Source organism: Anolis sagrei, chromosome 1 (assembly GCF_037176765.1).
Source record: "Anolis sagrei isolate rAnoSag1 chromosome 1, rAnoSag1.mat, whole genome shotgun sequence".
Classification (NCBI taxonomy): domain Eukaryota; kingdom Metazoa; phylum Chordata; class Lepidosauria; order Squamata; family Dactyloidae; genus Anolis; species Anolis sagrei.
The window spans coordinates 5,191,400-5,335,578 of record NC_090021.1 but is presented as its reverse complement, the minus strand read 5'-3'; the positions used below and the strand labels follow the sequence as shown (position 1 = coordinate 5,335,578).

The following is a 144,179-nucleotide window of genomic DNA, read 5'->3' as shown; positions in this document are numbered from 1 at the left end:
ATTATTGTTGTTGTCGAAGGCTTTCATGGCTGGAATCAATGGGTTGTTGTAGGTTTTTTGGGCTATATGGCCATGTTCTAGAAGCATTCTCTCCTGATGTTTCGCCTGCATCTATTTATCATAGAATCATAGAATCATAGAATCAAAGAGTTGGAAGAGACCTCATGGGCCATCCAGTCCAACCCCATTCTGCCAAGAAGCAGGAATATTGCATTCAAATCACCCCTGACAAATGGCCATCCAGCCTCTGCTTAAAAGCTTCCAAAGAAGGAGCCTCCACCACACTCCGGGGCAGAGAGTTCCACTGCTGAACGGCTCTCACAGTCAGGAAGTTCTTCCTAATGTTCAGATGGAATCTCCTCTCTTGTAGTTTGAAGCCATTGTTCCGCGTCCTAGTCTCCAAGGAAGCAGAAAACAAGCTTGCTCCCTCCTCCCTGTGGCTTCCTCTCACATATTTATACATGGCTATCATATCTCCTCTCAGCCTTCTCTTCTTCAGGCTAAACATGCCCAGCTCGTTAAGCCGCTCCTCATAGGGCTTGTTCTCCAGACCTTTTATCATTTTAGTCGCTCTCCTCTGGACACATTCCAGCTTGTCAATATCTCTCTTGAACTGTGGTGCCCAGAATTGGACACAATATTCCAGGTGTGGTCTAACCAAAGCGGAATAGAGCATGGGGAGCATTACTTCCTTAGATCTAGACACTATGCTCCTATTGATGCAGGCCAAAATCCCATTGGCTTTTTTTGCCGCCACATCACATTGTTGGCTCATGTTTAACTTGTTGTCCACGAGGACTCCAAGATCTTTTTCACACGTACTGCTCTCGAGCCAGGCGTTGTCCCCCATTCTGTATCTTTGCATTTCATTTTTCCTGCCAAAGTGGAGTATCTTGCATTTGTCACTGTTGAACTTCATTTTGTTAGTTTTGGCCCATCTCTCTAATCTGTCAAGATCGTTTTGAATCCTGCTCCTGTCCTCTGGACTATTGGCTATCCCTCCCAATTTGGTGTCGTCTGCAAACTTGATGATCATGCCTTCTAGCCCTTCATCTAAGTCATTAATAAAGATCCTGAGCAGGACCGGGCCCAGGGGGGAACCCTGCGGCACTCCGCTTGTCACTTCTTTCCAAGATGAAGAGGAAGCATTAGTGAGCACTCTCTGTGTTCGTCCACTTAACCAATTACAGATCCATTTATTTATTTATTTATTTATTTAGAGCTTTTATAACCCGGTCTTCTCGACCTCCGAAGAGGGACTCAGGCCAGCTAATAACAGGAAATTCATATACAAATAAGCTAAAACATAATAACATCATAGTACATTAATACATTACAATACATTAAAATACAGATCAAATAGTTACATAAAGCCAAGTCGTCGAGGTAATCACAAATTCATCATCATCCGCCCATGTGTTCAACAGTTATTGACTCGATCATCATTCTGAGAATGCTATGTTCCAAAGCCAAGACTTTACCAGCTTTCTGAAAGTCAGGAAGGAAGGGGCAGATCTGATCTCCATCGGGAGAGAGTTCCAAAGCCGAGGGGCCACCACCAAGAAGGCCCTGTCCCTCGCGATTGCGAAGGTGGTGGGACTGAGAGCAGGGCCCCTCCGGAAAATCTTAACAACCTTGATGGTTCGTAGGGGAGAATCCGTTCGGACAGGTAAACTGGGCCGGAGTCGTTTAGGGATTTATAGGTCAACACCAGCACTTTGAATTGTGCTCGGAAGCTAACTCGCAGCCAGTGGAGCTGGCGCAGCAGAGGAGTAGTATGCTCCCTGTACCCCGCTCCTGTTAGTAATCTGGCTGCCGCACGTTGGACTAGTTGTAGCTTCCGGGCAGTCTTCAGAGGCAACCCCACATAGAGAGCGTTGCAGTAGTCTATACGGGATGTAACCAGAGCGTGGACCACTGTGGCCAAGTCAGACTTTCTCAGAGGTTGCCATAGATGCAGGCAAAACGTCAGGAGAGAATGCTTCTAGAACATAGTCATGTAGCCCGAAAAACCGACAACAACCCATTATTGTTGTTGTTTGTGTTGTTTCCTTGTAAATCAAATGAAAACGGGGCCAGATGAGAAGAAACTGGCCTGCGCCAGTGTTGACATCCCCTCCCAGTCACATCTTTCCTTTTTCCTCTCCTCCGTCTCCTCCTTCACCGCATCATGCTTGAAAACTTCATTAACATTTATAAGCGTCTGCCTGCTTGATGTGTTTCTAATGTTCTGGACTCGGGACTTGAAAGCAAAGAATGCCCTTTGGGGAGCGGAGACTGTCACATTAAACCACGATAAAAGGCTGCAGAAACAGAGCCTCAAAGGCCCTCTCCGCTTCATTCGTTCTGGCATTCCTGGTCAGGTGGCAAAGCGTATTTTTCACATTCGGGTGAGCACATTCGGAGCAAAGGACCTTGCAAAACTATAAATCCCACTTGAGTTGCCGTGGATCCATTACAAGGTGCAGCTACACTGGAGAACGAAGGCAGTCTGACACCTGATTGCCTTGTCTTACTGTGATGGGATCCTGGGAGTTGTAGTTTTACAACTAATGTAGCATCAAGCTGCATTAATCCTTACAGCATACATGCACCCTCATATGCCACTTGAACTACCATGGCTCAATGTGATGGAATACTGGAAGTTGTAGTTTTACAAGGTCTTTAGCCTTCTCTACCACTCGCATCTAAAGTAGTATCAAGCTGCATCAATATTGACAGTGTAGATGTAACCGCATGCGCCACTTCAACTGCCCTGTCTCGGTGCGATAGGATCCTGTGAGTTGTAGTTTTACAAGATCTCTAGCCTTCTCTACAGCTTACATCTAATGTAGCATCAAGCTGCATTAATCCTTACAGCATACATGCACCCTCATATGCCACTTGAACTACCATGGCTCAATGTGATGAAATACTGGAAGTTGTAGTTTTACAAGGTCTTTAGCCTTCTCCACCACTCGCATCTAAAGTAGTATCAAGCTGCATCAATACTGACAGTGTAGATGTAACCGCATGGGCCACTTCAACTGCCCTGTCTCAATGCGATGGGATCCTGTGAGTTGCAGTTTTCCAAGGTCTCTAGCCTTCTCTACCATTTGCATTTAAAGTAGTATCAAGCTGCATTAATCCTTACAGTGTAGGATTATGCCACTTCAACTAACTACCCTATCTCAATACTATGGGATCCTGAGAGTTGTAGTTTTCCAAAGTCTCTAGCCTTCTCTACCATTGGCATCTAAAGTAGTGTCAGGCTGCATTAATCCTTACAGTGTAGATGTACCCTCATATGCCACTTCAACTAACTACCCTGTCTCAATACTATGGGATCCTGAGAGTTGTAGTTTTCCAAAGTCTTTAGCCTTCTCTACCATTTGCATCTAAAGTAGTGTCAGGCTGCATTAATCCTTACAGTGTAGATGTACCCTCATATGCCACTTCAACTAACTACCCTGTCTCAATGGTATGGGATCCTGAGAGTTGTAGTTTTCCAAGGTCTCTAACCTTCTCTATCATTTGCATTTAAAGTAGTATCAAGCTGCATTAATCCTTACAGTGTAGATGTACCCTTATATGCCACTTCAACTAACTACCCTGTCTCAATACTATGGGATCCTGAGAGTTGTAGTTTTCCAAAGTCTCTAACCTTCTCTACCATTTGCATCTAAAGTAGTGTCAGGCTGCATCAATCCCGACAGTGTAGATACACCCTCATATACCACTTAAACTGCCCTGTCTCGATGCTATGGGATCCTGGGAATTGTAGTTTTACAAGGTCTTTATCTAACAAAGAGGGCTAATCCCAGGATTCCATGGCAGTTAAAAATGGTGGATTGTGCCCTTCAGTATAGAAGGAGATGGTTAGGTTGGATGGCCTCTGGGGTTCCCTTCCATCTTAGCGGAGTAGGAATATCAATTGCCTTAGAGTCTGGTAGAGTGAAGGGTTCTCAAGAGAGGCTGGATGGCCATCTGTCAGGAGGGCTTGGATTGTGCCCTTCAGTACGGCAGGAGATCATTGGACTGGATGGCCTATGGGGGTCCCTTACAACATACTGGAGTAAGAATATCAATTGCCTTAGAGTCTGGTAGAGTGGAGGTTTTCCAAGAGAGACTGGATGGCCATCTGTCAGGAGGGTTTGGATTGTGCCCTTCAGTATGGCAGGAAATGGTTGGACCGGATGGTCTCTGGAGGTCCCTTCCAACATAGTAGAGTAGGAATATTGATTGCCTTAGCATCTGGTAGAGTGAAGGTTTTTCAAGGCAGGCTGGATGGGCATCTGTCAGGGTAGCTTGGATTGTGTCATTCAATAAAGCAGGAGATGGTAAGACTGGATGGTTGCTGGGGGTCCCTTACAACATACTGGAGTAAGAATATTGATTGCTTTAGAGTCTGGTAGAGTGAAGGTTTTTCAAGAGAGGCTGGATGGCCATCTTCCAGGGGGGCTTGGATTGTGCCCTTCAGTACGGCAGGAGATGGTTGGACTGGATGGCCTCTGGGGGTCCCTTCCAACTTAGTGGAGTAGGAATATAGATTGCCTTAGCATCTGGTAGAGTGAAGGTTTTTCAAGAGAGGCTGGATGACCATCTGTTGGGAAGGATTGGATTATTTCTTCCTGGATTGGACTGAATAGCCTTGGGGGGACCCTTTCAACTGAATAGAATATAGACTGCCTTAGAGTCTGGTGGAACCTCCTTTTCTGGAGGGCTTTGGTTGTGTCTTCCTGCCTGGCAAAGGGGGCTGGACTAGATGGGCTCTGGAGGTCCCTTCCAACTTAGCGGAGTAGGAATATCGATTGCCTTAGCATCTGGTAGAGTGAAAGTTTTTCAAGAGAGGCTGGATGGCCATCTGTCAGAAGGGCTTGGATTGTGTCCTTCAGGACAGCAGGAGATGGTTAGACTGGATGGCCTCTGGGGGGTCCCTTCCAACATAGTGGAGTAAGAATATTGATTGCCTTAGAGTCTGGTAGAGTGGAGGTTTTTCAAGAGAGGCTGGATGGCCATCTCTCGGGAAGGATTGGATTGTGCCCTTTAGTATGGCAGGAGATGGTTGGACTGGATGGCCATGGGCGGTCCCTTCCAACTTAGTGGAGTAAGAATATCGATTGGTTTAGAGTCTGGTAGAGTGAAGTTTTTTCAAGGTAGGCTGGATAGCCATCTGTCAGGAGGGCTTGGATTGTGTCCTTCAGGACAGCAGGAGATGGTTAGACTGGATGGCCTCTGGGGGCCCCTTACAACATACTGGAGTAAGAATATTGATTGCCTTAGCGTCTGGTAGAGTGAAGGTTTTTCAAGAGAGGCTGGATGGCCATCTGTCAGGAGGGCTTGGATTGTGTCCTTCAGGACAGCAGGAGATCGTTGGACTGGGTGGTCTCTGGGGGTCCCTTCCAACTTAGTGGAGTAGGAATATAGATTGCCTTAGAGTCTGGTAGAGTGAAGGTTTTTCAAGAGAAGCTGGATGGCCATCTGTCATGATGGCTTGGATTGTGTCCTTCAGGACAGCAGGAGATGGTTAGACTGGATGGCCTCTGGGGATCCCTTCCAACATAGTGGAGTAGGAATATCGATTGCTTTAGACTGTAGATGCACCCAAAGAATGTCTCAGGAAGAGCTCGTTTCCAGCTGTCAGCCTGTCTGAGATGCCAAGCTCAGATGCCACAAAACCGGATCAGGGTTTGCACTTAACTAGACACCAGGGAGGGATGACTCAGAGAGCGGCTCTTGGGGGAGTTGGGCCTTTTCATTACAGCCTGGCTTTTGATCATATCCCCTTCTCTCATTTTCTGGGACGCAGACGGGATTCGGGGTCCATAAAGGCTGTCCCCTGTAATTGGATTTTGCATTTGAGCAATTGAAGGTACATTCAAAGAAATACAAAAGCATGATACTTTAGGTTGCATCAATTAGAGCCTAGATGAAGTCATACCCCCCACCCCCTTCCCGGCCGCCTTCTGCCTTAATCAGACCTCACCTGGAATAAACCTGTGTCTCATTCTCGGCAAAGCAATTCAAGATATTAACAAGATGGAACGGTCCTACACTTTGGCAGAAAAAAGTGTCACAAGAAAGACAATATGCAGATTTGATAAATGTGGATTTGATATGTGTGGGTACGAAATACAGCTTAATGGTGTAACATTAGAAAATGTGGACCATTTCCGCTCCCTTGGCAGCCCCCTCTCCACAAAAGTCAACATCAGAGGCGGCCCTAGGTAATTTTCAATGGTAAGCAAATAGTATTTTGGCGCCCCCCCCCCCCCCCCCCCCGCCCAACCAATCATTGATATATATTTTCTATTTGTCGTGGGAGTTCTGTGTGCCATATTTGTTTCAATTCCATCATTGGTGGAGTTCAGAATGCTCTTTGATTGTAGGTGAACTATACATCCCAGTACCTACGCTTGCCGCACTTGTTTCCTTGCCTGGCCCGCGTTCTCCACGTTCGATCCCTTCTCCATGACCGGCTTCCTTTCCCCATCCCCCGGCGCTCCACCCGCCTCCTCTCCTCTCCCCAATCCGCAGGTGGGCCAAGTGGTGGAGCCGCCACACTTGGCCCGCTTTGGGTCCGGAGGCGTGCCTGAAGACCCCAGCATGTGCACCAAAGTCACCTCTTCTCCTGACTTTCTCCTCAGCCATTGGGACCGAGAGAGAGAGAGAGAGAGAGAGACAGAGGTGGAGATGCCCACCTTTCCTGAAGGTAGGCACAAAAACAAAGGAGGGAGCGGAGGTGGGAGATACCTCCAGCCGGAGGGGCTCTCTCTCTCTCTCTCTCTCTCTTGGTCCCAATGGCTGAAGAGAAAGTCAGGAGAAGAGGCGACTTTTGGTGCGCACGCTGGGGTCTTCAGACACGCCTCCGGACCCGAAGCGGGCCAGGTGTGGCGGCTCCACCACTTGGCTCACCTGCGGATTGGGGAGAGGAGAGGAGGCAGGTGGAGCGCCGGGGGATCGGGAAAGGAAGCCGGTCATGGGGAAGGGATCGAACGCACAGAACGATTGAGCGCCGGCTCTGCTCGCGCACCCGATGGCCAGGTGGAGCAGGAACGAGAGGGGCTAGGCGAGGCTCAAGGGCCCGGCCCCTTTGGGAAGAGGATCTCCCGGCAGCGAGGCAAGAAAGCCAAGGCTCCCCCCGAACTGCTAGGGCTGTTGTGAGCTGAGGGGGCGCTCCTCAAGTGGTGGTCGAGGGGTATTTACAGAGGCGCCTCTGCACCCCTGGCAAAAAAAAGTGTTCTGTGACCGCTTACTTCGCGTAATGGACGAGCCGCCCCTGGTCAACATTAACACTGAAATACAACACCGCCTGAGCTCTACAAGTGCAGCATTTTCCGAATGAAGCAGAGAGTGTTTGAGGACCGGGACATCCCTAGGGATACCAAGGTGCTTGTTTATAAAGCTATTGTCCTCCCAGCCCTGCTATGCGTCTGCGAGACGTGGACTGTCTACAGATGTCACGTGCAACTGCTGGAACGATTCCATCAGCGTTGCCTCCGGAAAATCCTGCAAATCTCTTGGGAAGGCAAGCGGACAAATGCCAGCATGCTGCAAAAAGCAAAGACCACCAGCACTGAAGCGATGGTCCTCCGCCATCAACTCCGCTGGACCGGCCACGTTGTCCGGATGCCCGACTACCGTCTCCCAAAGCAGTTGCTCTACTCTGAACTCAAGAATGGAAAATGGAATGTTGGAGGACAGGAAAAGAGATTTAAAGATGGGCTCAAAGCCAATCTTAAAAACTCTGGTATAGACACTGAGAACTGGGAAGCCCTGGCCCTTGAGCGCTCCAGCTGGAGGTCAGCTGTGACCAGCAGTGCTGTAGGATTTGAAGAGGCACAAGTGGAGGGCGAAAGAGAGAAACGTGCCAAGAGGAAGGCGCGTCAAGTCAACCCCGACCGGGACCGCCTCCCACCTGGAAACAAATGCCCTCACTGCAGGAGAAGATGCAGGTCAAGAATAGGGCTCCACAGTCACCTACGGATTCACAAGAATACAGATAATGGAAGACTATCCTACTCGTCCAATGAGGGATTGCAGAGGAAGAAGAAGAAGAAGAAAAGGAGGAGGAGGAGGAGGAGGAGGAAGAGGAGGAGGAAGAAGAAGAAGAAGTAGTATACTGGAGAATATTTGTTTTGTTTTAACTTAGAAGGGAATGGTTTTGACTCTCGTATAGAAGGTCCTGGGTTAAGTTAGTTTGTGAAGGTGGAAGAGGGTAATGCAATTGAGCAATGACTGGCAGGCACCCTGAATTGCATACACATGCACTGAGAACTGGGAAGCCCTGGCCCTTGAGCATTCCAGCTGGAGGTCAGCTGTGGCCAGCAGTGCTGTAGAATTTGAAGAGGTATGAATGGAGGGCGAAAGAGAGAAACGTACCAAGAGGAAGTTGCGTCAAGCCAACCCTGATCGGGACCGCCTTCCCCTGGAAACCAATGCCTTCACTGCGGGAGAAGATGCAGGTCAAGAATAGGGCTCCACAGTCACCTACGGACCCATCGCCAGGACACTGATCTTGGAAGACAATCCTACTCGGACAACGAGGGATCACCTAAGTAAGTAAGGGTATGAATGAAATTGAATGAAAGGTGCATTGGATGGAGCTAATAATTTTCAAGACGCCATTCTAAAATATTAAGGCTTTTGCACCTCAGCAGGAGTTCACCTTGCTCACAGCACTCACCAAGTAACCAAACGTGGTAATAAACAGTTTATTGACAAAACATATATTAAAAGGGCCAAAGGCACCCTTAAGCAAATAGGCAAGCTTGTTTCCTGATGCTGCAGAAATTGGGACTCAATAGAACAAGAGATTCAAACTCCAGGAAGAAAGATTCCTGCTAAACATTAGGAAAAACCTCATGATCATAAGAGCTGTCTGAGAGCAGACTAGTGGAGTCTCCTTCTCTGGAGGCTTTGAAGTAGAGGCTGGATGGCCATCTGTCGGGAGAGCTTGGGTGGTGTCTTCCAGTCTGGCAGAAGGGGGTTGAACTGGATGGCCCTTGGGGTCTCGGATTCAATGATTCGTGCACCTTGAGCAGATGGCGTGGCTGTTGGATGCACAAATAGAGAGAGCCATGTGCCAATCCAGCAACTGGGAATTGCCATTCAAAAGACAGCCAGCAATCTCGGCTGTGCAGAATGACAGCAATTTCCAGCTATCAGCAGTAATTTGCTTGCTCCGATCAATCACCTCCCACCTGCAGATTGTTTCACCCTGCGGTTATGAAAAGAAATCTGCCACGGCTTGGCAATGGCCATCCAAGGGGAGAGCACAACTGCCCCCAAATGACACAAAGACAGGATTTGCAATAATGGAGCAGAGGATGCAGGGCGGGAAATGCAGCACAGAAGAGGTAACAAGGCAGCACGGGAGTATCTGGCTAATCGAAATGAATGCAAGCTTCCAGAGCCAGATAAACTTCGTTTTAGTGTATTAAAGGAACTGGCAGAAGTCACAATCCATTTCAGAAGAAATGTCCATCCTGAAAGTTGTAGTTTTACAAGGCCTCCTGCTTTCTCTGACCACCAAACTACAGCTCCCAGGATCCCACAACATTGAGCCATGGCAGTTAAAGTGGGTCAAATCCTACAGCATCAATGCAGCCTTGGTATTATTGTTAATATTTCTTATAGTATAATAACAATAATAATATTTTTATAGTGGAGCCCACCCACAGTGGCGCAATGGGTTAAACCCTTGTGCAAGCAGGACTGCGGATTGAAAGGTCGGCAGTTCGAATCTGGGAAGTGGGGTGAGCTCCTCTCTGTCAGCTCCAGCTTCTCATGCAGTGACATGAGCGAAGCCTCCCACAGGATAGTAAAACATCCAAATAATTTCATCAGAAAGGAGGAAATCATGAAAATGAACAAAATCTGGCTACCAGTATTAAAAAACTCAAAAATTACAACAGCACAACAACAGATAGGAAACAAACAAGGACATTTAATCACCTTTCAACAAAAGATTGCTCCAGGCACTGTCAGGCTATTATATGCTAATCAAGGTGGTCAGTTGAAACATTCACACCTAGCTCCAGCAGACAAGAGTCCTTTGTCCCACCCGGGTCATTCCACAGATATATAAACCTTTTTCCTAGTTCCAACAGACCTCACTACCTCTGAGGATGCTTGCCATAGATGCAGGCGAAACGTCAGGAGAGAATGCCTCTAGACCATGGCCATATAGCCTGAAAAAAGCTACAACAACCCAGGTTAAAAATAGTAACGAAAACAACACGATTAACAAAGTAAGATTGCTCAACATAGAAATTGTGAATTCAAATTTCTAAATCCAATTAACAGCAGTTAGATTGAATAAATAGGACATGCGATTATTTGCAAACTTTCCATTATTTCAATAGGTCTACTCTATTATCATCCTGCCTCTGTTTCAAACTTTGGAAAAGGAGTCTCCACTGGACTCCCAGGCATTAGACTTGGAAGGGACTCCCAAAAGGTCATCTAGTCCAACCTACTTTATAGGAATACACCATTGAAACAGTGGATGTGGCTCTTAATGAGACATGCCGCATTATCATAGGGTGTCTGCGCCCTACACTACTAGAGAAATTACACTGTCTAGCCGGTATTGCACCACCTGACATCTGCCGGGAAGTAGCAACCAACAGTGAAAGGACCAAGGCAGTGACATCTCCAGCTCATCCCCTGTTTGGGTATCAGCCAGCACGTCAAAGACTTAAATCAAGAAATAGTTTTCTAAGATTTACAGAGACACTCGCTGGAACATCCCAGCAAGCGAGAGTCCAAAAGTGGCAGGCTCAAACGCAGAACCTCAATCAATGGCTGATACCAAATGAGAGACTCCCCCCTGGGCACACAGAAGACTGGGCGACTTGGAAGGCGCTGAACAGACTGCACTCTGGCACCACGAGATACAGAGGAAATGGGGCCACAAAGTGGAATCCACGACATGTGAGTGCGGAGAGGAGCAAACCACTGACCACCTGCTGCAATGCAACCTGAGCCCTGCCACATGCACATTGGAGGACCTTCTTGCGGCAACACCAGAGACACTCCAAGTGGCCAGATACTGGTCAAAGGACATTTAATCAACTACCAAGCTTGCAAATTCTGGGTTTTGTCTGTTTGTTAGTTTGTTTTCGTTAAAAATGTAATACAAATGTCTGGTTGCTGATGACACAATAAATAAATAGCTATTGAAACTCTCCTGACAAACACTAATAGCAAAAGAGTGCACTGAGAAAAAGCAAAACCAAAGAGTGGTGGCTACGAGGTGGCAAGTGAGAGAATCCTAGAGTTGGAAGAGACCTCGTGGGCCATCCAGTCCAACCCCATTCTGCCAAGGAGCAGGAAAACTGCATTGAAAGCACCCCTGACAGATGGCCATCCAGCTTTTACGAAGGTGGTGGGCTTTTGGGTCTCTTTTGGCCCTCAGTAGCCACATGCCTCCCTCTGTCTGAATTTCCCCAACAACTCACCTGTCATTTCGATGTCCTCCTTGTCCCAACAATGTTGAATCTCAGGCGGAAATAAGACTCCCTTGGCTTGCAAATCCCAAAGTCTCCCAAAAGTTTGGCACCAGCTCTTGTTAGGAACTCCTTCCTTGAGAAGCAGGAAGTCCCAGCATCCACAGGGTCCCTTGGAAAGAAGACTCCCTTGGCTTGCAAATCCCAAAGTCTCCCAAGAGTTTGACACCAGCTCTTGTTAGGAACTCCTTCCTTGAGAAGCAGGAGGTCCCAGCATCCACAGGCTGCTCCCGCTTTGCAGTTTGCTTCCCCTTCCTCTCTTGACTCCCGGACAAAGCGGATTATCCGTTCTATTTTGAGCAGGCATCCAAGGATGGAGACCCCCCTCGGACCACCTGTTCCTCGGAGAGATCAGAGGGATGCTCAGAGGCTCATCTCCAGCCAGGCAACATATTGTGTCTCTCCTTATTCTCCTGGAAGCCAACAGCAAAAGAAATCCTTGGGTGGGTCAGAGATGCCCGCTTTCGGAGCTGGTGGGCAAGGATGGGGGCGATCCTTTGTCAGGCGGGTCCCTCCCCTCGGCTAACTGATGCTGCTGCCTTCTTCTTCTTCTTCGTCCTCCTCCTCCTCACATGGTTTCCATGGAAACGGGATGCAGCTGTCAGTGGTGCAAACAGGGGATTTTTGACAGCTGAGGGGACTCAGCCATCCCTGCCTCACATGGCCTCACGCCCATGCAAAGAAGAGGAGGAGGAGGAGGAGGCCGGAGTCTCCCGGAGGAGAGGACCCATGCCTTGCTTCCTCTGAAAACAAGGGGGAAAGAAAAAGAGTTGTTTTGGCACCATTAGATTATTATACTTAGACCTGTCAATCAATCTCTTTATCAGTGCCCACCCTTTCCACAAGACCGCCAAAGGTCCATCGCCGAGCCCAATTCAAAGTGCTGGTTTTGACCTATAAAGCTCTATACGGTTCTGGCCCAGCTTACTTGTCCGAACAAGAGGCTGGATGGCCATCTGTCAGGGGTGATTTGAATGCAATATTCCTGCTTCTTGGCAGGGGGTTGGACTGGATGGCCCATGAGGTCTCTTCCAACTCTTTGATTCTATGATTCTATGAACACATCCACCCCTACATCCCACCTCGTAATCTAAGATCATCCAGGGAGGTCCTGCTCTCGCTCCCGTCAACAGCACAAATACATCTGGCGAGGACAAGAAACAGGGCCTTCTCGGCTGTGGCCCCCCTGCCTATGGAACACACTCCCAATTTATTTTATTTCGAACATTTTACCCTGCCCTTCTCAACTCCTAGGGCAGTGGTTCTCAACCTGGGAGTTGGGACCCCTGTGGGGGTCGCAAAGGGGTGTCAGAGGGGTCACCAAAGACCATCAGAAAACATGGTATTTTCTCTTTGTCATGGGTGTTCTGTGTGGGAAGTTTGATCCAATTCTATCATTGGTGGGGTTCAGAATGCTATTTCATTGTGGGTGAACTATGGATCCCAGCAACTACAACTCCCAAATGGCAAGGTCTATTTTCTCCAAACTCTTACCAGTGTTCACATTTGGGCATATTGATTATCTGTGCCAAGTTTGATCCAGATCCATCACTGTTTGAGTCCACAGTTTTCTATGGATGTAGGTGAACTACAACTCCAAAAACTCAAGGTCAGTGTCCACCAGACTCTCCCAGTATTTCTCTTGGCCGTGGGAATTCTGTGTGCCAAGTTTGATTCAATTCCATCATTGGTGGAGTTCAAAGTGCTCTTTGATTTTAGGTGAACTATAAATCCCAGCATCTCCAACATTCCCAAATGACAAAATCAATCCCCTCCAACCCCACCAGTATTCAAATTTAGGCGTATCAGGTATTTGTGCCAAATTTGGTCCAGTGAATGAAAATACATCCTGCATATCAGATATTTATATTATGATTCATAACAGTAGCAAAATTAAAGAAGTAGCAATGAAAATAACGTTATGGTTGGGGGCCACCACAACGTGAGAACCTGTACTAAGGGGTCGCGGCATTAGGAAGGTTGAGAACCACTGCTCTATATGGTTCTGGCCCAGCTTACTTGTCTGAATGCATCCATCCCTACATCCCATCTCATAATCTAAGATAATTCAGGGAGGTCCTGCTCTCGCTCCCGTCAACAGCACAAATACATCTGGCGGGGACGAGAGACAGGGCCTTCTCGGCTGTGGCCCCCCTGCCTATGGAACACACTCCCAATTTATTTTATTTTGAACATTTTTACCCTGCCCTTCTCAACCCCTAGGGCAGTGCTTCTCAACCTTGCTAATGCCGTGACCCCTTAATGCAGTTCCATATGTTGTGGTGACCCCCAACCATAATATTGTTTTCGTTGCTACTTGATACCTGTCATTTTAGTACTGTTATAAATCGTAATGTAAATATCCTATATGCAGGATATATTTTCATTCACTGGACTAAATTGAGCCAATATGCCTGTTCTGGAACGGCTGTTCCAGGGCTCCAATTTTGTGTTTTGCACAAAATTTGTTCATAGTTCTAAGTTTCAGGAACTCTGCAAATAGGTGGCTTCTTTTGGCTGCATTCATAGGGCAAGCCACCTGTCAATTATAATTGGGTTCCCTGGTTCCGCCCCCTTTCTAGGCTTTGGAGGGAAGGGAGCCTTTTCAGTCAGTCACAGCAAGGTTAGCCAATGTATAGGATGTGTTTACTTCCCCTATACAAAGGCTTCAACCTTTAAGAGCTCCAGGGAAGAACGCCAGGGAAGCATTCCCACAGCTTTAAGAGTCTCCTAAGAACCCCAGGGATTCCTTCCTACAGCCTTGGGAGTTTCCAGGAAGACAGCCTTAAACTCTAAAGAACATCCATTGCCTGTCTGGTAGGTCCTCTCAGTGTTTCAAGAAGCAGTTCGGCCTGGCAGAGGAGCCCACACCAGTGAGGGTTGGATTTTAGTTAGCCTTGGGAGAAGTTAAAAAGGGGAATTTTCCTTTGAAGAAAGGTACTGAAGATAGTGCCTGTTCCCTGTGGACACGTTTGAGAGAACTGATACTTTGCCAAGAAAGCTTTACAATTCCTGTTGGATTCATTAATAAAAGACTTTGTTGTACCTTTTAAGCCATTTGAAGATTCCTTTTGTAAAGGAAGCCTCTGAGAACTTTTCCTAGGGCCCCTGGCTTCCCGCTGGGTAAAGGTTACACATCCTATATCTAAAGTCAACTAGCTATAGGCTCAGCAGCGACAGAACAATGCCCAAATGTGAATGCTAGTGGGGTTGGGGGGGGATTGATTTTGTAATTTGGGAGTTGTAGTTGCTGGGATTTATAGTTCATCTATAATAAAAAAGCATTCTTAAATCCACCAGCGATGGATTTAAACCGAACTTGGCACAAAGAACTCCCATGACCAACAAAAAACACTGGAAGGGTTTTGTGGGCATTGACCTTGAGTTTGGGAGTTGTAGTTCACCAATATCCAGAGGAGCACTGTGGATTCATGCAATGATGGATCTGGACCAAACTTGGCACGTATACTCAGTATACCCAAATGTGAACACTGGAAGAGTCTGGGGAAAATAGACCTTGACATTTGGGAGTTGTAGTTGTTGGGATTTATAGTTCACCTACAATCAAAGAGCATTCTGAACTCAACCAACAATAGAATTGGGTCAAACTTCCTACAAAGAGGAGCACTGTGGATTCATGCAATGATGGATCTGGACCAAACTTGGCACGAATACTCAGTATACCCAAATGTGAACACTGGTAGAGTCTGGGGAAAATAGACCTTGAAATTTGGGAATTGTAGTTGTTGGTATTTATAGTTCACCTACAATCAAAGAACATTCTGAACTCGACCAACAATAGCATTGGGTCAAGCTTCCCACAATGAATCCCAATGACCACCAGAAAATACTATGTTTTCTGATGGTCTTTGGTGACCCCTTTGACACCCCCCTCACGACCCCCTCAGGGGTCCCGACCCCCAGGTTGAGAAACACTGCCCTAGGGGAACTCAGGGTGGCTTACAATTGGCAACAATTCAATGCCGCTTCATAAAATACAAGTAGCAAAAATAACAATTAAAACCATGAATATTAAAATTAAAAAAAATTAAACAGTATACTTACAATCAGTCTGGTGGCTATTTTTCTCGCCATATACTAATGATTACTCCGCTTCACTGATCCAAATCCACTTCCAAGTCATAGTCAAATATTATCCATTGCCCTTTAAGCTGATTGCCCGAAGGCCTGGTCCCACAACCACATTTTACCTTCTTTCTGAAGGTGAGGAGGAATGACGATGATCTAATTTCCCCGGGAAGTGTATTCCACAAGTGGGGGGCTACCACCGAGAAGGCCCTGTCCCTCATCCCTGCCAAACGTGTTTGAGACAATGACGGGGCCGAGAGCAGGACCTCCCCAGAGGATCTTAAGCTCCGAGATGAGACGTAGAAGGAGATACGTTCGGACAGGTACGCTGGACCGGAGCCGTATAGGGTTTTATGAAGTAAGATCCGCTCTTTCCCTCCTGGCTTTTAGAAAAAAATTAAAATCATGGTTCCGGGACCAGGCCTTCGGACAGTAGATGTATGTAGCATTTTAGAGGGACATTGACTGGAATGGCGATTCGACTGATGAGACTGTTTTATTGTTTTAATACTTGTTGATGTATTGTTTTAATTATTATTTATGTTCAATTGTGGTTTTGCTATTGCAATTGTTTGTATTGGCATCGTATCAGTGCCAATTATTTATGTGTCAACCGCTTTGAGTCCCCCCAGGGGTGAGAAAGATGGTATGTAAATAAATAAATACATACATACATAATGGTCCAGCTGGCACACATATTCAGGCTAAACATGCCCAGCTCTTTAAGCCGCTCCTCATAGGACTTGTTCATAATAATCATAATAATCACAATCTCTTGTTCCTCCCTTGTTTTTAGACAAGCAAGGCATTAACCGTCAGCAGTCTTGGGGAAAGGGTGAGTATTAATAAAGTGATTGATTGATAGACCTTACAAATGAATGGGAGCCGCATTGGATCTTGGTTCCCAAGATAACAGTAGTATAGTCACAGTTACTACTGTGTAGCGGTGGGGGCAGGAGAGGAGGTGGATTGGAGCCTGCTAATGAAAATGGGGTGGGGAGGGGGGAGGAGGGGGAGAGAGGATGCTGGCAAGAACCAAATAATCTAACAACGAGCAAAGCAGAAAGCAAGCTTTTGACCTGGGATTGCGGCATGGAGGGGGGGAGGTGTTCCAACAGCCGAGGGGCCCCCATAGAGGTCGTGGTGGGAAGGAGGAGATGCGGGAAAAGGAGACCTCGAATTCGGCCTAATTCGGACCGCTTATCCACATTAACAACCCCCAACCGGTCTCCTAAGGTAAATTGGTGTAACCAGGTGAGCGGGCCCTCTGGTTTGAAGGTGGTGTTGTTGAACGCCAGATCTGTCAACGGAAAAACGACCTGGATCCAGGACTTAATCCTGGAGGAGCGGGCAGATCTGGCGTGCATCACGGAGACCTGGCTGGATGAAGCGGGGGGCGTAAACCTCTCCCAGCTCTGTCCTCCAGGTTTCTCCGTGCAACACCAACCAAGAGCCGGAGGACGGGGAGGTGGGGTCGCAGTGGTCTATAGAGATTCCATCCATCTGACCAGGAGTCCCATCCCGCAGACCACAAATTTTGAATGCGTCCACCTGAGGGTGGGTGACCGGGACAGAATAGGGATTCTTGTAGTGTACCGTCCACCTCGCTGCACTACAGTCTCCCTGCCTGAGCTAGCGGGGGTGGTCTCGAGCCTGGTGGTGGAGTCCCAACGGCTTCTTGTGCTGGGGGACTTCAACATCCATGCCGAGGCGACCCTCACAGGAGCGGCTCAGGACTTCATGTCTGCCATGGCAACCATGGGGCTGTCCCAACAAATAACTGGCCCCACCCACTGTGCTGGACACACATTGGACTTGGTTTTCTGCCAGGGATGGGAGCAGGGTGGCGGTGTGGAGGAGTTGTCCATCTCTCCGTTGCCATGGACCGACCACTTCCTGATCAGATTTAGGCTCACTGCGCCCCCTAACCTCCGCAAAGGTGGAGGACCCATTAAGATGGTCCGCCCCAGGAGGCTTATGGATCCGAACGGATTCCTGATGGCTCTTGGGGATTTTCCCGCCACCTCGGTAGGTGACCATGTCGAGGCCTTGGTCGCTCTCTGGAATGGGGAGATGACCAGGGCAATTGACAGGATCGCTCCGGAACGTCCCCTCTCAAGTAACCGAGCTAAACCAGCTCCTTGGTTCACTGAGGAGCTGGCAGCGATGAAGCGAAGGAAGAGGGAACTAGAGAGCGTGTGGCGCTCGGACCCAAGCGAGCCAAACCGAACACGGTTTGTGTCCTTTTTAAGGGCATATGCCACGGCAATAAAAGCCGCAAAGAAAACTTTCTTTGCGGCTACTATTGCGTCTGCAAAAAACCGTCCGGCGGAGTTGTTTCGGATTGTCAGAGGTCTTTTAACTCCCCCTACCTCAGGTGGGAGCCCTGACAACTCGGACACGCGCTGTGAAGCATTTGCTCGGTTCTTTGCAGACAAAGTCGCTTTGATCCGTTCTGGGCTGGACACCACATTAAATGCAGTCTCTGTGGATGTGACACAAGCACCTGCTTGTCCTATTTTGATGGATTCTTTTCAGTTTGTGAAACCCGAGGATGTGGACAAGATACTTGGAGGAATGAGGCCTACCACGTCCATCCTAGACCCCTGCCCATCCTGGCTTCTGAAAGAGGCCAGAGGGGGATTGGCTGAGTGGGTAACGGTGGTGGTTAATGCCTCCCTTCGGGAAGGCACGATTCCAGCGAGCCTAAAACAGGCTATTATAAAGCCGCTGTTGAAGAAACCATCACTGGACCCCACTAAATTTGACAACTTTCGGCCTGTTTCCAATCTTCCCTTCTTGGGCAAAGTCATGGAAAGCGTGGTGGCCTCACAACTCCAGGTATTCTTGAGAGACACGGATTATCTGGATTCGGCACAGTCTGGCTTCAGACCGGGACATGGTACCGAGACGGTCTTGGTCGCCTTAGTGGATGATCTCCGCCGGGAGCTAGACAGGGGGAGTGTGTCCCTGTTGGTGCTTCTGGACCTCTCAGCGGCCTTCGATACCGTCGACCACGGTATTCTTCTGGGACGCCTTGCAGGGATGGGTCTTGGGGGCACCGCCTTGCGGTGGCTCCAGTCATTTCTGGAGGGTCGCACCCAGAAGGTGTTATTGGGGGACTCCTGTTCAACGCCACAGCCTTTGACCTGTGGTGTTCCTCAGGGCTCCATACTGTCCCCCATGCTGTTTAACATCTACATGAAGCCGCTGGGTGAGATCATCCGGAGTTTCGGGGTGCGGTGTCACCTGTACGCAGATGACGTCCAACTCTGTCACTCCTTCCCACCTGCTACTAAGGAGGCTGTCGAAGTCCTGAACCGGTGCCTGGCCGCTGTGACGGTCTGGATGAGGGCGAACAAACTGAAATTAAATCCAGACAAGACAGAGGTACTCCTGGTCAGTCGCAAGGCCGAACAGGGTATAGGGTTACAGCCTGTGCTGGACGGGGTCGCACTCCCCTTGAAGGCGCAGGTTCGCAGCTTGGGTGTGACCCTGGACTCATCGCTGAGCCTGGATCCCCAGGTTTCAGCGGTGACCAGGGGAGCATTTGCACAGCTTCGGCTCGTGCGCCAGCTGCGCCCGTATCTTGGGAAGTCTGACTTGGCCACGGTGGTACACGCTTTGGTCACATCCCGCCTCGACTACTGCAACACTCTCTACGTGGGGCTGCCCTTGAAGACGGCCCGGAAGCTCCAGCTAGTCCAGCGCGCGGCAGCCATGTTATTAACCGGAGCAGGACGCAGGGAGCGCACAACGCCCTTGCTGTCCCAGCTCCACTGGCTGCCGATCAGCTACCGGGCCCAATTCAAGGTGCTGGTGCTAACCTACAAAGCCCTAAACGGTTCCGGCCCAAAATACCTTGAGTACCGCATCTCCGCCTACCAGCCCACGAGGACCTTGAGATCATCCGGGGAGGCCCTTCTCTCGGTCCCGCCTGCCTCACAGGCACGCTTGGCGGGGACTAGAGAGCGGGCCTTCTCGGTGGTGGCCCCCCGGCTGTGGAACTCCCTCCCCGCTGAAATTAGACAGGCGCCCTCCCTCATGGCCTTCCGTAAGGGCCTGAAAACCTGGCTCTTCGAAAAGGCCTTCAATTAAGTGCTATGTTTTTGGAATGACCACCGGAATGGACTATGACGACGAGATTGATTATGGCCCAAACAAGACGAAGCGGATTTTTAGTTTAATTAGCTGTGTGTTAGTAAGATGTGTGTTATGATCCTGATTTACTGTAACTGTTGTCTTTATGTTCTATGTTCTGTACACCGCCACGAGTCGCCTTCGGGCTGAGAGTGGCGGTTAACAAGTGCAATAAATAAATAAATAAATAAATAAATATGAATACTGTTGGAGCCCCCAGGCGTGCAGCGGGTTAAACCGCTGAGCTGCTGAACTTACTAACTGTGAAAGGTCAGATGGGACTTCCAGTGGGAAGGTAACGGTGCTCTATGCAGTCATGCCGGCCACATGACCTTGGAGGTGTCTACGGATAACACTGGCTCTTTGGCTTAGAAACATTGCATTGGTCCATCTTCTCATAGTTCTATGTAGTAATTAGTTATTATTTCTTTGTGTACTGTATGTTGGCATTTAATTTTTGCCATTAGTATGTTGTAAACCGCCTTGAGTCCCCCCAGGGGTTGAGAAAGGCGGCATAGAAATAAGTAAATACATAAATAAACAAATTCTCTTTTTTTTTTTTTTTTTGCGTCAGGGGCGACTTGAGAAACTGCAAGTCGTTTCTGGTGTGAGAGCATTGGCCGTCTGCAAAGACGTTGCCCAGGGGATGTGTTACCATCCTGTGGGAGGCTTCTCTCATGCCCCCGCATGGGAAGCTGGAGCTGACAGATGGGAGCTCACTTCATCTCGCGGGTTCAAACCTCCTAAATCCCTGTTTTCCAGCCAGACGTCCCCATCCTGTATCTCTTCCTTTCATTTCTTCTGCCTAAGTGCAATAACATATGTTTCTTCCTGTCGAAGTTCCTTGTGTTGGCCCAGCTCTCTAATCTTCCCAGCCCAAAGAAACCAACTTGTTTCAAAGGTGCTTACCTGCCTCGTGTCCACAGCCACTTGTTGTGCTTCTGTTAAACTACGGGGGACACCCTGTCAAAACATTCCCCGGGCCCAAATGTCCCTTGATGGCCCTGACCTTTCCCACTTTGAAACTAGAATGAGATTCAAAGTGCGGAAGAGACCCAGTGTCCGAAGGGAGAGAGCCAGGTCTATTATTAGGACAGTGGAGAAATGCATCTGACTAAACGCTGCTCAGCTGTCACATGCTGGAGACTGAAAGAAAGGAACATTGACGTTGCCTTTGAGACATCTCCTTTCCAAAGCCTCTTCTGCAAATTGAGACCACTTGTTTCTGGAAATTGCAAAAACTTTTCGGCAAGTAATGTCATGGTGCCTCCAAGTTGCTTATGGCAGATCAAGAAGGCCACTACCTTTCCGCTTTGGATGTTCTAGCTAGAAGCATTTAGGGGAAAGGGGCCAAGGTTGTGTCTTGAGGGCGTATATATGTACCTTCATTTGCCTACTGTGCTGTCATGTGCTGGGCCTATGACAATGTCTGTTTACAGGACGTGCTTTCTGTGTTCCCAACAGGACGCGGGGGTGCCTCAGCTAAAGGGTCCCATAGGTTTCCCAACACAAAGTTCTGTAGAGGCTCAAAATAGGTTCAATAAAGTGCTTTATTAAGGCTTAAATCTTCGAACAAACGAATTAAATGCTTTATAATCTTGAAAAACTCGTAGCTTTCTCGATCTGCCAACAAGGGACAGGCAACTGCTTGATAAATTGTTCCTACCTTCCGACCCCTCCTTGGGCAATCTTTCTTTACCCTGCTGGCATGAGGCCACAACTCCCGGCTCCAAGCTGTGTTATGGATAGACCGAGTGGTCCCTTACCAGGCAATGGTTGCTGTAGATCTGCCAAGCTGGTGTCCTGTAGATTTGCCCCACAAAGGCCGTGGAACCATTCCTTTATTTTCCAGCAAAGCTGGCTATATTCCCCCAGCAAAGCTGTGGAACTGCACCGGGATTGTGGCGCAGCTGGCTGAGTGTTAGCTGCATTAAGATCACTCTGACCAAAAGGTCATGAGTTTGAAGCCAGCCCGGGCTGGAGTGGGTGTCCAGCCATTGTGTAGCCTGTTGTCAACCTTTGCAACCCGAAAGACAGTTGCATCTGTCAAGTAGGAAAATAAGGTACCACCTTGTGTGGGAGGCTAAATTAACTAATTTATGAGGCCATAAAGAAAAAAGACTCCAGGGAATGTGGAATGCGGAAGAACTTCATCGGTGTCGCTGATGGACGATAAAAAGCAGCAGCTCCCCTGACGGCCAGAAAAAAAGGTTAAATAGCCTCGGTGTATTGTCTGTTATACGTTGTTTGTCAAACTGGCATTGAATGTTTGCCATATATGTGTATACTGTAATCCGCCCTGAGTCCCCTGCGGGGTGAGAAGGGCGGAATATAAAAACTGTAAATAAATAAATAAATAATAAATTACTCCCCAGCAAAGCTCTAGAGGTTTTCCTTTTTCCCCAGCAAAAGCTGTAAGAAGTGAAGCTTTTTACAGATGGGACAGAGAAAGCTCACACCTCCTGCTGTAAGGCTCTAAACTGTGAGACTGAACTAAAAGTCCATTTTCCCTCCAAACCTGGGGAAAGGGGCGGATCTAAAGGCTCTAACAATGATTGATAGGTTATTGGTCCTATGACTGCAACCTGGGCAAAGCTACCCAATTGCAAAATGCATGGCCCAAATGAATTCAAACAAACGAACAGTGCAAGAAAAAGAATCAAATGTCCTGGCACAGCCATGCCAGCACACCCACTGACTTATAGTTGGGGGGTTCTGGGAGTGACGGTCCTAACAGGCCCTTTCCCCCATGCGCTGGAAGTTCTAGCGTGAAGAAAAGGAACCAAAGTCAAAATTAACCCAGGGATTGGTGGCCCCATAGGCTGCAGCAATGGAGCCTGCAATGACCTTTCCTCCAATTTCCGGCAACTTCCCAATGAACTCGCCAAAAGTTGCATAAGCACTACCTATGCACCTCACACCTCAGGGAACATCTCAACTTTTAGTTTAGGAAAAAACCCTATCCCTGTGCAATGCCTGGGGAGACACATAATGAGCTTAGGATTGATGTCGAGCATGGATCCCTCCACCCCCAGGTCAAATTACAATACAGTCTCGCTTATCCGACCTTCGCTTATCCAACATTCCGTCTTAGCCGATGCCCCCCTTTTCCTCCAACATTTCCCCTTCGATTAAAGGAGCGCTCCCCAACTCTCTCTCCCAGTTGGCGCATACGAAATCAAACAGTGCAATAAACTTACATAGTCCTTGCAAGTAACACAGAATAAGGTTTCTTCATCTTCATTCAAATGAGAGAGCAAAACATAAACCTTGGGTAAATAGCTATTCCACCATAGCAAAGAGCATCGTTGTTAGAGCATTCTAGCATTACATCATATTGCTTCTCTTCCTCAGAGTAGCGTATTGCTTCTCCAAAACCCATACAGTTACACCCCACCGGGTGTGGCCCAAACATGCTGGCTGACCTACATTACCAGCTGTACATAATAATTAACACCATAAGGTTTTTCTTTAACACACACTTGATCCTGCTACGACTTACTGTAACAAAACTGCATTCATTCCATAGTGTAGATGCTTCCCTTGCCTTTCCTTAGCTCTGAAAAAACTGTAGTAGTTTTGCAAGAATCTAAAAAAATGGGGCTTTTGGGTAAAGAGCCAACTGGGAAACATATCTGCAGCTTTATGGCTCATGTTATTAATTAATCACTTCATTCTGGAATTAAAGGAGTGCTGGGATTTCAGCTTAAGCGAATCTCTTTCATTAAAAATATATAAATTTAATTATGTGGCTCTCTTTGGCTGGAGAATTTCCAACCCAATTCGTAAATCTGTTTCTAATTTGCGCATGATTCTTCTCAGTATCCGAGGAGGAAGCCAGAAATTGACAGGGATGCTACACATTTAGATTTCTCTTGCTGCTGTTGCTCCCTTTTCGTTGCTATTACATCCCTTGATTGAGACACAACAATGCAATTTAAAATCAACATTATGACGAGTCACACCTTGTTGCATGAACCACACATGCAGCAATATTCATAATTTTAATTGCTAAAGGACTCCAACTCCCAGGATTCATGTTATTTGCAGTTAAAGTGGTGTCAAACTATATTAATTCTGCAGTGTAAACGCACCGTAAAACGTCATCTCATAATATTATGTAACAAAATTTGTAAAAAAAATCTGTTCCTGGTTTGAAAGTATTATTTTTTGTGTAATTGTGTGGTATTTACTTTGAAAATAGTTGTTCTACTCCAGAAACTTTGTTTTTGTGCCTGCCGGAAACTGGCACCACAATTGAAGGGAGATATAGACAAACTGGAATGTGTCCAGAAGATTTTCGAAATGCTGTCGTCTAACATTTTTTTTTCCTATTTCCACTAGTTGTGATGTATTCATTTGTTTCCTTAGTATCTCTAATTGGTAGTGTATCTTTGTAAAGAAGGGTAAAATTACTGCCACCAAATTTGTGAGGAAAGCTGGGCAATGATCAACATCAGCTTAGGAGCTGGTTTATAAAGGGACTATTATTTACAGAAGTATTGATAGCGTAGCGTTTTTTGTCCCTGGTTTGGTTTTACTTCTTATGCAGGCTGTTTGACTTAAGAGAAACTGTATCAGGCAAGGCTTGAGGAGAACAGTAACAATTTTATTGGAACAAGCAAGGTATAACAGATTTGATTGTTTCTTGACTGGTTACATTAGTAAGGTTTCATGAGTAACTTTAGGTACAGACAAGAGGTTTCTATAAGCAGATGTATTTTTCCTGGACAACTGTCCTAATAAAACAAATAAGCTAAAAGGCTTATTTAACAGAATTGGCTCCCAGCCAAACATTGATTCTTAACCCAGAATCAATAACCCCCTGTAGTTTTATCACTACCGGGTCCTTTCCTGTAACCCCTTTGGTCACAAACTAATTCCCTGAATCTCCATGCAGAGATTCAGTCTTCCCTGTAGCTCACTGGCTTACAGACTGCCACTTTCAAAAAGCTGCCCCGTGAAGAGGCAGTTGGCTCCGCCCCCGTTGCTATGGCAACTCAGCTCAAGCCACCAGCCACCATCGCTAACAAAATATAATCCTACATACTTACCATTTATTAACTACTGTTTAAACAACACATAACCATAAGAATAAAAGTTACACATTGTCACAATCTTTTTATCTTGGGGGTTTAATTTATATACATTTAAATTGTATATGTATTTATAATATTATAATGTAATGCAATAACATAATAATAATAATAATAATAATAATAATAATAATACAATATTATAATTATATATTTTATATGACATGTAATGTTACTAATAATATTACAATGGTAAGGTAAAGGTAAAGGTAGTCCCCTGACATTATGTCCAGTCATGTCTGACTCTGGGGTGTGGTGCTCGTCTCCATTTCTAAGCCGAAGAGCCAGCGTTGTCCGTAGACACCTCCAAGGTCATGTGGCCGGCATGACTGCATGGAGCGCCGTTACCTTCCCGCCGGAGCGGTACCTATTGATCTACTCACACTTGCATTTTTTCGAACTGCTCAATATAGTAATATATAATACCGATATTGTGCTATGTTAATCTATCCAGCACGGTTGGTGGAACTGGACCAAACTTGGCACACCTAACCCCCATGACCTCCTTTACATCCTGGTGAGGTTTGGAGGAGGACGGACAAAGGATGATGGAATTTGTAGTACTTTCAAACCCTTCGGTTCCCACAGACCACTGTGGCCTCCAACAAAGACCGATAAAGACCAAACTTGGCACACATGAACAACTATATATCCTGGTACAGTTTCGAGGAGGGTGGACCACGGATGATGGGACTTGAGGTACCTCCACTCACTTCCTGAGACCGCTGCGACCCTCATCCAATGACTGATCAAGACCAAACTTAGCACACAGAGCCCCCATGACCCACTCTACATCCTGGTGCAATGCAACCTGAACCCTAACACATGCACAATGGAGGACCTTCTTGAGGCAACACCAAAGGCACTCCGAGTGGCCAGATACTGGTCAAAGGACACAGAGGCGGCCCTAAGTAATTTTCAATGGTAAGCAAACAGTATTTTGGTGTCCCCCCCCCCCCCCCCCACCAATCACTGATATATATTTTCTGTTCGTCGTGGGAGTTCTGTGTGCCATATTTGGTTCAATTCAATCATTGGTGGAGTTCAGAATGCTATTTGAACTATACATCCCAGTAACTACAACTCACATATGTCAAGGTCTATTTCCCCCCCCCCCCCCCCCCCAGGGCGCCCCTGGGCAAAATCAACTATACTGCAAATGCTTACTTTGCGTAATGGGTTGAGCCGCCCCTGAAAGGACATTTAATAGAATACAAGTCTGCAAACTTTGTGTTTTGTTTGTTTTTCTGTCTTTTAAAAATGCAATACAACTGTTTTGGTTCGCTCCTGACACGATAAATAAATAAATACTGGTGCACTTTGGAGGAGGATGGGCCATGGACGATGGGGGTTGCATATGGGAGTTGTAGTTCACCCATACCTACTTGTTGGGGTTAATTTCACAATTCAGCAGCAGATCAGTTGCACAACTTCAGCACTTTCCAGTAGCTTCTTCCTGCACAGTATTTTCAGTCAACTGCTCCCACAGCCTGCAGTCACTCTGGAACCTTTTACAGACACTTGAGCACATGCCCGGCCATGGTCAGTTTTACCATTGTCTTTCCTCCAGACTAGATGACATTACAAACTTACCGCAGCACACAGTTATATCTTGTCTTAGCAGACAGGTTCTTTTAATCAATTACATAGAGCCTTCGACGAACAACATCACAGCACAAGGAGAGAGATATACACTGTACATGACTTCCTTATATACAATTCTATACAAGCACACATAGCAATCTCTGATTGGTTCCCAACTCATTAACTTAACTCAGACCCAGGATTATTATTCTTATTCTTATTATTAACTTTATTTGTACCCTGCTATATTATTATTTATCGTGTCATCAGCAACCAGACCATTGTATTACATTTCTAACAAAACAAAACAAACAGATAAAAAAAGCACAAATTTTGCAAGCTTGGTAGTTGATTAAATGTCCTTTGACCAGTATCTGGCCACTTGGAGTGCCTCTGGTGTTGCTGCAAGGAGGTCCTCCATTGCACATGTGGCAGGGCTCAGGTTGCATTGAAGCAGGTGGCCAGTGGTTTGCTCTTCTCCACACTCACATGTCGTGGATTCAACTTTGTGGCCTCATTTGGTTGGCTCTACATCTCGTGGCGCCAGAGTGCAGTCTGTTCAGCGTCTTCCAAGTCGCCCAGTCTTCTTCTGTGTGCCCAGGGGGGAGCCTCTCATTTGGTATCAGCCATTGGTTGAGGTTCTTGGTTTGAGCCTGCCACCTTTGGACTCTCGCTTGCTGAGGTCTTCCAGCGAGTGTCTCTGTAGATCTTGGAAAACTATTTCTAGATTTAAGTCGTTGACGAGCTGGCTGATACCAAAACAAGGGATGAGCTGGAGATGTCTCTGTCTTGGTCCTTTCACTATTGGCTGCTACTTCCCGGCGGATGTCAGGTGGTGCAATACCGGCTAAGCAGTGTAATTTCTCCAGTGGTGTAGGGCGCATACACCCCGTGATAATTACAGGGAAAACCAGCTGATCCCCAACCCATCTAAAACATAGACATGTGCCTTTCATCTCAAGAACAGACAAACATCCTGAGCTCTGAGGACCACCTGGGAAGGAATCCCACCGGAGCATTGCAGCGCACCCAAATACCTGGGAGTCACTCTGGATCGTGCTCTGCCCTACAAGAAGCACTGCCTGAACATCAAGCAAAAAGTGGGTGCTTGAAACAATATCATACGAAATCCACAAGCATGTGGACAATTTCAACAGAAAGGAAGAGACCATGAAAATGAACAAAATCTGGCTACCAGTATTAAAAAACTCTAAAATTACAACAGCAAAACAGAGAGAGGAAACAACCAGGCACATCTTAACACCTCTCAACGAAAGATTTTCCCAGGCTCAGCCAGGCCTTCAAATGCTAATGAAGGTGGTCAGTTGAAACATTCACACCTAGCTCCAGCAGAGAAGAGCTCCTTGCCCCACCCCAGCCATTCCACAGATATATAAACCCATTGTCCTAATTCCAACAGACCTCACTACCTCTGAGGATGCTTGCCATAGATGCAGGGGAAACGTCAGGAGATAATGCCTCTAGACCATGGCCCTATAGCCCGAAAAAACCCACAAGAACCTAGTGATTCCAGTCATGAAAGCCTTCCACAATACAACCAGGCACATCTTAACACCTCTCAACAGGGGATTTTCCCAGGCTCAGCCAGGCCTTCAAATGCTAATGAAGGTGGTCAGCTGAAACATTCGCACCCAGCTCCAGCAGAGAAGAGCTCTTTGCCCCACCCCAGCCATTCCACAGATATATAAACCCATTTTCCTATTTCCAACAGACCTCACTACCTCTGAGGATGCTTGTCATAGATGCAGGCGAAACGTCAGGAGATAATGCCTCTAGACCATGGCCATATAGCCCGAAAAAACCCACAAGAACCTAGTGATTCCAGCCATGAAAGCCTTCAACAATACAGAAAACAAGCTTGCTCCCTCCCCCCTGTGGCTTCCTCTCACATATTTATACATGGCTATCATATCTCCTCTCAGCCTTCTCTTCTTCAGGCCAAACATGCCCAGCTCCTTAAGCCGCTCCTCATAGGGCTTGTTCTCCAGACCCTTGATCATTTTAGTCTCCCTCCTCTGGACACATTCCAGATGGCAGCCAAGAAAGCCTGGCAGCCCTTGAGAAGGAAGGAGAGAATCCCAGAATAGGAGGGAGGGAGGGAGGGAGCCCCAAAGGCCATCCAGCCCCGCCCCCTTTTGTCGGAGAGGCCCCGCCCCTTTGGCAACTCCGAGGCCCCGCCCCCTTTGCGGCAGAGAGGCGCTGACGTCACCCAGCTCCGCCCCCTTTCGGTGCCGCCATTTCTGTGTGGAAGGAAGGAAGGAAGGAAGGAAGGAAGGAGAAGGTGAGTGCTTGCGAACTGAGTCTCTTTCCCCCTCCCTCCTCCTCCTTTGTTTTCCTTCCGGGTCCCATTTCGACCTCTTCCAAGACAAGCTGAGAAGGGTCAAGAATGCCTCTTCTGCTTCTCGGCCTCCTTTGTGATGCAGGCAGGCCTAGAGAGAGGCCTAGGCCTTTCCTGGGTTTCCCTCAGCCTCCTCTTTCCTGAGGGATTTCCTCCCTGGAGGCCTGGCCAAGGGCCCTTCCACACAGCCAAAGGACACAGAATATCAAGGCCCGCAATCACACAATACCTGCTTTGAACTGGGTGATCTGAGTCCACACTGTCATATAACCCAGTGCAAAGCAGAAAATGTGGGATTTTACCTTCTGGCGGGTGGGTAGGTAGGTAAGGGTGCTCCATGCCTGCCACATGACCTTGGACGCGCCTACGGACAATGCTGATTCTTCGACTTAGAAATGGAGATGAGCAGCAACCCCCAGACTCGGACATGACTGGACTTAATAATAATAATAATAATAATAATAATAATAACAACAACAACAACACTTTATTTGTACCTCGCTACCATCTCCCCAAGGGACTCGGTGCAGCTGCACCGGGATTGTGGCGCAGCTGGCTGCGTGTCAGCTGCATTAAGATCACTCTGACCAAAAGGTCATGAGTTCGAAGCCAGCCCGGGTTGGAGTGGGTTTCCAACCAATTGTGTGTAGCCTGTTGTCGACCTTTGCAACCCGAAAGACAGTTGCATCTGTCAAGTAGGAAAATAAAGTACCACCTTAAAAAGTGTGGGAAGGCTAAATTAACTGATTTATGAGGCCATAAAGAAGACTCCAGCAAAGCATTCCAGCGGGGAAGCATGCGGGAATGCGGAAGTGCTTCATCAGCGTCGCAGATGGACGATTAAGGCAACAGCTCCCCTGGCGGCCAGAAAAAGTTAAATAGCCACTGTGTATGTCAGTATATGTTCTATGTTAAAATTGGCATTGAATGTTTGCCATATATGTGTACATTGTAATCCGCCCTGAGTCCCCTGCGGGGTGAGAAGGGCGGAATATAAAAGCTGTAAATAAATAAATAATAATAAATACATGAGGCCAAGCCCAAACACACAATACAAGCAATAATCACAACAATACAAGCAATTAAAATAAAACAAACATATAACATTATCAATAAGGCAACATACAATTAAAACTATGGGAAGGCCAAATGTAAAATTAAAATTGGAAATAGTGCAGAACATGGATGAACAGGTGATAGTGGCATTTGTGGAGAGACATATGGGAGGACCTAAAAAATGTAAAGTGCTTTAGAGGGACAAAGTGCTATGGGATCATTAATCCAGGAAGGCACACTGGAACAACCACATCTTCAAGCTTCTCCTGAAAACTGCCAGAGTTGGGGCCTGTCTGATGTCCTTAGGGAATGAGTTCCAGAGTTGAGGGGCCACCACCAAAAAGTCCCCCCTCTCTCTTGTCCCCACCAATCGTACCTGCGATGCTGGCAGGATCGAGACCATGGCCTCTCCAGATGAACGAAGAGATCGTGTGGGTTCATATACAGAGATGCGGTCACGCAGGTAGGCGGGTCCCAAACCGTTCAGGGCTTTGTAGGTAAGAACCTGCACCTTGAATTGGGTCCGGTAAATGAATGGCAGCCAGTGGAGCTCCTTGAACAGGAGGGATGACCGCTCTCTGTAAGGAGCCCCAGTTAACAATCTGGCTGCCACCCGTTGGATCATCTGAAATTTCCGGGCCGTTTTCAAGGGTAGCCCCACGTAGAGTGCATTGCAGTAATCCAGTCTAGAGGTGACTAAGACATGGACCACCTTGGCCAGATCCGCCTTCCCGAGGTATGGTCGCAGTTGGCACACGAGTCTTAATTGTGCAAAGGCCCTCCCGGCCACCACCGACGCCTGAACCTCAAACGTAAGTGAAGAATCCAGGAGGACCCCCAAACTGCGGACCTGTGATTTCAGGGGGAGTGCAACCCCGTCCAGCACAGGTTGCCACCCTATACCCCGGTCTGGTTTACAATCGACCAGGAGGACCTCTGTCTTGTCAGGATTAATCTTCAGCTTGTTCGTCCTCATCCAGACAGCCACAGCGGTCAGGCACTCACCCAGCACTCGAGGGGCTTCCTTGGAATATCAGGGGAAACCCCTTTACTTTACCTATGGAACTTTTATAATGTTTAAATAGGCTATGTTGTAACTTTGTTGATTTGGCCTGGCCTCATGTAAGAGGTGGGCTATAAAAATAAAGTTGTTGTTATTATTATTATTATTATTGCTGTTATTGTTATTATGAAGGCCTGACTGGTTGCTGTCTGGGGGATTCCTTTGTTGGGAGGTGTTAGCTGGCCCTGGTTTATTCTTGTCTGGAATTCCCCTGCTTTTTAAGTGTTTTTATTTATTTACTGTCCTTATTCTAGAGTTTTTTAAATGCTGCTAGCCCCCGGTGGCGCAGTGGGTTAAAGCACTGAGCTACTGAGCTTGTTGATCGAAAGGTCGCAGGTTCGATTCTGGGGAGCGGTGTGAGCTTCCGCTGTCAGCCCTAGCTTCTGCCAACCTAGCAGTTCAAAAACATGCAAATGTGAGTAGATCCATAGGTACCGCTCCGGTGGGAAGGTAACGGCGCTCCATGCAGTCATGCCGGCCACATGACCTTGGAGGTGTCTACGGACAACGCTGGCTCTTCGGCTTAGAAATGGAGATGAGCACCACACCCCAGTCAGACATGACTGGACTTAATGTCAGGGGACTAGCTTTACCTTTACCTTAGCCAGATATTGTTCATTTTCCTGGTTTCCACCTTTCTGTTGAAATTGTCCACTTGCTTGTGGATTTCAATGGCTTCTCTGTGTAGTCTGATGTGATTGTCATCCATGCTATAATTAAAAGACTATATATCCCAATTTCTTGCTAGTATGAAATGCTGGATTTCAATCACTGCTGTGCAGAACTTGGTGACATTATAAGTTATAACCCAGCCCCTAGTCTTGGGGAGGGGGTGTTCTCCCCCCCCTTTACTTTTTTTTAACCTTTTTTCTCTTACTCTTATATCTATTTTTTCGGAGCCCCCGGTGGCGCACTGGGTTAAACCCCTGTGCCGGCAGGACTGAAGACCGACAGGTCGCAGGTTCAAATCCAGGGAGAGGCGGATGAGCTCCCTCTATCAGCTCCAGCTCCTCATGCAGAGACATGAGAGAAGCCTCCCACAAGGATGATAAAAACATCATATCATCCGGGCGTCCCCTGGGCAACGTCCTTGCAGATGGCCAATTCTCTCACACCAGGAGCGATTTGCAGTCACTCCAGACATGACAAAAACATTTATTTTTTTGATCCCTGCTCTGTACTTTCCTATACCAACATTTGTTCCCCCTCTTTTTATGTTATCCGAAATCTCAATCTATTTAAATAAAAATGTAATGTTGGTTTGTGGGATTAACAAAACTCAAAAACCACTGGACGAATTGACACCAAATTTGAACACAAGACACATAACATCCCAATGTATGTCTTTCACTTAAAAAATGATTTTGTCATTTTGGGAGTTGTAGTTGCTGGGATTTATAGTTCACCTACAATCAAAGAGCATTTTGAACGCCACCAACAATGGAGTTGAACCAAACTTGGCACACAGTTCTCTCATGACTAATAAAAAACACTGAAAGGGTTTGGTGGGCAGTGTCCTTTGGTTTTGGAGTTGGAGAAGCCCAAAGATGACATTTTGGCTGTTACTGCTTTTTCCCAATTGGACTGAAAGTCATCCGACATAGTAAAAGGTACAATGCCAAGGGGAGAGAGCCAATAGTTCTTTATAACCACCCACACCCTGGCCTCAATTCTCAAGAAGACAGTCTCCAGACTTAGGGTGGAGTTGGAGACACACCTTGGTACCTGGGGGGCCAATCTTAAGAAATTGGATTGTACACTCTCAAATGGGGCAAAGTCCGAAAAGGGGCCTAACTGGGCACTGTATAGGAGTTGTGCAACTGGCTTGGCATCAAATAGTTTGAGTGCCGCAGGTATGTAGTGTCCCCCTCTTGACCTGAGATATTTTAATACTGCAGATGAGCTCTTTGTGCAATTCCAGCCACATGGTCTCCATGGACTTTTCTGCTGCTGCAAGAATGGAGGACTATTATTTATTTACTTACTTACTTACTTTATTTATATACCGCTTTTCTCAATCCTCAGGCGACTCAAAGCATCAATACAAAAACATCACAAGACAAGTAGTATAGGGCAGTTAATGTCAAGATAATTGCAAATATTATATGTATGTTTTTCAATGTGTTAATAATGTAATTCAAGATGGTTTCAGTCATGTTCATTTTTTGTTCATTTGTGTAGTAGATTATTATTGTTATAGGCTAGAGAGTTGAGACCTTGGCTAAAGTTAGATAAGACTTTTCGTGAGAAGAAAAGGGAGTTAACCAGCTAGAAGACAGATAAGGCAGAGGGCAGATGTTTCTTTGTCTGTGTGTTTAGTCCTGTACTTTGTCCATCATCAATATGTAGTCGCCTGTAAATAGATGCTTCCAGTAAAGCTTATTATATTTTGAAACAGAAGAAGAATGCTGTGTGGTAATTGAGTCTGTGTGTTTTGGAAACCTCACGTTCGCTGTGCCAGACCGGAGGGTCTCACTCTGACAGTTAAAACAATTGTAACATAAACAATTAAGCATCAATATCCCCAGATATTTGAAGTATGGGACCTGCTCTATTTTATTGGAATTGGATCAACACTGCCATTGCACTCTTTTTGGGTGGGGGAAGGGGCCCAGTGCAGATACATAATGAGATGGAAACCAGGAACTCTATTCCTCCTTTAGATCTCCGGCATTTTGCCCCTGGCTTGACCCTCACTGTATGTGAATGGAATTTGCTTAATGTCAGTTCTTCTACTGTCCATGTTTCCTGGAGTGAGAAAGGAGGTGAGGAGAACTGATTTCCCTATGAAATGAACTCTTTCTGCATCAGGGGAGAGTCAATCTGGGTTATTGGATTGCTTAGATTTGATTAATATTGTTCCTTACTGTCTGAGATTTGGAGGATCTCCGCAAGGGCACTGTCATCCCTATCAAAGGTCCTCGCGTTAGGGTTGCCTGTTGTCTTCTTCAGCTATTTTCCATGGGTGAGGGGCTCAGCAAGGTAGTAGTAAGGGTCTCCTGTTGGGTCTCAATTTTGCCAATTACATTAAATGATTGAGTAATCGTATTTTTGAATTGGTCAATTTTGTTTTCCAGTTTATTGAGTTCTGCCTCTCCCGTAACCATTTCCTATGCCACACAGTGAACAGAAGAATTGAACAGCAACTGAACATACAGGAGGGCAGGCACGGGCAAACTTTCTAACTTGGGGGCTGCATGGTGGACCGGAGCAGGCTGGGTGGGCTGGGAGGGAGGGGGTTTTCCCTAAGCACCTTCCCTGCCCTTTCTTCCCCTTCCCCTTCTCTTTTGGAGGCTGAAAGTGAAGGAAAGATGGGAAACGTTAGGATCCCAAAGAGGTTGGTCTTCGTCAGGATGAGATGGTGGACCAGAGAGAATAAGTGTATCCATGAGACCCTGTATTGCCTACTCCTGATATAAAATCCTAGAGCTGGAAGAAACCCCCAAGGGCCATCCATTCCAATCCCCTGCCATGCAAGAAGACACAATCAAAGCACTCCCAACAACCTCTCTGGAAAAGCCTCCAGAGAAGGAGACTCCACCACACTTCCAGATTGTCTAGGCCACTCTCCAATAGCTCTTACTCTAGAAGTTCTTCCTCATCTTTTCAGACAAATCTCGTTCCCTGCCAATTGAACCCATCGCACAATGTAACACGAGCATCTGCTTGTCCGATTTTGATGGATTCATTTCAATTGATGCAACCCGAGGATGTGGACAAGATACTTGAAGAGGTGAGAGCGACCACATGCATCCTAGACTCCTGCCCATCCTGGCTGATAAAGGAAGCCAGAGAGGGTTTGGCAGAGTGGGTGAAGGTGGTGGTTAATGCATCTGTTTGTTTCAACTTATTCAGCCCGAGGATGCGGACCTGATCTTGGGAGGAATGAGTGCGACCACTTATTCTCTGGACCCTTGCCCATCCTGGCTCATTAAATTGGTCGGGGGGGGGGGGCGGTAGAGTAGGTGAAGGTGCTGGTAAATTCCTCCCTGAGCCAAGGCATGATGCCAATTAGTTTCAGGGAGGTAGTAGTAAGACTCTTATTCAAGAAACCAACACTACAGCCCAATCAACTGTAACTATTGGTCACTTTCAAACCTCCCCTTCCTGGGCAAGGTTCTAGAAAAGGTGGTGGCCTCACAACTCCAAAGTTCCTTGGATGAAACCAATTATCTGGATCCATCTCAATCTAATTTCAGCCCTGCCACGGGACAGAGACGGCATTGATTGCCTTGATGGAAGGTCTACAAAGGGAGCTAGACGGGGTGTGTGTGTCCCTGCTAGTTCTCCTGAACCTCTCAGCGGCTTTTGGTACCATTGAACATGGTTCAGAGATCAGCAGCCAGATTACTAACTGAAGCACCGTACAGAAAGAGAACCACTCCCATGTTGCAGCAGTTCCACTGGCTGCCAGTCTGCTTCTGGGCTAAATACAAAGTCCTGATTTTTGCCCATAAAGTCCTAACCTGTTTGGGCCCAGACTACGTAAAAAATGCATCTCTGCATACAAACAGAGATTTGTGGTTTGTGGAGGAGGCCATGCTTTCAGTCCCACTCCCATCACAAGCGCGGTTGATTGAAATGAGATGGAGCTTTTTCTGTTGTGGCTCCCCATCTCTGGAACTCACTCTGTAAAGAACTAACAAGAGGCCCCTTCCTTTAAAAAGCTTTTAAAGATCTGTCTATGCAGTCTAGCGTACTGAGAGGAGGAGGATTAATGTTTTGTTGTTGTTCATTCGTTCAGTCGTCTCCGACTCTTCGTGACCTCATGGACCAGCCCACGCCAGAGCTCCCTGTCGGCCGTCACTACCCCCAGCTCCTTCAAAGTCAGTCCAGTCACTTCAAGGATGCCATCCATCCAGCTTGCCCTTGGTCGGCCCCTCTTCCTTTTGCCTTCCACTTTCCCCAGCATCATTGTCTTCTCTAGGCTTTCCTGTCTCCTCATGATGTAGCCAAAGTACTTGTACATATATCCACACCTGGATCTACCTCAGCCCGCTGGATGTGGTATACTATTTTATACTTTTAATTGTATTGTGCTTAATTTGTATGACCCATTGTGTTATATTATGCTTACTTAATTTAATCCTCAGCTATTTTTTTATAAGTTATGTGTTGTTGTTATGTTGAGATCATTTTATTCCTTGTTTATATCTTGATTGCTATGTGTCTGTTCTTAGAATTGAATGTTTGGCATTGTTGTTATTCCCTGAAAACCGCCCTGAGTCTCCTCAGGGGGAGAGGACGGATTATAATTATAATTATAATTATTATTATTATATTTATACCCTGCTTTATGTTGCCAAAGGGAGATAAATATTAGACGGAATCTCCCTGTCTTCTATTGTTCATTCCTTTTGTTCTCCAAGCCTTTCGTTTCCTTTACTTTTATCTTTCTGGATTCATTCCTTCTTGCTTAAGAATCAGTGATTGCCTTTGCTGGCATCTGTGTCTGCGTTTCTTGGTATTCCCATTTTCAACATGACCTATTAAGGGAAAGGGGGAAAAGCTTGCAGGTAAAGATTTCTGTCTTTCATCACTGATCTTTTGCTTCTTTCTTCCCCAGGGAAATGAGGATTCTATGGAGCCACGTCTTGGCTGCAGTAAGTAAACCAGTAATATAGGAAGAAGAAGAAACAACAATCTCAATGTGATGATCTTGCTGAATTCTTGGCCTCACTTATAGATAAAAAAGGAAAAAAGAGCCAAGGATCTGTATTGCAATTAAACAACCATATCACTGTTGACATGAGGGAGAAAGCATTTAATTGCCTGGAGTGTGGAAAGAGTTTTTCTCGCAGGGGTCATCTGCAGAAACATGAAAGAACTCACACTGGGGAAAAGCCCTATAAATGCCTGGAGTGTGGAAAGAGCTACACTCAAAATTCAGTGCTACTTTCGCATCAAAGAATTCACACCGGGGAGAAACCCTATGCATGCCTGGATTGTGGAAAGAGCTTCACTTATAATTCAAGTCTACATAGACATCAAAGGACTCACACTGGGGAGAAACTCTATAAATGCCTGAAGTGTGGACAGAACTTTTCTCACAATTCAACTCTACGTTCACATGAACGAACTCACACTGGGGACAAGCCCTATACATGCCTGGAGTGTGGACAGAGCTTCTCTCAGAGTTCAACTCTACGTTCTCATCAAAGGACACACACTGGTGAAAAACCCTATAAATGCTTGGAGTGTGGACAGAGCTTCAGTAAGAATGTAAGTCTACGTTCTCATCAAAGGACTCATACTGGGGAAAAACCCTATAAATGCTTGGAGTGTGGACAGAGCTTCGCTTGGAATGGAAATCTACGTTCTCATCAAAGGACTCATACTGGAGAGAAACCCTATAAATGCTTGGAGTGTGGACAGAGCTTCACTCAGAATTCAGGTCTACGTTTGCATGAAAGGACTCATACTGGGGAGAAACCCTATACATGCTTGGAGTGTGGACAGAGTTTCACTGATAACTCACGTCTACGTTCACATCAAAGGAATCACACTGGAGAGAAACCCTATAAATGCCTAGAGTGTGGACAGAGCTTCACTCATAATTCAGGTCTACGTTCACATCAAAGGACTCACACTGGGGAGAAACTCTATAAATGCCTGGAGTGTGGAAAGAGCTTCGCTGAGAGCGGACATCTACGTAGACATCAAAGAACTCACACTGGGGAGAAACCCTGTAAATGCCTGGAATGCGGAAAGAGCTTCACTCGGAGTCCTAATCTACGTAGACATCAAAGGACTCACACTGGGGAGAAACCCTGAGCTTCACTCAGTATGGAACTCTACAATCACATCAAAGGATTCACGCTGCGGAGAAACGCTATAAATGCCTGGAGTGTGAACAGAGTTTCACTTGCAATTCAAGTCTGTGTTTGCATCAAAGAACTTACACTAGGTAGAAATTCTAGAAATGCATGGGACTTGGAATGAGCTTCTCCGAGAGTTCAAATCTACACAGCTGTAGAATTCACATGGGAAAGAAGAGTAGTATTTGACCCCAGAAAGACTCCCTAAAACAGAACTTGCTAAACCTTTCATGTTGGTGACACTCTTTTTAAACATGCATCCTTTTGCAACCTGGTATTTCAGTTTATGTAGTAGCCAGAGGTTAAACCAACCACTTAGAAGATTTTGCATATATAAATATAATATAATAACAGATAGCTATTTTTTTCATATACTCTCTGCTGTATAAACAGTTCTTGTGTAGTTTCCTCTATAGCCGATCCAGAGTTTACCAACAGATTTTATTTGCTTATTTCTGGTAATTGTTTTGCAAATAACAAAAGCTGTAACACAACCTACACTTGAACACACCAGCAATCCCCTTCTATAGTAATGAAATATCTCTAAATGTTTTCAAACAGAGGCTGCATAGTTTCATGGGTGCTTTGATGATGTCTTCCTGGCTGATTGAAGGGGACTGGACTAGATACCCTTTGGAAGTCCCTTTCAAGTGAAGTATAGACTGCTTAGGAGTCTGGATTCTCCTCTGGGGGAGGGGAGTTGAGTTAAGGATGCATGGCAATCTGTTGGGAGGGGTTTGACTGTGCCTTCTTGCCTGGCTGATAACTCCAGCAAGCATCATTTATCCTCAGAGATGGTAGGAAGTCTATCCCACACAAAAGGAATGACTAATCTGTTAACGATCAGAGATGGACAGAGTGACTCTGCTGATTAAAGGGAAGTATTGGAGCATCTTCAAAAAAAATTGGGGCTTGTTTATCAGTTTTTCACAAGAACAACAACACGGTCAAATTTCAGTTGTTGGATTTATGAATTTGGAAAAGTGTTGTCAAAAGCAATAGTGTGTACTTGCATAGGATTATTTATGGGGAAAAGAATAATAAGGGATACAATCAACTCAGCGTGAAGCTCTTGGAATTAGACCCAAGTCCGTTTGTTTATTTGTTGGAATACTTGGCTTACATCAGTAGAAAAAGAAAAACAACGAGGCGATAGGGCCTCTGTGAGAAGATGGGGAAATGCTGATGGGATAGAGAAAAGTCAGAACTACTTAATGCCTTCTTTGCCTCAATCTTCTAACAAAAAATAAGAGTTTACTGTCTAAATCCAGGGTAGTCATCCTACCCTTCTATTCTGCCTTGTTCAGACCATACCTGGAATCTCACTGTCCAATTCTGCGGATAATATTGTGCAGATTCGGTTGGATTTCGACACCATTTTACCTGCAATCTCTGAGAATGTGACAAGAGCCTCTGCTTGTCAGGTTTTATTGGATTCATTTCAATTGGTTCAGCTTGAGGATGTGGACAGGATCCTTGGAGAGGTGCGACCTACCACATGCATCCTGGACCCCTGTCCATCCTGGCTGATGAAAGAAGCCAGAGGGGGTTTGGCAGAGTGGGTGAAGGTGGTGGTTAATGCCTCCTTACAGGAGGGCAAGATTCCAGTGAGCTTAAAACAAGCTATTATCAAACCGCTGTTGAAAAAACCATCACTGGACCCCACTCAATTAGACAACTATCTGCCAGTTTCCAATCTCCCCTATTTGGGCAAAGTCTTGGAACGTGTGGTGGCAACACAACTTCAGGAATTTCTGGTAGACACTGATTATCTTGACCCAGCACAGTCTGGCTTTAGGCAGGGACATGGAACTGAGACAGCTTTGGTCACCTTGGTAGATGATCTTCGCCGGGAGCTGGACAGGGGGAGTGTGTCCCTGTTAGTTCCGCTGGACCTCTCAGCGGCCTTCGATACCGTCGATCACGGTATCCTTCTGGGACGCCTCATAGACATGGGTCTCGGGGGTACTGCCTTGCAGTGGCTCCGATCCTTTCTTGAGGGACGGTCCCAGAAGGTGTTACTGGGTGACACCTGTTCGGCCCCACAGCTGTTGTCATGTGGAGTCCCACAGGGTTCGATTCTGTCCCCAATGTTGTTTAACATCTACATGAAGCCACTGGGGGAGATCATTCGGAGTTTCGGATTGAGATGTTATCTGTACGCAGATGATGTCCAGATCTGTCACCAAGGAGGCTATCCAGACCTTGAATCTGTGTCTAGCTGCTGTGTCGGACTGGATGAGAGCTAACAAATTGAAATTGAATCCAGACAAGACAGAGGTCCTACTGGTCAGTCGTAAGGCCGAACAGGGCATAGGGTTACAGCCTGTGCTGGACGGGGTTACACTCCCCCTGAAGGCGCAGTTTCGCAGCTTGGGAGTGATCCTGGACTCATCGCTGAGCCTGGAACCCCAGGTCTCGGCGGTGGCCGGGAGAGCCTTTGCGCAATTAAAACTTGTGCACCAGTTGCGCCCATACCTTGGGAAGTCTGATCTGGCCACGGTGGTCCACGCTCTTGTTACATCCCAAATAGACTACTGCAACGCTCTCTACGTGGGGTTGCCCTTAAAGACTGTTCGGAAACTTCAACTAGTCCAGCGAGCGGCAGCCAGACTGCTCACCGGAGCGACATACAGGGAGCATACCACCCCCCTGCTGTGCCAGCTCCACTGGCTGCCGGTTCAGTTCCGAGCACAATTCAAGGTCCTGGTTTTGACCTACAAAACCCTGAACGGTTCCGGTCCAGTGTATCTGTCCGAACGTATCTCCCTCTACGTCCCACCCCGGAGTTTGAGATCATCTGGGGAGACCCTGCTCTCGACCCCACCACTGTCACAAGTGAGGCTGGTGGGGACGAGGAGCAGGGGTTTCTCAGTGGTGGCCCCTCACCTGTGGAACTCACTCCCTGGGGAAATCAGAGCGTCATCATCCCTCCTCTCCTTCAGGAGGAGGGTGAAGACATGGTTATGGGACCAGGCCTTTGGGCAACCAGGCAATTAAATAAGACAATCAGACGAGTAAGACCAGCAAGATTGACGAAGTGGAATCGAAAATTAGATCTATGAGATTACGAACGCTGACAGGGTAGCAGGAGGAATTGGGTTTGTATTGGTTTTTATTGATTTCATTGGTATAATGCATGAATTGTTGGTAACTGTGAATTTGTTGTAATTTTGTGTTTGATTGTTTTGTGATGCAGGCATCTAATCGTGCCTTTGCTTTTGTAAGCCGCCCTGGGTCCCCTTTGGGGGGGGGGGGTAAAAGAACCCGAAATAAATAAAAAAATTCTGGGCACTGCAATTGAAGGGAGATGTTGACAAGCTGGAATGTGTCCAGAAGAAGGTGACTAAAATGATCAAGGATCTGGAGAACAAGCCCTATGAGGAGCGGCTTAAGGAGATGGACATGTTTAGCTTGCAGAAGAGAAGGCTGAGAAGAGACATGATAGCCATATGTGAGGGGAGGTCATAGGGAGGAGGTAGCAAACTCGTTTTCTGCTGACCTGGAGACTAGGACCCAGTGGAACAATGGTTTCAAGCTACAGGAAAGGAGATTCCACCGGAACACGAGGAAGAACTTCCTGACTGTGAGAGCCGTTCAGCAGTGGAACTCTCTTCTCCAGAATGTGGTGGGAGTCTTTCTTTGGAGGCTTTTAAGCAGAGGCCATCTGTCAGGTGCTTTGAATGCATTTTTCCTGCTTCTTGGCAGGGGGTTGGACTGGATGACCCACAAGGTCTCTTTCAATTCTATGACTCTATATAGGTGTGTTTTATTGGTATGTTGTTGTTTTTTTCCCCCCTATTTATTCTTGTAGTTTGTTGTGGTGGCCTCGCAGTTAACTATAATTTTAGCATTATTAGCATCATATATGTTTTGAAATTACTATATTATTCCTTTTCTTAATAAAAAAATGTGTTTGCAAAAAGGGAATTCAGAAGGGTCAAAATATCAGAGATCGGAAAGGCAGATACAGCTGGTGACTAGGACCCAATCGAACAATGGCTTCAAGCTACAGGAAAGGAGATTCCACCTGAACATGAGGAAGAACATCATTCAACATTCCTTTGGATATTGTTGTCTTTTCTTTTTTAAATATGTTTTTATTAAGTGAATTAATTGCAAACAGAATATGAGAAAAACATGTAAAGATAATCAAATACTCATAACGCAAGTATGCCATTCTGCCGATTCCCCCACGCATGACTTCCGGCACCACCAGGGGCGGCTCATCCATTACGCAAAGTAAGCGGTCGCAGAACACTTTTTTTTGCCAGGGGCGCAGAGGCGCATCTGTAAATGCCCCTCGACCGCCACTTGAGGAGCACCCCCTCAGCTCACAACAGTCCTAGCAGTCCGGGGGGAGCCTCGGCTTTCTTGCCTCGCTGCCGGGTGATCCTCTTCCCAAAGGAGCCGGGCCCTTGAGCCGGCGCTCAATCATTCTCCACGTCCGATCCCTTCCCCATGACCGGCTCCCTTTCCCAGTCCCCCAGTGCTCCACCCGCCTCCTCTCCTCTCCCCAATCCGCGGGTGGGCCAAGGGGCGGAGCCGCCGCGCCTGGCCCGCTTCGGGTCCGGAGGCGTGTCTGAAGACCCCAGCATGCACACCAAAAGTCGCCTCTTCTCCTGACTTTCTCTTCAGCCATTGGGACCTAGAGAGAGAGAGAGAGAGCCCCTCCGGCTGGAGGTATCTCCCACCTCCACTCCCTCCTTGTTTTTGCGCCTACCTTCAGGAAAGGTGGGCATCTCCACCTCCGTCTCTCTCTCTCTCTCCCTTCCTCTCTCTCTCTCTCTCTTGTTCCCAATGGCTGAGGAGAAAGTCAGGAGAAGAGGTGACTTTTGGTGCACACGCTGGAGTCTTCAGGCACGCCTCCGGACCCAAAGCGGGCCAGGCAAGGGAGCAAGTGCGGCAAGTGTAGTTGCTGGGATGTATAGTTCTCCTACAATCAAAGAGCATTCTGAACTCCACCAATGATGGAATTGAACCAAATATGGTACACACAACTCCCACGATGAACAGAAAACATATATCAATGATTGGTTGGGGGGGGGGGGGGCAAAATACTGTTTGCTTACTGTTGAAAATTACCTAGGGCCACCTCTGGGCACCACGCAGTGTGAAACTAATGTCACAAAAAAAAATCCCCACCCTTAATCCGATGTTAATAAATTCCCCTTCTGACTACTCTGAATTCTATTTTTATCTTTTTTTCTAGTTTTACAAATGCAAGCCCCCATTTCTTAACAGAATCTTCATTGTTTCCTGCCCGTTTGCCATTGGATAGCTTCGCCATTGGGATATATTCTAATATTGGGTTGTTGTAGGTTTTTTCGGGCTATATGGCCATGTTCTAGAGGCATTTTCTCCTGATGTTTCGCCTGCATCTATGGCAAGCATCCTCAGAGGTAGTGAGGTCTGTTGGAAGTAGGAAAAAGGGTTTATATATCTGTGGAATGACCAGGGTGGGACAAAGGACTCTTGTCTGCTGGAGCTAGGAGTAATTGTTTCAACTGACCACCTTGATTAGCATTTAATGGCTTTGCAGTGCCTGGGGGGATCTTTTGTTGAGAGGTGATTAGATGTGCCTGATAGTTTACTTTAATACTGTTTTCCCTCCGGTCCTTTAGCAATAGCTCTTTTTCTCCTTTCTAAGATTCTGCTGCTATTATTATTCTCACTGCAACAAAACCCTTTTCACAGATTTCTTCATCTTCTTTATGGCTTAAAGAGCTGGGCATGTTCAGAAGAGAAGGGTGAGAGGAGACATGCTGGCCACGTATAAATATGTGAGGGGAAGTGATAGGGAGCAGGCCTATTTTCTCCTGCCCTGGAGACAAGGACACAGAACAATGGCTTCAAACCACAGGAAAAGAGATTTCGCATGAACATGAGGAAGAATTTCCTAACTGTGAGAACTGTTCAGCAGTGGAACTCTCTGCCCTGGAGTGTGGTGGATGCTCCTTCTCTGGAGGCTTTGAAACAGGCTGGATGGCCACCTGTCAGGAGTGCTTTGAATACAAATTTCCTGCTTCTTGGCAGAATGGGGTTGGACTGGATGGCCCACCAGGTCTCTTCCAACTTAATGATTCTATTATTATTATTTTTTTCACAAAATAGCTCTAAGAGGCACATCTTTCAGTTTTTCCTAACCATTTTAGTGATCATATTATTTGTTTCTTCAGTTGCTTTTTCCAAAAAGTTTGTCCAACTTATTATTATTATTTATTATTATTATTATTATTATTATTAACTTTATTTGTACCCCGCTAGCATCTCCCGAAGGACTCGATGCGGCTTACACAGGCCGAAGCCTCAAAACACAATACAATAAAAAACGTAACACAACAATAAACAAAGCAAATCAAAACAATTAAGCAAAACAACAACAATGGCAATACATCAAGACATTATTTAAAACTGGCTCGGCCGGTGCAATGGGGTACAGGGTTAAAAGTGCTGAAATGGTAGGAGGAACGTAGGATAAAAGTGCGGTGTGCAGCGACATTAGTTGTGCTAAAGTGCTACTATGGCTTGGGATGGGGGTTCCTATTCTGAGAAGGCACAGCGGAACAGCCAAGTTTTTTTTTTTTACAGGTCCACCAGGCATGAAAAAAGTACCTTTCTGTACTTTACATTTCCAAGAATTGCCCCAGTGAGATTTGCCTATTTTAGCTATTATCTCAGGTGTTACATAGCTTCTATGAAACTTTTTATACATGTTCTCTCTAATACAGTGTTTCTCAATCTGGGGGTCGGGACCCCTGGGGGGGGGGGTCGCGAGGGGGTGTCAGAGGGGTCACCTAAGACCATCAGAAAACACAGTATTTTCTGTTGGTCATGGAAGTTTGGCCCAGTTCTACCATTGGTGGGATTCAGAGTGCTCTTTGATTGTAGGTGAACTATAAATCCCAGCAGCTACAACTCCCAAATGTCAAGTCTATTTTCCCCAAATTCCACCAGTGTTGACATGTGGGCATATTGAGTGTTTGTGCCAAGTTTGGTCCAGATCCATCATTGTTTGAGTCCACAGTGCTCTCTGGATGTAGGTGAACTACAACTCCCAAACTCAAGATCAATGTCCACTAAACCCTTCCAGTATTTTCTGTTAGGCATGGGAGCTCTGTATGCCAAGTTTGCTTCAATTCCATTGTTAGTGGAGTTCAAAATGCTCTTTGATTGTAGGTGAACTATAAATCCCAGCAACTACAACTCCCAAATGTCAAGTCTATTTTCCCCAAATTCCACCAGTGTTGACATGTGGGCATATTGAGTGTTTGTGCCAAGTTTTGTCCAGATCTATCATTGTTTGAGTCCACAGTACTCTCTGGATGTAAGTGAACTACAACTCCCAAACTCAAGATCAATGTCCACTAAACCCTTCCAGTATTTTCTGTTGGGCATGGAAGCTCTGTTTGCCAAGTTTGGTTCAATTCCATTGTTAGTGGAGTTCAGAATGCTCTTTGATTGTAGGTGAACTATAAATCCCAGCAACTACAACTCCGAAATGCCAAGTCTATTTTCCCCAAATTCCACCAGTGTTGACATGTGGGTATATTGAGTGTTTGTGCCAAGTTTGTCCAGATCCATCATTGATTGTTATACTGAAGTTAATGATTTATGTTATAATTGTTTTTAATTGCCTGATACTGTTTTGTAATGCTTTGTATTGATGTTGTTCTCCGCTTTGAGTAGCTTGAGGGCTGAGAAAAGTGGTATAGAAATAAATAAAGTAAATAATTGTTTGATTCCACAGTGTTATCTGGATGTAGGTGAACTACAACTCCCAAACTCAAGATCAATGTCCACTAAACCCTTCCAGTATTTTCTGTTGGGCATGGGAGCTCTGTTTGCCAAGTTTGGTTCAATTCCATTGTTAGTGGAGTTCAGAATGCTCTTTGATTGTAGGTGAACTATAAATCCCAGCAACTACAACTCCCAAATGTCAAGTCTATTTTCCCCAAATTTCATCAGTGTTGACATGTGGGCATAGTTTGGTCCAGATCCATCACTGTTTGAGTCCAGAGTGCTCTCTGGATGTAGGTGAACTACAATTCCCAAACTCAAGGACAATGCCCACCAAACCCTTCCAGTATTTTCTGTTGGTCATGGGAGTTCTGTGTGCCAGGTTTGGTTCAATTCCATCACTGGTAGAGTTCCGAATGTTCTTTGATTGTAGGTGAACTATAAATCCCAAATGTCAAAATCAATCCCCCCCCCCCCCAACCCCACCAGTAGCAATGGAAATAATTTTATGGTTGGGGGTCACCACAGCATGAGGAACTGTATTAAGGGGTCGCAGCATTAGGAAAGTTGAGAACCGCTGCTCTAATAGATCCTGCTATTGCCAAATTAAATCCTCTTTCCTATAAATATTCCCAGTCATCTGACTCAAGATTTTTCCCAAACTTTTTAGCCCACAAGATTATTACTGTTTTTATTCAATTCTCTTCTAGGTTGTATTCCAATATGTTCCTATATATTCTGGAAATGAATCCCTTCTTTCTCTTCCCTAAAATATTCTCCAATTCTTATTTTCTTTTAGTGACTCCTACTTTATTATCTTTTAAAAATATATAATATACCGTAATTGGTGGTAGAAAAACCAATAGTTCATCCCTAACTCTTCTGGGTTGTTGTAGGTTTTTTCGGGCTATATGGCCATGTTCTAGAGGAATTTTCTCCTGACGTTTCACCTGCATCTACGGCAAGCATCCTCAGAGGTAGTGAGGTCTGTTGGAACTAGGAAAGTGGGTTTATATATCTGTGAAATGACCAGGGTGGGACAAAGGACTCTTGTCTGTTGGAGCTAGGTGTGAATGTTTCAACTGACTGCCTTGATTAGCATTTGATTGCCTGGCAGTGCCTGTAGCAATCTTTTGTTGAGAGGTGATTAGATGTCCTTGTTGGTTTCCTCTCTGTTGTTGTGTTGTTCTCATTTTAGAGTTTTTTTTAATACTGGTAGCCAGATTTTGTTCATTTTCATGGTTTCCTCCTTTCTGTTGAAATTGTCCACATGCTTCTTGTGGATTTCACATCAGAGCACCTGATGAACCAACCTGGACACAACATATTATTTGAGAACACAGAAATGTTGGACCACTCCAACAACCACCATGTCAGACTACACAGAGAAGCCATTGAAATCCACAAGAAGCATGTGGACAATTTCAACAGAAAGGAGGAAACCATGAACATGAACGAAATCTGGCTACCAGTATTAAAAAACTCAAAAATTGCAACAGCAAAACAAACAGAGAGTAAACAATCAGGCACATCAAAATCACCTCTCAACAAAAGATTCCCCCAGGCACTTCCAAGCCATTAAATACTAATCAAGGTGGTCAGTTGAAACATTCACACCTAGCTCCAGCAGACAAGAGTCCTTTGTCCCACCCTGGTCATTCCACAGATATATAAACCCATTTTCCTACTTCCAACAGACGTCACTACCTCTGAGGATGCTTGCCATAGATGCAGGCGAAACGTCAGGAGAAAATGCCTGTAGAACATGGCCATATAGCCCGAAAAAACCCACAAGAACCTAGTGATTCCAGCCATGAAAGCCTTCGACAATACAGAAAACAAGCTTGCTCCCTCCTCCCTGTGGCTTCCTCTCACATATTGATACATGGCTATCATATCTCCTCTCAGCCTTCTCTTCTTCAGGCTAAACATGCCCAGTTCCTTAAGCCGCTCCTCATAGGGCTTGTTCTCCAGATCCTTGATCATTTTAGTCTCCCTCCTCTGGACACATTCCAGATGGCAGCCAAGAAAGCCTAGCAGCCCTTGAGAAGGAAGGGAGAGAATCCCAGAATAGGAGGGAGGAAAAACCTACAACACCCCAGTTAGGTGAAACATTCACACCTGGCTCCAACAGACAAGAGTCCTTTGTCCCACCCTGATCATTCCACAGATATATAATCCCCCCTTTTGCCACCCTGGTCATTCCTCAGATTTATAAACCCCTTTTGCCTAGTTCCAACAGACCTCACTACCTCTGAGGATGCTTGCCATAGATGCAGGCGAAACATCAGGAGAAAATGCCTCTAGAACATGGCCATATAGCCCGAAAAAAAACCTACAACAACCCAGTGATTCCGGCCATGAAAGCCTTTGACAATACCTAGCTCTTCTCTTCCTTTTCGTCTCCGGTGCTGTTTTTCTTTCAGTAAGTACTCCCAATAGGTCCTCGTTTGCTCGTTAAAAATTGGAAACAGCATTTTGGGGAAGATCATTTTTATCACCGCTATTCTACCCACCCAAGTTAATTGAATTATTTTCCATCTTTCCAAACTTTTGTTAATTTTCCATGTGTTTTTTTCATAATTATTTTGAAAGAAGTTGTTATTTTTTGTTGTCTAGCTGTAATCCTCGATGGATTCCTTTCGAGGCGACCTTACAAGCTGAGACTCGTTGAGATATTCATTGCAAAACTAGAGCAAAATGGGCTGCAGGATGTCCCTCCCACAAAACAAAGTTCTTGCCAATTAATAAACATTTTCCATTTTTTTTAAAATGGTAGAACCAATTAGGAAATGACATTTATAACCCAGGGACCAAAAAAAATGTGTTACTAAGGGCAGTTCCAGACAGGCCTGTAATCTGGGAGAAATCGCATTTTAAAAACCCGATTCCCCCATGTTCTAGTCCATGCACACCCCAGTAAACACATGCTTTCCGGGACCCCTGAACTTTCAGGGAGACAGTCCCCACCCTCTCCCAAAACCCATTAAAAACAGGGAGGAGCGGTGGCTCCGATCCTTCCTTGAGGGACGGACCCAGAAGGTGTCATTGGGTGACACCTGTTCGGCTCCGCAACCGTTGTTGTGTGGAGTCCCACAGGGTTCAATTCTGTCCCCGATGTTATTTAACATCTACATGAAGCTGATGCAGAGCATCTTCCCCCCCCCCCCCCCAAGTATTTGTAGTTCGCCAAGGGTCGGACAATGGATTCTGCTGCTTCCTGACCCAGCATACATAACTGGGTTCCTGTTTCCTCTCTGTGAATTCTCTGGCTTGTGCACTGGACTATGGACTCTGCTACTACCCAACCCAGCTCCCCCTTCAGCTCCAGCTCCTGTTCCTAGAAGGAGCCAATCTTCTGTTGACCAACCCGGACCTTGGACTGATCTTCTGGTGGCCAGCCTGATGCATGGACTGGCCCCTGCACCCAAAACCCTTCCGTCCAGACTTTGGGACTTCTAGTTCTTTCCTCTCTCTTTCTATGAAATGAATAAAATATTTTCTTATTACTGTGGATTGGGGTTGGGATGGGTGGTGGGTGGTGATATATGGAATGCCTGTATACTGGTGATGCCTATGGTTTATGAATATGAAATATGTAACCCCTATGAACTCCTCTGTATCCTCACCCCCTTGAACCTCGCCCCACAAGAAAACCAGTGTGACCAGGAACTGCCTGGGGACAGAGCCCAAGCCTCTTTCCCCCAAATCACCCATTGATTGACTCATTTTGCATGGACAATGCTGCTGGCCCCAACCCTAGCCCTCGGAGCATGGCCAGCGAAGGAACAAGGGTCAGCAGAGCTTCGGAAAAAGAGACTGATTAATTCACCCAGATATTGTTGACCCTCCGGGTGGTCCGATATCGATCTAGCCTATTCAAATTCCCTGCCAGACTCATCGAGGACAGGAAAGCCTTTGTTTGCCAAACATTTGGAGACATTTTTCCTTTGTTTCGCTGAGCACATGGCATTCCTTTGTCTGCAGATTCCTTTCCCAGATTCCTTTGTGCTCCCTCATCCCGCCCCCATTTCTCCTGATTGGCTGTCGCCACCATGTGACAGAGGTCTCCCCATTGGATCCTACAGACCACTGGAGCTTCCTGATTGGTACAGAGGCGCCAGGGGTGGGAGGGCTGCTTCCCAGGTGTCCGCCCATCACCCAATCACAGCGGGGAACATCAGAGGAGCCGGGGCAGAAGGGTTGAACTCTGGGTTTTCAAAAATTGTATAAATATGCCTGCATCACTGTACCCCGGCATGCTTATGGTGGAATTATCCCTGTAACGCATCCTATTCAGCTGAATCGCAGAAATAAACGCTTCCTCTTCAGCCTGGTGAGAATAATTATTTAATATTTTTGCATCTTTGGATTGGCGTTCGCTGGCAGCTCACCAAGGTCAAGACCCCATTAGCGGTCTTCAGGGATCTCCCTCGCTGGGAGGGCCCCCCAAAAGAGCTCGATATCAAAGCCGCTGGGAGAGATCATTCGGAGTTTCGGACTAAGATGTTATCTCTATGCAGATGACATCCAAATCTGTCACTCCTTCTCACCTGTCACCAAGGAGGCTGCCCAGACCTTGAACCGGTGTTTAGCAGCTGTGTCGGACTGGATGAGAGCTAACAAATTGAAACTGAATCCAGACAAGACAGAGGTCCTACTGGTCAGTCGGAAGGCCGAACAGGGTATAGGGTTACAGCCTGTGTTAGACGGGGTTACACTCCCCCTGAAGACGCAGGTTCGCAGCTTGGGAGTGACCCTGGACTCATCGCTGAGCCTGGAACCCCAGGTCTCAGTGGTGGCCGGGAGAGCTTTTGCACAATTAAAACTTGTGCGCCAGCTGCGCCCGTACCTTGGGAAGTCTGATCTGGCCACGGTGGTCCACGCTCTTGTCACATCCCGGTTGGATTACTGCAACGCACTCTACGTGGGGTTGCCTTTGAAGACTGCTCGGAAACTTCAACTAGTCCAGCGAGAAGCAGCCAGATTGCTCACTGGAGCGGCGTACAGGGAGCACACCACCCCCCTGTGGCGTCAGCTCCATTGGCTGCCTATCCAATTCCGAGCACAATTCAAAGTGCTGGTTTTGACCTACAAAACCCTGAACAGTTCCGGCCCAGTGTATTTGTCCGAACGGATCTCCCTCTACATCCCACCTCGAAGTTTAAGATCTTCTGGGGAGGCCCTGCTCTCGACCCCGCCACTCTCACAAGTGAGGTTGGCGGGGACGAGGAGCAGGGCCTTCTCAGTGGTGGCCCCCCACCTGTGGAACTCACTCCCCGGGGAGATTAGATCAGCGACTTCCCTTCTGGCATTCAGGAAAAAACTGAAGACCTGGGTTTGGGACCAAGCCTTTGGACACACTGGCAACTAAATTAAGGATCTGATGATAGACAAGGACAAATGGAATGGAATGGATATATGGACTCTGAACCTGAGCATGAGTTTGTTTTAATATTTTATTATGTTTTGATGTTCTAATTTTAACTGTTGAATTGCTTTTTTGTACTTTGTATTGCTGTCAATGGATTTGGGCATCTAATTGTGCCTCCTCTGTAAGCTGCCCTGAGTCTCCCCCGGGGTGAGAAGGGCGGGGTATAAGTAGATGAAATAAATAAATAAATAAATAAAATAACTTATCCATCTGCCATTAAAGTGCTGCCAGCCCTCCTCTGGCACATAGGAATGAGGGGCTAGGAGGGATTTTCCTTCCCCCCTTCTCCTGCCGTGTAATTCCTATACACCAGAAAAGGTGCACTGGGACTGTGGCGCAGCTGGCTGGGTGTCAGCTGCATTAAGATCACCACTGACCAAAAGGTCATGAGTTCGAAGCCAGCCTGGGTTGGCTTCGAGGGAGCTTCCAGCCAATTTGTGTAGCTTGTTGTCGACCTTTGCAACTCGAAAGACAGTTGCATCTGTCAAGTAGGACATTTAGGTACCACCAATGTGTGGGGAGGCTAATTTAACGTAAGCCATAGGAAATCTCCAGCAAAAGCATGCGGGGAATACGGAAAGTACTTAATCAGTGTCGCAGATGCTGGTCGCTTCTGTGGCGAGAGAATCTGCCGTCTACGAAGACGTTGCTGATGATCGTGCCATTACTGCTCAAGCAGGGAGCTTTGAGACTGTAGAACAGAAGCTCTCCGAAGCTCTAGGTGCTCTTACTGCCTACTACAGGGAAAACCAGCTGATCCCCAACCCATCTAAAACACAGACATGTGCCTTTCATCTCAAGAAGCATCCCGAGCTCTGAAGATCACCTGGGAAGGAATCCCACTGGAGCATTGCAGCGTACCCAAATACCTGGGAGTCACTCTGGACCGTGCTCTGACCTACAAGAAGCACTGCCTGAACATCAAGCAAAAAGTGGGCGCTAGAAAAAAGTGGGCGCTAGAAAAGTGGGCGCTATCATACGAAAGCTGACTGGCACAACCTGGGGATCACAACCAGATACAGTGAAGACATCTGCCCTTGCGCTGTGCTACTCTGCTGCTGAGTACGCATGCCCAGTGTGGAACACATCTCACCATACTAAAACAGTGGATGTGGCTCTTAATGAGACATGCCGCATTATCACAGGGTGTCTGCGCCCTACACCACTGGAGAAATTACACCGCTTAGCCGGTATTGCACCACCTGACATCCGCTGGGAAGTAGCAGCCAATAGTGAAAAGACCAAGGCAGAGACATCTCCAGCTCATCCCCTGTTTGGGTATCAGCCAGCACGCCAATGACTTAAATCTAGACATAGTTTTCTAAGATCTACAGAGACACTCACTGGAACACCCCAGCAAGCGAGAGTCCAAAAGTGGCAGGCTCAAACCCAGCACCTCAACCAATGGCTGATACCAAATGAGAGACTCCCTCCTGGGCACACAGAAGACTGGGCGACTTGGAAGGCATTGAACAGACTGTGCTCTGGCACCACGAGATGCAGAGCCAACCTTCAGAAATGGGGCTACAAAGTGGAATCCTCGACATGCGAGTGTGGAGAAGAGCAAACCACTGACCACCTGCTGCAATGCAACATGAGCCCAGCCACATGCACAATGGAGGACCTTCTTGCAGCAACACCGGAAGCACTCCAAGGGGCCAGATACTGGTCAAAGGACATTTAACCAGCTACCAAACTCACAAGTTGTGTATTTTTCTGTTTGTTTGCTTTGTTCTGTTAGACTGGTTGGTCTGGCACGACAAATAAATAAAGTGTCGCAGATGGACGGTAAAGCGACAGCTCCCCTAGTGGCCAGAAGTTAAATAGCCTCTTACTGTCTGTCTATATGTATTGTGTGTCTATGGCATTGAATGTTTGCCATGTATGTGTACATTGTAATCCGCCTTGAGTTCCCTGCGGGGTGAGAAGGGCGGAATATAAATACTGTAAATAAATAAGGGCCGGCAGCACTTTAATGGCGGCTGGGTAAATTATTTTGTCCCCCCCCCCCCCCCCACGTTTTAAGGGGTTTTGAGGAGCAGTTTACAGCTCTCTTGTGTTTTATTTTATTTTGTTATTTCATGTATTTTATTTTGATGTTATTTTTTGCTTCTTTGTATTTTATTTTGCTGTACTGTAATTTTTGGGCTTGGCCTCATGTTAGCCGCCCTGAGTCCCCTTTGGGGAGATGGTGGCAGGGTACAAATAATAATAATAATAATAATTATTATTATTATTATTATTTATTTTCCAGTCTGATTCAGTCCACAAAACATGAGAGGGCAATGTGGATGGCACGCTTAGGAGTCCTAGGAGTTCTGAGGGAGCAATCCAGCTCTTTCCTGCTAACAAATTACCTTGGCACAAAGCAGGGTTTTCCTGCTTTGTGCTGAATGCACTTGTGTTTACATGAGACATCATTTGAATGTCCCAACGGGAAAGCACAGGGTGTGCCCTGTCTGGATATGCCAAGAGTGTAATAGCAGTGTATTTATTAACAGATTTTTTCCCCACTCTAAATATGGGCATTCATGAGACAACTGAAATAATTATTTGGTGTAGTCTAGTTAGTGCCTTATATCTTGCGTGTCCGTAGCCACAAAAAGGTTTAAACATGGATCCATAGAGAAGAAAAGGTTGGGAACCCCTTCTGAAGATGATTTATTTGTCGTGTCAGAACAACCAGTCAAACAGAACAAAGCAAACAAACAGAAAAATACACAACTTGTGAGTTTGGTAGCTGGTTAAATGTCCTTTGACCAGTATCTGGCCACTTGGAGTGCTTCCGGTGTTGCTGCAAGAAGGTCCTCCCTTGTGCATGTGGCAGGGCTCAGGTTGCATTGCGGCAGGTGGTCAGTGGTTTGCTCTTCTCCACACTCACATGTCGAGGATTCTACTTTGTAGCCCCATTTCTGAAGGTTGGCTCTGCACCTCGTGGTGCCAGAGCACAGTCTGTTCAATGCCTTCCAAGTCGCCCAGTCTTCTGTGTGCCCAGGAGGGAGTCTCTCATTTGGTATCAGCCATTGGTTGAGGTGCTGGGTTTGAGTCTGCCACTTTTGGACTCTCGCTTGCTGGGGTGTTCCAGCGAGTGTCTCTGTAGATCTTAGAAAACTATGTCTAGATTTAAGTCATTGGCGTGCTGGCTGATACCCAAACAGGGGATGAGCTGGAGATGTCTCTTCTTTGGTCATTTCACTATTGGCTGCTACTTCCCGGCGGATGCCAGGTGGTGCAATACCGGCTAAGCAGTGTAATTTCTCCAGTGGTGTAGGGCGCAGGCACCCCGTGATAATAGGAGATGATGAAATGAAGAGGAGATGATGAAATGAAATGGAGATGATGATAATGAACATGATGAAAACCGGCCTCTTATTCTACATCTCTTGCTGAAGCCCAAGGATGCAGGGGTGGGGAGTACCACGGCATCCTCAGCATATTATTATTATTACTACTTTACTGACACAAAAACACAATATGTCACAGCAAACGAGATCTATATGCTGGATTTCGTATCACAAAATCACAAGTTGAACACTTCCCAAGCATCTAGGACTGTGTGATGTATTTTCGAATGATGCGCGCAAATCCAAGTCAGGTGGCCTTTTGCATTTGATAGATCATGATTTTATCAATGTTTATTGTTTCCAAATGCTGGCGAGATCTTTTGGCACGGCACCCAGTTCACCAATTACCACTGGGACCACCTGTACTGGTTTATGCCAGAGCCTTTGCAGTTTGATTTTGAGACCTTGATAGCGGCTGAGTTTTTCCTGCTGTTTTCCCCCAATGCGACTGTCACCCGGTATGGCGACATCAATAATCCAGACTATTTCCTTTTCCACAATCATGATGTCTGGTGTATTGTGTTCCAAAACTTTGTCAGCCTGGATTTGAAAGTCCCACAGTGTTTTTGCATGTTCATTTTCCATGACCTTTGTGGGTTTATGATCCTATTATTTATTTATTTATTTATTTACTTTACTTTACTTGTATACCGCCGTTTCTCAGCCTAACCGGTGACTCAACGCGGTTTACAACAAGGGTAAAATCAATCACAATATACAATTTAAAACACAAAAGCACAATATACAGTATTACACAACAATAACAACACAATGCATCTCATAACTAGAGTCGTGATCCAAATTCGTCATCCATATTTGCATTCCTGTAATCGTCACATTCATTGCACTGATTAACCAAATGCCTGTTCGAACATCCAAGTTTTTAATCTTCTTCGGAACACCATTAGCGAGGGGGCTGATCTTACCTCCATGGGAAGGGCATTCCACAGCCGGGGGGCCACCACAGAAAAGGCCCTGTCTCTCGTCCCCGCCAGCCGCACCTGTGAAGCAGGCGGGATAGAGAGCAGGGCCTCCCCAGAAGATCTTAGGGTCCTGGCGGGCTGATAGGCAGAGATACGTTCAGATAGGTAGGTTGGGCCAGAACCGTTTAGGGCTTTAAAGGCCAACGCCAGCACTTTGAATTGAGCCCGGTAGCAGATCGGCAGCCAGTGGAGCTGGTGCAGCAGAGGAGTTGTATGCTCCCTGCGCTCCGCTCCTGTTAAAATCATGGCTGCCGAACATTGGACTAGCTGGAGCTTCCGAGCCGTCTTCAAAGGCAACCCCACGTAGAGAGCGTTGCAGTAGTCTAAACGGGATGTAACCAGAGCGTGGACTACCGTGGCCAAGTCAGACTTCCCAAGGTACGGGCGCAGTTGGCGCACGAGTTTTAACTGTGCGAATGCTCCCCTGGTCACCGCCGAAACCTGAGGTTCCAGGCTCAGCGGTGAGTCCAGGATCACACCCAAACTGCGAACCTGTGTCTTCAGGGGGAGTGCGACCCCATCCAACACAGGCTGTAACCCTATACCCTGTTCGGCCTTATGACTAACCAGGAGTACCTCTGTCTTGTCTGGATTCAGTTTCAATTTGTTCGCCCTCATCCAGACCGTCACAGCGGCCAAGCACCGGTTCAGGACCTCAACAGCCTCCTTAGTAGCAGGTGGAAAGGAGTGACAGAGTTGGACATTGTCTGCGTACAGATGACATCGCACTCCGAAACTCTGGATGTTTGTTGTTGTTGTTGTTGTTGTTGTTATTATTATTATTATTATTTTATTTCCTGTCTGGCTCCTGGGGGCTTCCCACCCAAGTCCCATCCAGGGCTGGCCCTACTCAGCCTCTCAGGTCAGGAGGAGCAGATGACTTTTGAGGACTGAAGCCAAGCACTGTGCTGCTTGGTATTATTATTACTATGATGGCTATTGTGGGGTCTGTGCCATCCCTCCCTCTGCACAGGGTCATCCTATGGATGCTGCCTTGAATCCCATTGGGCTTTTGAGTCATAGGAGTCCCCGGTGGTGCACTGGGTTAAACCCTTGTGCTAGCAGGATTGAAGACCGACAAGTCACAGGTTCGAATCTTTATTAACGACTTAGATGAAGGGTTAGAAGGAATGATCATCAAGTTTGCAGGTGACACCAAATTGGGAGGGAGAGCCAATACTCCAGAGGACAGGAGCAGGATTCAAAGCCATCTTGACAGATTAGAGAGATGATGGGCCAAAACTGACAAAATGAAGTTCAACAGGGACAAATGCAAGAGACTCCACTTTGGCGGGAAAAACGAAATGCAAAGATACAAAATGGGGGACGATGATGCCTGGTTTAAGAGCAGTACGTGTGAAAAAGATCTTGGAGTCCTCCTGGACAACAAGTTAAACATGAGCCAACAATGTGATGTGGCGGCAAAAAAACCCATTGGGATTTTGGCCTGCATCAATAGGAGCCTAGTGTCTAGATCTAGGGGAGTCATGCTCCCCATGCTCTATTCCGCTTTGGTTAGACCACACCTGGAATATTGTGTCCAATTCTGGGCACCACAATTGAAGGGAGATATTGACAAGCTGGAATGTGTCCAGAGGAGGGTGACTTAAATGATCAAGGGTCTGGAGAACAAGCCCTATGAGGAGCGGCTTAAGGAGCTGGGCATGTTTAGCCTGAAGAAGGCTGAGAGGAGATATGATAGCCATGTATAAATATGTGAGAGGAAGCCACAGGGAGGAGGAGGGAGCAAGCTTGTTTTCTGCTTCCCTGGAGACTAGGATGCAATGGAACAATGGCTTCAAACTGCAAGAAAAGATATTCCATCAGAACATTAGGAAGAACTTCCTGACTGTGAGAGCCGTTCAGCAGTGGAACTCTCTGCCCCGGAGTGTAGGCAGCCAATTCTCTCACACCAGAAGAGACTTTCAGTTTCTCAAGTCGCTCCTGGCGCAGGGGGGGGGGGGGAAGCTGCTTGACCATCACAATGGACAACAAATGGCAGCACATTCCTTGCAGCCAAGAAGCCCCTGGTGGCGAAGTGGGTTAAACCCTTGTGCCGGCAGGACCGAAGACTGACAGGTCGGAGGTTCGAATCTGGGGAAAGTGCGGATGAGCTCCCTCTGTCAGCTCCAGCTCTCCATGCGAGGACATATGAGAGAAGCCTCCCACAAGGATGGTAAAACATCAAAAACATCCAGGCGTCTTCTGGGCAACGTCCTTGCAGACAGCCAATTTTCTCACACCAGAAACGACTTTCAGTTTCTCAAGTCACTCCTGACACGAACAAACAAACCTTGCAGCCAAGCAAGCCTCTTTTTCTTCTTCTTCGTTTTCCAAGGAGGATTGTCTTTCAGTATTCTTGTGGGTCCGTATGTGGCTGTGGAGCCCTATTCTTGACCTGCATCTTCTTCCGCAGTAAGGGCATTGGTTTCCAGGTGGTTTCCAGGTCTCGGTCGGGGTTGGCTTGATGCGCCTTCCTCTTGGCACGCTTCTCCCTTTCGCCCTCCATTCGTGCCTCTTCAAATTCCGCAGCACTGCTGGTCACAGCTGACCTCCAGCAGGAGCGGTCAAGGGCCAGGGCTTCCCAGTTCTCAGTGTCTATGCCAGACTTCTTAAGGTTGGCTTTGAGCCCATCTTCAAATCTCTTTTCGTGTCCACCAGCATTCCGTTTTCCGTTCTTGAGTTCGGAGTAGAGCAACTGCTTTGGGAGACGGTGGTCGGGCATCTGGACAATGTGGCCGGTCCAGTGGAGTTGATGATCTCTTTTCCTGTCCACCAACAAACCCTGCAGCCAAGAAAGCCTCACAGCCCTTGAGAAGGGGAGAATACCGGAGTGGGAGGGTTGTTGTTGTTGTTCATTCGTTCAGTCGTCTCCGACTCTTCGTGACCTCATGGACCAGCCCACGCCAGAGCTCCCTGTCGGCCGTCACCACCCCCAGCTCCTTCAAGGTCAATCCAGTCATTTCAAGGATGCCATCCATCCATCTTGCCCTTGGTCGGCCCCTCTTCCTTTTACCTTCCACTTTCCCCAGCATCATTCCCTTCTCTAGGCTTTCCTGTCTCCTCATGATGTGGCCAAAGTACTTCAACTTTGTCTCTAGTCTCCTTCCCTCCAGTGAGCAGTCGGGCTTTATTTCCTGGAGGATGGACTGGTTGGATCTTCTCGCAGTCCAAGGCACTCTCAGCACTTTCCTCCAACACCACAGCTCAAAAGCATCGATCTTCCTTCGCTCAGCCTTCCCTAAGGTCCAGCTCTCACATCCGTAGGTGACTACAGGGAAGACCATGGCTTTGACTAGGCAATGGATCTTTGTGGCCAGTCTGATGTCTCTACTCTTTACTATTTTATCGAGATTGGACATTGCTCTCCTCCCAAGAAGGAAGCGTCTTCAGATTTCCTGGCCACAGTCTGCATCTGAAGTCATCTTTGCGCCTAGAAATACAAAGTCTGTCACGACCTCCACATTTTCTCCCTCTATTTTCCAGTTGTCAATCATTCTTGTTGCCATAATCTTGGTTTTTTTGATGTTTAGCTGCATCCCGGCTTTTGCGCTTTCTTCTTTCACTTTGATTAGAAGGCTCCTCAGCTCTTCCTAGCTTTCGGCCATCAGAGTGGTGTCATCTGCATATCTGAGGTTGTTAATGTTTCTTCCAGCCATTTTCACCCCAATGTATTGTCGAAGGCTTTCATGGCCGGAATCACTCAGTTCTTGTGGGTTTTTTCGGGCTATATGGCCATGTTCTAGAGGCATTTCTCCTGACGTTTCGCCTGCATCTATGGCAAGCATCCTCAGAGGTGAGGTCTGCTGGAGCTGGGGAAAAAGGGGTTTATATATCTGTGGAATGACCAGGGTGAGACAAAAGGCTTTTGTAAGTTGGGCTTGGTGTGAATCTTTTCAACTGACCACCTTCATTAGCATACAATGGGCTGACTGTGCCTGGAGCAAACTCTTCTTGAAAGGTGATTAGAAGTCCCTGCCTGTTTTTCTCTCTGCTGTTTTAATTTTAGAATTTTTTAATACTGGTAGCCAGATTTTGTTCATTTTCATGGTTTCTTCCTTCCTGTTGAAATTGTTCACATGCTTGTGGATTTCAATGGCTTCTCTGTGTAGTCTGACATGGTGGTTGTGAGAGTGGTCCAGCATTTCTGTGTCCTCAAATAATATGCTGTGTCCAGGTTGGTTCATCAGGTGCTCTGCCATGGCTGATTTCTCTGGTTGGAGTAGTCTGCAGTGCCTTTCATGTTCCTTGATTCTTGTTTGGGCGCTTTTCACCCCAGCTTTGCATTCTTCAAGCCCCGCACATCGCATGATGTGTTCTGCATACAAGTTAAAAAGGTTGGGTGAGAGGATGCAGCCTTGCCGGACGCCTTTCCCAATCTTGAACTGGTCTCCTGTTCCGTGGTCAGTTCTGACTGTTGCTCCTTGGTCCTTGTACAGATTCCTCAGGAGAGAGACAAGGTGGCTTGGTATGCCCATCCCACCTAGGACTTGCCACAGTTTATTATGATCCACACAGTCAAAGGCTTTAGAAGAGTCAAGTATGTAGTGTCCCCCTCTTGACCTGAGATATTTTAATACAGCAGATGAGCCCTTTGTGCCATTCCAGCCACATGGTCTCCATGGGCTTTTCTGCTTCTGGAAGAATGGAGGACTATCCCCAGATATTTGAAGCATGGGACCTGCTCTATTTTATTGGAATTGGATCAACACTGCCATTGCACTCTTTTTGGATGGGGGAAGGGGCCTAGTGCAGATACACAATGAGATGGAAACCAGGATCTCTATTCCTCCTTTAGATCTCCTGCATTTTGCCCCTGGCTCGGCCCTCACTGTATGTGAATGGAATCTGCTTAATGTCAGTTCTTCTACTGTCCATGTTTCCTGGAGTGAGAAAGGAGGTGAGGAGAACTGATTTCCCTATGAAATGAACTCTTTCTGCATCAGGGGAGAATCAGTCTGGGTTATTGGATTGCTTAGATGTGATTAATATTGTTCTTAGTGTCTGAGATTTGGAGGATCTCCGCATGGCACTGTCATCCCTATCAAAGGTCCTCGCGTTAGGGTTGCCTGTTGTCTTCCTGCAGCTATTTTCCATGGGTGAGGGGCTCAACAAGGCAGTACTAAAGATCTCCTGTTGGGTCTCAATTTTGCCAATTACATTAAATGATTGAGTAATCGTATTTTTGAACTGGTCTATTATGTCCAGAGGACAGGAGCAGAATTCAAAACGATCTTGACAGATTAGAGAGATGATTGGCCAAAACTAACAAAATGAAGTTCAACAGTGACAAATGCAAGATACTCCACTTTGGCAGGAAAAACGAAATGCAAAGATACAGAATGGGGGACAAGGCCTGGCTCGAGAGCAGTACGTGTGAAAAAGATCTTGGAGTCCTCGTGGACAACAGGTTAAACATGAGCCAACAATGTGATGTGGCAGCAAAAAAAGCCAATGGGATTTTGGCCTGCATCAATAGGAGCCTAGTGTCTAGATCTAAGGAAGTAATTCTGCTTTGGTTAGACCACACCTGGAATATTGTGTCCAATTCTGGGCACCACAATTCAAGAGAGATATTGACAAGCTGGAATGTGTCCAGAGGAGGGCGACTAAAATGATCAAGGGTCTGGAGAACAAGCCCTATGAGGAGCGGCTTAGGGAACTGGGCATGTTTAGCCTGAAGAAGAGAAGGCTGAGAGGAGACATGATAGCCATGTATAAATATGTGAGAGGAAGCCACAGGGAGGAGGGAGCAAGCTTGTTTTCTGCTTCCTTGGAGACTAGGACGCGGAACAATGGCTTCAAACTACAAGAGAGGAGATTCCATCTGAACATGAGGAAGAACTTCCTGACTGTGAGAGCCGTTCAGCAGTGGAACTCTCTGCCCCGGAGTGTGGTGAAGGCTCCTTCTTTGGAAGCTTTTAAACAGAGGCTGGATGGCCATCTGTCAGGGGTGATTTGAATGCAATATTCCTGCTTCTTGGCAGGATGGGGTTGGACTGGATGGCCCATGAGGTCTCTTCCAACTCTTTGATTCTATGATTCTATGTTTTCCAGTTTATTGAGTTCTGTCTGAGTATTGGAATTAAGTGTTCTTGTTTGAGTGAGTTGAGTTGTGGACTTGTAATTGGTGTTGTGTAGCTGGAGGGTCATGCACTCTACCAGATATAAGTTCTCGAATCCACAGGCTTTAGAGTAGTCAATGAAGCAGAAATAGATGTTTTTCTGAAACTCCCTGCCTTTCTCCATTCTCCAGCATCCGGATATTGGCAATGTGGTCTCTCGTATTGTCGAAGGCTTTCATGGCTGGAATCACTCAGTTCTTGTGGGTTTTTTCGGGCTATATGGCCATGTCCTAGAAGCATTTCTCCTGACGTTTCGCCTGCATCTATGGCAAGCATCCTCAGAGGTAGTTGATGAGGAGATATTGGGAAAATAGATATTTATTGATTGATCTATGCATAAAAATCATATGTATCTTACAAGCACTGAAATGCATAGGAAAATCTAGTTCCCTCTGTGTAGCTGACAGGCAAGCAAGCGGCTTGTCTCCAAAAGGGGCTGAAGAGGAGAAGGGGGGTATGCATTCCAGAAGAGAGATAAGACACGGGCTGGTACGAGAAGGCCCCCTCTAAGTAAGAAGCCTCTTGACAAGGCAGAGGGCCCCTTTGATGGATGACTGTAAGCACAGCCAAGAAGAAGGGGGAAACATCTCCATGCTTTCTCTGCAAGGCAGAGACATGCCTTTTGCATGTTGGAGGGGGAACCTGATATTCTTATGATGCCAGGATGACGTAGGGATGATGATGATTGTATGTTGTAGTATGTTCTTTGTCTACTTGAGTCTGAAACTTATAAAAGGGCAGTCCGCACCTTGATCAGGGCTCTGGTTTTACTTTTGGGACATGAGTCCACACCAGAGTCGCCAGCTGGAAATAAAGTCGTTCTTTTCTGATCTCCCAAAAGGATGTCTCTTGGTAATTATCTCTCCTTTCCTCAAAAACTATTTCCCTGCCATTTCATTTTGGCGAGCCAGGTCCAGGAGTAACAGGCAGAAGATTTGAAGGAGGTCAAGAGAGAGAGAAGCCAAGAGAGAGATTTTGAGATCGGGAACGCCTTCAGGAGTCAGCCAAGCCGGCGTCCAACCAACAACTGAACCCTACCAGCTGGGGTGTCTCTGTTTGATGCCAGGGATCACTTGAAGCTTGGAGCAGGGCGGCTGCTCCTGACGGAGTTTTTTCCTTTCACCAGAGGAGGCAGAAAACAACGGACAGGCAAGTATGAATGTGAAAAAAGAACATTTAGAAGAGTGTAGACGTCAGGACAGGTCATAGCTGTGTTTGCTAGTGACCAACCCAGGAGTAATTAACCTGGAAAAAAGGCAGTCCCGAGTAGACTTTTTGGGATTTTTGGGTGTGCCAGAAAGGGAAACCGACTGCCTAGAGAGAGAGAAAAGAAAAAAGGAAAAGGTTGGGAAAAGCCTAGGTACATTGTTGTATGATTGATTGTCTGTATGAGTGAATCAATGTTGTATGTTGTATGAAAGAGTTCAGATGCTGTGTGGTTAGGTCCCACATACCTTTTCCCTCCTTTGTGTATTAGTTGTCTGTTTGTCTAAAACATGTGATGGTCATTCAGAAGCAAGCTTAAAGCCCTGCTAGGGTACATGTTAGCAGATTTTGAGAAAAGTTTTGCAAAACTAGATTTTGGGCAGGAATAAATGAGATCAAATCTCCTATCCTGTCCCACTCTTTTGATTAAGAAATGCCTAACCTCCCTACTCTACTGAGATGATGGGAGATCCACAGAAGTCCTGCAAATACAGCCCTCCAGCCAGCAGCAGCAGGAAGCCCTCCATCACCACCCAGTGTCCCTACATAGAAGATACCTGAATCTTTCCCCATCAGATGATATAGATGACCCAGATTCTATGCCGCCTGAGTCCACAGCCACTCATTTCTAACAGATGTAGCTAGCTGAGTGGTTGTGAATAGAGATCAAAAGGAGAAGATAAGCAGTGACAAATGAAGGCTCAAGCCATTTGCTTATCAGCGGCATTAAGGGAATGGAAGCAAATAAAAAGAGGGCGAAGCATAGCGTGAAGTATGAGCCAGAAAAGAGGACAGCTTCTTGAGCCAAATCAATGTCCGAACTGTAAGAATCATGGACATTGAATGAGAAACTTCCCAGATGATGAGAGGAAGAGAAAAAGGCTACCAAGAGCAGATAGGAAGACCCAGAGAGCTGCCCTTCTATCAAGAGGCACAGGAGCAGCCAGGGGAAGAAGAAAAATCATTGGATTGGCCAAATGCCCCCAATGAAGAAGGCAGAAGACTCAAGTCAGTCAAGAGTTCTAACCTTAGGATCCCTACTCAAGGCAATAGTAGGATCCCAGAAAACATTTTTAGTAGACATAAGAGCAGAAGAAATCAGTTATTACCACCCCAGTGGCACCATAAGCCAGAAAGCCATAAAGCTCATGGGAGCCACTGGAGATCAATGCCTACATCCTTTCCTAAGAAGGAAAGAAAGAAAGAAAGAGGAATAAAACGCTAGCAACAAAAGAAGTTACCATCAGTTTCCTATATATGCCTAACTCCCCAGTTCAATTGCTGGGAAGTGACTTGCTATGCAAACAAAGTCTAATAATTATTCTTTGAGGAAAATGATTTTGCTAAGATGGCTTTAGAAAATGACAAGCCCTTTGCACCTCACCTGTCCCATGGTGGAGGCTGCTAGTAGTTTTAAAAAGGCTCAGAGAAAAATGAATAGGAGAAAGTTTGAAACTCCTGAGGTATGGGCAGAAAACAGCCCCCCGGAATAGCCAAATGCATACCTCCAAAAATAGTACAGCCGATTCCAGGAGCCTGTCAGTCAGTCTGAAGAAAACACTCCAATTCCTAGACCCAGCCGTGCAAAAACTGAAGTAAAATACTTAGGATTCCAGATAAAAGAGGGTCATAGGAGTGACAAGCAAGCCATTTGCCAGATCTTAGTCCCCAATACAAGGAAGCAAGTCCAATGCAAGTCCATAGGTGCAACAAGATTCTGTAAAATTTGGATCTCTATGAAGTAATGTCCAGTCTCGATAAAATAGTGAAGAGTAGAGACATCAGACTGGCAACAAAGATCCGCCTAGTCAAAGCCATGGTATTCCCTGTAGTCACCTACGGATGTGAGAGCTGGACCTTAGGGAAGGCTGAGCGAAGGAAGAGAGATGGTTTTGAGCTGTGGTGTTGGAGGAAAGTGCTGAGAGTGCCTTGGACTGCGAGAAGATCCAACCAGTCCATCCTCCAGGAAATAAAGCCCAACTGCTCACTGGAGGGAAAGATACTAGAGACAAAGTTGAAGTACTTTGGCCACATCATGAGGAGACAGGAGAGCCTAGAGAAGACAATTATGCTTGGGAAAGTGGAAGGTAAAAGGAAGAGGGGCCGACCAAGGGCAAGATGGATGGATGGCATCCTTGAAGTGACTGGACTGACCTTGAGGGAGCTGGGGGTGGTAACGGCCGACAGGGAGCTCTGGCGTGGGCTGGTCCATGAGGTCACGAAGAGTCGGAGACGACTGAACGAATGAACAACAACATGAAGTAATTGGCAAATTCTTGTGTCAAGTTACAAAGGGGGGCGAAGGACAGCCCTTTCCAGTGGACACAAGAGCAAAATGCTGCCTTTCAGCAAATAAAAGTCTGCGCTGAGGACAGTCTGCTTTATGCCTGCCTGAAGTAACTAAATCCTTCACTTGTTACGTTGCTGAGAAGGAAGATGTAGCAACAGGCATTTAACTCAAACCATAGACTGTTAGAACTCAAAGAAACCAATTGCTTAGCACCTCAAGAATGCTAAAACATCAGGCACTGTTATGAATCCTTACATTAAAGGTTCAGCAATGTTCTACCTTTTAAACTTGCTACCCTCCTGCAAAAGGAACATCATAGATGTATTGAAAAATGGACACAATTTATACCAGTTGTCCTGACTTGGCTGATGTTCCATTGCAAGAAGTTCAGCTGAACATATACACTGATACAAAGCATGTATTTTCAGTACTACATGTCCATGGTGTGCTTTACAAAGAAAGAGGACTTTTAACTGCAGCATGCCAACCAGTCAAACATTCAGAAAAAGACATTGCATTTCTTAGAAGCTGTATGGGTCCCAAAACAGGTGGTTGTAATGTACAGGGCAGGATCCTTTAGCCAGAAATCAACCAGAGAGCAGATGCAGCTGCCACAAAGAAGCAGATGCCAAGTCTCTCCAGGTGGCTATCCTACTTCCTTTGCCCAATCCCAGTGTGCAGCCCACCTATAATTAAGAAGAACAGCAATGGGCCCAGGACAGTGGTGCAATAGACTTAGCTAACTCTATTGGTTGGTGAGCTCTTTTCAGATGGAAGAATAATTGTCCCTAGAACCATGGCATGAGAGGTAGTAAAAGGAACTCATGAGTCATTTCAGGAAAATGACACTAGCTAAGCATTTAGAAAGACAGTTAAACATAGATTGTCTTCACATTCCTTGACAATGGCGGCTTCAGCTAGGTGTCATACCTGTGCCAAAAACACTCAGTGTCAGGGGCAATGCCATCCCCCAGGTACTCAGCATTGTGTGAATGTAAATTTTGAAGCCATAAGTTGTAACAGTGGTACATATTAGATGCATTCCCACCAGAACCATTGAACTGTCTTCTTTTGCAATGTTGTAGAGGCCTCTCTTCATTCCCAAGGTCACAAGGGGAATAGCATGAGAAGGGCCCAGGCAAAGAGACAGGAAATGGTTGCTTTGGGAAAATGCTGTAAGAGTTAAGGTAAATGCTTAATGAGTTCAGGACACACACACACCTAACCCCTAATGTTTGTGTAAGCCAGGGGATGAGGTGTGGGTTAAAGAGTGGTAATGAGAAACTTTGCAACTCAAATGAAAAGGTCTTTATGTGGTGATTTTTACATCAACTAGTGCAGTTAAGGTAGCAGAAATCAAACCTTGCTCCCTTGGAGTAGAATTGAGTCTAACTGCTCCCAGTTAGCAAGCTATTCTAGATTCAAAACACCCACTAAAGCTTAAATTAACACAGGATTGTGGTTGTTCTAACCAAATGGAGAAAGGTGGCAGAAAGAAGATTCAGACTAGACATTACTGCAAGACAACCCGGAAGCTCTTGCCCTGCGTACTGTCAGATCTGCACCTGCTGAAGGATGAGAAAACTGGGCTAGACACTGCAGCTTATTCCATACCTGGAAGCGATTAAGCTCTACGCACTGTCAGACCCACAACTGGAGAGGAAAGAAGACGGAGCTAGGCCTTACTGTAACCCACAGGAACGGTTACTCAACGTACGGCCAGATTCCAGAAGAATGAGAACTTTGTGGGTAACATATGTGTTTATTTGTGTGTCAATTTTGTGAATTGGTAACTGGTTCAATAAGCATGCCAAATGTATGTTTCATCAATAATGGGAGAAATGCTAACTTGGGATATATTAGCATTATGAGTCAATTGTAAAATTTTCATTTATGTCTGCCTTTGATTAATAAGGAAGCTATAGTTTGGCTACTCTAGTCTTATAAGAGCAAAAGTCAGACCATTGAGTCTTAAATCCTCCTAGTCTTTTCAACGGTTGCAACATAGATTAACACAGGTTCTGAAAACACCCCCAGGTAAATATTTTTGAATAAAGGAAAGAAATTATTCTCAAATAGAAGTTAAGTAGGTGCATTTAGACTTATTTAGACTGGAAAGAAATAATAATAATACCAGAAAAAAGTCTTAAAAGCACCTAAAGGGGGGAATTGATGAGGAGATATTGGGAAAATAGATATTTATTGATTGATCTATGCATAAAAATCATATGTATCTTACAAGCACTGAAATGCATAGGAAAATCTAGTTCCCTCTGTGTAGCTGACAGGCAAGCAAGCGGCTTGTCTCCAAAAGGGGCTGAAGAGGAGAAGGGGGGTATGCATTCCAGAAGAGAGATAAGACACGGGCTGGTACGAGAAGGCCCCCTCTAAGTAAGAAGCCTCTTGACAAGGCAGAGGGCCCCTTTGATGGATGACTGTAAGCACAGCCAAGAAGAAGGGGGAAACATCTCCATGCTTTCTCTGCAAGGCAGAGACATGCCTTTTGCATGTTGGAGGGGGAACCTGATATTCTTATGATGCCAGGATGACGTAGGGATGATGATGATTGTATGTTGTAGTATGTTCTTTGTCTACTTGAGTCTGAAACTTATAAAAGGGCAGTCCGCACCTTGATCAGGGCTCTGGTTTTACTTTTGGGACATGAGTCCACACCAGAGTCGCCAGCTGGAAATAAAGTCGTTCTTTTCTGATCTCCCAAAAGGATGTCTCTTGGTAATTATCTCTCCTTTCCTCAAAAACTATTTCCCTGCCATTTCATAGTGAGGTCTGTTGGAACTAGGAAAAAGGGTTTATATATCTGTGGAATGACCAGGGTGGGACAAAGGACTCGTGTCTGCTGGAGCTAGGTGTGAATGTTTCAACTGACCACCTTGATTAGCATATAATGGCCTGACATTGCCTGGAGCAAACTTTTGTTGAGTGGTGATTAGAAGTCCTTGTTTGTTTCATCTCTCTTGTTTTCCTAGTTCCAACAGACCTCACTACCTCTGAGGAAGCTTGCCATAGATGCAGGCGAAACGTCAGGAGAGAATGCTTCTAGAACATGGCCATACAGCCCTGAAAAACCCACAAGAAGTGAATCTGGTCTCTCGTTCCTCTGCCTTTGGGAGGGAGCCCCAAAGGCCATCGAGCCCCGCCCCCTTTGTCGAGCAGGCCCCGCCCCTTTGGCAAACCCCGAGGCCACGCCCCCTTTGCGGCAGAGAGGCGCTGACGTCACCAACCCCGCCCCCTTTCGGTGCCGCCATTTCTGTGTGGAAGGAAGGAAGGAAGGAAGGAGAAGGTGAGTGCTTACGAACTGAGTGTCTTTCCCCCTCCCTCCTCCTCCTCCTCCTCCTCCTTTGTTTTCCATCCGGGTCCCATTTCGACCTCTTCCAAATGGGCAAACACAGGCTGAGGTGGGCCAGGAATGCCTCTTCTGCCTCCTTTGTGATGCAGGCAGGCCTAGAGAGAGGCCTGGGCCTTTCCTGGGGAGGGAGGCCTTTCTTTCCCTCAGCCTCAGCCTCCTCTTTCCTGAGGGATTGCCTTCCAAGTCGCCCAGTCTCCTGTGTGCCCAGGGGGGAAGTCTCTCATTTGGTATCAGCCATGGGTTGAGGTGCTGGGTTTGAGCCTGCCACTTTTGGACTCTCGCTTGCTGAGGTGTCCCAGCGAGTGTCTCTGTAGATCTTAGGAAGCTATTTCTTGATTTAAGTCGTTGATGTGCTGGCTGATACCCAAACAGGGGATGTCACTGCCTTGGTCCTTTCACTATTGGCTGCTACTTCCTGGCGGATCATAGAATCAAAGTTGGAAGAGACCTCATGGGCCATCCAGTCCAACCCCCTGCCAAGAAGCAGGAATACTGCATTCAAATCACCCCTGACAGATGGCCATCCAGCCTCTGCTTAAAAGCTTCCAAAGAAGGAGCCTCCACCACTCCGGGGCAGAGAGTTCCACTGCTGAACGGCTCTTACAGTCAGGAAGTTCTTCCTCATGTTCAGATGGAATCTCCTCTCTTATAGTTTGAAGCCATGGCTCCATTGCGTCCTAGTCTCCAAGGAAGCAGAAAGGAAGCTTGCTCCCTCCTCCTCCCTGTGGCTTCCTCTCACATATTTATACATGGCTCTCATCATATTTCCTCTCAGCCTTCTCTTCTTCAGGCGAAACATGCCCAGCTCCTTAAGCCGCTCCTCCTAGGGCTTGTTCTCCTGACCCTTGATCATTTGGACACATTCCAGCTTGTCAATATCTCTCTTGAATTGTGGTGCCCAGAATTGGACACAATATTCCAGGTAAAGTGGTCTAACCAAGGCGGAATAGAGCGTGGGGAGCATGACTTCCTTAGATCTAGACACTAGGCTCCTATTGATGCAGGATGTCAGGTGGTGCAATACCGGCTAAGCAGTGTGATTTCTCCAGTGGTGTAGAGCGCAGACACCTGTGATAATGCAGCATATCTCATTAAGAGCCACATCCACTGTTTTAGCATGGTGAGATGTGTTCCACACTGGGCTTGCGTACTCAGCAGCAGAGTAGCACAGCGCAAGGGCAGATGTCTTCACTGTATCTGGTTGTGATCCCCAGGTTGTGCCAGTCAGCTTTTGTATGATATTGTTTCTAGCACCCACTTTTTGCTTGATGTTCAGGCAGTGCTTCTTGTAAGTAAGAGCACGGTCCAGAGTGACTCCCAGGGATTTGGGTGCGCTGCAATGCTCCAGGGGGATTCCTTCCCAGGTAATCCTCAGAGCTCGGGATGCTTGTCTGTTCTTGAGATGAAAGTCACATGTCTGTGTTTTAGATGGGTTGGGGATCAGCTGGTTTTCCCTGTAATAGGCAGTAAGAGCATCTAGAGCTTCGGAAAGCTTCTGTTCTACCATCTCAAAGCTCCCTGCTTGAGCAGTAATGGCACGATCATCAGCATAGATAAAACTATAAACTGGTGATCTGAGTCCACACTGTCATATAATCCAGTGCAAAGCAGAAAATGTGGAATTTTACCTTCTGGCAGGTAGGTAAGGGGGCTCCATGCCTGCCACATGACCTTGGACGCGCGTACGGTCAATGCTGGTTCTTCGACTTAGAAATGGAGATGAGCACCAACCCCCAGGCTCGGACATGACTGGACTTAATGTCAGGGGAAACCCCTTTACCTATGGAACTTTTATAATGTTTAAATATGCTGTGTTGCAACTTTGTTGATTTGGCCTGGCCTCATGTAAGAGGCAGGGTATAAACATAAAGTTATTATTATTGTTGTTGTTGCTGTTATTGTTATTATGAAGGCCTGACTGGTTGCTGCCTGGGGGATTCCTTTGTTGGGAGGTGTTAGCTGGCCCTGGTTTATTCTTGTCTGGAATTCCCCTGCTTTTTGAGTGTTTTTATTTATTTACTGTCCTTATTCTATAGTTTTTTTTAATGCCGCTAGCCAGATATTGTTTCTGTTGAAATTGTCCACTTGCTTGTGGATTTCAATGTCTTCTCTGTGTAGTCCTATGTGGTGATTGTCATCCATGCTATAATTAAAAGACTATATAATCCCAATTTTTTGCTAGTATGAAATCTTGACTTGTACTGGCTTGTGCTATTAGTCATCGACTGCTGGATTTCAATCACTGCTGTGCAGAACTTGGTGACATTATAAGTTATAACCCAACCCCTAGTCTTGGGGAGGAGGGGGGGGTGTTCCCCCACTTTCCTTTCCCTTTTTTTTAACCTTTTTTCTCTTACTCTTATATCTATTTTTTTCGATCCCTGCTCTATACTTTCCTATACCAACATTTGTTCCCCCTCCTTTTATGTTATCTGAAATAAGAGCATTCTGAACCCCACCAACGATGGAATTGAACCAAACTTGGCACACAGTTCTCCCATGACCAACAAAAAGCACTGGAAGGGTTTGGTGGGCAGTGTCCTTTGGTTTTGGAGTTGGAGTAGCCCAAGGATGACATTTTGGCTGTTATTGCTTTTTCCCCATATGGACTGAAAGTCATCCGACATAGAGGTACAATGCCAAGGGGAGAGAGCCAATAGTTCAGTATAACCACCCACTTACTTCACTTACTTACTTAGGCGATCCCTCGCTTTCCGAGGATGATTGTCTTCCAATATTCTTGTGGGTCCGTATGTGGCTGTGGAGCCCTCTTCTTGCTCTGCATCTTCTTCCACAGTGAGGGCATTGGTTTCCAGGTGGAAGGCGGTCTCGATCAGGGTTGGCTTGACGCGCCTTCCTCTTGGCACATTTCTCTTTTTCACCCTCCACTCGTGCCTCCTCAAATTCTGCAGCACTGCTGGTCACAGCTGACCTCCAGCTGGAGCGGTCAAGGGCCAGGGCTTCCCAGTTCTCAGTGTCTATGCCAGAGTTTTTAAGGTTGGCTTTGAGCCCATCTTTAAATCTCTTTTCCTGTCCACCAACGTTCCGTTTTCTGTTCTTGAGTTCGGAGTAGAGCAGCTGCTTTGGGAGACGGTGGTCGGGCATCCGGACAACATGGCCGGTCCAGCGGAGTTGGTGGCGGAGGATCATCAATGCTGGTGGTCTTTGCTTCTTCCAGCACGCTGACATTTGTCCGCTTGTCTACCCAAGAGATTTGCAGGATTTTTCGGAGGCAGCGCTGATGAAATCGTTCCAGGAGTTGCATGTGACGTCTGTAGACAGTCCACGTCTCACAGGCATAGAGCAGGGTTGGGAGGACAATAGCTTTATAAACAAGCACCTTGGTATCCCTACATCCGTAGGGATAACCACCCACACCCTGGCCTCAATTCTCAAGAAGCCAGTCTCCAGACTTAGGGTGGAGTTGGAGACACACCTTGGTACCTGGGGGGGCGATCTTAAGAATTTGGATTGTACACTCTCAAATGGGGCAAAGGCCGAAAAGGGGCCTAACTGGGCACTGTATAGGAGTTGTGCAACTGGCTTGGCATCAAATAGTTTGAGTGCCGCACGTATGTAGTGTCCCCCTCTTGACCTGAGATATTTTAATACAGCAGATGAGCTCTTTGTGCCATTCCAGCCACATGGTCTCCATGGACTTTTCTGGTGCTGCAAGAATAGAGGACTATTATTTATTTACTTACTTACTTTATTTATATACCGCTTTTCTCAGTCCTCAGGCGACTCAAAGCATCAATACAAAAACATCACAAGACAAGTACAGGGCAGTTAATGTCAGGATAATTGCAAATATTATGTGTATGTTTTTCAATGTGTTAATAATGTAATTCAAGATGGTTTCAGTCATGTTCATTTTTTGTTCATTTGTGTAGTAGATTATTATTGTTATGGGCTAGAGAGTTGAGACCTTGGCTAAAGTTAGATAAGACTTTTCGTGAGAAGAAAAGGGAGTTAACCAGCTAGAAGACAGATAAGGCAGAGGGCAGATGTTTCTTTGTCTGTGTGTTTAGTCCTGTACTTTGTCCGTCGCCATCTTTCATCATCAATATGTAGTCGCCTGTAAATAGATGCTTCCAGTAAAGCTTATTATATTTTGAAACAGAAGAAGAATGCTATGTGGTAATTGAGTCTGTGTGTTTTGGAAACCTCACATTCGCTGTGCCAGACCGGAGGGTCTCACTCTGACAGTTAAAACAATTGTAACATAAACAATTAAGCATCAATATCCCCAGATATCCCCAGATATTTGAAGTATGCTCTATTTTATTGGAATTGGATCAACACTGCCATTGCACCCTTTTTGGGTGGGAAAAGGGGCCCAGTGCAGATACATAATGAGATGGAAACCAGGAACTCTGTTCCTCCTTTAGATCTCCTGCATTTTGCCCCTGGCTCGACCCTCATTGTATGTGAATGGAATCTGCTTAATGTCAGGTCTTCTGCTGTCCATGTTTCCTGGAGTGAGAAAGGAGGTGAGGAGAACTGATTTCCCTATGAAATGAACTCTTTCTGCATTGAGGGAGAATCAGTCTGGGTTATTGGATTGCTTAGATGTGATTAATATTGTTCCTTGCTGTCTGAGATTTGGAGGATCTCCGCAAGGGTACTGTCATCCCTATCAAAGGTCCTCGCGTTAGGGTTGCCTGTTGTCTTCCTGCAGCTATTTTCCATGGGCGAGGGGCTCAACAAAGTAGTAGTAAGGGTCTCATTGGGTCTCAATTTTGCCAATTACATTAAATGATTGAGTAATCATATTTTTGAACTGGTCTATTTTGTTTTCCAGTTTTTTTAGTTCTGTCTGAGTATTGGAATTAAGTGTTCTTGTTTGAGTGAGTTGAGTTGTGGACTTGTACTTGGTGTTGTGTAGCTGGAGGGTCATGCACTCTACCAGATGTAAGTTCTCGAATCCACAGGTCACGGAAGACTCTAGTAATAGCAATGGAGTGTCTGCTCCAAAGGAAGTCCTTCAGGTGCAAGAGGCAGCTGGGGACTGAGGCATTATCAAAGATGAGAATGTTGAACTTGGGACTTATTGAACCATCTAGTAGTCCTTGGTCATCACCCGTAGTAGTAGTACCTAAGCCAGATAATACCGTGAGGTTTTGTGTAGACTATCACAGATTGAATCAGCTAACAACCTCGGATGTCTATCCAGTGCCAAGGATAGACGAGCTGATAAAAACCATAGGGTCGGCTAGGTACTTTACCACCTTAGATTTGACCAAAGGGTACTGGCAGATAGCCATGCATCCTGAGGACTGAGGGAAGACCGCTTTTGTAACCCAGGGTGGGCTCAACAAAGTAGTAGTAAGGGTCTCCATTTCAATGTGCTTGTGTTTGGACTTAAAAATGCACCTGCCACATTCCAACACTTGATTGACAGGATGCTTACAGGTATGAGACGGTTTGTCCAAGCTTACATCTATGACCTCGCGATATTCAGTAAGACCTGGGCAGAGCACCTCGAGCATCTTGCGAAGGTGCTAGGAAAGATCCAGGATGCTGGCCTAACAGTAAAGGCTTCAAAATGTCAGGTGGCCAGATCTCAGGTTAAATACCTAGGGCACATTGTCAGAGGTGGAACAATCTTACCTGATTTAGACAAGGTGCAGGCCATAAAGGACTGGCCTAAGCCACACACTAAGAAACAATTAAGATCTTTCTTAGGTGTAGTGGGATTCTATAGATGATTTATCCCAGACTTCAGTACCTTAGCTGCAGCACTGACAGATGGCACTAAAAAGTCAACACCTGACAAGATTGTTTGGACACTGGAGTGTGAAGCATCCTATGAGATTCTGAGAAGGGCTTTAATAACCACACTGGTACGGAGAGCACCTGACTTTAGTAAGCAGTTTGTGTTAACTACTGACACCTCTAAGATGGGACTGGGAGCAATTCTCAGTCAGGAAAATGCTGAAGGTGATTTCCAGCCTGTTCTTTACTTAAGTAAGAAACTCTTAGAGAGAGAACAGCACCTTTCGGTCATTGAGAGAGAATTTCTAGCGATGGTTTGGGTCACCACAAAGTTAAAACCTTACCTGTGGGGGAGAAAATTCACACTATACACTGACCATTCACCATTAAGGTGGTTACATCAGGTAAAGAGTACAAACAGTAAATTAATTTGATGGAGTTTAACACTCCAGGATTTTGATTTTGATGTTCATAGAATCATCACATCAAAGGTACGCAAAATATAGTTGCTGATGCATTATCACGAATAATTGCATAAAGTATTCAGGTAAACCTAGGATAATTGAAAGAGTGAAAGTAAAAGGCAATGTATATAATGTATAAGATAATGTTTGAAATGTTTAACCTGTTTTATTGCAGATATATGAAATGTATTTTGACATTGCCCTTATGAATTGTATATATTCATGCAATATGTTTATTGTATAAATGCATTGCTAGAACTTGCCTAAGGCTTAAAGACAATGTTTGACCTAAATGCATTGTACTGAAATGTGATAAGAACCTATGATTTGCAATAGGCATTGTGTAATTTGCAAAGTCACTGTGTAGGTATAGAATGTTTATATTGATTGTTTACAGTAGGTTAGAAACTACAATAGGTAAGTTAGGAAAGGGGGACATTTTGGGTAGATAGCGTAACACTAGCCCTTTGCCTCCAAAAAGTAGTAAAACGCCTCTTTATCCAGAAAGGTTTCTTAGACCAGATGAATCTTACCTGGTAGGCCAGAAAGGGAGTCTAGATAACAGTAAGGCAGGACTCCATTTTGGGAGGCAATGCCAGGGAGGCAGCCATCATGAGTGAGGATAGTTGGAAGAGGGGAGGAGTTTGGAGACTCCTAGGATTGGTCCGAGCAGTTGGGAGGAGCCAAGTCTGGGGAGGGAAAGAATGTAGCTTCAGGGGGTTTTTAAAACTGGGGGGTTTTCTTGTTTTTTGTTTGGGGTTTTTTTTTGGAGGGAGAGCTAGGCGAGAGAATGTCGGTGTTAGACAGACCTGTGAGCTGACAGGAAAAAGGTCAGACAGCAGTCTGATCTCTTGTGAGAGTTAGCACAAGAGAATGGCTCTCCAGGCTGGGTTGGTTAATAGGAAGAACTCTAGGGTAGAGTTAGTTAATAATCCAGGGGCTGCCTAGATAGGCTAGTCAGACTCATCACTATTCTCTGAAATAGAGCGAGGGTTTTGTTACCAACAGTTAGTTCTGTTTGTTTAGCTCTGTCTAGGACAGTGGTTCTCAACCTGGGGTCGGGACCCCTGGAGGGGTCACGAGGGCGTGTCAGAGGACCATCAGAAAACACAGTATTTTCTATTGATCATGGGGGTCCTGTGTGGGAAGTGTGGCCCAATTCTATCATTGGTGAGGTTCAGAGTACTCTTTGCTTGTATGTGAACTATAAATCCCAGTAACTGCAGTTCCCAAATGTCAAGGTCTATTTTCCCCAAACTCCACCAGTGTTTACATTTGGGCATATCGAGGATTCGTACCAAGTGTGGTCCAGATCCATTATTATTTGAGTTCACAGTGCTCTGTGGATGTAGGTGAGCTACAACTCCCAAACTCAGGGTCAATGCCCATCAAACCCTTCCGGTATTTTCTGTTGGTCATGGGAGTTATGTGTGCCAAGATTGGTTCAATTCAATTGTTGATGGAGTTCAGATGCTCTTTGATTGTAGGTAAACTATAAATTCCAGCAACTACAATTCCAAAATGACAGAATCAATCCTCCCCGCAACCCCATCAGTATTCAAATTTTGGTGTATCGAGTATTTGTGTCAAATTTGGTCCAGTGTATGAAAATACATCCTGCATATCAGATATTTATGTGACAATTCATAACAGTAGAAAAAATAGTTATGCAATAGCAACAAAAACAATTTTATGGTTGGGGGTCACCACAACATCAGGAACTGTATTAAGGGGTCGCGGCATTAGGAAGGTTGATAAATACTAGTCTAGGACAAAGTGAAGAGAACTGTTCAAGCCACCAATCAAGCTGTTCAAGCAACCAATCACTGTTCAAGCAACCAATCACTTCACCATAACACATATCCATCATCGTTTCACTATCATATTGGAGGCACAGGGGTGGGATTTTTTTAAAGGAAAGGAAAACCTCTGGGAAGATCCATCCTGCCCGGACATAATATTAATAAGTCTCCAGCCTCACGTCGTTTGTTATAACAGGTTATAAGTATTGTTATTGTTATAATAATTATTATATTTATACCCTGCTTTATCTTGCCAAAGGGAGATAAATATTAGAAGGAATCTCCCTTTCTTCTATCATTCATTCTTTTTGTTTACCAACCCTTTCGTTTCCTTTCCTTTTTTCTTTCTGGATTCATTCCCTTCTTGTTTAAGAACCAGTGATTGCCTTTGCTGGCATCTGTGTATGTGCTTGAGACCCCGATGTCTGCATTTCTTGGTATTCCAATTTTCAACATGACCTATTAAGGCAAAGGAGGAAAAGCTTGCAGGTAAAGAAGATTTCTGGCTTTCATCACTGATCTTTTGCTTCTTTCTTCCCCAGGGAAGGATTCTATGGAGCATGTCTTGGGTGCAGTAAGGGAACCAGTAATAGAAGAAGAAGAAGAAACAATCTCAATGTGATGATATTGCTGAATTCATGGCTTCACTTATAGATAAAAAAAGGGGGAAAGCTAAGGATCTGTATTGCAATTCAACACCCATATGAATATTGACATGGAGGAGAAAGCATTTAAATGCCTGGAGTGCGGAAAGAGTTTTCCTCGGAGGGATCATCTGCAGCAACATGAAAGGATTCACACTGGGGAGAAGCCCTATAAATGCCTGGAGTGTGGAAAGAGCTTCACATATAATTCAGGTCTACGTTCACATCAAATGACTCACACTGGGGAGAAACCCTATAAATGCCTGGAGTGTGGACAGAGCTTCTCTCACAGTTCAAGTCTACGTTCACATGAACGAACGCATACTGGGGACAAGCCCTATACATGCCTGAAGTGTGGACAGAGCTTCTCTCAGAGTTCAACTCTGCGTTCTCATCAAAGGACACACACTGGGGACAAGCCCTATACATGCCTGGAATGTGGACAGAACTTTTCACAGCATGCACATCTACGTTCGCATCAAAGGACTCACACTGGGGAAAAACCCTATAAATGCCTGGAGTGTGGAAAGAGCTACACTCAAAATTCAGTGCTACGTTCGCATCAAAGAATTCACACCCGGGAGAAACCCTATACATGCCTGGATTGTGGAAAGAGCTTCACTTATAATTCAGGTCTACGTTCACATCAAATGACTCACACTGGGGAGAAACCCTATAAATGCCTGGAGTGTGGACAGAGCTTCTCTCACAATTCAAATCTACGTTCACATGAACGAATTCACACCGGGGAGAAACCCTATACATGCCTGGAGTGTGGACAGAGCTTCTCTCAGAGTTCAACTCTACGTTCTCATCAAAGGACACACACTGGGGACAAGCCCTATACATGCCTGGAATGTGGACAGAACTTTTCACAGCATGCACATCTACGTTCGCATCAAAGGACTCACACTGGGGAAAAACCCTATAAATGCTTGGAGTGTAGACAGAGCTTCACTCAGAATTCACATCTATGGAAGCATCAAAGGATTCACACTGGGGAGAAACTCTATAAATGCTTGGAACTTCAGTGAGAATTCACATCTATGTTCGCATCAAAGGACTCACACTGGGGAAAAGCCGTATAAGTGCCTTAAGTGTGGACAGAGCTTCACTGATAATTCAGGTCTACATGTGCATTAAAGGACTCACACTGGGGAGAAACACTATACATGCCTGAAGTGTGGACGGAGGTTCACTCATAATTCAAGTCTGCATTTACATCAAAGGACTCACACTGGGGAGAAACCCTATAAATGCCTGGAATGTGGAAAGAGCTTCACTGATAATTCAAGTCTACAAATCTTCAAGCCTTTTTTTTTTAACCTTTTTCAGTCAGTCAGTCGCCTTTATTTCGGTCAACAAACCATCGGCTAAGTCAAGTGAAAGTAGAATAATGAAATACAACATTTAAGTAAATAATAACATCACATTTGGCTTATAATTAATGAAAACAAGTATCACCATCGCTATCGATTGAATGACTGTCTTTATAATCTAAAACAGAAACTGATTGCCAATTAATAATAAGTCTCCCGAGTACTCTTTGTTACACTCTTAGCATTTGCAGGTTATTCACGAAGCACTTGCGGCTTTTTGCCGCTGCAAAGAGAAATTTGGCCACCTGTTCTGTTACCCTTTTGTCAAGATCAGACAGTAAATAAGTTCAGTACCAACTTAGGGTTCTTCCTGGCCACTTGGTGAGTAAAGGGGATATTAACCTTAGTCTATCATCCTTGTAAACTGTGCAAATAAAAAGTACATGTATTACAGTTTCAATTTTACCCTCCTCGCAAGGGCAAACTCTATGATCATAATCAGTCCGTTTGTATCTACCCTCTAGTATGGCTGATTTGAGGGCATTAAATCTGGCCCAACTGAAAGCAAAACGAAATTTTGGGATGTTTAAATTTTCTAGGTATTTGGCACCTCCCAAAGAATTAAATGTTAGACCTAAAGTCAATGGAGAGCATGCGGAGCGCGCCAGAATCATTGAGTCCTGTTTGTCTATGTCACTGATTCGTTCCGCTAAGATCTGCATTCTCTATTTATGCTCAAAATCGCTCAATATGTTCTCTGAGAGGCCCATCTGTCTGAGTTTCTGATTTGACGCTTTGATTCGGTGGGATTTAAAGAGGTCTTTTTGAATCAGATATGTGTATCCCGCTTCAGGCCCTTTGTGCACCCTCTCCATCCAGTATCCTAGGGCCCTTCTCCAAGCCAGTGATTCGAGTGAGGCTGTACCTGATTCCAGTCTTAAAACAGCAGATGGAACACAATTGGGGACAGCAAACAGTTTTCTGAGCAACTCTGATTGAACTTGTTCTACTTTAGATGTGAAGCCTGTGATCCATATCGGAATTGCGTATCATAATTGGCCTGTTACCTTTGCTTGGAAGACCTTTGTTGCAGCTGGTATACACTGGCTGCCTTTGGTGTAAAAAAAGCGAATTATTGCTTTACTACTGGATAGGGCATTTTGTACTGCCATTTTTTGGTGGCATCTGCAGGTACCTGAGGCTTGGAAGGTAACCCCTAGATATTTAAAACTGGAAACTTGTTCAGTTAAGTTCTTTCCTATGTACCAGTTATGCCTGGCTCGCTTTTTTGAGAAGACCATGATTTTGGTTTTACTATAGTTTATCTTTAGCTGGTTTTTCTCACAGTGGAACTCTCTGCCCCGGAGTGTGGTGGAGGCTCCTTCTTTGGAAGCTTTTAAACAGAGGCTGGATGGCCATCTGTCAAGGGTGATTTGAATGCCAAATTCCTGCTTCTTGGCAGAATGGGGTTGGACTGGATGGCCCATGAGGTCTCTTCCAACTCTTTGATTCTATGATTCTATTGGTGGAATGCACTCAGCACTCGCTTGAGTCCTACCTTGGTGTAGGATATGAGGGCAGCAGCATCTGCATACAACAATAGGGGTATATTGGTGGATGAGATTTTTGGTGGGATGTCCATTTGGTAGTGAAACATGGGTGGCCAGGTCATTCAGATATCGGTTAAACAGAATAGGGGCCTGGCGCAACCCCCTGTTTACTGCTATTGGTTTTGAGAGGTTGCCTTGTACTCCACATCTTACTTGTGTTGAAGTGTTTGAATATAAGCTCTTAATTAACCAGAGCAATCTTAGGTCAATTGTGGCCTTCTGTAGTTTTTGCCATAGCAAATTTCTTGGAATAGAGTCAAGGGCAGCTTTTAGCTCTATAAACGCGGTAAATAGTCGTTTGTAGGGAGGGGCTTGGTATTTTTCTGCTAGGTGACTTAACGCAATACAATGGTCTATGGTAGACCTCCCTTTCCTAAAACCTGCCTGTTCCTCACCTATTATTTTTTCTGAGTCTAACCAGTCTAGAAGCTTGCTATATAAATGGCGAGCATAAAGTTTGCCCACCACCAAGAGTAAACTGATGGGCCGGTAATTCCCTGGATCGTTTTTATCCCCTTTTTTAAATATCGGGATTAGAGTAGATTTGACCGTGAGGCAGGAATTAAGGCTGTGCGGTTGATGTGTGTGAAGAGGGGAGCTAACCTTTTTCAAAAAACCCAGTAACACAATGTACTTAGCCTCTATTAGTACTACTTCACCTTACACAGGTGGCTTGATTGTTGCTGGTCATACAATGATTGGACATGATTCTTACAATCACCCATTTTTCAGTTTAGAAATGATCTAATCAATATAAAACTCTGACATCATACTCGGGAGAAATCCTATAAATGCCTGGAGTGTGGACAGATCTTTACTCATCGTTCAGGTCTACGTTTGCATCAAGGTCTACGTTCCGGTTCCGGTTTGATGGCGGAGAGGCAGTAAGGACCCTATGATTGCTCTGGAAGGGAGCTCAATCCACCTGAATCCTCCGACTGAAAGCCTCCTCAGAAACTCTGAACATCATCCGACCGACTAGGAACTCGGAGGAGTCTTTAGGAGATTGGATTATTGAGTAACAAGGAGAAAACAGGGTAGATAGAGAGGTGAGGCGCCGCCATTCCAATGTGGCTGACTCCCTCCCCTTCCCTTCCCTTCCCTTGCAAGAACTGAGCTAACTATTGTCCTGTTCTCGCCGTCACTGATCTTGAATGCTGCTGCTGCTGCCTATAACTATTCATTTCCATCTGCCTATCTTATTTTGAGGCACTTACCATCTAAAAGGCGCTTACTTTTCCATCTAAGCGGCTGGGAGCCAGTCATCGCCCCACCGGATAGAGACTTTGTCCTCAGATTGTCCAGCAGACCAGCCACGAGCAAAAAAATCTGCAGCACCTGCTGGCCTGGATCCATCCTATCTTCGGGGTGCCTCTCAAGCTGTCCGCTTGGTAGAGACCTCGGAGATCATGGAGATGCTGGCGGGGAGCGCCGTAATTGGTGTTACCCTGCACCATCGCTAGAGGCTTGGCGGGAGGTACCGCCACTGGAAAGCTGCTGTTGCTGCTATTGCCACAGCCAGAGAATGGCTGCTACCATCACCCCAGTGGACTCTGAGGGAACATTGCTGCCGGAAAGCGCTGCTGTGAGTGGAGCTGTGTCTTCAATTCTGCTGTTGCTGTGGAGGGTACTGGAGTGGTTTCTGTGAGTCTGCTGCTGCTGATACGACCATCCTTTCTTCTCTTGCTGAACCAGACGACCCTGAGACCCAGGTTGCTTTTCTCCAGAAACATCAATCGCCATTTTGGAGGCTTGCCAGCGTCTTCATCATTGCCAACTTTGCTGAGTCACCAGTTGGTGGTTCAGCTGGCTTCTTAAGGTTGGGAGCCTCCATCCCACGACTGTCTTAGTGATCTATTATTATTATTATTATTATTATTATTATTATTATTATCTTTATTTATACCCCGCAAAATCTCCCGAAGGACTCGATGTGGCTTACAAAGGCCGAGGCCTCCGACAACAACAACATACAATACACAGTAAAACCCAGAGAAGTCAGCCATAGCAGAGCACCTGATGAACCAGCCTGGACACAGCATATTATTTGAGAACACAGAAATGCTGGACCACACCAACAACCACCATGTCAGACTACATAGAGAAGCCATTGAAATCCACAAGCATGTGGACAATTTCAACAGAAAGGAAGAGACCATGAAAATGAACAAAATCTGGCTACCAGTATTAAAAAACTCTAAAATTATAACAGCTAAACAACAGAGAGGAAAAAACCAGGCACAGATTAACACCTCCCAGCAACAGATTTTCCCAGGCGCAGGCAGGCCTTCAAATGCTAATGAAGGTGATCAGCTGAACATTCACACCTAACTGCAGCAGGGAAGAGCTCTTTGCCCCACCCCAGCCATTCCACAGATATATATAAACCCATTGTCCTAATTCCAACAGACCTCTACCTCTGAGGATGCTTGCCATAGATGCAGGCGAAACGTCAGGAGAAATGCCTCTAGAACATGGCTCTATAGCCCGAAAAAACCCACAAGAACACAGTAAAACTCATAAGTAAAACTTCCTTCCCACCTTCCTCTACATTTTCCTCCCTATTTCTCTCCTTCCTTTGTCTTTCCTTTTCCTTCTTTCCCTCTTTCCTGCCTCTTCCCTCCTCCTTCTTCCTTCCCCCTTTTCTTCCTCTTCCCTCCCTCCTTTCTTTCTTCCTTCCCTCCCACCTTCCCTCCCTCCTTCCTCCTACTTTCCTCTTCCCTCCCTCCTTTCTTCCTCCCTTCCTCTTCCTCCCTTCCTTCTACATCTTCCTCCCTACTTCCCTCCTTCTTCTTCCTTCCCTCTTTCCTTCCTCTTCCCTCCCTCCTTTCTTCCTTCCTTGCCTCCCACCTTCCCTCCTTCTCTCCCTCCTTCCTCCTACTTTCCTCTTCCCTCCCTCCTTTCTTCCTCCCTTCATTTTCCTTTCCCTCTTTCCTGCCTCTTCCCTCCTTCTTCCTTCCCCCTTTTCTTCCTCTTCCCTCCCTCCTTTCTTCCTTCCTTCCCTCCCTCCTTCCTCCTACTTTCCTCTTCCCTCCCTCCTTTCTTCCTCCCTTCCTCTTCCTCCCTTCCTTCTCCATCTTCCTACTTCCCTCCTTCTTCTTCCTTCCCTCGTTCCTTCCTCTTCCCTCCCTCCTTCCTTCCTTCCTTGCCTCCCACCTTCTCTCCCTCCTTCCTCCTACTTTCCTCTTCCCTCCCTCCTTTCTTCCTCCCTCCCTTTTCCTTCTTTCCCTCTTTCCTGCCTCTTCCCTCCTTCTTCCTTCCCCCTTTTCTTCCTCAATAAAACAGTAAAACAATAACACCGTGACACAATTAAAAACCTAGGGGCCGGGCCAAATGTAATAGACAAAAATTAAAAGTGCTGAACCTGACAGGTAATATATAGAGGTATTTGGCGGTAGGTGCAATGTGCAGATAACCCTGAATCTCTAACAAAGTGCGTTTGGGACTTGAAGCCAGGAGTTTCCTATTCTGGGAAGGCACACTGGAACAGCCAGGTCTTCAGGCTCTTCCTAAAGACAGCCAACGTTGGGGCCTGTCTGATGTCCTAAGGGAGAGAGTTCCAGAGTCGGGGGGCCACTACAGAGAAACAACAGCCTTGCATTCATCCCATCCCAGCCTTCTTTAATCATATTCTACTTCTACTCCTTCATCTCCTTTAATCATCTTCTACTCCTTCTTTATAGACTGACTGATTGTGGAACTGGATTGGGTACAGACAGATTGTGGAATTGGACTTGTTTATGGGGTAGGGAATGGAAAACCTAAAATAATAACACCTCATTGGTAACCTAGCATAATAACATCTCATGCCTAGCATAAAACTTAGGAATTCTGCACTAAGAACACTTTAATCTCGATCAATTGACATCTATTGGCAATATAACCCTATAGGCATAATTTGCACATACTCCTGCACTTTACTGCATTCTGCACTTTTTTGACGTTAAGAACTTATAATCTGTACCTATGCTGCTCCCTTGCCATCTGCACTTTGCACTTTTGTTTGCACTTTGTGCGGGTTGGGGAAGGTAGGTAGGGATTGTAGAATGCAGGAGGGGGGAGGGTGACAATTGGGGAGAAATACCAATTATGAATGAAGATCGAGTGAACCAATTAACTATTACTATGCAACAAAGAGAAAGAGGAACAATCATGGGATTGGAGGGGGGGGGGAGTGCCACTGGCCAGGGCCCCCCCATTGAAGTAATAAGGAGGAGGAGATGTGGGAAAGGGAGACCTTTAATTCGGCCTAGGGAACGAGAGAATGTATTAGTAAATTTAAAATGGTCTGAAAAGATAAGCTTGGGTATCCAGGATGGCGTTTCCTCCGGATTAAGGGTAGTGCTGCTGAAAGCCAGGTCTGTCAACGGTAAAACATCCTTCATCCAGGACTTAATCCTGGAGGAACGGGCAGACCTGGCGTGCATTACGGAGACCTGGCTGGATGAAGCTGGAGGAGTAAATCTGAACCAGCTGTGTCCACCAGGTTTCTCCGTACAGCACCAGCCAAGATCTAGAGGACGCTGGCTTTAGCCTATAAAGCCCTAAACGGTTCTGGCCCAGTCTATCTATCTGAACGCATCTCTCCCTACGAACCCCCCAGGAACCTAAGATCGTCTGGGAAGGCCCTGCTCTCGATCCTGCCTGCTTCACAGGCACGTCTTGGTGGGGGCGAGAGACAGGGCCTTCTCTGTGGTGGCTCCCCAGCTGTGGAACTCCCTCCCAAGGGATATTAGATCAGCCCCCTCCCTCCTGACTTTCCAAAAAAGAGTGAAAACCTGGCTCTTCGAGCAAGCATTCGGAACCCCAAAGTAAACAGACAAACTAGAGTTGGAAATTGACCCAGGAATGGCCAAGACAATGTAAATGAATGAAGATTTGAACAGAGGACATAGTTTCTTTTTAAATTGTTATTATGCACTGTCTTTATGTTTAATTGCACTGAATGTTTTTGCTTTATCAATGTATGTATTTTGTTTCGGCATCGAATTGTGCCAACTGTGTATACCGCCCTGAGTCGCCTTCGGGCTGAAATGGGCAGGATAGAAAGAATGTAAATAAATAAATAAATAAATAGTTTTTATCCCCTTTTTTAAATATTGGGATTAGAGTACAAGAGAGGAGATTCCATTTGAACATTAGGAAGAACTTCCTGACTGTGAGAGCCGTTCAGCAGTGGAACTCTCTGCCCCGGAGTGTGGTGGAGGCTCCTTCTTTGGAAGCTTTTAAGCAGAGGCTGGATGGCCATCTGTCAGGGATGATTTGAATGCAATATTCCTGCTTCTTGGCAGAATGGGGTTGGACTGGATGGCCCATGAGGTCTCTTCCAACTCTTTGATTCTATGATTCTATGATTTGACCATGAGGCAGGAATTAAGGCTGGATAGAGTTAACAAACGACTGAGTTTTGTATGTATCCTAGAAGGAATATGTGTTTTAACTTCCTACTTCCTCTGTGGGAGACCAGATGCCTGAATGGAATGTGGGAGGTGTGGTCTATTGCCGTAGAAGGCTGAGCATCGCCATTCTTGATTATTTTGCTGGAGCAGACGCTGCAATGTGACTCTGTGTAAATACTTGTAAAACAAAGCTGATTGATTACTTTATGGCTGCTATCCGCCTCAGCTGTTATTACCCAGCAATCAATAGTTTATCAGTTTTTCACAAGAATAAGAACATGGTCAAATTTCAATTGTTGGATTTATGAATTTGGAAAAGTTGTCAAAAGCAATAGTGTACTTGCATAGGATTATTTATGGGGGAAAGAATAAGGGATACAATCAACTCAGCGTGAAGCTCTTATAACTAGACTCAAGTCCCATTGTTTATTTGTTGGAATACTTTGCTTACATCAGTAGAAAAAGAAAGAAAAATGAGGCAATAGGGCCTCTGTGAGAAGATGGGGAAATGCTGATGGGATAGGGAAATGGCAGAACTACTTAATGCCTTCTTTGCCTCAGTCTTCTCATGAAAAAGCCAACCTTCAACCTCAGCAATATGAAATGTATGATGGAATAGGAGAAATCCAACCCCAAATAGGGAAACAAGTCATCCAAGAATACCTGGCTGCTCTAAATGAATTCAAGTCTCCAGGACCAGATGAATTACATCCATGGGTATTGAAGGAACTAGCAGAAGTCATTTTGGAACCACTGGCAATCATCTTGGAGAGTTCTTGGAGAATGGGAGTAGTCCCAGCAGATTGGAAGAGGGGAAATGTGGTTTTTCCTAACCATTTTAGTGATCATATTATTTGTTTCTTCAGTTGCTTTTTCCAAAAAGTTTGTCCAACTTACAGGTCCACCAGGCATAAAAAAGTATCTTTCTGTACTTTACATTTCCAAGAATTGCCCCAATGAGATTTGCCTATTTTAGCTATTATCTCAGGTGTTACATAGCTTCTATGAAACATTTTATACATGTTCTCTCTAATACAGTGTTTCTCAACCTGGGGGTCGGGACCCCTGGGGGGGTCGCGAGGGGGTGTCAGAGGGGTCACCAAAGACTATCAGAAAACACATTATTTTTTGTTGGTCATGGAAGTTTGGCCCAATTCTACCATTGGTGGGGTTCAGAGTGCTCTTTGATTGTAGGTGAACTATAAATCCCAGCAGCTACAACTCCCAAATGTCAAGTCTATTTCCCCCAAATTCCACCAGTGTTGACATGTGGGCATATTGAGTGTTTGTGCCAAGTTTGGTCCAGATCCATCATTGTTTGATTCCACAGTGCTCTCTGGATGTAGGTGAACTACAACTCCCAAACACAAGGTCAATGTCCACTAAACCCTTCCAGTATTTTCTGTTGGGCATGGGAGCTCTGTATGCCAAGTTTGGTTCAATTCCATTGTTAGTGGAGTTCAAAATGCTCTTTGATTGTAGGTGAATTATAAATCCCACCAACTACAACTCCCACATATCAAGTCTATTTTCCCCAAATTTCATCAGTGTTGACATGTGGGCATAGTTTGGTCCAGATCCATCACTGGATGGAGGGGCTAGGAGGGATTTTCCTTCCTGTAAAGCATATCTACCTATCTCTATCTATGGCTGGATGGCTCTTTGTCAGGAGGGCTTTAATTACGTTTTCTTGCCCTGATGAAGAGAGTTGGTTTTTCTACCACCAATTGCGGTATATGATATATTTTTAAAATATAATAAAGTAGGATTCACTAAAAATTTAAAAATCGAACTGTTAGATTTTAGCCATTCTTGTAAGCCGCTCCGAGCCCCAGGGGAGTGGCGGCATATAAGTTCAATTAATAAATAAATAAAAGAAAATCAGAATTGGAGAATATTTTAGGGAAGAGAAATAAGGGATTCATTCCCAGATTATATAGGAACATGTTCAAATACAATCTAGAAGTTAACTGAATAAAAACAGCAATGATCTTGTGGGCTAAAATGTTTGGGAAAAATCTTGAGTCAGATGACTGGGAATATTTATAGGAAAGAGGATTCAAATTCGCAATAGCAGGATCTATTAGAGCAGTGGTTCTCAACCTTCCTAATGTTGCGACCCCTTAATACAGTTCCTCATGCTGTGGTGACCCCCAACCATAAAATTATTTTTGTTGCTACTGGTGGGGTTGGGGGGGGGGAATTGATTTTGACATTTGGGATTTATAGTTCACCTACAATCAAAGAGCATTTGGAACTCTACCAGCGATGAAATTGAACCAAACCTGGTCACAGAATTCCCATGACCAACAGAAAATACTGGAAGGGTTTGGTGGGCATTGTCCTTGAGTTTGGGAATTGTAGTTCCTTCCCTCCTTCTCCTGCCGTATCATTCCTATGCACCAGGAAAGGTGCACTGGGATTTTGGCACAGCTGGCTGGGTGTCAGCTGCATTAAGAACACCACTGATCGAAAGGTCATGAGTTCAAAGCCAGCCTGGGTTGGAGAGAGCTTTTGGCCAATTTGTGTAGCTTGTTGTCGACCTTTGCAAGCCGAAAGACAGTTGCATCTGTCAAGAAGGAAATTTAGGGACCACCTATGTATGGGGAGGCTAATTTAACAAATTTACAAGGCCATAAAAAATCTCCAGCAAAAGTATGCGGGGAATGCAGAAAGTACTTCATCAATGTCGCAGATGGACGGTGAAGCGACAGCTCCCCTGGTGGCCAGAGGTTAAATAGCCTCTGACTGTCTGTCTACATGTGTTGTGTGTCTATGGCATTGAATGTTTGCCATGTATGTGTACATTGTAATCTGCCCTGAGTCCCCTGCGGGGTGAGAAGGGCGGAATATACTTACTTACTTAGGCGATCCCTCGTTGGACGAGTAAGATGGTCTTCCATTATGGATTTCCTTGTGGGTCCGTATGTGGCTGTGGAGCCCTATTCTTGCTCTGCATCTTCTTCCGCAGTGAGGGCATTGGTTTCCAGGTGGAAGGCGGTCCTGGTCGGGGTTGGCTTGACGCGCCTTCCTCCTGGCACGTTTCTCTCTTTCACTCTCCACTCGTGCCTCCTCAAATTCTGCAGCACTGCTGGTCACAGCTGTCCTCCAGCTGGAGCGCTCAAGGGCCAGGGCTTCCCAGTTCTCAGTGTCTTTCCAGAGTTTTTAAGGTTGGCTTTGAGTCCATCTTTAAATCTCTTTTCCTGTCCACCAACGTTCTTAAGTTCAGAGTAGAGCAAGTGCTTTGGGAGACGGTGGTCAGGCATCCGGACAACGTGGCCGGCCCAGCAGTTGATGTTGGAGGACCATCGCTTCAATGCTGGTGGTCTTTGCTTCTTCCAGCACACTGACGTTTGTCCGCTTGTCTTCCCAGGAGATTTGCAGGATTTTCCGGAGGCAGCGCTGATGGAATCGTCCCAGGAGTTGCATGTGACGTCTGTAGACAGTCCACGTCTCACAGGCATACAGCAGGGTTGGGAGGACAATGAGTTTATAGACAAGCACCTTGGTCTCCCTACGGATGTCCCGGTCCTCAAACACTCTGCTTCATTCTGGAAAATGCTGCACTTGCAGAGCTCAGGCGGTGTATTTCGGCGTCGATGTTGACTTTGGTGGAGAGGTGGCTGCCAAGGTAGCGGAAATGGTCCACATTTTCTAATGTTACACCATTAAGCTGTATTTCTGGCATTGGAGAAAGATTGGCTGGTGACTGCTGGAACAGCACCTTGGTTTTTTCAATGTTCAGTAACAGGCCGAGCTTCTCGTATGCTTCTGCGAAGGTGTTTAGAGTGGCTTGTAGATCTTCTTCTGAATGCGCACAGACGACATTGTCATCACCATACTGGAGTTCTATAACAGATGTTGTTGTGACCTTGGTTTTGGCTTTCAGTCTGCTGAGGTTGAATAGCTTGCCATCTCTCCGATAGATGATTTCCACTCCTGTGGGAAGCTTCCCATCAACAAGGTGAAGTATCATAGAGATGAAGATGGAGAATAGAGTTGGGGCAATAACACATACTGTAAATAAATAAATAAAATAAGGGCCGGCAGCACTTTAATGGGTTTTCCTGCTTTGTGCTGAATGCACTTGTGTTTACATGAGGCATCATTTGAATGTCCCACAGGAAAGCACAGGGTGTGCGTGTTGTGCCCTGTCTGGATACGCCAAGAGTGTAATTGTAGTGTATTTATTAACAGATTTTTCCCACTCTAAATATGGGCATTCATGAGAAAACTGAAATAATTATTTGGTGTAGTCTAGCTAGTGCCTTATATCTTGGGTGTCCGCAGCCACAAAAAGGTTTAAACATGGATCCATAGAGAAGAAAAGGTTGGGAACCCTTCTGAAGATGATGAAAACCAGCCTCTTATTCTACATCTCTTGCTGAAGCCCAAGGATTATTATTATTAAACTTTATTTGTACCCCGCTAGCATCTCCCGAAGGATTCGATGCGGCTTACACAGGCCGAGGCCTCAGCACACAACACAACAATACAATCCAAGCAAATCAAACAATTAAAAACAGAGTAAATCAAGATAAACAACAAGCACAATTCACTAAAACACAATAAAACTGGGCCGGACCAGAAAATGGGTACAAAGATTAAAAGTGCTGATGTGACAGGAGGTGTATAAAGGGCTTCTAGGGCAAGTGCGATGTGCAGCAATCATTGGTTCTGATAAAGTGCTTATGGGACTTGGTGGTGGAGGTTTCCTAATCTGGGAAGGCGCATCGGAAAAGCCAGGTCTTCAAGTTCTTTCTGAAGACAGCCAATGTAGGGGCCTGTCTAAGGTCTTTGGGGAGGGTGTTTCAGAGTTGGGGGGCCACCACGGAAAAGGCCCTGTCCTGCGTCCCCACCAAGCGCGCATGCGACGCCGGTGGGATCACGAGCAGGGCCTCTCCAGATGACCGAAGTGAACGTATGGGTTCAAAGATGGAGATGCGGTCACGCAGGTAGGCTGGTCCCAAACCGTTCAGGGTTTTGTAGGTAAGCACCTGCACCTTAAATTGGACTCGGAATATAAACGGCAGCCAGTGGAGCTCCTTGAACAGGAGGGTTGACCTCTCTCTGTAAGGGGCCCTGTAAGGATGCAGGGATGGGGAGTACCACGGCATCCTCAGTGCATTATTATTATTATTATTATTATTATTATTACTTTACTGACACAAAACCACAATATGTCACAGCAAACGAGATATATATGCTCGACTTTTTTTATCACAAAATCACAATTCGAGCACTTCCAAGCGTCTAGAAATGTGTGACGTATTTTTGAATGATGCACACAGATCCAAGTCAGGTGGCCTTTTGCAGTTAACAAATCACGATTTTGTCAATGTTTATTGTTTTCAAATGCCGGCTGAGATCATTTGGCATGGCACCCAGTGTGCCAATTACCATTGGAACCAACTGTACTGGTTTATGCCAGAGATTTGCAGTTCGATTTTTTAAAATTATTTTTTTATTATTTTATCATAGTTCAATACATTTGTTATAATAATATTTATTTATTAATTATTTATTTACAGTATTTGTATATCACTTTTCTCACCCCAAAGGGGACTCAATAAATAATAATAAAGCTTTATTTATACCCCGCCACCATCTCCCCGAATGGACTCAGGGCGGCTTACATGAGACCAAGCCCGTCAAATACAAATACAACAATACCTCCACAAACAAGCAAGCAAATAAAACGATATCTATCTATGTATATAATAAAAGCCAGTGTTTGTATGCGGAGGGAGAATGGGAGGTGTTCTGATTGGCTGCCACTGTGGTACAATTTGCATATGGTCTCTGATTGGCCACCTTCAACATTCCAACACTTAGAATCATAGAATCAAAGAGTTGGAAGAGACCTCATGGGCCATCCAGTCCAACCCCATTCTGCCAAGAAGTAGGAATATTGCATTCAAATCACCCCTGACAGATGGCCATCCAGCCTCTGTTTAAAAGCCTCCAAAGAAGGAGCCTCCACCACACTGCAGGGCAGAGAGTTCCACTGCTGAACGGCTCTCACAGTCAGGAAGTTCTTCCTCATGTTCAGATGGAATCTCCTCTCTTTTAGTTTGAAGCAATTGTCCCATTGTGTCCTAGTCTCCAGGGAAGCCGAAAACAAGCTTGCTCCCTCCTCCCTGTGGCTTCCTCTCACATATTTATACACGGCTATCATATCTCCTCTCAGCCTTCTCTTCTTCAGGCTAAACATGCCCAGCTCCTTAAGATGCTCCTCATAGGGCTTGTTCTCCAGACCCTTGATCATTTTAGTCGCCCTCCTCTGGACACATTCCAGTTTGTCAATATCTCTCTTGAATTGTGGTGCCCAGAATTGGACACAATATTCCAGGTGTGGTCTAACCAAAGCAGAATAGAGGGGTAGCATTACTTCCTTACACTATATGCTCCTATTGATGCAGGCCAAAATCCCATTGGCTTTTTTTGCCGCCACATCACATTGTTGGCTCATGTTTAACTTGTTGTCCACAAGGACTCCAAGATCTTTGGTCTAACCAAAAGCGGAATAGAGGGGTAGCATGACTTCCCTGGACCAGTGGAACTCTCTGCCCCAGAGTGTGGTGGAGGCTCCTTCTTTGGAAGCTTTTAAACAGAGGCTGGATGGCCATCTGTCAGGGGTGATTTGAATGCAATATTCCTGATTCTTGGCAGAATGGGGTTGGACTGGATGGCCCATGAGGTGTCTTCCAACTCTAGGATTCTATGACTATGAGAGCTGTTCAGCAGTGGAACTCTCTGCCCCAGAGTGTGGTGGAGGCTCCTTCTTTGGAAGCTTTTAAACAGAGGCTGGATGGCCATCTGTCGGGGGTGATTTGAATGCAATATTCCTGCTTCTTGGCAGAATGGGGTTGGACTGGATGGCCCAGGAGGTCTCTTCCAACTCTTTGATTCTATGAGAGTGCGGATGAGCTCCCTCTGTCAGCTCCAGCTCCCCATGCGGGAACAAGGATAGTAAAACATCAAAACATCCGGGCAACGTCCTTGCAGACAGCCAATTCTCTCACACCAGAAGAGACTTGCAGTTTCTCAAGTCGCTCCTCACACTGGGGGGGAAAAAAGCTGCTTGATCATCACAATGGACAACAAACGGCAGCACATTCCCTGCAGCCAAGAAAGCCTGGCAGCCCTGGAGAAGGGGAGAGTCCCAGAGTGGGAGGGAGGGAGGGAGGGAGGGAGGGGACTCCAAAGACCATCCAGCCCCGCCCCCTTTTGTCGAGCAGGCCCCGCCCCCTTTGTGTCAGAGAGGCGCCGACGTCACCCAGGCCACGCCCCCTGCGCAGCCGCCATTTCTGGGAGGAAGAGAAGAAGGAAGGAAGGAGGAGGAGAAGGTGAGTGTGGTTGTGGAGTTCTCTTTTCCCCTTCTGTTTGCCCACCGGGACCCATTTCAGTCTCTTCCAACTGGGCAAAGACAGGCTGAGGTGGGCCAGGAATTCCTCTCCTGCCTCTTGGCTTCCTTTGTGATGCAGGCAGATCCAAAGGGAGGGAGGGAGGCCTTTGTATTGTCGAAGGCTTTCATGGCTGGACCACTCTCACCACCACCATGTCAGGCTACACAGAGAAGCCACTGAAATCCACAAGAAGCATGTGGACAATTTCAACAGAAAGGAAGAGACCATGAAAATGAACAAAATCTGGCTACCAGTATTAAAAAACTCTAAAATTACAACAGCAAAACAGCAGAGAGGAAACAACCAGGCACATCTTAACACCTCTCAACAAAAGATTTTCCCAGGCTCAGCCAGGCCTTCAAATGCTAATGAAGGTGGTCAGCTGAAACATTCACACCTAGCTCCAGCAGAGAAGAGCTCTGTGCCCCACCCCAGCCATTCCACAGATATATAAACCTATTGTCCTAATTCCAACAGACCTCACTCCCTCTGAGGATGCTTGCCATAGATGCAGGCGAAACGTCAGGAGAAATGCCTCTAGAACATGGCCCTGTAGCCCGAAAAAACCCACAAGAACTGAGTGATTCCAGCCATGAAAGCCTTCGACGATACATTAAAAATATTTGTCTCAGTATTAAAATACATTGTCTCAGTATTAAAATACATTAAAAAACTCTAAAATTACAACAGCAAAACAACAGAGAGGAAACAACCAGGCACATCTTAACACCTCTCAACAGAACATTTCCCAGGCTCAGCCAGGCCTTCAAATGCATATACTTACAATGAATTATTGCCCCGGCAAGATGGCCATCCAGCCTCTGTTTAAAAGTCTCCAAAGAAGGAGCCTCCACCACACTCCGGGGCAGAGAGTTCTCCTGCTGAACAGCTCTCACAGTCAGGAAGTTCTTCCTCATGTTCAGATGGAATCTCCTCTCTTGTAGTTTGAACCCCAGGTCTCCGTGGTGGTCAGGGGAGCTTTTCATAGAATCAAAGAGTTGGAAGAGACCTCCTGGGCCATCCAGTCCAACCCCATTCTGCCATGAAGCAGGAAAATTGCATTCAAAGCAACCCCGACAGATGGCCATCCAGCCTCTGTTTAAAAGTTTCTAAAGAAGGACCCTCCACCACACTCCGGGGCAGAGAGTTCCACTGCTGAACAGCTCTCATACTTGTTTGGTGAGGATGAGAGGATGGCCTTCTCGGTTGCCCCCCCCCCCCAAGCTCTGGAATTCCCTTCCCAGGGAGATTAGGCTAGCACCCTCCCTGTCCATGTTTCGTAAAGATCTAAAGACTTGGATATTCTGTTGTATGTTTGATTAGACAATTCCCTGTTATAATGTTGTTTTGTGTTGTTCTTATACTGATGTTATGTATTTTAAATATGCTATGTTGTAACTTTGTTGATTGGGCTTGTCCCTATGTAAGCCGCCCTGAGTCCCTTTCGGGGAGATGGAGGCAGGGTATAAAGATAAAGTTGTTGTTGTTATTGTTATTTTACTGACACAAAGACACAGTATGTCACAACAAATCTATATGCTGGATTTCATATCACAAGATCACAAGTCAAACACTTCCCAAGCGTCTAGGACTGTGTGATGTATTTTCGAATGACACCTAACAGTTAACACTTCCCAACAAAGGAATCCCCCAGGCAGCACCCAGCCAGGCCTTCATAATAACAACTGCATGCATCATTTGAAGTTGTTATTTATTTATTTACTAGCTGGTCCCTGCCACGCGTTGCTGTGGCTCAGTCTGGTGATCTGGAAAATAAAGTAATGGTTTCTAATATATGTGATGTCTTTCTGCTTGTGGGTAAACAGTATTCCTTATTGTTTCTATGTCAGTATTGATGTGGAGATTGTCTGGTTTGCCTACTCTGGAACATGCAGCATATAATTGTCCTTCTTTAGGGGTCCCTTTCAAATCTGTGATACTATATCTCTCTGTGTGGATCATATCTATCTATATCTATCTATGGCTGGATGGATCTTTGTCAGGAGGACTTTGATTACTTTTCTTGCCCTGATGAAGGGAGTTGTATAGAATGGCTTTAAGTATTTTCAGTTGGTCATGGGGGTTCTGTGTAGGAAGTTTGCCCCAATTCTGTCATTGGTGGGGTTCAGAATGCTCTTTAATTGTAGGTGAACTGTGAATCCCAGTGACTACAACTCCCAAAGTGAAGGTCTTTTCCCCCCAAACTCCACCTGTGTTCATATTTGGGCATACGGAGCATTCGTGCCAAGTTTGGTCCAGATCCATCATTGTCGGAGTCCACAGTGCTCTCTGGATGTAAGTGAACTACAACTCTAAAACGAAAGACACTGCCCACCAAACCCTTCCAATATTTTGTGTTGGTCATGGGAGTCCTGTGAGCCATGTTTGGTTCAATTCCATCATTGGTAGAGTTTAGAATGCTCTTTGATTGTAGGTGAACTATAAATCCCAGCAAGTACAACTCCCAAATGACAAACTCAATTTTTTTGAGTGAAGGACATACATTGGGTTGTTAGGTGTCTTGTGTCCAAATTTGGTGTCAATTCACTCACTGGTTTTTTAGTTCTGTTAATCTCACAAACGAACATTACCTTTTTATTTATATAGATTTATTTATTTAATTATCTAATTATTTAATTATTATGAAGACCTGGCTGGTTGCTGCCTGGGGGATCCCTTTGTTGGGAGGTGTTAGCTGGCCCTGGTTTATTCTTGTCTGGAATTCCCCTGCTTTTTGAGTGTTTTTTTTAATACTGGTAGCCAGATTTTGTTCATTTTCATGGTTTTCTCCTTTCTGTTGAAATTGTCCACGTGCTTGTGGATGTCAGTGGCTTCTCTGTGTCGTCTGACATGGTGATTGCTATAATTAAAAGACTATAATCCCAATTTTTTGCTAGTATGAAATCTTGACTTGTACTAGCTTGTGCTATTAGTCATTGACTGCCTGATTTTAATCACTGCTGTGCAGAACTTGGTGACATAAGTTATAATCCAGTTTGTATCTGAAAGCAGCAGGGAGATGTAAAATTGTCCAGAGCATCCTGGGTGTTTGTATCACCATGGCGTAATGAGACAGGATCGAACAGGCACTGAAGAAACACACGTTCTATTTATTGTCGAAGGCTTTCATGGCTGGAATCAATAGGTTCTTGTGGGTTTTTTCGGGCTATATGGCCATGTTCTAGAGGCATTTTCTCCTGACATTTCGCCTGCATCTATGGCAAGCATCCTCAGAGGTAGTGAGGTCTGTTGCCCATAGTCCTGCTTGACTTTGTCATATTGTTACTTTTATCTCTAGCTGTTGGGTTGGATTTATCTTTTATTGTATACATTACCATATTCATATCCCCTTCAAAAATTATATATTTTTCTTGCCAGTTAGTTATTTTCTTTAACACTTTCTCGTAAAATTCTTCTTGCTTTTCATTGGAGGCATAAATATTTACTAGTACATATTTGTCTTGTCCAATTTCTCCTTCCATTATTATAAATCTACCTTCTTCGTCTTTCAGTACCCCAGTTTTCACAAAATTACCTTTCTTTGCTACAAATATGGCTCCTCCTCTAGATTTAGAATTGCCATATGGTTTCTCATAATATTTTACCCAGTTTAGTTCATTTACATCTTCCCTTTCTTATGAGTTTTTGGGAGAAAATAAACATGTGCAATATTTTTTGAAGCAAACCTTCCATTCTATTCTTTTATACTAATTCCCAAGACCTCTTGTATTAAGCGTTGCCACTTTTAGTGTACCTGTCATTTTTATACCATATATTGTTAACTTGTGAACTTCACACAGTGCTTCTCTTCTCACTTCCCATTAGTCCTATTACCCTTATGCCCCTTGTCCGTTCCCCCTCCCCTCTTGGCATTGAATGTTTACCATTTTTGTATTCGCTGGAAACCGCCCTGAGTCCCCTCTGGGAGACTATAAATATTAGGGCTGGGCGGTTTCGTTTCGTTAATTCGTAATTCGTTAAAAATTCGTTATTTATTTTTTGTTAACGAAGCGATAACGAACCATTCTGGAGCAACTTAAAAACGAAACGAATTTTTCAATTCGTTTCGTAAATGCTTCGTATTTCGTTATGTATTCGTTTCGTTATTGGTTTGAGGTCGTTTTGTTATTATTTCCGCATGTCTGGGGCAAGTTTTATAGTTGTTTTTTGTTTAATTAGTGGAAAAAAAATTATAATATCACACCAACAGTCAACAACAGAGGGAGAGGGAAGCTTCAGAAGTTCCCCCTGTCCCATTTGGAGGTTTTTTAGCGTATTGCGCGGTCGCGTCCGCCATTAACGAATCGATTCGTTATTGTTTCGTTATTGTTTTGTATTTTTTTTTTACCATTTACGAAATTTCGTAAATATCGAACTTTTTTTTTAAAAAAATCGGAATTCTTTTAAATATCGAAATGCAAAAAACCCCAAAAAACGAATCAATTTTAGAAACAATTTTTTCCGTTGTTACCCAGGCCTAATAAATATATTATTATTATTATTATTATTATTATTATTTGTATTTATATGCCGCTTTGTATCCCTGAAGGGAGACAAATAATAGAAGGAGTTCCCCTTCCTTCCTTCCTTCCTTCCTTCCTTCTATCATTCATTCTTTTTGTTCTCCATCCATTTTTTCTTTCTGGATTCTTTCGCTTCTTGTTTAAGAATCAGTGATTGCCTTTGCTAGCATTTGTGTATGTGCTTGAGACCCTGATGTCTGCATTTCTTGGTATTCCCATTTTCAAGATGACCCATGAATGGAAAGGGGGAAAGTCTTGCAGGTAAAGAAGGTTTCTGCCTGTCCTCACTGATCTTTTGCTTCTTTCTTCACCAGGGAAATGAAAATTCTATGGAGCCACCTCTTGGATGCAGTAAGGAAACCAGTAATATGGGAAGAAGGAATAATCTCAAGGTGATGCTCTTGCTGACTTCACTTACAGAAAAGAAAGGGAAATAGTGCCAAGTATCCTTATTGCAATTCAACAACCATATCACTGTTGACATGGAGGAGAAAGCGTTTAAATGCCTGGAGTGCGGAAAGAGTTTTACTCAGAAGGTTCATCTCCAGCAACATGAAAGTACTCACACTGGGGAGAAACCCTATAAGGACTTGGAGTGTGGACAGAGCTACACTCAAAATTCAATGCTACATTTGCATCAAAGAATTCACACTGGTGAGAAACCCTATGCATGCCTGGAATGTGGAAAGAGCTTCAAATATAATTCAGTTCTACGTTTGCATCAAAGGATTCACACTGGGGAGAAACCCTATGCATGCCTGGAATGTGGAAAGAGCTTCAATTATAATTCAGTCTTATGTTTGCATCAAAGGACTCACACTGGGGAGAAACCCTATGCATGCCTGGAATGTGGAAAGAGCTTCACTTATAATTCAGTTCTACGTGTGCATCAAAGGACTCACACTGGGGAGAAACCCTATAAATGCCTGGAGTGTGGAAAGAGTTTCACTCATAGTTCCCATCTACATAGACATCAAAGAACTCACACTGGGGAGAAATCTTATGCATGCCTTGAGTGTGGACAGAGCTTCAGTGAGAATGGAAGTCTACGTGTGCATGAAAGGACTCACACTGGGGAGAAACCCTATACATGCCTGGAGTGTGGACAGAGCTTCACTCGGAGTTCAGATCTACGTTCACATCAAAGGATTCACACTGGGGAGAAACCCTATAAATGCCTGGAGTGTGGACTGAGCTTCACTCAAAGTTCAAGTCTACGTTCACATGAACGGACTCACACTGGGGAGAAACCCTATAAATGCCTGGAGTGTGGACAGAGTTTCAGTCGGGGTCCATATCTACGTTCACATCAAAGAACTCACACCGGGGAGAAATCTTATACATGCCTGGAGTGTGGACAGAGCTTCAGTCAGAATGTAAATCTATGTTCGCATCGAAGAACTCACACTGGGGATAAACCCTATAAATGCCTGGAGTGCGGACAGAGCTTCACTAATAATTCAAGTCTGTGTGTGCATCAATGGATTCACACTGGGAAGAAACCCTATAAATGCTTGGAGTGTGGACAGAGCTTCACTAAGAATTCAAATCTACGTAGGCATCAAAGGACTCACACTGGGGAGAAACCGTTTAAATGCTTGGAGTGCGGACAGAGCTTCACTCAGAATTTATATCTACATAGGCATCAAAGGGCTCACACTGGAGAGAAACCGTTTAAATGCTTGGAGTGTGGACAGAGCTTCACTGAGAATGGAAGTCTACGTGTTCATCAAAGGATTCACACTGGGGAGAAACCCTACAAATGCCTGGAGTGTGGACAGAGCTTCATTAGGAGTACACATTTACGTTCGCATCAAAGGACTCACACTGGGGAGAAGCCGTTTAAATGCTTGGAGTGTGGACAGAGCTTTACTGAGAATGGAAGTCTACATAGACATCAAAGGATTCACACTGGGGAGAAACCCTACAAATGCCAGGAGTGTGGACAGAGCTTCATTAGGATTACACAGCTAAGTTCACATCAAAGGACCCACACTGGGGAGAAACCGTTTAAATGCTTGGAGTGTGGACAGAGTTTCACGGAGAATGGAAGTCTACGTGTGCATCAAAGGATTCACACTGGGGAGAAACCCTATACATGCCTGGAGTGTGGACAGAGCTTCACTCAGAATTCAGGTCTACGTCTGCACCAAAGAACTCACACTGGGGAGAAACCATTTAAATGCTTGGAGTGTGGACAGAGCTTCACTCAGAGTTCAAATCTACGTTCACATGAACGGACTCACACTGGGGAGAAACCCTATAAATGCTTGGAGTGTGGACAGAGCTTTTCGCAGCATGGACATCTACGTTCGCATCAAAGGACTCACACTGGTGAGAAACCCTATGCATGCCAGGAGTGTGGAAAGACCTTCAGTGAAAATGGAACTCTACGTTCACACCAAAGGACCCACACTGGGGAGAAACCCTTTAAATGCTTGGAGTGTGGGCAGAGCTTCACTCAGAATTCACATCTACGGCAGCATCAAAGGATTCACATTGGGGAGAAACCCTATAAATGCTTGGAGTGTGGACGGAGCTTCACTGCAAGTGGAAATCTACATTTGCATCAAAGGACTCACACTGGGGAAAAACCCTATAAGTGCCTTGAATGTGGACAGAGCTTCACTTCTAATTCAGGTCTACGTTCGCATCAAAGGACTCACACTGGGGAGAAACCCTATAAATGCTTGGAGTGTGGACACAGCTTCACTAACAGTGGAGACTGTGCATGCGTCAACGAGAGTTTGTTTTTCATTCGTTCAGTCGTTTCCGACTCTTCATGACCTCATGGACCAGCTCATGCCAGAGCTCCCTGTTGGCCGTCACCACCCCCAGCTCCTTCAAGGTCAGTCCAGTCACTTCAAGGATGCCATCCATCCATCTTGCCCTTGGTCGGCCCCTCTTATGAGAGTAGACTCCTAACTACAAGCACAATTAAAGCCTCAAAAAGCCCATAAAGTGTCATAAATTTCTCCCTATCTGGGGTCTAGATCAAAAGAGAAAAGGGAGGAGGCTGGGCGGTCATGAATGAAGGTGACTGAAGCCATAAATCTCAGAATACAAACAGAACACCGGGCGATAGTAAGTATGGCTGATAGAAAGGGGAAGAGTGAGGAGGAGGAAAAAAATTGAACAAGATTATAACTGCATTGGAATATCTTAAATTAAACATGGGGAGTTTAAGACAGGGAAAGAGCAGAGAAGAGAACAAATTACACAAATTAATAATTATCTCGGGCTGATAGTAACTAAGGTAGAAGAATGCCAAGAAAATTTCAAAGCGGCAGCAGCCGAGATGAGAAGATAAAAAGATGAATTGATGGCTTTGAAAACATAAATCAAAAAATCCTTCAAAAAGTTGGTGACCTTGAAGACTGCTTGTGAAGAACCAGATATGACCAAGGACAAGCCAGCTGGACAAAAAGCACCAAAAGATCTGGAAGCTGCAGAGAGAAGCAAGCTGACAGAGACAGGCTTACCACAGAGATTATTTGCTATGGGAAATCCAAAGGACATGGAAGAAAAAAGAACCTTAAGGAACTTGAAGGACATCGATTTTGATTTGGGAAAAAAATAAAAATATTGAGAAGCAATTATGAAATCTTAAAATACAGAAAGTAAGAGAGGAGAATAGAAGAATTGAAACAAGATCCAGTATAGAGACATAAGAATGAACAGCCTAAGAACTGTGGAATAATGAAATTTGGACAAATGGGGTTAAATGGGTGAAAGAAGTTGCAAGAGAGGAGAGCGGAGGAAGGGCAACGCTGTCACCAAGGGAGAGTCTGGGGATGAAAGAGAACAAATAGGAAAACTCTTTCAGGTCTCCCTCTGAGGGAAGGAGGGAGAGGTCTGGACTCTGAGGGGAATTCGGGGGGAAGAATGGGAAGACAAGCAGACAGTGAGATGAAACTCCAGGAGGGCAAATGCAAATAATACCTTATGTGTGAAGTAGTAATGATTTCGCATAATTGTAATGGTTTATTTACTCCACAACAAAGAGCAAAAGTGATGAAAATGGTTAAAGAGAATAAGGTAGACATTTTATTTTTACAAGAATCTCACAAGAGAATGGGGAACAGGACTCTATTATTTAATGGTAGGATTTGAAGTCATGTTTATTAATTTAGAGCAGGGGTCCTTAAACTACGGCCTGTGGGATGGCGCCGGTCCCTGGGGGGGGGGGGGGCATTTATTCGGCCCACTGGCAGGGGCGGCTGAACCTATAGCAGCCTGGCTGGTACTGCTCTCCCGCTCGGGGGCTGGGAAGGAAGAGGGAGGCAGAGGCATGGATGCTGTGGGTGCCAGATCTGAATGGAGGGAGTGAGAAGGCAGCCAAGTACAGAGGCCCCAAGGAAGGAAGGAAGGCAGGCAAGCAGATTGGGGCCTTCCTGCCCCCCCCCCCCCCCCCGCCCCTGGATACTCCATCTCCGCCTGTAGAGCTCTAGGGTGTTCAAGGCAGGGTGCGCCATGGCTGGGGCTGCAGGGCTTGCAGGCAGGGCTTCAGCTGCTCTCCTCTTGCTGCTCCTGTTGCCCTGGATGGGAGACCAGCAGCAGCAGCCAGGCCAGTAGCAGGGCAGCAAGAGGAGAGCAGCCGAAGACTAGGAGCGTGGTGAAGAGAGGCAGACGTGCCCCCCCCCCCCCCCGATGCCTGCCAGCCACCGGACGAGAGAACAGTAGCAGTAGCAGGACGAAGGAGTGACACAAAGACCAGTATTCCATTTTCGGCATATCGGGTTTCTGTGTGAAATTTGGTAAACATCCATCATTATTTGAGTTCACATTGCTTTTTGGATGTAGGTAAACCACAACTCCAAAACTCAAGTCCAATGCCCTTCAATTTACTTCAGGAGACTGTTATTGCTGTTGTTGTTATTGTTAATATTGCTCCTGCAGTAATTCTGTTTTCCTGCCTGTCAGAAGGAAGGGGTTGGACTTGATGACCTTTGGGGTTCCCTTCCAATTGTATGGCTAATAATAATAATAAGCATCATCATCATCTAATTCTATCTTCCTGCCTTATTTATTTTTATTTATTATTTATTTCATTCACTTATACCCCGCCCTTCTCACCCCGAGGGGGACTCAGGGCAGCTTACACGGAGGGCACAATTAGATGCCCAATCACACAACAAGTAATCCAAAAAAATATAACAATTCAGCAGTTAGATTAAAACATCAATACATCATAAAAACATAAAACCTTGCAGAAGGAAGGGGATGGACTAGATGACCTTTGGGGGTCCCTTCCAATTGTATGTCTAATAATAATAATAATAATAATAATAATAATAATAATAATATACTAATTCTATCTTCCAGCCTGGCAGAAAGAAGGGGCTGGACTAGATGGCCTTTGGGGGTCCCTTCCAATTGTATGAGTCTTATAATACTAAATAATAATAATAATAATAATAATAATAATAATAATAATAATAATAATATAGTAATTCTATCTTCCTGTCTGGCAGAAAGAAGGGACTGGACTAGATGACCTTTGGGGGTCCCTTCCAACTGAGTCTAATAATAATAATAATAATAATAATAATAATAATAATAATAATAATAATAATGTCTCTTTCCCCCAAACTCCTCCAGTATGTTCTGTTGGTCATGGGAGTTCTGTATGCCAAGTTTGGTTCAGATCCATTTTAGAGGACCTCAGAATGCTCTTTGATGGCTGGTGGACTATAAATCCTCAGAACTGCAATCCCCAAATGTCAGGGTCTCTTTTCCCTAAACCCCTCCAGTATGTTCTGTTGGTCACTGCATTAGAAAGGTTGAGAACCACTGATTTATACCCTTCTTCTCTCCCTAAGGGACCTACAGCAGCTCACAATACAATACAACTCAAAGCACATTCAATTTAAAATACAAAACAAAAATCACACAAAACATAATAATATCCAGAAGTAGGATATAAATAAATGTTAAGCATTAAAAACATGTAAAAAGAAGAAGGGTGGGCTGTGCTATTCAGCTTTGAATGTGTTTTGATAGCTTTCCATTGAACGTTTAAAGCAGGCTTGGGCCCTCCTTGTGTTTTGGGCTTCAACTCCCACTACTGGCTGTTAGGAATTGTGGGAGTTGAAGTCCAAAACACAAGGAGGGCCCAAACCTGCTTTAAACAATAGCAACAATAGTTAATACTATTGTAATATATATATATATATATATATATATATATATATATATATATATATATATATATATATAAATGCTCTGTGCATAATGAGTTCCTTAAAAACAAAAGAACCAATGAACGAAATCACACCAAATTTGGCAACAAAACCTCTCACAACACAAGGAGTGACCATCACTCAAAAATTATGATTTTGTTATTTGGGAGTTGTAGTTGCTGGGATTTATAGTTCACCTACAATCAAAAAGCATTCTGAACTTCATCAACGATGGAATTGAACCAAACTTGGCACACAGAACTCCCATGACCAACAGAAAATACTGGAAGGGCTTGGTGGACACTGACCTTGAGTTTTGGAGTTGTAGTTCACCTATATCCAGAGAGCATTGTGGACTCAAACAATGATGGATGTGGACCAAACTTGGCACAAGCACTCAATACGCCCAAATATGAACACAGATGGCGTTTGGGGGAAATACACCTTGACATTTGGGAGTTATAGTCACTGGGATTCACAGTTCACATACAATCAAAGAACATTCTGAACTCCACGAACAACAGAATTGGGGCAAACTTCCCACACAGAACCCCCATGGCCAACAGAAAATACTTAAGGCCATCCAATCCAACTTCCTTCATCAGGGCAAGAAAAGTCCTCCTGACAAAGAGCCACCCAGCCATCGAGATAGATACATAGATAGATAGTTAGATAGACAGACAGACAGATAGATATGATTCACGCATACACAGATATAGTATCGTAGATTTGAAAAGGACCCCTGAAGAAGGAGAATTATATGTTGCATGTTTCAGAGTAGGTAAACCAGACACTCTCCACATCAACACTGACAAAGAAACTGCAAGAAACTGTTTACCCACAAGCAGAAAGACATGACATATATTAGAAACCAACACTTTCTCATTACTTTATTTTCCAGACTGGGCCACAGCAACGCGTGGCAGGGGACAGCTAGTGTTTCATATATTTGTAGATTTAAAATTGCATTGAAATATAAGCTGCTTTGGCCCCTTCTACACAGCTGTATAAAATCCACACTTAACTGTCTTACATAGCAGTGTGGACTCTGATAATGCAGTTCAAAGCAGATATTGTGGATTATCTGCCTTGATATTCTGCGTTATATGGCTGTTTGGAAGGGCCTTTTCAGACAGGCCCTATATCCCAGGTTCTGATCCTCGGTTTTCTGTTTATCCCAGATTATCTGGCAATGCAGACTCATATCATCCAGTTTAAAGCAGAAAACCTGGGATCAGATCCTGGCATACAGGGCATCTGGAAGGGCCCACAGTCTCCTTGTGGAGACAAAAAGTGGTGTATAAATAAACATAATAATGAAATTGTAGAACAGAAATCTGTTTCTGGTTTGAAAGTGTTGTTTTCTGTTTAATTGTGCAGCCCTTACTTTGAAAGTAGTAGTTCTCATCCAGAAACTTCGTGTGAGAGGTAATTTATCTCAATAAATCAACAGTTATTTTTGATAATTAGCCGTAATCCTCGATACGTTACTTTCGAGGCTTCCTTACCAGCTGAAAAATTCTCTAATTTATCGGTATTGCTTTTTGACAGAGTTTTAATTAAGAACATGAACTTGGCTTTATTCATTTTAAATCCTGCCACATTCCCATACTCATTACTTGTTTCCATCAAGCTTTGAATGCTTTTCAATGGCTCTTCAATGCATACCATATCATCAGCATATGTTTTAACTTTGAATTCTTATCCTTCTATTTTGACTCCTTTAATACAATTGTCTTCCTTAATTCTAATATTTAATATTTCTAACATCCATATGAAAAGGAAAGGTGACAAAGGGAATATTGTTCTCTGCCTATATGTCGGTCGCATGGCTCTGGGTTTGATTTATTTTTATGCTTCAATTGTTAAATATGAGGGTTACCCAGAAAGTAAGGTTACAAGGCATGTAGCTCTCATGGGAAATTTTCGCAGGAGAAGCTGGTGTCAATGCCGTGTAGCAAGATGCCAGCAGAAGCGAACGAGCAGTGCCAGTCATCAGTAGCTCATCAACTGGCGTTGTGGTGAAGGTCAGAGATGAGCGTCCCCATTTCGTTTCCCTCCAAGTACAAAGTTCCCACTATACGAAGGATATCTGGAAAGTAAGGTTACAATATTTTTTAAAAATACAAAGAACGAATATATTGGAATAAAATTTACATGGATTATAGCATAGAGATTACATTATTTTTCCACACAAACACCATTCAGTTCAATATATTTTGTCATCCGTGGGATGAGTTCAAGGTCATGCTTGTCTTGACTAGTGTTTTTCAAAAGGTGGTCTCCACAGGTTCATGGAGATTCACATTTGCCAAATGGATGTGATGTCATTTTCACCTTTTTGATAAGGTTATGGGGCACTTATTTCCAAATGGAGCCCCTGGTAGTGCAGTGGGTTAAACGCTTGTGCCGGCAGGACTGGAGACCGACAGCCTTTGATTTAAAGAGCTCCAGAAATCGAGACTCCACCAAACTCCAAAGAAGTCTGTATTACATATGGAAGACTCTCAAAGGTCATCTAGTATGACCTCCACCCTTCTTGCCATGCAGTGATGGTGTGGGGCTTGCATGTGGGGGGAAGGGAGGTCAGGCAGGCCCTCCTGGGGTCGTCCCCCCCACTTCTGGGTCCTGGAGGGCCTCCCTTCCTTCCTTGGGTGGGAGCAGCAGGGCTTCCCTCCCTCTTGGGCTCCTACCCAAGTCCCCCCCCCCCCCAGGGCTGGCCCTGCTTAGCCTCCCAGGCCAGCCAGGAAAGAGCGGGGGCCTTGAGGGGACTCAGGCCAGGCAAGCAGAAGGGACCTCTTGGGGCTGGGACCTCCCTTCCCCCTCATTGCACAGGGCCCTTCTGAGGGTGCAGCCTGGAATCCCTCTGGACCAGGGGTCCTCAAACTAAGGCCTGGGGGCCGGATGCGACCCTCCAAGGTCTTTTACCCGGTCCTTGCTCAGGGTCAACCTAAGTCTGAAATGACTTGAAATCACACAACAACAACAATCCTATCTCATCAGCCAAAAGAAGGCCCACACTTCCCATTAAAATACGAGTAAGTTTATATTTGCTAAAATTGTTCTTCATTTTAATTATGGTATTTTTTTTAAAGTGGTTTTGCACCACAAATAAGATATGTGCAGTATTCTGTCGCCGCTGGGCCTATAGTTAGTTGACTTTAGATATAGGATGTGTAACCTTTACACAGCGGGAAGCCAGGGGCCCTAGGAAAAGTTCTCAGAGGCTTCCTTTACAGAAGGAATCTTCAAATGGCTTAAAAGGTACAACAAAGTCTTTTATTAATGAATCCAACAGGAATTGTAAAGCTTTCTTGGTAAAGTATCAGTTCTCTCAAACTTGTCCACAGGGAACAGGCACTATCTTCAATAACTTTCTTCAAAGGAAAATTCCCCTTTTTAACTTCTCCCAAGGCTAACTAAAATCCAACCCTCACTGGTGTGGGCTCCTCTGCCAGGCCGAACCGCTTCTCGAAACACTGAGAGGACCTACCAGACAGGCGATTAATGTGAAGGAGCGTAAAATTACTGCCACCAAATTTGTGAGGAAAGCCGGGCAATGATCAATATCAGCTTATGAGCTGGTTTATAAAGGGACTATTATTTGCAGAAGTATTTATTCATTTGATAGCGTAGCGTTTACTGTCCCTGGTTTGGTTTTACTTCTTATGCAGGCTGTTTGATTTAGGAGAAACTGTATCAGGCAAGGCTTGAGGAGAACAGTAACAAATTTATTTAACAGGAGTATAACATATTCAATTATTTATTTATTTACTTTATTTCTATACCACTTTTCTCAGCCCATAGGCGACTCAAAGCGGTTTACATAGTACAAATTATCACAAGACAATGTCATAGGCAATTAAAACACATTATACATAAGTCAGTATCAATAAACAATCATTATCATAACGCCTCAGCACCAAATCAGAACCATTCTCATAATCCTTGTTCCATGTTCCTATGTTCGATTGCACCGTATTCCTATAATCAATTGCACTGATTTAGCCAAACGCTTGTTCGAAGAGCCAGATCTTCACCTTCCTCTGGAACGTCAACAGTGAAGGGGCCTGTCTGATGTCTACAGGTAGGGCATTCCACAGCCGAGGGGCCACCACCGAGAAGGCCCTGTCTCTCGTCCCCGCCAACCGCGCCTGCGATGCAGGCGGGACCGAGAGCAGGGCCTCCCCAGACGATCTTAATGTCCTAGTCGGTTCATAGGTGGAGATGTGTTCGGAGAGGTAAGTAGGGCCAGAACCGTTTAGGGCTTTATAGGCTAAAGCCAGCACTTTGAATTGTGCCTGGTAGCCAGTGGAGCTGGCGCAACAGAGGAGTGGTATGCTCCCTGAGTGCCGCTCCTGTTAGCAACCTGGCTGCCGAGCGCTGGACCATTTGAAGCTTCTGAGCAGTCTTCAAGGGCAACCCCACGTAGAGAGCGTTGCAGTAGTCTAGACGGGATATAACCAGAGCGTGGACCACCGTGGCCAAGTCAGACTTCCCAAGGTACAGGCGCAGCTGGCGCACAAGTTTCTTCACAAGAGGCACAAATCTTGATTGGTTATATTAGTAAAGTTTCATGAGTAACTTTAGGTACAGACTTTAAGAGATTTCTTTGAGTAGATATATCTTTCTTCAACAAGCGTTCTTTTACTACAAATAAGCCACCTGACTTATTTAACTATATTGGCTCACAGCCAAACCCTGATTCTTAATATTAAAGAACCAGTCTTCCCTATAGTTCTCTAACTATAGGATTCCTGATGGTTTTCCACACAGCACAGGATCAACTACCTCTCCTGTAACTCTTTGGTCACAGACTGCCCCTTTCACTGCGCCGTGAAGTGACAGTTGGCTCCGCCCCTGTTGCTATGGCAACTTCTTGTCAAGCCAAACCAACCACTATCTCTAACAAAATATAATCCTACATACTTACCGTTTATTAACTACTGTTTAAACATCACATAACCATAAGAATAAAAGTTACACATCGTCACAGATGTTCTTTAGAGTTTAAGGATGTCTTCCTGGAAACTCCTAAGGCTGTAGGAAGGAATCCCTGGAGTTCTTAGGAGACTCTTAAAGCTGTGGGAATGCTTCCCTGGCGTTCTTTCCCTGGAGCTCTTAAAGGTTGAAGCCTTTGTACAGGGGAAGTAAACACATCCTATACATTGGCTAACCTTGCTGTGACTGACTGGAAAAGGCTCCCCTCCAAAGCCTAGAAAGGGGGTGGAACCAGGGAACCCAACGATAATTGACAGGTGGCTTGCCCTATGAATGCAGCCAAAAGGAGCCCCCTATCTGCAGAGTCCCTGAAACTTAGAACTATAAACAAACACTCAGTGCAAAGCACAAAATTGGAACTCCTGGAACAGCTGTTCCAGAACATGCAGTGTGCATTCCGGCCCAAGCTACCTATCCGACCGCATCTCTGCCTATGAACCCACCAGGACTTTGAGATCTTCCGGGGAGACCCTGCTCTCGATCCCGCCTGCTTCTCAAGCTCGGCTGGCGGGGACGAGAGATAGGGCCTTCTCGGTGGTGGCTCCTCGGCTGTGGAACGCCCTTCCTACGGACATTAGACTAGCATCATCTCTAATGGTATTCAGCAAAAAGGTGAAGACCTGGATGTTTGTGCAGGCTTTTGAGTAATTTAGTGCAATCTGGTAATGGAACATAGGAATGGAACAGTGGACGACGAACCCGGACTACGCTTGGATGATGAGAAGATTGGGTACGGTTGTTTTTTGTCATAATTGTGCATTGTAATTGCTTATTGGTAATTTATGGATAATGTGTTAAGTCAATTGTTATATGTTGTATGGAACCACTGCTGTTTCTACTGTTTTTACTGTTTGTGAACCGCTGTGAGTGGCCTTCGGGCTTGAGATACAGCGGTATAGAAGCAAAGTCAATAAATAATAAATAAATAATTCATATTTTTTTTCAAATTATAATCTGGCCCTCCAACGGTTTGAGTGGCTGTGTCCTGGCCCTCTGTTTAAAAGGTTTAAGGACCCCTGCTCTGGACTTTTGAGCTGTGCTTGGTCCTCACAATGGACAGCAGATGGCAGCACCTTCCCTGCAGCCAAGAAAGCCTGGCAGCCCTCCCGAAGGAAGGAGGGAAGCCCGGAGTGGGAGGGATGAAAGGAGGGGACCCCAAAGGCCATCCAGCCCCGCCCCCTTTTGTCGGCAGGCTCCTCCCCTTTTGTAAGCCCCGTGGCCACGCCCACTTTGCGTCATATAGGCGCCGTCGTCACCCAGGCCCCGCCCCCTGCGTCGTCGCCATTTCTGCGAGGAAGTAAACAAGGAAGGAAGGAGAAGAAGGAGGAGGTGAGGTGTTCGGACTGAGTCTCTGTCTCTTTTCCTGCCTCCTTCACTGTTTTCCATCCGGGACTCATTTCGGGAGGGAGGGAGGAAAGAGGGAGGGAGACCTTTCTTTCCAAACTCATCCCCGGCCTCCTCTTTCCTGAGGGATTCCCTCCTTGGAGGCCAGGCCGAGACAGAGAGGGAGAGGATTTATTTTTTCTCCCCACACCCAAGGCCACACTCCCAAGGTGCCCTCCCTACCTGCTTCCCACACCCATGCTGCCCTCCCTATCATAGAATCATAGGATCCAAGAGTTGGAAGAGACCTCATGGGCCATCCAGTCCAACCCCATTCTGCCAAGAAGCAGGAATATTGCATTCAAATCACCCCTGACAGATGGCCACCCAGCCTCTGTTTAAAAGCCTCCAAAGAAGGAGCTTCCACCACACTCCCCCTGGGGCAGAGAGTTCCACTGCTGAACGGCTCTCACAGTCAGGAAGTTCTTCCTAATGTTCAGATGGAATCTCCTCTCTTGTAGTTTGAAGCCATTGTTCCATTGCGTCCTAGTCTCCAGGGAAGCAGAAAACAAGCTTGCTCCCTCCTCCTCCCTGTGGCTTCCCCTCACATATTTATACATGGCTATCATATCCCCTCTCAGCCTTCTCTTCTTCAGGCTAAACATGCTCAGCTCCTTAAGCCGCTCCTCATAGGGCTTGTTCTCCATCCCCATGCCCAACGCGGCCTCTCTGCCCACTCCCCACACCCAAGGCGGACTCCGTGCCCACTCCCCACAACCACCCTCCCTGCCCAGACCCCTGCTCATTAACCCCCCCCCCACACACACACACACACACAAACACAAGCTGCATTCCCAAGCTGCCCTTCCTGCCCACTCGCCACACCCAAGCCCTCACTTGCAACCCGCCTTGAGGCACAAGGGGAGGTGGGTTAGAAACACAGTTATTATTATATGTCTATTTTATGGAATGCTCCGGTTTTGAGCACCTGGCATCTTCAGAGGTCAGGCGAGTGGGGTGTGCAGGTCAGGCGAGTGGGATGTGAAGCTGGGAGACGCCTGCTCGGACCCCTGGCCTTTGACCTGTGGGGTCCCGCAAGGCTCTATCTTGTCGCCCATGCTCTTTAACATCTACATGAAACCGCTGGGAGAGGTCATCCGGAGTTTTGGAGTTGGGTGCCATCTTTATGCGGATGACACACAACTCTACTACTCCTTTCCACCTAATTCCAAGGAGGCTCCTCGGGTGCTGGACGAGTGCCTGGCCGCTGTGTCGATCTGGATGAGGAAGAACAGGCTGAAGATCAATCCCGACAAGACAGAGGTCCTCCTGGTCAATCGTAAACCGGATCGGGGTATAGGGTGGCAACCTGTGTTGGACGGGGTTACACTCCCCCTGAAGCCACAGGTCCGCAGTTTGGGTGTCCTCCTGGACTCTTCGCTTACACTTGAGGCTCAGGTGTCGGCGGTATCCGGGAGGGCCTTTGCACAACTGAGACTTGTGCGCCAGCTGCGACCGTACCTCGTGAAGGCGGATCTGGCCGGGGTGGTCCACGCCTTGGTCACCTCTAGAATGGATTACTGCAATGCGCTCTACGTGGGGCTGCCCTTGAAGACGGCTCGGAAACTACAATTGGTCCAGCGGGCAGCAGCCAGGATGCTAACTGGAGCTCATTATCAAGAGAGGTCAACCCTCTTGTTTAGGGAGCTCCACTGGCTGCCATTTATTTTCCGAGCCCAATTCAAGGTGCAGGTGCTCACCTACAAAGCCCTGAACGGTTTGGGACCACCCTACCTGCGTGACCGCATTTCCATCTACGAACCCACACGCTCGCTCCGGTCATCTGGGGAGGCCCTGCTCGTGATCCCACCTACGTTGCAAGCGCGCTTGGTGGGGACGCGGGACAGGGCCTTCTCTGTGGCGGCCCCCCGACTTTGGAATGCCCTTCCAAAAGAGCTTCGTCAGGCCCCTACTCTGGCAGTTTTCAGAAGGAACCTAAAAACTTGGCTGTTCCGATGTGCATTCGCAGATTAGGAATCCCCATCCCAAGTCCTAGATGCACTTTAGCACAACTAATGTTACTGCACACCGCACTTAATCCTACGTTCCTCCTGCCATCTCAGCACTTTTAACTCTGTACCCCATTGCGCTGGCCGAACCAGTTTTAATAGTGTCTTGATGTATTGTCATTGTGGTTATTCTGCTTAATTGTTTTGATTTGCTTTGTTTATTGCTGTGTTATGTTTGCTATGGTATTGTGTTTTGAGGCTTCGGCCCGTGTAAGCCGCATCGAGTCCTTTGGGAGATGCTAGCGGGGTACAAATAAAGTTAATAATAATAATAATAATAATAATAATAATAATAATAATAATATCTGTGGGGGGATGTCCAGGGTCAGAGGAAAGAACCCTTGTTTGTGCCAAGCAGTTGTGAACGTTGCAACCTTGGGGCCCACTCCCCACACCCAAGCCCCATTCCCAAGCTGCCCTCCCTGCCCACTCCCCACCCCCAAACCACCCTCCTTGTACCCAAGCTGCCCTCCTGCTCATTCCCCACACACACGCTGCATTCCCAAGCTACCCTTCCTGCCCACTCCCCACACCAAAAGCACCCTCCCTGTACCCATGCTGCCCTCGCTGCTCATTCCCCCCACACACGCTGGAATCCCAACCTGCCCTTCCGGCCCACTCCCCACACCCAGTTAGTTCACCAGGCACCCTCCCTGCCCACCCAAGCCCCCTCCCTTCCTTTCCCACTCCCCACCCTCCAGCTGACCTCACTTATCATACCCAAGCCAGACTCCTTGCCCACTCCCAAGGGGCATTCCGTGCCCACTCCCCACACCCAGGCCCCATTCCCAAGCTTCTCAGCCGGCCCACACCTAAGCCACCCTCACTGCCCAAGCCCCATACCCGTCACATTCCCAAGCTGATTTCTCTGCCCACTCCTCACACCTAAGGTGCCCTCCCTGCCCACTCCCTACACCAAAACCGCCCTCCCTGCACCCAAGCTGCCCCCCTCCCTACCTGCAAGGGGCCTTCCCTGTCCACTCCCCACGCCCAAGCTGCCTTCCCTGCCCACACCCAAGCCACCCTCCCTCCCCATGCCCAAGGCAGCCTCCCTGCCCACTCCCCACACCCATGCCAGATTCCCAAGCTGCTCTCTGCCCACTACCCACACCCAAACTGGACTCCCTGCCCACTCCCCACAACCAAACCACCCCTCCCTGCCCACACCCAAGCTGCCTTCCCTGCCCTGACCCATGGGCCCCTCCCTGCTCATTCCCCACACACAAGCTGCATTCCCAAGCTGTCCTTCCTGCCCCCTCCCCGCACCTAAGGTGCCCTCCCTGCCCACTCCACATACCCAAGCTGCCCTCTCTTCCCACACTCGTTGCTCTCCCTGCCCACTCCCCACACCAAAACAACCCTCCCTGTACCCAAGCTGCAATCCCAAGCTGCCCCCCTCCCTGCCCACTCCCCACACCCAAGCTGCACTCCCAAGCTGCCTTCCCAAGCTGCCTTCCCTTCCCTCACCCAAGCCGCCCTCCCTCCCCATGCCCAAGGCAGCCTCCCTGCCCACTCCCCACATCCATGCCAGATTCCCAAGCTTCTCTCTGCCCACTATCCACACCCAAGCTGGACTCCCTGCCCACTCCCCACAACCAAACCACCCTCTCTTCCCACACCCAAGGTGCCCTCCCTGTCCTGACCCATGGGCCCCTCCCTGCTCATTCCCCGCACACAAGCTGCATTCCCAAGCTGTCCTTCCTGCCCACTCCCCACACCCAAGATACCCTTTCTGCCCACTTCGACACACCCAAGGCCCCACCCTTCCCACTCCTCATACCCAAACCACACTTCTTGCCTACTCCCCACACCCAGCCCCTTCCCCATGGCCACCCCATCTTTCTGTTCATAGAATTCTTTGTCCCACTGTCTGTAGCCTGTCGTGGGGTAATGCTGAAACAGGGCTGTGATGTTTTCCGGGAAATTCCGGTTAATGAGGACAGTGGTGTCTGCTGGGGGGTCCTTGGTGAATAGAGATGCCACATCCAAGCTGGTCCTTTTGTCATTGGTGTTGAGTTTGAGATAACTGATTCTTTTTTCTATGAAGTGGGCTGAGTCCTTAGTGTCGTGTGTAGTGAGCCCAATACAGTTTTGTAGTTGTGCGGCCAGAAATTTTGCCAAAATGTATCTGTGAGTCTGACTGGAGTGGGGTTCTCATGGATTTTTGGAAGTCCAAAAGCCTAGAAGGGAGGGCTTCCAATCTGTGTAGATATTTGTCTCCTTGCAAGGGTCTTGCTCTGCTGTAACTACTCTGCTGTTAAGATTAATTGAGGAGTTCTTGATCAGAGTTTTTGCTTTTCCTGCAGGTTTTGTTGGTTGGGCCTTGACGATGCCAGCCACAGATGCAGGTAAAATGGTAGGAGAGAATGCTGCTGGAACATGGCCATAAAGCTGGGTTGTTGTAGGTTTTTCAGGCCGTATGGCCATGTTCTAGAAGCATTCTCTCCTGACGTTTTGCCTGCATCTGTGTCAGGCATCCTCAGAGGTTGGACATAAAGCCTTTGACAATATATTGGGCTATTGTATCCGTATTGTTGGTTTTTCTATTTTTGCATTTGTTCTCATTACTTGCCTTTCAATTTGCTGGATTCAACTTTGAAAAAATCATAAGGATTAATTAGTCAATCAAAATAAAGCTAAGGTGCCACTCTCTCAGCCTCCCAGGTGGAGAACTTTGGCTTTTGGATACCTGACCTGCCTTCCTTATTTCCTTCCTGCCTTCCACCCTTTTACTTCCTTCTCTCTCCCTCACTTCTCCTTTCTTTCCCTTCTTTACCTCCTTCCTTCCTTCCCCTCTTTCCTTCTCCTCATACACACGTCACGTTTCTTTCCCAGTCACATCACCTGGCAACAGCCTCTGTGTCACAAATGAACAAACATGTATACATATTTTAATTTTTATATCTGTAAATATATGCTAGTTTTTTGCCCCGTGTACAAAGAAACCTACAACCTTCTTTCCACCAACTGCCACTGCAAGAAGCCAACTGTTAAATTATCTTAGAAAAGGGTGGCTGGCCCTAGTAGGCAACTGCCCAAAAAGGCTCCTTTCCCCCATTGCTATGGGAGTTCTGGCCTGCAGCATTTGGGGCAAAGGGACAAAGCCAGATCCTCCCGGTTTCCTATTGACTTATGAGATTTGTAAGGTTTGTCTTAGGCTAGAAGCGACCTGGGACTCCTTGGTGGCCTCCCATCCAAGTCCGAACCAGGGCTGGCCCTGCTTAGACAGAATCGGTTTCAGTAACTGAAGCCAAGTAGCCAGAAGATATTATTTGTTATTGTTCTTGCGGTTATTAGTAGTAGTAGTAGTAGTGCGAAAAAAGTAGTGACGATGCCATTATTATTGTTATCATTATTGTCGGTACTGTGTGTTGTCGAAGGCTTTCATGGCCAGAATCACTGGGTTGTTGACCTCACTACCTCTGAGGATGCTGGCCATAGATGCAGGCGAAACGTCAGGAGAGAATGCCTCTAGAACAGTGGTTCTCAACCGTTCTAATACCGTGACCCCTAAATACAGTTTCTCACATTGTGGTGACCCCCCCCCCAACATAAAATTATTTTCGTTGCTACTTCATAACTGTAATTTTGCTACTGTTATGCATCGTTATGTAAATATCTGATATGCAGGATGTATTTTCATCATTACAAATTGAACATAATTAAAGCATAGAGATTAATCACCAAAACAGTATGTTTGGGGGAGTATGGACAATGGATGATGGGCTTTGCAGTACCTTCAAGCCCTAAACGGTTCTGGCCCAATCTATCTATCTGAATGCATCTCTCCCTACAAACCCCCCAGGAACCTAAGATCGTCTGGGGAGGCCCTGCTCTCGATCCCGCCTGCTTCACAGGCATGTCTGGCGGGGACGAGAGACAGGGCCTTCTCTGTGGTGGCTCCCCGGCTGTGGAACTCCCTCCCCAGGGATATTAGATCAGCCCCCTCCCTCCTAACTTTCCAAAAAAGAGTAAAAACTTGGCTCTTTGAGCAAGCATTCGGAACCCCGGAGTAAACAGACAAACTAGAGTTAGAAATTGACCCAGGAACGGCCAAGACAATGTAAATGGATGAAGATTTGAACAGAGAACATAGTTTCTTTTTAAATTGTTATTATGCACTGTTGTTTATGTTTAATTGCACTGAATGTTTTTGCTTTCTCAATGTATGTATTTGGTTTCAGCATCGAATTGTGCCGACTGTCTATACCGCCCTGAGTCGCCTTCGGGCTGAAATGGACGGGATAGAAATAATGTAAATAAATAAATAAACAAATTCAACAGATTCAGCTCTGACTTCCACAGATCACTGAGACCCCCCACGAAAATAGACCTTGACATTTGGAAGTTGTAGTTGCTGGGATTTATAGTTCACTTACAGTCAAAGAGCACTCTGAACTCCACTAACAATGGAATTGAACCAAACTTAGCACACAAAACACCCATGACCAACAGAAAATACCAGAAGGGTTTTATTTCACCTGCAGTCACTCCAGGAGACTATTATTATACATTATTATTATAAGACTCAGACAGTTGGAAGGGAACCCCAAAGGTCATCTAATCCAGCCCCTTCTTTCTGCTAGGCAGGAAGATAGAATTGCTATTTTATTATTATTTATTATTATTATTATTATTATTATGGCTCAAACAGTTGGAAGTGTCCCCCAAAAGCCATCTAGTCCAGACCCTTTCTTTCTGCCAGGCAGGAAGATAGACCCAAAGGTCATCTAGTCCAGCCCCTACTTTATGCCAGGCAGGAAAATAAGAGTTGCTATTTTATTATTATTATTATTATTATTATTATTATTATTATTATTATTATTATTCTCAGTTGAAAGGGACCCCAAAGGTCATCTAGTCCAGCTCCTACTTTATGCCAGGCAGGAAAATAAGAGTTACTATATTATTATTATTATAATAATTATTATTAATCTTAGTTGGAAGGGACCCCAAAGATCATCTAGTCCCCCCTTCCTTTATGCCAGGCAGGAAAATAAGAGTTGCTATTTTATTATTATTATTATTATTCTCAGTTGAAAGGGACCCCAAAGGTCATCTTGTCCAGCCCCTACTTTATGCCAGGCAGGAAAATAAGAGTTACTATTTTATTATTATACATTATTATTATTCTCATTTGGAAGGGACCCCAAAGGTCATCTAGTCCAGCCCCTCCTTTATGCCAGGCAGGAAAATAAGAGTTACTATTTTATTATTATGCATTATTATTATTATTATTATTATTATTAGACTCAGTTGGAAGGTACCCCCAAAGGTCATCTAGTCCAGACCCTCCTTTATGCCAGGCAGGAAAATAAGAGTTACTATTTTATTATTATGCATTATTATTATTATTATTATTATTATTAGACTCAGTTGGAAGGTACCCCCAAAGGTCATCTAGTCCAGTCCCCTCCTTTATGCCAGGCAGGAATATAGAATTAGTGTATTATTATTATTATTATTATTATTATTATTATTATTATGTAGTATTATAAGACTCATACAATTGAAGGAGAACCCCAAAGGTCATGTAGTCCAGCCCCTTCTTTCTGCCACACAGGAAGATAGAATTACTGCAGGAGCACTAATAATAATAATAATAGTCAATGGAAGGGCATTGGCCTTGAGTTTTGGAGTTGTAGTTTACCTACATCCAGAGGGCACTGTGAACTCAAACAATGATGGATCTTTATTAAATTTGGCACAAAAACCTGATACGCTGAAATTGGAATGCTGGTGTGCTCGAGAGGCACATGGAGGCAGAGGGATGAGATTCCTGCATCCCTGGCCCCTTGGCCCTGCTTGCTACCGTTCTCTCCTCTGTTTAATTTGTTTCTGTGTTAACTGTTTTTAAGTACCTTGTTGATGCCGCATTGAATTTTTGCCTTGATTGTTCGCCTTGTTTTTGCTTGTTGTAAACCGCTATGAGTCGCTTTAGGGCTGAGAATGGCGGTATACAAATGAAGTAAATAAATCTATATATATAAATCTGTTAGGTTGGTTCAACGGGACAGCAAAACTCCACAACCCCCCAACAAAACCTAACCAAAATTCCCATGCCCATAACACAACCCACAAGGTACAAACATATCTACTCAAAATGAAAAACAACACAACAACACAATCACAAAACGGCAAAACAACAAAACTCAAAAAACCCCAACGAAACTTAACCAAAATTCCCATGCCCATAACACAACCCACAAGGTACAAACATATCTACTCAAAATGAAAAACAACACAACAACACACTCACAAAACGGCAAAACAACAAAACTCAAAAACCCCCAACGAAACTTAGCCACACACGCCGCACACACACATGCAACCCCATGCTCCATCACTCCCCCCGCCGCCGCACACACACACGCAACCCCACGCTCCATCACTCTCCCCGCTGCCACACACACACGCAACCCCACGCTCCATCGCTCCCCCCGCCGCCGCACACACACACGCAACCCCATGCTCCATCACTCCCCCCACCACTGCACACACACACGCAACCCCACTCCCCTGCCGCCGCACACACACGCAACCCCACGCTCCATCATTCCCCCCGCCGCCGCACACACACACGCAACCCCACGCTCCATCACTCCCCCCGCCGCCGCACACACACACGCAACCCCACGCTCCATCACTCCCCCGTCGCTGAACGCACACACGCAACCCCACTCCCCCCCACCGCCGCACACACACGCAACCCCACGCTCCATCACTCCCCCCGCCGCCACAGACACACACGCAACCCCACGCTCCATCACTCCCCCCGCCGCCACAGACACACACGCAACCCCACGCTCCATCACTCCCCCCCGCCGCCGCACACACACACGTAACCCCATGCTCCATCACTCCCCCCGCTGCTGCACACACACACACACAACCCCACGCTCCATCACTCCCCCGACCGCCGCACACACATACACAACCCCACGCTCCATCACTCCCCCACCGCCGCACACACACACGCAACCCCACGCTCCATCACTCCCCTGCCCCAATCTTACCTCCTTTTACATCATGCCACCTCCAAACCCCGCCCCGCCCCTTCCCGCCCTGTCAAAATCCAGGAAAGACAGGAAGGAAGGAAAAAAGGAAGAAAGAGAAAGGAAGGTAAAGAAAAAGGGGAAGGAAGGAAAGTTAGAGAAAGAAGGAAGAAGAAAAGGAAAGATGGAAGGAAAGGAAAGAGACACAGCAGAAGAGAAAGAAAAAGGGGGAAGGAAGGAAAGAGGTAGAGAAGGAAGAAATGAGAGACAGAGGGATGGAAAGAAAAAGGGGGAAGGAAGGAAGGAGAGAAGGAAAGAAAAAAGGGAATGAAGGAAGGAAAGAGGGAGTGAAGGAAGGGGGAAGATGTAGAGAAAGAGGGAAGGAAAGAAGGAAAGAGAGAAGGAAGAGACCAGAAGAGAAAGAAAAAGGGGGAAGGAAGGAAAGAGATAGAGAAGGAAGAGGAGAAGGAAAGATGGGAGGGAAGGAAGGAGGGAAAGAAGGAGAGAAAGAGGGAAGGTTGGCCACAGCAACACGTGGTGGGTAAAGGTTGTTATTTCTATTATTATTATGCTATTTTTCCTATTAGACCCTTTTAGGGGGAATGGGAGAGGTGTCAGGTCCCAGAGGCAATGCATTGCATTATTGTTATTGTTATGATGGTGGTGAAATAAAAGGAAATAAAAAGTGAAAGAAGGAAGCAAACAGGGAGGGAAGAAAGGCAAAGGAAGAAAGGGGGAGGGAATGAAGGAAAGAGAGAAGGATGAAACCAAGTAGTGAAAGAAGGAAAGAAAGAAAGAGGTAGAGAAGGAAGAAAGGAGAGAAAGGGGGAGGAAAAGGGGGAAGGAATAGGTAGGTACCTCTCTTTCATAATAGTCCAGATATCTACCTCAACTTTAATAAGTTTTACTATAGGCCACAGCAACGCGTGGCAGGGCACAGCTAGTAATAAATAAATAAGGGCAAGGATGAGGGTTGGAGCTGGATCTGAATGGAGGGAGGGAGCGGCCAAGTGAGAGGAAAACAAGGAAGGAAGGAGGGAGGGAGGGAAGGGAGAGAAGGGAAAGATGGGAAAGGTGAAAGAAGGGAAGGGATTAAGGCGGAAGGAAGGAAGGAAAAGATGGGAAAAAAGAAGGAAAGAGAGAGAGAGAGAAGGGGGGGGGAGAAAGAGTGAGGAAGAAAGCACCTGGGGCTGCAGGGCTGGAAGGCAGCGGGAGGCGCATCTGTCTCTCTTAACTACGCTCCTCGTCTTCGGCTGCTCTCCTCTTGCTGCCCCTTGGCACTGCTGCTGTCCTGGCAGCTGCTGGTGGTTTCCCATCCAGGGGTAAGCAAGAGGAGCGTGGCCAAAGACTAGGAGCGTGGCAAAGAGATGGATGCGCCTCCCGCTGCCTGCCAGCCCTGCATCCCCAGGTGCCTTCCTTCCTTCTCTTGCTTTCCTTCCTCGCTCTTTTTTCCCCTTCTCTCTCTTTCTTTTTTTCCTTCTTTTTTTCCTCCCCTTTCCTTCTCCCTTCTCTCTCTTTCTTTCCATCCTTGTCTCTTTCTTTCCTTCCTTTCCCTCCCTTTCCTTCCTTTCTTCTTCCTCGCCTGGGCAAGCTCCAGTGCAAACCAGGCGAGGAGCTTCCTGCGAGGCTAGGCCACATGGTGCTGCCTCCCTCGCCTGATTTTTGCTGCTTGCCAGACCCAGCAGATGCCTCGACCCAAGTGAGGGAGGCACCACCGCGTAGCCTGGCCTTGCGGGAAGCTCCTCGACTGGATTGTGCCACTTGCCAGGCCCGATGGGCGGCGCGAGCCAGGGAGGGGCTTCCCGCAAGGCCAAGCCACGCGGTGCTGCCTCCCTCACCTGGCTTTTGCCACTTGCCACACCAAGCGGGCAGCGCGACCCAAGCCAGGCGAGGGGCAAGCGGCAAAAATCAGGCGAGGGAGGCAGCACCGCGTGGCCTAGCCTCACAGGAAGCTTCTCGCCTGGTTTGCGCTGCTTGCTGGGCCTGATGGGCAGCGTGAGCCAGGGGAAGGGCTTCCCGCGAAGCCAGGCTGCACGGTGGTGCTTCCCTCACCTGGCTTTTGCCGTTTGCCAGGCGAGGGAGAAGGAAGGAAGGAAAGGGAAGGAAAGAAAGAGACAAGGATGGAAAGCTCCAACTAGTCCAACGCTCGGCAGCCATGATTTTAACAGGAGCGGAGCGCAGGGAGCATACAACCCCTCTGTTGCGCCAACTCCACTGGCTACCGATCTGCTACCGGGCTGAATTCAAAGTGCTGGCATTGGCCTTTAAAGCCCTAAACGGTTCCGGCCCAAGCTACCTATCTGACCGCATCTCTGCCTATGAACCCACCAGGACTTTGAGATCTTCCGGGGAGACCCTGCTCTCGATCCCGCCTGCTTCTCAAGCTCGGCTGGCGGGGACGAGAGACAGGGCCTTCTCGGTGGTTGCTTCCTCGGCTTTGGAACGCCCTTCCTACGGACATTAGACTAGCACCATCTCTAATGGTATTCCGCAAAAAGGTGAAGACCTGGATGTTTGTGCAGGCGTTTGAGTAATTTAGTGCAATCTGGTAATGGAACATAGGAATGGAACAATGGACGACGAACCTGGACTACGCTTGGATGATGAGAAGATTGGGTACGGTTGTTTTTTGTAATAATTGTGCATTGTAATTGCTTATTGGTAATTTATGGATAATGTGTTAAGTCAATTGTTATATGTTGGATGGAACCACTGCTGTTTCTACTGTTTTTACTGTTTGTGAACCGCTGTGAGTCGCCTTCGGGCTTGAGATACAGCGGTATAGAAGCAAAGTAAATAAATAAATAAATAAGAGAGAGAAGGAAAGGGGAGGGGAAAAAAAAGAAGGCACCACCACATGGCGTGGTCTCACGGGAAATCCCTTGTCTGGCTTGCGCTGCCCGTAGGGCCTGGCAAGCAGCAAAAACCGGCGAAAGCCAGGCGAGCGAGGCAGCACTGCACAGCCTGGTGGAGGGGGTGAGGCCAATGGACATGTTATGAACCTAAAGAGGTTCCTGTTCTTTTGTGCAGAGTGTAAAAAGAATAGTAAGGTAGTTTAGATCAATGAGACACTTTGGAGACCAAATTTGGTTTTGCCACTATTCATGTAACATTTATTGAAATACAATCATATCAGAATCACATCAAGGAGAGCTCTCTTGCACACACACATTCATTCATACTCACACAGGCCTCTTCTGGTGAAGGTGATCAGTCTTTTCCGAAGAGGTGTGGATGCTCCGTTGCTGCAGTTCAGGAAGCGTGCAGATTGTCAGGGGTCCCCTACATTTATAGGCCAAAATCCATTTTTCTTCATCTCAACAGTCAAGTTGTCCCGTTCTCTTTCAAGTCCTCCAAAATCTTTGTTCTCTCCAACGTTCAGGACATTCGGACTCCAGGCCTCATGATTTATAGGGTACCTCCTGTATGCATCGTGCACTCCTTACATGCTCGTCCGCACATCTTATTGTCCATTGTCATCCAGTTATGCCTTGCTGCGTCCTCGCTTCAGCTGCCAAAGCCGTCCCACATAATGCTTTGTGAGAACTCCATGTTGTTTTCTCCAGGCCTGTTTCTTCTGCTCTTCTACATGCATACAGACATTCATTCTTTACAGACATGGCACCGCAACCCCTCCAAAATGGCCTGGCAACCCCTCTGGGGGTCGCAACCCCCAGGTTGAGAACCGCTGCTCTAGAACATGGCCATATAGCCCAAAAGAACCTACAACAACCCATTGTCAGTACTGTTAATATCATCTATTAATGTTATTGCTGTTTTGGTCTCACTGCTGCTATTATTATAAATAATAAATTATTCATCATGTCACTATGTTAGATACTAGGAATTTATGGATGACAGACCCAGAAGCTGAGAGAAGATGAGATTCCGATGAGGTTTTCCAACAAGGCTTTATTTCAAGTTGATCAACATGAGATGAATAGCCTTTGACCACCCTGGTCAAAGAACAAACGACTATTCACCCTTTTGTGGCACACTTAACAATGTTTTTATATCAAACTTGTGAAAACAACACGTAAGCAACTTCTGATTGGTTGCTATGTTTCTATCATCACAGCATGAGCTGCGACTTATCAATCTGTAAGTTGATTATCCAAGGCAGAAATAATTTGTGGGAGTAAGGGAGTATATCTGCTGTGTCTGACTGAGCAGGGAACACAGACAATTAATTTTTCCCTATCAGCTGCAGCTGTTGGCAAGCAAAAGCTCTCTCAATAGACAGGGATTCTGGGACTTGTAATAATTGGAAATTTCTTTTTCTTAATCATGTCCCTATAACTATGGCCCCTTCTGCATTGGCATATAAAATCCAATTATCTGCTTTGGAATGGATTCTATGGCAGGGGTCTGAGATTGGCCAGTTATTCCTCCATTGCCTTTCTACCTTCTTTCTGCCGCGTTTCCCATCCTGCCTCACCCCCTCCATTCTCCCCAGTTGAGAACAGGCTCCATGGCTTAATAGCTGGCCTTTTGTGCCTCTGCTTTTCCGTTTGTTGCCTTTCTGTTCATCTGGCAAGATGTTATTTTCTTCAAGATAATCTTGAATTCTGTCAGCTATGATGCCAGTCAATAGTTTAAATGTAGTGGGCAGACATTGGCCTGTAGTTTCCTGGTTCTTCTCCTTTTGCTGGATCCTTTTGTATCGGATAGGTTCTCCCAGTTGTCAACCATTCACTGATACTTCCTTTTTGCAGCATCTCATTGAATTGTTGGGCCATTTTTCCATGTAGGCTATTCAGATATTTTAGCTAAAATCCATGCAGTTGATCACTACCTGGCGATCTCCAGTTCTTGACTTTTTGCACTTGTTTGCTGATCATTTCAGTTGTTATTTCCATCTGTTCCATTTTGTTCTGTGAGAATTTTTCTTCAAACCCCTTTATCCACCCAGCGTTTTTGTTGTAGTTCTTATTATTTTCTCAGAGTTCTTTCCAAAACTTAGTTGTTGTTGTTGTTATTATTATTATTAACTTTATTTGTACCCCGCTAGCATCTCCCGAAGGACTCGATGCGGCTTACAACGGCCAAGGCCTCAAAACACAACATAACAATACACAACCTAAAGCAAATTATAAACAGTTAAAGCAATATTAAACAACAAGCAATAAACAATACACCAAGACACAATAAAACTGGGCTGGGCCAGAGTAATGGGTACAGATTAAAAGTGCTGATGTGACAGGTGATATGTAAGGATTATAGGGTAAGTGCAGTGTGCCAGCAATCTTAATTTCTAATAAAGTGCTTCTGGGACTTGTTGGAGTTTTCCTATTCTGGAAAGGCACATCGGAACAGCCAGGTCTTCAATTTTTTTCTGAAGACTGCCAACGTAGAGGCCTGTCTAAGATCTTTGGGGAGGGTGTTCCAGAGTTGGGGGGCCACCACAGAAAAGGCCCTGTCTTGCATCCCCACCAAACGTGCCTGCGATGCAGGCAAAATCACGAGCAGGGCCTCCGGATGAACGGAGAGGCCTTGCTCGTGAACTGAATTGTTGCAGTTTGCTCAGGCTTTATGACTACTGTGTCTGTTGTTTGGTTCAGACTCTGGTAGAACCGTTGTGGTCTGATAGAAACAGTTGATTTTGTCTGTACTGGATGATTCTGGCGTCCCATCTTTCCATTTTTCTGGCTGTTGCTGTAATTTGTTCTTTCACTATTTCCAAAGCTTCTTCAATTTTTCTGGTGTTCAGCCAGTACTTTCTGATCAGATACGACTTGATTTTGTCATTCTTCAGTTTCTTCTCCTTCATATTTTTCAGGTTACTTGCATCTGATCGTAGTTTTTTGATTTTCAACTCCAACCTGACCTTCCGTTTTGGTTTTCCAGTCGATTTTCACGGAGGCTGGTTTGTTTGTTCAGTGGCTGTTATTTGGACAGTAGAAAGTAATGTATTCACATCCTTCACGAGAGGCGCCAGGTGTCTCTTAGGCCCTGTTTTGAAAGTTGGGAGTCGCTTTCTTACTGCATTCGAAACAGCATGGGCCATGATTTTATCCTTGAGCTCTTGTTGTCTTGCTGTCAATGATCCTGGTAGTTCAACAAGTGCTTCAAGTGCTGGTTCTTCAAATTCTTGCAAAAGCTGCACATTTTCTTCTGGTTCAGTCTGTTCCAGAGTTCCAAGTGTTGCCGGACTCTCTGCTACTCTCTGTGCTGTGACCTGATGGTCATTTGCTTTGCAGATTTTCTGAATTTCTTCGAGTTCACTGAACACTTTGTTTCTGATTATGAATCTTGGTTGATCAGCCAGTCGGGCTTCAGTTATCTGTGAGTCAGGATATTCTTGTTTCCACAACTAATGCATCCTTTTTTGGTAGCCACGCATTTGAGGTTCTGGTTTGTAATAGCATTTCATAACTGTGCGGTTTTCTGGCATTGTATATTTCTGCTGCTTCTGTGATCGTTCATTTGTATTTTGATTCTGTAGCTCACTTGTCAATTGATGTCCAGAATCAGCAGCTTCCATCACGGTCACAGTTAAGCCCCCCACCATGACAAGGTGGCACCCATTGGGGGGAATTATTATTATTATTATTATTATTATTATTATTATACCCTGCTTTATCTTGCCAAATGGAGGTAAATATTAGGAGTCCCCCTTTCTTCCTTCTGTCATTCATTCTTTTCGTTCTCCATCCTTTCCTTTCATTTTTTTTCTTTCTGGATTCATTCCCTTCTTGTTTAAGAATCAGTGATTGCCTTTGTTGGCATCTGTGTGTGTCCTTGAGACCCTGATGTCTGCATTTCTTGGTATTCCCATTTTTAACATGACCCATTAAGGGAAAAGGGGAAAATCTTGCAGGTAAAGAAGGTTTCTGTCTTTCATCACTGATCTTTTGCTTCTTTCTTCACCAGGGAAGTGAGGATTCTAGGGAGCCAACTCTTGGGTGCAGTAAGGAAACCATTAATATAGGAAGAAGGAAGGAATCATTTCAAGGTGATGATCTTGCCGATTCTTGACTTCACTTACAGATAAGACAGGAAAAAAGTAGTGCCAAGTATCTGTACTGCAATTCAACACACATATCACTGTTGACATGGAGGAGAAAGCATTTAAATGCCTGGAGTGTGGAAAGAGTTTTACTCAGAGGCATCATCTGCATCAAAATGGAGAGGAGCCCTATAAGTGTCTGCAATGCGGACAGAGCTTCACTCATAGTTCAAGTCTACGTTCACGTCAAATGACACAAACTGGGGAGAAACCCTATGCATGCTTGGTGTGTGCAAAAAGCTTCAGTGAGAATGGAAAGCTAAGTGTGCATCAAAGGACTCACACTGGAGAGAAACCCTATAAATGCCTGGAGTGTGGAAAGGGCTTCAGTGAGAATGGAACTCTACGTGTGCATCAAAGGACTCACACGGGGGAGAAACCCTATGCATGCCTGGAGTGTGGAAAAAGCTTCAGTGAGAAGGGAAGTCTACATGTGCATCAAAGGACTCACACTGGAGAGAAACCCTATGCATGCCTGGAGTGTGGAAAAAGCTTCAGTGAGAATGGAAGTCTACGTGTGCATCAAAGGACTCACACTGGAGAGAAACCCTATGCATGCCTGGAGTGTGGAAAAAATTTCAGTGAGAATGGAAGTCTACGTTCGCATCAAAGGACACACACTGGGGAGAAACCCTATATATGCCTGGAATGTGGACAGAGCTTCAGTAAGAATGGAAATCTGCGTTCGCATCGAAGGACTCACACTGGGGAGAAACCCTATATATGCCTGGAATGTGGACAGAGCTTCAGTCAGAGTGGACATCTACGCACACATCAAAGGACTCACACTGGGGAGAAACCCTATATATGCCTGGAATGTGGACAGAGCTTCAATCAGAGTAATCATCTACGCACACATCAAAGGACTCACACTGGGGAGAAACCCTATGCATGCCTGGAGTGTGGAAAAAGCTTCAGTGTAAATGGAAATCTACGTTCGCATCGAAGGACTCACACTGGGGAGAAACCCTATACATGCCTGGAATGTGGACAGAGCTTCAGTCAGAGTGGACATCTACGCACACATCAAAGGACTCACACTGGGGAGAAACCCTATGCATGCCTGGAGTGTGGACAGAGTTTCAGTGAGAATGGAAGTCTACGTGTGCATCAAAGGACTCACACTGGGGAAAAACCCTATACATGCTTGGAGTGTGGAAAAATCTTCACTAAGAGTGGAGATCTACGTTCGCATCGAAGGACTCACACTGGGGAGAAACCCTATAAATGCCTGGAGTGTGGGCACAGCTTCAGTCAGAGTGGACATCTACGCACACATCAAAGGACTCACACTGGGGAGAAACCCTATGCATGCCTGGAGTGTGGAAAGAGCTTCAGTGAGAATGGAAAGCTACGTGTGCATCAAAGGATTCACACTGGGGAGAAACCCTATGCATGCCCGGAGTGTGGAATGAGCTTCACTCATAATTCAGGTCTACGTGTGCATCAAAGGAAACACACTGGGGAGAAACCCTATAAATGCCCGGAGTGTGGAAAGAGCTTCACTCATAATTCAGGTCTACGTGTGCATAAAAGGAAACACACTGGGGAGAAACCCTATAAATGCCTGGAATGTGGACAGAGCTTCACTCAGAGTGGAAGTCTTCGTTTGCATCAAAAGATTCACATTGGCGAGAAAGCTTGTACATGCCTGGAGTGAGGAAAGGGTTTAACTGAAAGTGGACTTCTACATTCACATCCAATTACTCTCACTGGGGAGAAACCCTATAAATGTCTGGAGTGTGGACAAAGCTTCACTCGTAATTCAAGTCTGTGTTTGCATCAAAGGATCCACGCTAGGGAGAAACTCTAGAAATGCATGGAGTGTGGAAAGAGGTTCACTCATAATTCAACTCTACTTTTGTATCGAAGGACTCCCAACTGGGAAAAACGCTATAAATGCCTGGTGTGTGGACAGTGCTTTACTCATACGTTTACATCAAAGGACTCTTACTGGGGAGAAACCCTATGCATGCCTGGAGAGTGGACAGAGCTTCACTCACGGTGGAAATCTACGTTCACATCAAAGGACTCCATTGGGGAGAAACCCTATGCGCTATGCATGCTTGGAGTTTGGACAGAGCTTCACTCATAATTCAGGTGTACTTGTGCATTAAAGGACTCACACTGGGGAGAAATCCTATAAATGCCTGGAGTGTGGACAGAGCATCACTGATAATTCAAGCTGAAAACAACCCCTTATATGGTTTTTAGTATAAGTATAAAATAATTATATAGAAATACTTGTTTAATATACTCTCTACTGTATAAACAATTCTTGTGTCGTTTCCTCTAAAGCGGATCCAGATTTTATTTGATTGTATCAACAGATTTTATTTTCTCAATTAATTCAGGTCATTATTGTGCAAATAACAAAAGTTGTAGCCGAACCTACACTTGAACACACCAGCATTCCCCTTCTGTAGTTATTACACCTCTCTAAAGGTTTTTGAACAGAGGCTGCAGAGCCTTCCATGGGTGCTTTGTGCCTTTCTGTCTGGTTGAAGGGGGGCTGGATTGAATACTGTTTGGGGGTCCCGTACAATCCCAGTGAAGTAGAGACTGTCTTTAATTTGTTGTACTGTAATTTTGGGCCTGGCCTCACGTTAGCCGCCCCGAGTCCCGTTTGGGGAGATGGTGGGGGGTACAAATAAAGTTTATTACTGTTGTATTGTCGAATAATAATAATAATAATACTTTATTTATACCCCGCTACCATCTCCCCAAGGGACTCAGTGCGGCTTACATGAGGCCGAGCCCACAATACATCAATACAAGCAATAACAACCACGATAAAAAGCAATTAAAACAAAACTCATCCATAAATAGCATAAACATTGAACAATAGCACAACGCACATTTAAAATCTATGTCTGAGCCAAATGTAATTAAAGTTTAAAAATAATGCTGGGCATGAACAAGATAGAGGAGATGGGGCATTGGTGGAAATGTAGAAGCAGTCCTAAATCAGTGTAAAGTGCTTTTAGAGGACATAAGGCTTTCATGGCAAGAATCACTGGGTTGTTGTAGGTTTTTCAGGCTATGTGTCCATGTTCTAGAAGCATTCCCTCCTGATGTTTCGCCTGCATCTATGGCAAGCATCCTCAGAGGTTGTGAGGTTGTTATTATTAAGAACTGTAGAGAAAGAGTCTACCTGACTCCAAGATACTGTATATTAGATTTGGAAGGGACCTCAAAGGGCAAGCCTGCCCAGGAGATAGCAATCCGGCCTCTGTTTCAAAGCCCTCTAGAGAAGAGATCCCACGAGGCTCCAAGAAGGTCTATATGAGGTTTGGAAGGGACCTCAAAGGTCATCTAGTCTGGCCCCTTCTGCCAAGCAGAAAGACACACAATCCAAGCCTGCCCAGGAGATAGCAATCCGGCCTCTGTTTCACAACCCTCTAGAGAAGAGATCCCACCAGGCTCCAAGAAGGTCTATATGAGGTTTGGAAGGGACCTCAAAGGTCATGTAGTCTGCCCCCTTCTGCCAAGCAGAAAGACACACAATCCAAGCCTGCCCAGGAGATAGCAATCCGGCCTCTGTTTCACAACCCTCTAGAGAAGAGATCCCACCAGGCTCCAATACGGTCTATATGAGGTTTGGAAGGGACCTCAAAGGTCATCTAGTCTGGCCCCTTCTGCCAAGCAGAAAGACACACAATCCAAGCCTGCCCAGGAGATAGCAATCCGGCCTCTGTTTCACGGCCCTCTAGAGAAGAGATCCCACCAGGCTCCAAGAAGGTCTATATGAGGTTTGGAAGGGACCTCAAAGGTCATCTAGTCTGCCCCCTTCTGCCAAGCAGAAAGACACACAATCCAAGCCTGCCCAAGAGATAGCAATCCGGCCTCTGTATCACAACCCTCTAGAGAAGAGATCCCACCAGGCTCCAAAAAGGTCTATATGAGGAAGGGGCCTCAAAGCTCATCTAGTCTGACCCCTTCTGCCAAGCAGAAAGACACACAATCCAAGCCTGCCCAGGAGATAGCAATCCGGCCTCTGTTTCACAACCCTCTAGAGAAGAGATCCCACCAGGCTCCAAGAAGGTCTCTATGAGGAAGGGGCCTCAAAGCTCATCTAGTCTGACCCCTTCTGCTAGGCTGCAAGACACACAATCCAAGTTGTCATGAATGACTTTTCAATAACTTTGAAGCATAGGTTCTTTTGATTGCAATTTCCAGTGTGAGAGGGTATATCAGATTACAGAAAAAACATTTAGACAAAGAATGACATTGGACATAAAATTCTATGCAACTACATTGGATTTACAATTTCATTGGTTAAACAAACAAACAAAGAGGAATTGCATTTTCACTCAACATTCACACACATGTACACATTCATCCACATGCATCCAAATTATTGCCATATCCTTTTCTCCCTCTATGATGGCACACCGGGAAGGTTTGATGAGAAAACTATATGTGTCCGGCTATTTTCCCAGTGACCATCGGTATGCCCTGTATTTACTTTAATTCCCCCAAAATAAAACTCTAGACACAAGACTAAATTTAACCAATTAGGTTTACTGAACAATCAAGGTGAATCAAAACAAGGTATAAAGGTGCAGTTTGATTCTTGATGGTATAGAATTAGAATAATAAAGAACAGGTATAAGGTATAACTCTGAGGTAAATCTAAATAACAGGAGGCTATGAGATATAATAGCACCTCAACACCTTCGCAGAAGCATACACAAAGCTTGGCCTGTCACTGAACATCGAGAAAACCAAAGTGCTGTTCCAGCAGTCACCAGCCGTCCCCTCCCCAATGCCAGAGATACAGCTTAATAGCATTAGAAAATGTAGCATTAGAAAATGTCGACCATTTCCGCTACCTTGGCAGCCACCTCTCCACCAAAGTCAACATCGACGCCGAAATACAACACCGCCTGAGCTCTGCAAGTGCAGCATTTTCCCGAATGAAGCAGAGAGTGTTTGAGGACCGGGACATCCGTAGGGAGACCAAGGTGCTTGTCTATAAAGCTATTGTCCTCCCAACCCTGCTCTATGCCTGTGAGACGTGGACTGTCTACAGACGTCACATGCAGCTCCTGGAACGATTCCATCAGCGCTGCCTCCGGAAAATCCTGCAAATCTCCTGGGAAGACAAGCGGACAAACGTCAGCGTGCTGGAAGAAGCAAAAACCACCAGCATTGAAGCGATGGTCCTCCAACATCAACTCCGCTGGACAGGCCACGTTGTCCGGATGCCTGACCACCGTCTCCCAAAGCAGTTGCTCTACTCCGAACTTAAGAACGGAAAACGGAATGTTGGTGGACAGGAAAAGAGATTTAAAGATGGGCTCAAAGCCAACCTTAAAAACTCTGGCATAGACACTGAGAACTGGGAAGCCCTGGCCCTTGAGCGCCCCAGCTGGAGGTCAGCTGTGACCAGCAGTGCTGCAGAATTCGAGGAGGCAAGAGTGGAGGGTGAAAGAGAGAAACATGCCAGGAGGAAGGCGTGTCAAACCAACCCCGACCGAGACCGCCTTCCACCTGGAAACCAATGCCCTCACTGCGGAAGAAGATGCAGAGCAAGAATAGGGCTCCACAGCCACCTACGGACCCACAAGGAAACCCATGATGGAAGACCATCTTACTCGTCCAACGAGGGATCGCCTAATAATAATAATAAATAATAATATGAGATATAATGGTGGTATGTGCTCTGGGGTAACAACAACTATAATTTCTATGAGGTAAGCACTCTCTATAAACTCTGGGGCATGTACTATCTATTCGTTATAACATCTACTATAATCTATAGACTTTAAGGCATGTAAAACTATAGACTATGGCATGTACATGTACTATGTAATCTATAAGGCAAATACAACTATTCTCTTTGTTCTCTGAGGCATGTATTTCTGTGTTCTATGTGGCATGTATGTACTAAGGATTGCCTGTTCAGACTGCTAAGCCAGACCAGACACTTTCTGGCTAACTACTACAAGCTTCTAACAAGTTCTACAAGTTAAACATGAGCCAACAATGTGATGTGGCAGCAAAAAAAGCCAATGGGATTATGGCCTGCATCAATAGTAGACTAGTGTCTAGATCTAGGGAAGTCATGCTCCCCATGCTCTATTACGCCTTGGTTAGACCACTTTACCTGGAATATTGTGTCCAATTCTTGGCACCACAACTGAAGAGATATTGACAAGCTGGAATGTGTCCAGAGGAGGGCGACTCAAATGATCCAGGGTCTGGAGAACAAGCCCTATGAGGAGCAGCTTAAGGAGCTGAGCATGTTTAGCCTGAAGAAGAGAAGGCTGAGAGGAGATATGATAGCCATGTATAAATATGTGAGAGGAAGCCACAGGGAGGAGGGAGCAAGCTTGTTTTCGGCTTCCCTAGAGACTAGGACGCGGAACAATGGCTTCAAACTACAAGAGAGGAGATTCCATCTGAACATGAGGAAGAACTTCCTGTGAGAGCCGTTCAGCAGTGGAACTCTCTGCTCCGGAGTGTGGTGGAGGCTCCTTCTTTGGAAGCTTTTAAACAGAGGCTGGATGGCCATCTGTCAGGCATGATTTGAATGCAATATTCCTGCTTCTTCGCAGGGGGTTGGACTGGACGGCCCAAGCTGCCCTCCCAGCCCACTCCCCACGCCCAAGTCGCAATGCCATGCTGCCCACCCTACCCACTCCTCACACCCAAGCCACCCTCCCTCCTCATGTCCAAGGTGCCCTCCCTGCCCACACCGAAGCCGCATTCCCAAGCCGCCCTCCCTGCTCACTCCCTAGACCAAAACTGCCCTCCTGCACCCAAGTCGCAATCCCATGCTGCCCTCCCTACCCACTCCTCACACCCAAGCCACCCTCCCTGCCTCATGCTCTGAGGATGCTTGCCATAGATGCAGGCGAAACGTCAGGAGAAAAATTGCCTCCAGAACATGGCCATGTAGCCCGGAAAAACCTACAACAACCCAGTAATTCTTTGGAAGCTTGTAAGCAGAGGCTGTATGGCCATTTGTCAGGGGTGATTTGAATGCAATTTTCCTGCTTCTTGGCAGAATGGGGTTGGACTGGATGGCCCATGAGGTCTCTTCCAACTCTTTGATTCTATGATTCTATATTGTTTTGGTGATTAATCACTATGCTTTATGTTCAGTTTGTAACAATGAAAATGCATCCTGCATATCAGATACTTACGTTACGATTCATAACAGTAGCAAAATAACAATTGTGAAGTAGCAACAAAAAATAATTTTATGGTTGGGAGTCACCACAACATGAGGAACTGTATTAAGGGGTCGCAGCATTAGGAAGGTTGAGAACCACTGGTGTACATAAAGAAGGGGCACCCATGATGTGCAGCTAAGGCGCTGAAAAATAGAGTGCATCTACACAGCAAAATGAATGCAGTTTGACACCAGTTTGACTGCTATGGTGTAATGCTATGGAATCTTGGGATTAAATTTTTTTTTGTTTCCAGGATTCCATAACATTGAGTTAAAGTGTTTCTTCATTTTCAATATTGTATTAGTTCCCATTTTGTGTTTTGTTTACTTCAAAATAAGATATGTGCAATGTGCATAGGAATTTGATCATAGTTTAAAAAAAGACCCCTGTATTATACCAACTCCTAAGACCGCTTGTATTAAGCGTTGCCACTTTTAGTTTACCCGTCATTTTTATACCATATATTGTTAACTTAGTCAAAGCCATGGTCTTCCCTGTAGTCACCTACGGATGTGAGAGCTGGACCTTAGGGAAGGCTGAGCGAAGGAAGATCGATGCTTTTGAACTGTGGTGCTGGAGGAAAGTGCTGAGAGTGCCTTGGACTGCGAGAAGATCCAACCAGTCCATCCTCCAGGAAATAAAGCCTGGCTGCTCACTGGAGGGAAGGAGACTAGAGACAAAGTTGAAGTCCTTTGGCCACATCATGAGGAGACAGCAAAGCCTAGAGAAGACAATGATGCTGGGGAAAGTGGAAGGCAAAAGGAAGAGGGGCCGACCAAGGGCAAGATGGATGGATGGCATCCTTGAAGTGACTGGACTGACCTTGAGGGAGCTGGGGGTGGTAACGGCCGACAGGGAGCTCTGGCGTGGGCTGGTCCATGCGGTCACGAAGAGTCGGAGACGACTGAACGAATGAACAACAAAAAATTGTTAACTTGTGAACTTCATACAGTGCTTCTCAACCCACTTCCCCTTAGTTCTACAAGGTGCGGCAGCATAAATTCCTTTTTCAAAACTTAATAAAACCCATTGTATGAATCAGAATTATTTTTTTATAATGTAGGCGCATATCTAAAATTTTGTTTTACATAGAATCATAGAATCAAAGAGTTGGAAGAGACCTCATGGGCCATCCAGTCCAACCCCATTCCGCCAAGAAGCAGGAATATTGCATTCAAATCACCCCTGACAAATGGCCATCCAGCCTCTGCTTAAAAGCTACCAAAGAAGGAGCCTCCACCACACTCCGGGGCAGAGAGTTCCACTGCTGAACGGCTCTCACAGTCAGGAAGTTCTTCCTAATGTTCAGATGGAATCTCCTCTCTTGTAGTTTGAAGCCATTGTTCCATTGCGTCCTAGTCTCCAAGGAAGCAGAAAACAAGCTTGCTCCCTCCTCCCTGTGGCTTCCTCTCACATATTTATACATGGCTATCATATCTCTTCTCAGCCTTCTCTTCTTCAGGCTAAATATGCCCAGTTCCCTAAGCCGCTCCTCATAGGGCTTGTTCTCCAGACCCTTGATCATTTTAGTCGCCCTCCTCTGGACACATTCCAGCTTGTCAATATCTCTCTTGAATTGTGGTGCCCAGAATTGGACACAATATTCCAGGTGTGGTCTAACCAAAGCAGAATAGAGGGGTAGCATTACTTCCTTAGATCTAGACACTATGCTCCTATTGATGCAGGCCAAAATCCCATTGGCTTTTTTTGCCGCCACATCACATTGTTGGCTCATGTTTAACTTGTTGTCCACGAGGACTCCAAGGTCTTTTTCACACGTACTGCTCTCGAGCCAGGCATTGTCCCCCATTCTGTATCTTTGCATTTCGTTTTTCCTGCCAAAGTGGAGTATCTTGCATTTGTCACTGTTGAACTTCATTTTGTTAGTTTTGGCCCATCTCTCTAATCTGTCAAGATCGTTTTGAATTCTGTTCCTGTCCTCTGGACTATTGGTTTGGTGATGAAATTAGGTAGGTGACGTCCCCCATTCTCCATACACCGAGTAAACCAATTTCTGGCGTTTGTCATGACTCTTGCCAGTATAGCAGGCGTTATGTTGACAATTTCTTCCTGGATGTTGGTCTTCAAATCTTGTAGGGTCCTTGGTTGGTTCACATAAACACGGATTTCAAAAAACCCCATAGAAAAAAATCACAAGGGGCCAAATCTGGAGAGCGGGTCGGCCACTCCAAATCCGCCCTAATTGAGATGAGGCGCTCTGGGAAGTGTTTCCTCAAAACAGCCATCGATGCTCTTGAAGTGTGTACAGTTGCACCGTCTTGTTGGAACCAAATGTCCCCTAAGTCCAACCCATCTAGCCGTGGGGAAAAAATCCTGCAACATGTTTACATACAGGTCCAAATTCACTGTCACTGCGACTTCATTTTCCTCAAAGAACCAGGGACCAATAATTCCATCTGAGGAAATCGCACCCCACACTGTTTTTAGGTGAATGGAAAGACCTCTGATGCAATTTTCGAGGATTGTTGTCAGCCCAGTAGCTCATGTTTTGTTTGTTGACGGATCCACACAACTGAAAATGGGCTTCATCCCTAGGGGAAAAAAAAATAGCATCCTCAGGACTACTTCGAGAAGAATCTCACACGCGTTCCTCCGAGAATTGAAGTCACGTTCAGAAAGTTCCTGCACAATCGCCATCTTGTAAGGATGGAGATGAAGATCATCATGAAGAACTCTCCTCACAGAACGATCGGAAAGTCCAAGGGCAGACGCATGTTTGCGCACAAAACGCCGTGGTGATCGCAACATTGAAGCTCTCACTGCCTCAATGTTCTCAGGTGATCTAATGGGTCGAGGGACTCCAGTTCTTCCTCTTGTCGCACTTGCAGTTTGTCTGAATGTAGTGACCCACATCACAATTGATTTCCGGTCCGGGAAAGGGGCCAATAGGGCTGAATTAAAGCGATTCCGAAAGGTGCGCTGGGTTGCAATCACAGAACATCCGCTCGAAAAGTAGACCTCAACGGCAAAAGCACGCTCCTCACCGTTCCAACGCATGATGGCGACTGAACTGTGTCAGGACAAAATGAGACCACTAGTGCTCCGCTACGTCTTCAACTACTGAATTTCGCGCATTAAAAAAAAAGGAAGTTATGCTGCCGCATCCTGTATTACCCTTATGTCCCTTGTCCATTCCCCCCTCCCCTCTTGGCATTGAATGTTTCCCAATTTTGTTATTCCCTGGAAACTGCCTTAAAGATACAGAATGGGGGACAATGCCTGGCTCGAGAACTGTACGTGTGAAAAAGATCTTGGAGTCCTCGTGGACAACAAGTTAAACATGAGCCAGGAATGTGATGTGGCAGCAAAGAAAGCCAATGGGATTTTGGCCTGCATCAATAGGAGCCTAGTGTCTAGGTCCAGGGAAGTCATGCTCCCCATGCTCTATTCTGCTTTGGTTAGACCACACCTGGAATATTGTGTCCAATTCTGGGCACCACAATTCAAGAGAGATATTAAGAAGTTGGAATGTGTCCAGAGGAGGGCGACTAAAATGATCAAGGGTCTGGAGAACAAGCCCTATGAGGAGCGGCTTAAGGAGCTGGGCATGTTTAGCCTGAAGAAGAGAAGGCTGAGAGGAGATATGATAGCCATGTATAAATATGTAAGAGGAAGCCACAGGGAGGAGGGAGCAAGCTTGTTTTCTGCTTCCCTGGAGACTAGGACGCAAGGGAACAATGGCTTCAAACTACAAGAGAGGAGATTCCATCTGAACATGAGGAAGAACTTCCTGACTGTGAGAGCCGTTCAGCAGTGGAACTCTCTACCCCGGAGTGTGGTGGAGGCTCTTTTGGAAGCTTTTAAACGGAGGCTGGATGGCCATCTGTCAGGGGTGATTTGAATGCAGTATTCCTGCTTCTTGGCAGAATGGGGTTGGACTGGATGGCCCATGAGGTCTCTTCCAACTCTTTGATTCTATGATTCTATGATTAAGTCCCCTCCGGGAGACGGGAGGGGTTATAAATGTATTATTATTATTATTATTATTATTATTATTATTACTATTATTATTATATGTATTTATATGCTTCTTTATCTCCCCAAAGGGAGATAAATATTAGATGGAGTTCCCCTTTCTTTCTTTCTTTCTTTCTTTCTTTCTTTCTTTCTTTCTTCTATCATTCATTCTTTTTGTTCTCCATCCCTTTTTTCTTTCTGGATTCGTTCCCTTCTTGTTTAAGAATCAGTGATTGCCTTTGCTAGCATCTGTGTACGTGCTTGAGACTCTGATGTCTGCATTTCTTGGTATTGCCGTTTTCAATCTGACCCATGAAGGGAAAGGGGGAAAGTCTTGCAGGTAAAGAAGGTTTCTGTCATTCATCACTGATCCTTTGCTTCTTTCTTCACCAGGGAAATGAGGACTCTGTGCAGCCAACTCTCGGGTGCAATAAGGAAACCATTAATATAGCAAGAAGGAAGGAATAATCTCAAGGTGATGATCTTGCTGACTTCTTGAGTTCACTTACAGATAAGAAAGGGAAATTGTGCGAAGTATCCGTATTGCAATTCAACAACCTTATCACTATTGACATGGAGGAGAAAGTATTTAAATGCCTGGAGTGCGGAAAGAGTTTTTCTCAGAAGGTTCATCTTCAGCAACATGAAAGGAGTCACACTCGGGGGAAGCCCTATGCATGCCTGGAGTGTGGACAAAGCTTCCCTCGTGCTTCAAATCTACATATACATCAAAGGACTCACACTGGGGAGAAACCCTATAAATGCCTAGAGTGTGGAAAGAGCTTCTCTCAGAGTTCAAGTCTACGTTCACATGAACGGACTCACACTGGAGAGAAACCCTATAAATGCCTGGAGTGCGGACAGAGCTTCACTAATAATTCAAGTCTGTGTGTGCATCAATGGATCCACACTGGGGAGAAACCCTATAAATGCCTGGAGTGTGGAAAGAGCTTCACTCAGAGTTCAAGACTACATTTACATGAACGGACTCACACTGGAGAGAAACCGTTTCAATGCCTGGAGTGTGGACAGAGCTTCATTAGTAGAAAATATCTACAAAGGCATCAAAGGACGCACACTGGGGAGAAACCGTTTAAATGCTTTGAGTGTGGACAGAGCTTCAATGAGAATGGAATTCTACGTGTGCATCAAAGGATTCACACTGGGGAGAAACCCTATACTTGCCTGGAATGTGGACAGAGCTTCACTCATAGTTCATATCTACAAAGACATCAAAGGACTCACACTGGGGAGAAACCCTATACATGCTTGGAGTGTGGAAAGAGCTTCTCTCAGAATGGAAGTCTACGTGTGCATCAAAGAATTCACACTGGGGAGAAACCTTTCAAATGTCTGGAGTGTGGACAGAGCTTCATTAGTAGTTCACATCTACGTTTGCATCAAAGGACTCACACTGGGAAGAAACCGTTTAAATGCTTGGAGTGTGGACAGAGCTTCACCCAGAATGGAAGTCTACGTTCGCATCAAAGGAGTCACACTGGGGAGAAACCGTTTAAATGCTTGGAGTGTGGACAGAGCTTCACTGAGAATGGAAGTCTACGTGTGCATCAAAGAATTCACACTGGGGAGAAACCTTTCAAATGTCTGGAGTGTGGACAGAGCTTCATTAGTAGTTCACATCTACGTTTGCATCAAAGGACTCACACTGGGAAGAAACCGTTTAAATGCTTGGAGTGTGGACAGAGCTTCACCCAGAATGGAAGTCTACGTTCGCATCAAAGGAGTCACACTGGGGAGAAACCCTATACATGCCTGGAATGTGGACAGAGCTTCACTCATAGTTCATATCTACAAAGACATCAAAGGACTCACACTGGGGAGAAACCCTATACATGCTTGGAGTGTGGAAAGAGCTTCTCTCAGAATGGAAGTCTACGTATGCATCAAAGAATTCACACTGGGGAGAAACCTTTCAAATGTCTGGAGTGTGGACAGAGCTTCATTAGTAGTTCACATCTACGTTTGCATCAAAGGACTCACACTGGGAAGAAACCGTTTAAATGCTTGGAGTGTGGACAGAGCTTCACCCAGAATGGAAGTCTACGTTCGCATCAAAGGATTCACACTGGGGAGAAACCGTTTAAATGCTTGGAGTGTGGACAGAGCTTCACTGAGAATGGAAGTCTACGTGTGCATCAAAGGATTCACACTGGGGAGAAACCCTACAAATGCCTGGAGTGTGGACAGAGCTTCATAAGTAGTACATATCTACGTTCGCATCAAAGAACTCACACAGGGGAGAAACCGTTTACATGCTTGGAGTGTGGACAGAGCTTCACTGAGAATGGAAAATTACGTGTGCATCAAAGGATTCATACTGGGGAGAAACCTTACAAATGCCTGGTGTGTGGACAGAGCTTCAATGAGAATGGAAGTCTACGTGTTCATCAAAGGACTCACACTGGGGAGAAACCATTTCAGTGCTTGGAATGTGGACAGAGCTTCTCTAAGAATTCAAATCTACATAGGCATCAAAGGACTCACACTGGGGAGAAACCGTTTAAATGCCTGGAGTGTGGACAGAGCTTCATTCGTAGTACATATCTACATAGGCATCAAAGGATTCACACTGGGGAGAAACCATTTACATGCTTGGAGTGTTGACACAGCTTCACTCAGAATGGAAATCTACGTGTACATCAAAGGACTCACTCTAGGGAGAAACCCAATAAATGCTTGGAGTGTGGACACAGCTTCACTATCAGTGGAGACTGTGAATGTGTCAATAAGAGTAGGCATGTATAAAGGCTCTACCACCAAGGAGGAACTTCTTTTTAGCAGGGGGAAGGAACGGGGAATTTTAAAATTAGTGAATCCCAAAAGCTGCCACCAATTTTAAAGGATCCTTATCAGGGAGATTTTTAAGTCAGGAGAGAGACAACTGTATATGTTTATTTAAATGGCGCCTGAACTGAGAGAGTTGTAACTCAGTTCTTGTGGGTTTTTTCGGGCTATATGGCCATGTTCTAGAGGCATTTCTCCTGACGTTTCGCCTGCATCTATGGCAGGCATCCTCAGAGGTGACCTCACCTCTGAGGATGCCTGCCATAGATGCAGGCGAAACGTCAGGAGAAATGCCTCTAGAACATGGCCATATAGCCCGAAAAAACCCACAAGAACTGAGTGATTCCGGCAATGAAAGCCTTCGACAATACAGAGTTGTAACTGTTTCTTTCCCTTGGAATATGCTGCCACCTTCTCCTATTTTTAGGGCTGAGGATGCTTAGTAACACACTCTTCCATGTTACAATAATGTTTGTTCTTCTTCAGAGGGTTTATATATCAGGAACATTCACACACAGGCTGTGATAATGTTAACTAGAACAAAACGTTTATTTATTAATGTATTGTGAAAGGCTTTCATGGCCGGAATCACTGGGTTGTTGTAGGTTTTTCCGGGCTATATGGCCATCTTCTGGAGGCAATTTTTCTCCTGACGTTTCGCCTGCATCTGTGGAAGCATCCTCAGAGGTAGTGAGGTCTTTCCTTCCTTCCTTCCTTCCTTCCTTCCTTCCTTCCTTCCTTCTTTCCTTCCTTGCAACTTTCCAAAGAGAAGGGAGGGAAAAACGAGGCTCCTGGTGGTGGTTTGTTATTGCTGAGGTCGGGAAATGAAAAATAAATTTGCATCTGAAGAAGACGCGCGTCACAAATATTTTAAAAAGATTTTTTTTATTTCTCTTTTTTCTATTTCTGCTTCTGCTTCCATCTCCTCTTCCTTTCCCCACACCCTCCTTGTTTGAGAATATATATATATATATATATATATATATATATATATATATATATATATATCTCAAACTGTCCCTTTTTTTCCACCTCCTTTTAAGTCTTGGCTTCGTGGACACAGCTTCTGCAATAATTTTTTTGGGCCATTTTTTTAAAAAAAAAATCTTTTAAAATATTTGTGACGCACGTCTTCTTCAGATGCAAATTTATTTTTCATTTCCCGACCTCAGCAACAACAAACCACCACCAGGAGCCTCTTTCTTCCCTCCCCTCTCTTTGGAAAGTTGCAAGGAAGGAAAGACGGAAGGAAAGACCTCACTACCTCTGAGGATGCTTGCCACAGATGCAGGCGAAACGTCAGGAGAAAAATTGCCTCCAGAACATGGCCATATAGCCCGGAAAAACCTACAACAACCCAGTTTATTTATCAGTCTTGAAAAATATTCAGGTGCAGATGCTTGATGGTTTCATAAATAATACAGTGCTTGAATTACAGGTTCCGGTCAACGTTTAAAACCGGGAATCTTAATATTCCCCTAAACAGATTCTCCTCTACAAACAGCCCAATTCTCCAGGGTCTGTCTAGTAATAGTTCTTCCTAGAAATAAGTATATAGACTCTATACCAAGTTAGACTTCCTTCAATTCTTAGAATCATAGAATCATAGAATCATAGAATCAAAGAGTTGGAAGAGACCTCCTGGGCCATCCAGTCCAACCCCATTCTGCCAAGAAGCAGGAATATTGCATTCAAATCACCCCTGACAGATGGCCATCCAGCCTCTGCTTAAAAGCTTCCAAAGAAGGAGCCTCCACCACACTCCAGGGCAGAGAGTTCCACTGCTGAACGGTTCTCACAGTCAGGAAGTTCTTCCTAATGTTCAGGTGGAATCTCCTCTCTTGTAGTTTGAAGCCATTATTCCGCGTCCTAGTCTCCAAGGAAGCAGAAAACAAGCTTGCTCCCTCCTCCCTATGGCTTCCTCTCACATATTTATACATGGCTATCATATCTCCTCTCAGCCTTCTCTTCTTCAGGCTAAACATGCCCAGCTCCCCAAGCCGCTCCTCATAGGGCTTGTTCTCCAGACCCTTGATCATTTTAGTCGCCCTCCTCTGGACACATTCCAGCTTGTCAATATCTCTCTTGAATTGTGGTGCCCAGAATTGGACACAATATTCCAGATAATGTCAGAGACAGCTTTTTTTGAAGACACTGGTCTGTCTTGGCTGTTTCTCCCTGTGTGGCCACACTTGAAATAAAGAGATTTTTGCTTCACTTACGGAGACTGCTTGCTTTCTGTCACCAGCCTTGGGGTGCCTAACAAAAGGGGGTTCCCTTCAATATAAACAATGTATCACTATAACCACAATACTTTCTCTAATCCGGGATTCTATTTTAACTAATTGCTCTAGACCAGGGGTCCTCAAACTTTTTAAACAGAGGGCCAGGTCACAGTCCCTCAAACTGTTGGAGGGCCGGATAATAATTTGAAAAGAACATGAAGGAATCCCTATGCACACTGCACATATCTTATTTGTAGTGCAAAAACAATACAATAATTAAAATGAAGAACAGTTTTAACAAATATAAACTTATTAGTATTTCAGTGGAAAGTGTGGGCTTGCTTTTGGCTGATGTGATAGGATTGTTGTTGTTGTGCGCTTTCAAGCCATTTCAGACTTAGGTTGACTCTGAGCGAGGGCCGGGTAAATGACCTTGGAGGGCCGTATCCGGCCCCCGGGCCTTAGTTTGAGGACCCCTGCTCTAGACAATGTATCTGCTATGACATTTTGGGTGCCTTTTATATGCTTGACTTCAAAATCATCATCTTGAAGTGCTAAGCTCCATCTAATTAACTTACTATTGGTGCTCTTGACCTGATGTAACCACCGTAGAGGTGAATGATCTGTGCAAAGCGTAAACTTTCTTCCCCATAGGTAAGGTTTTAGTTTAGTGATGGCCCACACTATAGCCAAACACTCACGCTCAATTACAGACAGGTGTTGTTCTCGCTCTAATAGCTTCGTACTCATATACAGTGTGGGCTGTAACACACCTTGATCACTCTCCTGACCTAAAACTGCTCCAAGGCCTACCTTAGAAGCATCTGTGGTTAAAATAAAAGGTCGATCAAAGTCAGGGGCTTTCAAAACAGGTTCAGTCATCAAAGCACTCTTTAACAAGTCATAGGCAGTCTGACACTCAGGTGTCCATATTACTTTATCTGGTGAAGCCTTCTTTGTACAATCAGTTAACACTGCCGCAAGAGAACTGAAATTGGGAATAAATCGCCTATAGAATCCTACAACTCCTAAAAATGAACGAATTTGTTTCTTGGTACTTGGATTCGGCCATTCTCTTATTGCCTGTACCTTGTCCATATCCAGCAATATGGTGCCTCCTCCTACTATATGACCTAGATATTTGACTCGTGATCTGGCCATTTGGCATTTTGAGGCTTTTACTGTTAAGCCAGCCTCTTTAATCTTGTGCAACACCTTCCCTAAGTGCTCCAGGTGTTGTTCCCACGTCTGGCTATACATGGACAGATCATCTATATACGCCCGCTCCTTTTGTTTCAGCCGAGCAGTCACCAAACCCTCAGCTGCGCAGTCTTTCATGGTTGACAAATGTCTTTGCAAGTCCTCAATATAATGGCTGATGTCAGTCTCTGGAATTTGTTCTGCTCCTGTCCATGCTTCTTTTAAGATGTTCGTGGGACCTCGTGGTGTTCTTCCGTACAGCAGTTCGAATGGGCTGAACGTTGTGTTGGCTTGTGGAACTTCTCGATAGGCAAACAAAAAGTTCTGCAGCTTCTTGTCCCAATCATTAGGGTTTGGGACAAGTCTTTAGCATGTGATTGAGGGTACCGTTGAATCTTTCCGTCAAGCCGTTGGTTTGGGGATGATATGGTGTAGAAATTAGATGTTTTATTCTACAGGTCCGGAACAGTTCTTGCATCATCTGGGACATGAATGTAGTTCCATGTGAGGAGGAGGAGGAGAGAAAAAGTGACACCCTCAACTGCCACCCTCAACTGTGAGGTATTTGAGGTACCACCGATGAGATCTGGCTTTACAGACGCAGATTAATTGAGATGAGACGGTCTTCAACCAAAGATAACAAGTTTATTGTGTACAAAGCGTATGGTTGCAGGCTGTTAAATAACTTATAGAACTTTGAATATCACTTGGTTTGTAATACAGTCCACCCTTCCAAATAACACTGCTCGTGGCTAAGATTGTAACCGCATTGGAACATCTTCAATTTGTGGAGACAGAGACATCTAAAGAATTTATCAATACGGGTTAAAGAAAATTACTGTACGTTAATATGGAAATGGTACCTTACACTAGTAAGAATAGCAAATATAAATAAAAACTACTCAAAAAATTGCTGGAGAGGATGCCAAGAACATTGGAACATCTTAAATTTATGGAGACAAAGACATCTAAAGAATTTATCAATACGGGTTAAAGAAAATTACTGTACGTTAATATGGAAATGGTACCTTACACTAGTAAGAATAGCAAATATAAATAAAAACTACTCAAAAAATTGCTGGAGAGGATGCCAAGAACATTGGAACATCTTCAATTTATGGAGACAAAGACATC

The 144,179-nt window shown here is 45.7% G+C and overlaps 4 protein-coding genes and 1 pseudogene across 5 annotated transcripts in view; 4 read left to right on the top strand and 1 right to left on the bottom strand.

Moving 5' to 3' along the window:
* EFR3B (EFR3 homolog B) overlaps positions 1 to 12,176 on the bottom strand; it is a 148,939-nt gene extending 136,763 nt beyond the window's left edge. The window contains exon 1 of the mRNA XM_060754713.2: positions 11,445 to 12,176. Coding sequence (XP_060610696.2) covers positions 11,445 to 11,451 — 7 coding nt within the window. The 5' untranslated portion in view covers positions 11,452 to 12,176. The remainder of the gene's footprint in view (positions 1 to 11,444) is intronic.
* Positions 12,177 to 28,652: 16,476 nt separating this feature from the next.
* On the top strand, positions 28,653 to 37,781 carry LOC137095260 (oocyte zinc finger protein XlCOF6-like). 2 transcript variants are annotated; one of them, XM_067461736.1, is made up of 2 exons: positions 28,653 to 28,703; positions 36,446 to 37,781. In XM_067461736.1, the coding sequence occupies exon 2, from the start codon at positions 36,628 to 36,630 to the stop codon at positions 37,651 to 37,653; it is 1,026 nt and encodes a 341-aa protein (XP_067317837.1). In that variant the 5' UTR covers positions 28,653 to 28,703; positions 36,446 to 36,627; the 3' UTR covers positions 37,654 to 37,781. The 2 variants fall into 2 exon arrangements, with proteins under 2 accessions (XP_067317837.1, XP_067317896.1); XM_067461795.1 differs by lacking the exon at positions 28,653 to 28,703 and adding an exon at positions 34,517 to 34,612.
* Positions 37,782 to 68,062: 30,281 nt separating this feature from the next.
* On the top strand, positions 68,063 to 78,581 carry LOC132761680 (oocyte zinc finger protein XlCOF6-like). Its single transcript, XM_060754751.2, has 2 exons — positions 68,063 to 68,120; positions 76,713 to 78,581. The coding sequence occupies exon 2, from the start codon at positions 76,874 to 76,876 to the stop codon at positions 77,846 to 77,848; it is 975 nt and encodes a 324-aa protein (XP_060610734.2). The 5' UTR covers positions 68,063 to 68,120; positions 76,713 to 76,873; the 3' UTR covers positions 77,849 to 78,581.
* A 13,869-nt stretch (positions 78,582 to 92,450) lies between these two features.
* Positions 92,451 to 127,410, top strand: LOC137095456 (zinc finger protein 850-like; annotated as a pseudogene).
* A 9,802-nt stretch (positions 127,411 to 137,212) lies between these two features.
* LOC137097897 (zinc finger protein 850-like) lies at positions 137,213 to 140,287 on the top strand. Its single transcript, XM_067473301.1, has one exon. The coding sequence runs from the start codon at positions 137,389 to 137,391 to the stop codon at positions 139,438 to 139,440; it is 2,052 nt and encodes a 683-aa protein (XP_067329402.1). The 5' UTR covers positions 137,213 to 137,388; the 3' UTR covers positions 139,441 to 140,287.
* The last annotated feature ends 3,892 nt before the right edge of the window (positions 140,288 to 144,179 follow it).

Excerpts from the sequence above, each read along its gene's own strand:
- LOC137095260 (XM_067461736.1), top strand. The coding sequence starts at position 36,628 with ATGAGGGAGAAAGCATTTAATTGCCTGGAGTGTGGAAAGAGTTTTTCT.
- LOC132761680 (XM_060754751.2), top strand. The coding sequence starts at position 76,874 with ATGAATATTGACATGGAGGAGAAAGCATTTAAATGCCTGGAGTGCGGA.
- LOC137097897 (XM_067473301.1), top strand. The coding sequence starts at position 137,389 with ATGGAGGAGAAAGTATTTAAATGCCTGGAGTGCGGAAAGAGTTTTTCT.